Raw genomic sequence first — 144179 nt, 5'->3', positions numbered from 1 at the left:
TCCATTAAGTGACCAGATAGCTAATTTTTTCTTTACAAAGTTAGCTGATTATGCATTTGTATTTACATTTTGATAGCCTACAAATTTGCCTAAGTTTGGCGTGTCCCAAGACTTTTTCTTATCTTTACATTCACCTCTTTGGTAATCTCATCCAGTTTCAAGGCTTTTAGATGCATCTATAAATAGATAGATGACTCAAATTTATATTCCATGTAGATCACCCTCTCTGTCTATCCACTGGGAAGGCTAATAAACATCTTAAGATGAAGACTGTGTGCCCAAATCCTGGTTTCCATCTGCGGCCTTCTCCATCTAAGTAAATGGCAACTTCATTTTCCCAGCTGCTCAGGACAACAAATTTGGGGTCATCTTTTACTCTTCCTTTATTCTAACACCCTGAAAAGTTTGGTCCACCTTCAAATAAATCCAGAATCTTTTCTCACCATTTCCTCTGCTACCACTCTGGTCTAAGCCACCATCATGTCTTGCTTTGGCTATTCCAGCAGCCTTCTATCCTTTCTTCCTTTGGTCTACTCTTAGCAGACAGAGTGATCTTGTTAAAAAAGCAAAATCAGATCAGCTGGCTCCTTGGATTACACCCTCCAGTAGCTTCCTCCTCACCCTGAGGAGTCAAGCTGGAAACTGCTCTCTTCAAGGCTGCTTTCTGGAAAAAAAAAAAAACAAAAACAACAAACAAGCCCTGCCTGCTCTAGGCAACTGCCCTTTTGTTCTCCCTCCCTCTTCTGTGAGAGAGCCAGGGCTGCTGCCGTTTCCAGGGCCACACCCTGGTTCCGGTTATCCTCATATGCTAATCAGTGGTCATTTTAAAGTCAGTCAAGGTTAGATTTGCTAAGAAATGTCTACCCCAGATCCGGGAACTCTCCCTCCTAGCCCTGGAAGATAAGACCTTCTGGTGGCTTTATCTAAGAAGAGATTGTCCCCTTTGTCCCCACCCAGATAGGAATCACCACTCTGTCACCATAAGGCAGCTCAGAGCCCACACCTATAGGAAACGCCTGTTTGTTTTAAGCACCATTTAACCCAGCAGCTTTCTTCTATTTGGGCCTTCAACTACTTTTTCTCTTTTTTCCTTCCCTTTAAGAAAACTAAATCTGTTTTAATTTTATGGGCTTGACAGAACTAGGACAATAGGACAATGTTTGCTTGGATCAAATTTTTTTGTGCGAATTTTTTTGGCAGAATCGGTGTTTGCAAGAAGCAGATAAAACTTGACTGTTGGAGAACCTTGCTGTAGCAAGCTGCTGCCTGCCAGCAAATCTGCAGTTAACAACAAAGCTGAAGTCATTGTTAGCCAGGTAGGAGAGATGAGGGGGAAGAAAAAGCCCCAGAGCTTCCTTGTTAGGCTCTAAATGAATTGGTTGTTTAGCAATTACTGTAAAACAGCAGATCTGGGTACATGAGCTCTCTAAAGATAACATCTCAACTAGGTTTGCCCTCCTTACACAACACGGGTACCCATGCATTAAGGAAGCCCCACAGCCCCGAGATATTTTATTCACCTCACACTCAGAGGAGTTCACTGACTGGAATTCAATAGAAACTGTTCTCTGTGTGAAAGTAATTTCAGAAAGTAATCTAGTTTATGGAAATGAAAGGCATCAAAACACAAAAAAACACTGTTTCTCTACAAGTACTTTGCCTCAAATATTTGACATGGAAATTTGTATAATCCCTCTGGGGGCATGTGGGTTTCACCAGTGTTAACATCTTTTGAAATGAATTTCACAAATGTTTATTTGCTGTGCCAGGCTGACAAATAATTTAGAATATCGAGGCATCTTACCGGAATCAAACTTAATGATATGGATCTCAGATCATTGTGGAGGTTAAAGGGTGTGAATTTTAATTGGGTATTGGGGGTGACGTCACTTTCAAATTCTACTCCCAGGGAGCAAAAGTGTCACTTAGCTGCTCTGGGTCCCCAAATCTCCTTGCTGTGTGATGCACCTCAGAAATGAAAACGGATGGTCCATTGCCACATGCTGCTTTATTTCTCACACAGGAAGCAGGTCTGGTTGTACCTGCCTGGAGGCAGAGGGCAGGGAAGGTACTGAGGCAATGGGCAGGCTCAGGTCTGATGTGGGCACCTAGTGGAACTGTTTCCGTGTAGAGCTAAATCGGACTCCATGTTAGATCTGTTTCTTTGACTTTAACCTTTGCTTTTTGTTGCTTTTGTTATTGTAATCATACATGATGGCCTGCCCCAGGGAACCCTGCCCCTCTGCCTGAATGTTGAACTAAAGTGCCTCTGTTCAGCCCACTGGCGAATAATCTGCCCTGCCCACCTATGTGAATGGCTGAAATTAACGTATCCCCTCTCCGAGGCTGGTCATTCCCGGAGATCTTTTGTAAGGCTGATGGCCCTTTCACCTCACTTCCTCACAGCCCCGCCCTCTCTGGTTCTATAAAACAAACTGGCATCCAGAGCCCAATAAGATGGGTTTTTAGGAGACATTAGTATGCCATCTTCTCAGTTTGCTGGCTTTCTGAATAAAGTCATATTCCTTGCCTCCATACCTCATCTTCAATTCATTGGCCTGTCGTGCGGCCAGCAGAGCGAACTTGGACTCGGTAACCGAACAGGGAGAGCTGCGTCTCGCCAGTCCTGAAGAAAAGAGCAGGCTCAAGACAAGCAGAATCAAGGAAGAGAGAGAGGGGGAAGCTTATGTTGTCCATCATCTGAACCTGAGTGTCCATGGAAACCCCCACTTCTTCCTTTGGGGGAGCACTGGCTTGTTTTAGAGAACCCCCTGCAGTTCTGTGAGAACCATTCCCCCTCATGCAGGAGGACCCTCATGATGAGGGTCCTCCCCTGGAGCCGTGGTCCCCAGTCCAGTGTAGAGTTGGCACAATCCTCATGGCACATCCAGTGGTTCAACACTGCTGTTTTACAGGAGGCCAGCTGCTTGGCTGGGTCTGCACGGTGGGTAAAGAGCAGAGCATGTTGCAGACCAAGGCTGCTGCTCTTTGGCCCCACATCCTCCCTGCCCCAAATCACCTTTCTCAGCCTAGATGATCTCTAAATGCTGATGCTGTCCCCAGGCCAGAGGGGGCTCTGCTAGCGCAGGGAGCCATGAGCCTTATATAAGACCTAAAGCAGGGGGTACACAGACCTTGAAGAGTGGTGGAAACCATAAATGAGACCGTGGGCTTCTGGCTTTACAACACCTCCACCCCATGGCCTTTTTTCTGAGTGTGTCCTGACTTTCATCCTGCTGCTGGTGAGACTCCTCCATTTGGAGGCCTCATGAGCACCTGAAACTCTATAGCTTCCACCCAAGCCTATTCTTCCACCTCTGTTTATGATACCAGTCATCAAATCTAGAAACCTCAGCATGGTCATTGACTCCTATCTCCCCCTTTACTCCACCTTCATTCTATCACTGGCTGAGTTCCATTGACTCTACCCTGTGTAGAGTCTTCTATCTACTAGTATTATTCAGCAGGGTATGGTAGGTAGAAGAATTCTTCATCTTGTGGGATTGTCCTATGCATTGCAGATCATTTAACATTCTTGATCTGACCACCAAATGCCAGTGATGCCCTCCAGTCACTGTGACAATCAGAAACAGCTTTAGACATTCCCAAATATTCCCCAGGCTCAATGTCATCCCAGTTGAGAAACACAGGAACTTTTCTCCTGCCACTACCCTGGATTCTGGCAATTTACTTTCATCAGAGATGTTGGATTTTGGATGATCTAATTGGCCTTCTCACTCCTAATCTCTCCTTTCTCCAATCCATTTTTCACAAAGCTGTTAAGTAATATTTTTAAATCACACATCTGATTAAATTACTCCCTGTTCAAAACATTGAGTAGCTCTCTACTGCTTCTGTAATAAAATCTAACTCAGCCTTGAATACAAGACTGTATAAATTGGCCTTAATATTCCTTACTCTCTACTGCTTCCTCTTCAAGACCCGTGTGTTCCCAAAGGAATGGTGAGTGACTAAATGAATATTTGGCCAGAGTACTGGTGTCTTCCTGCAAACATAAACCAACAGTGGGTGATTTGTATTGACTAATGGGTTTTTCATTTGACTAATGTTGCATCATAACGACTCAAACATTAATAGCTTCAACCAATTTTATTGTTATTTTAAATCCTTGGGTCAGAAATTTGGGCAGGGTTCTGCTGGGCGATTCTTTTGTTTCATGTGGCGGCAACAGGGGTGCTTGGTGGTATCAGCTGGTGGCTGGTCTGGTCAGGAGGATCCAGGATGGCTTCCCTTGCGTGTCCTGGCACCTCAGTGCAGACAGTGGGCAGGCTGGGCTCAGCTGCTTTCCTCTCCTCCCTGCAGTCTCCACTCCCCAGGGAGGAAGTGGAACTTTTTCCATAATGGCTCAGGGCTCTAGAGGAAGGCAGCAGACTTCCAGTCCTCCTAAAGGCTGGACCCAGAGCTGGTGGAGCAGTCATAGAGCCTGCTCAGACTCAGGGTGTGTGCGTGTGCGTGTGCGTGTGCGTGTGTGTGTGTGTGTGTGTGTGTGTGTGACAGACCCAGCTCCTGATGGGAGGAGTCTTGAGTATTTACTGCTGACGAATTCTCCACAACAGAGTAGGTTAACTGTATGGGTGATATTATAGCACGGATGTCAATCTGCAGCTTCCACCTTTACAATTCTACAAATTTCTTGCAGACCCTGTTGTCAGCACAGCCCTGAAGTGGAAAACAAATCTTTACTTCTGCTCTTATTTTATCTTTGCCTTCTATCTAGTCTCCCTTAATCTGACCTACTCTCATCTTCTGCTTTGGAAAGCTTTAATCAATGAAATATCATGGCCAGACCCAGGACACCACTGGACAATGGAGTCTAGAGCAGCCCTGTCCAATGGAAATATAATGCAAACCACATAAGTTACTTTAAACTTTCTGGCAGCTACATAAAAAAGTAAAAAAGAAACACATGAAACTAATATATTTATTAATATATTTATTATTTATTTAATTAACTTATCAATTATAAATAACTACTATTTCAACATATACAGGCACGCCTTACTTTATTGTGCTTTGCAGATATTGTATTTTTTTTTTTTTTTTTTACAAATTGAAGGTTTGTGGCAATCCAGTGTTTGAGAAAGTCTATGGGTGCCATTTTTCCAACATCACTGGCTCACTTCGTGTCTCTGTGTCAAATTTTGGTAATTCTCGCCATATTTCAAACTTTTTCATTATTATTATATTTGCTATGGTAATTTGTGATCAGTGACCTTTGATGTTACTACTAAGACTCACTGAAGGCTCAAAGATGGTGAGCATTTTTTAGCAGTAAACTATTTTAAATTATGTACATTGTTTTTAAAGATATAATGCAGTTGCACACTTCATAGACAACACTACAGTGTAAACATAATTTTTATATACACTAGGAAACCGAAAAACTTCATGTGACTTGCTTTATAGCAGTATTTGCTTTATTGCATGATCTGGAACCAATCCTGCAGTATCTCCAAGGTAGGCTTGTAGTCAATAAAGTTACTGAGATATTTTACATTCTTTTTTTTTCCATATGGAATCTTCAAAACCCAGTGTGTACTTTGCACACACAGCCTGTTTTAATTCAGTCCAGTTCACTGCAGCCACCTCTCAGGTGCTAGTGGCGAGTGGCTACTGTATTGGACAGTGCAGGTCCAAAGCCCTGTCGCTGGTATTTGCCCCCACCCCGCCCCTCAAGAGAAAAAATGCCGTTCAAGTGGACTTAGGCTAGAATAAACACTCAGGGGTACAGATCAACCGGTGTGCAAGGCAGAAATAGAGACCCAGATGTAGAGAACAAACATATGGACACCAAGTGGGGAAGGCGGCGGGGAGGGTTCGGGGGTAGTGAATTGGGAGATTGGGGTTGCCATATATACATTTACTGATAAGAAAAAAATATCAAATTGTACACTTTAAATATATGCAGTGTATTGAATGTCAATTATATCTCAATAAAAGTTCTTAAAAAACAAACAAAAAACCACTCAGGCCTCCTTGAAGGAGGCAAGCCACCCAAGGATGTAGAGATGAAGGAAACTCTTCCCTCGTTGCTTAGGTGGGAGTGGGATAGACTGAAGCCTATTGGTACATTTTTCTACAAGCTGCACACCCATCGCCTTCTTCCTCAGTGGTTGTCTCTCCAAGTCGGGCCCTCAGTCTCTCTATCTTAAGCATAGTATTCCATATAAAAATTCGGATTTGCTGAGGAGTTAAGTGGCTATTCAATTTAAAGGAATCTGCTTTACCAAAGGATTCGCTTCAGAATTGCTTAAGCCTGAACGTTTCTCTTGTGTGTTTCAAATACATCCGTTTATTTTTAAAAGATGTAATCACACTTCACCAACATCTATGGAATGAAATAAATTATCCCTACACGTGAAGCCTTCCTAAAAGCTGAATTTGGGGATAAGCATGAGCACCGAGAGGAAGCACTCCTAGAATGTCAGCGCTGTGAGAGACGTGGAACTTACAGACTCCTGTCCAGGGGAGGCAAATGCAGGCACCTGGACCGTCACTTTTCTCGACAGGCACGATGGCCTGCCTGCAGGACAGCCCAGTGTGGCCCCCGGCATCACCTCCCTGTAGGCAGCTGCTACCAACAGACCCCCAACAGCGTTGAGATAAAATCCGTGATCTCTGTTCTGACAACTTGTAGCCGAGCTGTGGGATGATCTGCTGCGCCCCCGCCGGTATTCTGAAATTCACCTGGGCTATCCGTCCAGGGCTGCTTGATCCAGAGTGGGCATCTGACCTAAGGTGAGCTAGAGCGGCCCTGACCGGGGCTCCACATTTGGACAGGAGCACATCCTGGTGGCTGGAGCTGTAAGAAGGAAAACTCAGGAGCTGGCTGGGCTCCGCTTTGGCATCACGGTAGGACGGAGCTGTTACTCCGAGGAGAGCGGAGATGAGAGAACAGAGCCCTTGGGCTTCTCATCTGTTCAGCTGTCCCTTGGTTCCATGGTACCACAGTAACCATCCACTAAATTACCTCTACCTTTGGAATGAGTATGACTTGGCTTCTCTCGTTTGTAAATCTAGACGCATCACTAGTATACAGGGCTGGCTTCATGAACGTGCGACCTGGGCGTTTGCACAGGTCTCCGTGCTTAGGAAGGCACTGATCTTGGTTTTATGTTCTGCTGTCGTCATCTTGAAATTCTTAATTTTTGAATAAGGGGCCCTGCATTTTCATCTTGTATTGGGCCCCCTAAATTATGTAGCTGATCCTGCAAATATACCTTAATTTCACAAGAGGTAGTAATTGAGACTGAGATGAAGTCAGTAATTCATTTAAAGTCGCAGAGCTGGGTACAGAATCCATTTTCAGTCCAAAGCTGGGGAGGGGTATAATTTTGTTTCTATTGCTTCTTCCATGACACAGACACCCCCAATCCCAAACCTTAATGGTTATTGTTTTGCTGCTCTATTTTCCTGTAAATAAGCAGGAGAAAGGGTAGGTAGAAAAGGCTAGCTGGTGTAACAGAGCAATTGTTCTGAGGGAAGGAAACAGTTGCCATGTTGCCAAAGCCGACCTCATTTCCCAAAGACCCAATTTCCCCACTGTTTTGTTGACATAGCAACAGTGAATTCTGAAAGGGCTGTTATAATATTAATATGTATTTCATGGTGGGCTTGCCCTGTGTTCTTCCCTAACCCTGTGAACCAGGTCTGAAAAGAGGTGCTTTTGGCACGTGGCCACTGAAAACAAGAAACCCAAAGCCCAATTCTTCAGTGGGATGAGAAGTGAGGAACAGGAGCCTCCATCAGCACATTTAAACAATTGGTGGAAAGGTGGGGCACCCCAGCCCCCCAGGCTTCTCAGCCTTCTGCAGAGTGAAGGGGCTGACTATGTAGATATTTTAAGTAAAAGCTGCACCTTGGGATACATTTCCATCCTCCTACTTCTTAGGGTGTTAAATGTAGCACCTGTGAGCCATTGTGTAGAAAATCAATTATACCTTGGGCCCAGTGATAAGAATTCATCCCCCCTGAGCTCAGTTTTCAAAAGGCTTCAAAAGGCCTCCCACCTCTTTCCCTTTTTCCAATGCAAATGAGCAACACTCTGGAAATTTGCATGCCAAATTCCAGCAAGGGTTTCAAGCTAGTAAATGGTCATATTTATTAGTAATAGCAGTAGTAGATGAGTAAGAGGTATTTAATAAATGTATGTTGAATGTGTAGCATTTCTATAGCACTGAACAGTTTTCAAAGCTTTTTTTTTTTTTACCCCCTGTACATCATCTATCGGATTCTTAAACAAGCAAACAAACCCAAAAGCCCCTTGATGAGGACAGAGGGGAATTATTATCATCATTTTACCGATGAAGAAAATGAGGCTCAAGAAAGATTTTATCTTACCCAGTGTCACACAGCTGAGTCGTAAGTGTCAGCTTTAGGATTAGAACTTGAGTTTGACTCCCAGATAGCGCTGCCTTACGGCTGTGCTGCATTGCCTCATAGTATTTCAGAAGGGACAGGGGGACAAAACAGTAGTTGTGTTAAGTCAGCGGCCCCCAACCTTTTTGGCACCAGGGACCGGTTTCGTGGAAGGCAGTTTTTCCGCGGAAGGGGGTGGTGGGGAGATGGTTCAGGCGGGGTACTGTGAGTGACCGGGAGCAGCAGAGGAAGCTTCACTTGCTCGCCCACTGCTCCCCTCCTGCTGTGCAGCCTGGTTCCTAACAGGTCGCAGGCCCCTCTATGAAGTGATTGTGAGAAAGTGCAGTCAAAAATAGCTCAAATGTATTACTAGGCTTAACAGGTGTCCTGGATATTAACACATTTAATTATTTTAAACTTTTTAGTTTGGGATAGCTGTAGAGGCACATGCAATTGTAGGAAATAAGAAGACAGTCTCATCCAGTGGTGACGTCTTGCAGAACTACAGAACAATGTCAGAACCAGGATATTGACATGGACACAGTCGAGATACACAATATTTTCATCACCCCAGGATCCTTCTTGCTGTCCTTTTATTCACACCCACTTCACTCTCACCCCCATCCCTCCTCAACCCTTCACAACCACTAATCTTTCTTCATTTCTATACATTTATTTCAAGGTTATTACATACATGAAATTATACAGCATGTAATCTGTTATATTTTTTATCCCCACTCAGCATAATTGTCTAGAGACTCACCCAGGTTGTCTCACATATCAGAAGTGGATTCCTCTTAATGCTGAGTTGTATTCCATGGTACAATGCACCAAGTTTGTTTAACCATTCGCCTTTTAAAGGACAATCTGGGTTGTTTCCAGTTTGGGGCTATTATGAAGAAAGCTATTATGAACATTTGTGTATAGGTTTGTATATGAACGTAAGTCTTCATTTCTCTGGGGAAAATACCCAGGGTTTTGGTATACCCGATACCCAAAATATTGGGTTGTATGATAGTTACATGTTTAGTTTGATAAGCAATTGCCAAGCTATTTTACAGTCCCACCAGCAATGATTGAGCAATCCAGTTTTTCAACATCCTCACCAGCATTTGGTATTGTCACTATTTTTTATTTTAGCCTTTCTGATAGGTGTGTACTGATATTTCATTGTAGTTTTATTTTGGATTTCCCCAATGAGGTTGAACATCTTTTCATGTACTCATTTATCATTTGTGTATTGTTTTTGTTAAAGTATCTCTTCATGTCTTTTACCCATTTTCAATTGGATTGTTGTTCGTTTTCTGTTTTATTTTAGTCTTTTTTACTGTTGAGATTTGAGTTTTTGAGTTTTATGTATTCTAGATACTAGTCCTTTATTGGATATGTGAATTGCAATATTTTCTTCTACTCTAGCTTGTTTTTTTTTTTTTCCATTATCTTAACAGGGTCTTTTGCAGAGCAAATTTTAATTTTGATGAAGTCCAATTTATTAATTTTTCCTTTTATGGATCATGTTTTGTCAAGTATAAGAACACCTTGCCTATCCCTAGATCCTAAAGATTTTCTCCTATGTTTGTTTCTAAAAGTTTTATAGTTTGCGTTTTACATTTAAGACCATAATCCATTTTGAGTTCATTTTTTTAAGTTTAATTTTATTTTTTGGCTGCACTGAGTCTTTGTTGCTGCACGCGGGCTTTCTCTAGTTGTGGTGAGCAGGGGCTGTTCTTTGTTGTGGTGCACAAGCTTCTCATTGCATTGGCTTCTCTGGTTGCAGAGCACGGGCTCTAGGCATGTGGGCTTCAGTAGTTGCAGCACACAGGTTCAGTAGTTGTGGTGCACGGGCTGAGTTCCTCTCTGGCATGTAGGATCTTCCCAGACCAGGGATTGAACCTATGTCCCCTGAATTGGCAGGCAGATTCTTAACCACTGTGCCACCAGGAAAGTCCCTTGAGTTCATTTTGTATAAGGTGTGAGACTGAGGTCTTTCCTCCTCCTCAGTCCCTATGGATGTCCAATTGCTCTAGCACCAGCAACCTTGAAAAGGCTATTTTCCTCTATTGAATTTCTTTTGAACCTTTATCAAAATTCAGTTGGATATATTTGTGTGAGTCTGTTTCTGGATTCTCTGTTCTGTTTTGTTTAATTTCTAGCAACCCTTTGCAATTGATGCTATTGCTATCTCCACTTTACAGATGAATAAACTGAGGTACAGAGTGGAAGCAAGGTTTCTATCATCCACTATTTGCTATTATAAAGGACAAGCGACAAACACTTTCAAACACTTCTGCTTATAATGAGAGAAAGCAGTATTAAAGGTGGGCTCAATTACATTAAAATTTACTCTATAAAGAGTCAAATCAGAAAGAAACCTATGTGCTTCCTTTAGAGACATCCTCAACCAGCTCATCAGAAAAGCATCAAGAAACAAAAGAACTAAATTTGGACATGATAAAGTGACTGCCAACTGAATTTATCATTCAATTAAGCTCAATAAACATTACTTTGTTGCCCTAACAAGGTAAAGAGAACCATGATTTGTTAAATAAACTAACCATCAAGTGAAGAAAAAAACTGTCAATAGGGAGCTCTTTACCTGTTAACAGACAGCTGTGATGTGAAACCTGGCTGAAACCCGACTACTTGAGAGCCCTTTTAAAAATGCAGATTGGGACTTCCCTGGTTGTGCAGTGGTTAAGAATCCGCCTGCCAGTGCAGGGAACATGGGTGCGATCCCTGGTCTGGGAAGATCCCACATGCCATGGAGCAACTAAGCCTGTGCACCACAACTACTGAGCCCGTGCACTGCAACTGCTGAAGACTGCATGCCAAGCCCTCCTCCTCACCACAGCTAGAGAAAAAACCCGTGTGTAGAGCAATGAAGACACAACTCAGCCAAAAAAAACCAAAAAAAAGCAGATTCCCAGGCCACACACTACAGCTCCTCTAGCTGTATGTCCAGAATTGAGCTGCTTCTATTTGTATTTATTTATTTACTTTTACCTATTTGTGCATGGTTTTAAAATTCTCTGGGTTAAAATGGATAACCAACAAGGATCTACTGTAGAGCCCAGGGAACTCTGGTCAATATTATGTAACAACCTAAATGGGAAAAGAATTTGAAAAAGAGTAGATACATGTATACCCATCACTGAATCACTTTGCTGTACACCTGAAACTATCACAACATTGTTAATCGACTATACTCCAACATAAAATTTAAAAAATTACATCCAACGGAATAAGTAGTACCTCCTAAAAAAAAAAGTTCTCTGGAGAATTTTGGTGCAGCTGGTCACTGGATGGGTGAGAGGACTGAAAGAAGTTTTTTAAAACGTGACAGATGCTGTCCGTTAGAGAAGAGTCCAAGTCCCATTCTGAGAAATTCAGAGGACATGAAGAATTCTTTTATAGTGTTTTCTGCTGGTTTTTTTAAAAAATTTATTTATTTAATTTATTTATTGGCTGCATTGCGTCTTCATTGCTGCACACGGGCTTTCTCTAGTTGCTGCGAGTGGGGGCTACTCTTCATTGTTGTGCGCAGGCTCCTCATTGCAGTGGCTTCTCTTGTTGTGGAGCACAGGCCCTAGGCGCGTGGGCTTCAATAGTTGCGGCACATGGGCTCAGTAGTTGTGGCTCACGGGCTCTAGAGCACAGGCTCAATAGTTGTGGCTCACGGGCTTAGTTGCTCCATGGCATGTGGAATCTTCCCAGGGCAAGGCTCAAACCCGTGTCCCCTGCATTGGCAGGTGGATTCTTTACCACTGCGCCACCTAGGAAGTCCTCTGCTTGGTATTATAGTAAAAAAGAACCTCCAAAAGTTGCCCACCAGTTTCTTACTCATATCCAGGATTGAGTGTGATTGCTAGAGATTTAATTGAGTTTTAATTTAAAGAGATAGCTCTGCAGGGTCAAAAAGCATGCTATGGGCCCTCAAATATTCTTGTGTGGTGTGCAAATGAATCCTGATGTGAAAAACATCCGTATCTCCAAATTCAAGTTGTTTAGGCAGAAGGGACTTTCCAGGTAGAGAGTGGCAGTGTGTTGGGTAAGATTCTAACACATGTAACTGGAATTGTCATTCTCCTCCTTTTCTTAAATGATCAAATCAGTGATTGGGTAATCAATACACGAGCAATCCAGAATGAACCGCTCTCTGATCTCTGTGTCATCTTCCAAGAATCTAAAAGGCTTATGTTTGTTGTCTTCTGAATCTTCAAGCTGCCTGGAGTAGATTTATCATTCACTCCCCGACATCCATCCCACCTTAGATTAGCCTAATATAACCCCCACTGCTCTCCTCCCGCCACTCTTGCAGGCAGTTGGTCAGGACTGGACACGGTGGTGGAGACTTTCCAGCGCCCTCCGTATCCGATTCTGCTCTCCTTCCCTGGGACATAAGATCACACTTCCTATCCACTTGCTTCTGGATGGGGCCATACGACGAAAGGGGCATGAATGAAAGTGACAAGTGGCACTCCAGGATTCAGCATTCGGTTGTTGCACGAGACCCTCCACCACTCTCCTCCTCTGCCACTATGAGTGTGGAAGAATATTTGGAGATGCAGGTGCTACAACATTTCTGAGCCAACTCATGGAGATCTCAACTCTGAAAAGTCTCTGGACTCACAGTAGAGTTTTCATGAAGCAAGAAATAAACCACTGTGTGAGACCAAGGAGGTTTGGGGATTATTTCTTACTAGAGCATAATTGTGCTTAAGCCATGACCCTATTCTAGATATGAGATGTGAGATAAAGTCTGAAGGGGTGCTTTAAGGAAATGTTTCCTCTCTTCTAAATACACACACACACACACACACACACACACACACACACCCACCCCACACATACATATGAAGAGATAATTTCTCTTTTTCGTCTGGATTTTGGGTCTGGGTGTGAAGCCTGGGACCAATTGCTACAGTTATCTCACTCCCAGCCCAAAGGTGGGGCTAACACTTAAGATGGCAGAGTAGAGAGAACTTGGGTCCTAGATGACATCTTTAAGCTGTTGAATCAACCAATATATATATATTTTTTTCTGGACGCACCATGCAGCTTGCGAAATCTTAGTTCCTTAACCAGGGATTGAACCTGGGCCCACAGCAGTGAAAGCACTGAGTCTTAACTACTGGACTACCAGGGAATTCCCAGAATCAACCAGTCTTGGAACTCACTGTATCACTTTTTTTCTCCCTGTTATATGAGATAATAAATCTCCTTATTGTTCAAATTGGTTTGAATTGCAGTTTCTGTTACTTGCAACCAAAAGCATCCTAACTAATAAATCATTTCCTCGGTAGCCCTGGAGGCTCCGGGGAAGAGCACTACCCCAACATATATCTTACAGCACAGAAATTCCACCACGGAGATGTAGCATCTTAGCTTACGGGAGCCTTCGTAAGAAGTCCTCTATTAGAAGGGATGTCTTACCTTGTGTTCTCCCAAAAGGGAGAGTCTGAGATAAGAGCTTACGTGCAGGCTGTTTATTTTGAGATGTGAACTTAGGAATCTGGAGCGGGGGAACCAGGAAGAATGAAAGAAGGAGGAAGGGAAAGCCAAAGGGGTGTATTAGGGAGCTGGTTATCACCGCTGGCAAGTGGGCTCCGTCCCCCCGGGAGAGTTTCTGAGGCACCATGTGAAGGACATGGGAGAGGGGAGTTTTACCCACTGGCTCTTATGTCCATTGGTCAAAGTTTGCTCTGGGGAGTGCTGACTCCCTCACACCTGCAGGCCTGTGCATGGATGGACTAGCACGGCCAAGCTGGCTCCCATAGGCAGGGAGGGAGAGAAGCAGCCCTGGGCAGAAAGCAGGAGAAAGGAAGCGCAGCTGAGGAAAGGGACTGCCAGGCTACAGCTGGGCGCAGGAGTGCCACAGCAACAGCTGGAGCTAAAAGGTGGCCTGAGTCCACATGAGAAAGGGCACAGAAACTGGCTAAAAGGAAATGTTATCAGCAGGGAAATGAGTCACTACTACAGTAGGTTCGTGCCAATCACTGAACGCGTATATTCAGCTCTGATCAAGCATCTATTGAGGGCGCCAAGTTGCTCATTCAGGGTCCTCCGCAGGAAACAGCGTAGAGGGCAGTACGTGTGGATAAGTCAGTGGGAGGAGAAGCGTTTGATGGTGGAGAGGGAAGACCCAGGAGGCCAACGCAGGGCACCAACTGCCTGAGGACAGCGTGGAGAGAAGCCCGGGGTCTCCTGCGGAAAAGAAGAAAAAAGCACCCAAAGCAACTTTCTGCCACTTTACTCAGGACTCAGGGACTTCAAGAAGAGGTAGGCTGACAAGGCGTTGAGAGGTCTGAGACGCTCGCGTCCTTAGCGTATTTTTTGAACTAACGCCGCATTGCAAACCCAGGCCATTGCACATGCTTGAAACATGAGACGTGTTTCCTCAGAAGGCGAGGCCAGTTTCTACAAAGATTGGTTGTAATGAAAAGCCTTCTCATTGATTTACCAAACTTGGGTTTCACTGGAATTCAGCCGTTGCTGCTTTGAACATACAATACGCCTCAGCTGGGAACTAACACACCAGCGCTGTGGCCAGAACTCTGTGCTATAACAAAATAACTGTCAGAACCACTAGGCGTCAGTTCTGACTCTTCTTTCCTTACTGTTGTTGGAAAATGCCATAGTTGTGTTTAAAAATAAATGCCCAAGTGTTTTTATCCCAGAAGGCCAAATATAGCCTGGAATTCTTCAAGCAACCTGGGCCCGCACAATACCCCACTTGGTTTATTTTTCGCGTGTGCAAACCTACAGAGGTCTGTATGCATAGGCTGTAATTCCTAAGCCAGGAGAGGATAAAAGAGAGAAAATCACCCACGAGAAACAGAGTTTCACATCTCCAAAGACATAGATTTATTAATTAGAGCCGCTGTTTCTTGCCTGCTTACTCTGTGCCAGCTCCCGTGCAACATACATTTTCTTGTTTAATCCTCACAACAACCGCATGAAGTAGGTGTCCATTTCCCCGTTTTTTAAAAATTGAAGTATAGTTAATTTACAGTGTTGTGTTCATTTCTGGTATACAACAAAGTGATTCAGTTATACCTATATATATTCTTTTTCATATTCTTTTCCATTACAAATAGTTTATTACCAGATGGTGAATATAGTCCCCTGTGCTATACAGTGGGTCCTTGTTGTTTATCTCTTTTATATACGGTAGTTTGTATTTGCTAATCCCAAACTCCTAATTTATCCTTCCCCATTTCCCCATTTTATCATCAAGAAAACTTGATACAGTAACTTGCCCAAGATCACACAGCTTGAAGGGGAAGATCCAGAACTCACAATTAGGTCTGATTCTGAAGCCCAGGCTTTGGGCATTGAATTGCGGAAAAAGTGATTTTTATAAACAAGAATAAAAATATCCCACATGAAAGCATCTTCTCTACAAAAGGCTAAGAAGTGTTGAGATGTTTCTAATAATTTGTCATAAATGCTTTGGATTCTCAGCCTCATGAGCAGAGATGTTGCCTTTTCTCTTTCTTGATTGTTCCCCTGCAAAACCAGGCCACCCAGCCGCCCCCCACCCCTCCCCCAAACCGCCACCAATTAGTCTTACACACTCCTGCTAATTATGCTGAGTTATTTAGGTCCTTTTAAAGGCAGAGGGAGTGGTGGGGCCAGTTGGCCATAAAATATCTTTCTTCCACGAATATTCCTTTCTGGGGCTGAAGACTGTTCTTGGCTCCCTGGTGCTGGGATCCCTGAGCTGGATAGAGACTTTTTCTCCCTTCTCAACTCTAGAGGATATTTGATTGCATCCCGTGGTGCCGAAAAGAGAAGGGACCGGGTAGATTAGTTGTCAGTTTTGGCTGTCATCTATGGTTAGGCCATGGCATGATTGATTTGCCTCTCTTTATTATGGGGAATTCCTCTTTCACACACGTGGATGCCTACCGAACCCTTCAGAGGCCACTTGTCAAGTAAAATGAGGCACTTGAAAACAACTGAATGAACAACCCCTCTTTTAAAAATTTTAATCGATTCTTTCATTTTGCCCTTGCTCTTGGTGAGTGACTTAGCATTTTAAATGCATACCTTTTCTGCATTATGCCCTTACCTGCTCATGGTGCCTTTCACCTCCTTCTTGTGGAGCAGAATCAATATTCCGTTATTCTCTGTCATTTGGATGTTACTGTGTGCAAACAGTAGTTAAAAAAAAAAAAAAGAAGAACGTCAGGAGCTCTGCTGTCTACACAAATCAACAACAATGAGAAACAAGAAGTGGATTACTACCAAAATCCTTTTTGTTCTAAATTGTAATCAACTATATTGGATGCGAGGTTTGTCCATTTTAAAAATTTAATAATGGGTTTTGGTCCTCTTGGTTCTATAAAAAGGGCATTTATAAATATTAATATGGAATACCAGGGAAAGAACAATACATAACAATAATGAGAATCACAAAATCCCATCACATTTGACACTGTCATATCACCAGCTTAAGGATTAGCAGGTTAACCTCAGAGTTAAAAATATTTCTTCATGATTAAAAAAAAAAAATCTCGGAATAAAAAAAGCTCCTTGTTGCATTATATATTCCTTTTGACTTCCTTATTTTTCTTCAGGTTATGGGATCACTGCTTCGATTAACATTTTGGGAGAGAGTAGGCTGAGGGGAAGGTGGTGGGTTGACTTATCTGCATTCTTTCCTGCCCAAGTCGTGCTGAGCTTGGCTTTTGTCTAATTCTAACCTCTGACACTGCTTGAGTCAAAGGCCTGGCGACTAATACTCCCATTTTAGCTGGGTTTTTTTTTTTATCCATCCGAAGCTCCATTTTAAATGATAAAGTTACCCAAGGTGTCAGTTTTCACCAGTATTTCTAAATACATCTGGTAAAAATGCAGCAATTTCATAGAAAATCCAAGCTATTGAGATCTAATCACTGCTTAAGCTGTGGCTTTATTCAAATCTGGATCACCAATATGACTTAAGATGTAAATGAAGTGCAGAGAGAAATAAAGCAAGAAAATCTCCGATGGCCTTTCTCTCTGCTATTTGATGCCCGGGCCCTTATCAGTCAATTAATGCCGCTAAACTTCAGTGGCGGCATCAGTGTAACAGCCCCAGTAGCTGCTGAACTCCTCCAGCCTTAGCCAAACAAAACACACTTTCAGTAGCCTTAATATGAAATGGAAAAAAGGTCAAAATAGACGGGCTTTGCCAAATAAATCCTGAAGATCCATTCTAATTTCTACCCATGGATCTTTTAAGTCGTCCTGGATGCTCTTTATGATATGTTGATCCACATTTAGTTTCATTAAAACTTTGTGACTTGGTATTTTTCAACCTGATAGCGTCACTAAACTAGTTCTCAGAGTGTTCGCTAAGCCGCTATGCATAAAACTACTTTGCTGTCATGGTGGCTTCTAATATCACCTAAGCGCAGGCAGCGGCCGTCCTGGAAATGAACCTGATCTACATGCATTCCATCTGAGCTTGGGAATTACTTTGCTTTTGCTTTTACTGGATGTCTTATGAGGAAGAGGTGCTGTCCTCCGCAGCCCCCACCCTAAGCCCTCCTGAAACCGAATGCTAAATTATCTACCACCCTGTATTTGTTCTGGAAGCAATCTACACAGAACACGACTTTTATCTGCTAAGGTTTCCAACTGGGATTAGCAGATGCTAAAACATTTGGGGAGGAGGAAGAGAGGGAGGGGCCCACAGAAGAGAAGAGAATTAAAACTGAGGTCTCTTCCAACAACGGCATGGCCAATAAAAGGGAGATTCAGACTCAGCTGAAAAAGCAAGAGGTTTCTCAGAGGGGCGCACCAAGAACCTGGCTCTGCTGACATGGATTTTAAAATGGTAACAGGAAAAAAAAAAAAAAAGCCCCACCACTCTGGGCTCTTGGCTAGCCTGAAAATTACTTCCGAGCCGGCCAGGTCTCCCTCGCTAAGTACCCCCTCGGCCTCCCTCCACCCTGAGATCTGACAGAAGCCTTCATTTCTTTATCAATTGCTGTGGTCAGTATACATCACTGCAGTCAACAGAACTATTGGCAAAGGGCTTCAAAAGAGGTGGAGATCATTTTTCTAGGGGAAAGGGGGATTAAACATAAAATAAATAAATCAGCAAGGCAGAATGACCAAGTCCCAGCCTCAGCTGAGTCGACAGTTGTCATGTTTTCCGGTAACATGGTGTTCCCCAAAGGTCCTCCCAACACGACAGGTGGACGTGGCTCCGCCTCCACTTGGGGTGCAGGGTGGGAAACCAGTCCTCGCTTTAGCTGACCTTGCCTTCCTCCATGAGATTCGTCTCAGAGTGAGGGAGGTATAGGCTGAGATCTGACCCACGCCTGCACTTATACTCAAACTACTTGGCTTTGCAATCAAATCAACCTGGACTAGAAACTTGACTCTTGTCAACTGTCTGTGTGACCTTGGCTACCTTCTCGGAATCTCAATTTCTTCATCTGTAAATAAAGATGAAAATAACTCCCTCTGCTTGAGTTGATTAAATGAGGTAATTTACGTGAAGCAGCTAGCCTAGTGCGTGGCACATGCTTGATGCTCAATCCATGACAGTTAATGTAATGAAACTGATTATCGTTGTGTTATGAGTCTGCAAGTACCAAGAGCCGGGCTGAGCGTGATTGCTCACTGGGTCTGTTAAACAAAACAAAGCACATCCTGAAGCATAAACCTCTCTACTTTTCTAGTGTTGCTTTAAGCTTCTTACTGTAACCAAACTGCCTGGATGGCCCCCATGACTTGGGAATCAAGAATATTTAATTCTCCACTCACCACCCCTTTACCAGATTGTATGTTGTATAAAGATATGATAACCCCGGGGCAGGCTTGAGTCCCCAGGAATGTTGGGAGAACGTGAAAAATCCCTTAGGAGAACCCTTAGAAAAGCGAGGTTGGCTCTGCTGGGGGACCTCAACTCCATCTGTCTTACATCCTCTTTGCTTTCCCCACGGCATCTTTCGACACGGCTGCAGGTGCTCTGCTTATGGGCCCCAGCTGGCCAACAGGGGTGGAGTATCCTCAGTTCTGCTTTCCTAGCTGAGAATCTAACCTCTGAGAACCTGATTCAGAAAAGTGAAGTTCTGTGATGAGACAGCGACGGGCGTAAAGGCCAGAGGCGTGGAAGAGAAATCAGCCGCAGGATGTGTTTCCTATAATCCTGAAGAATCAGTTTTGAGGTGTAGCTTCAGGCTTCCAGAGAAGTATGTTGATCACCTTTACTGATTCATGAGAAATGAGTACGTCTTCTCCTTGTTAATAGCACTGAAAAGTTTCTGACAGCTTGTGGGGCTGGAAGAGGCCTCCTTCAAAGAGAAGTAGGTAGAAAGAGCACTGGACGGAGAGGTCAGGGGCCGCGTCCTCGCTCTGCCGCAGAATCACTGACTTCATCTCTCTGAACCCTCGTGTCCACATCTGGAAGATAAAGTGTTTGACACCTTTAACAGGGATTCTTTCTGAAGTGTGAGATTGCAGGGAGAGCTTTCCCTCCCCACTTTGAACATCTCTACTTGTTTTTTTTTTTTTTTAGTCAAATTCCTTTACTACACTTTTTTTTTAATTTTTTTTAATTTTTTATTTTGAACATCTCTACTTGTTGAAGAAAATTCTTCTTAACAAGACACTTGTATTATTTCTACAATGTAAGCTTTTCATTAAAAATGAAACTAAAGTTAAGAGATGGGATCAGATATTCTATAAGATCCAGAGGAGATGGTGGGTATGGATTGCAGAGGTGGCCAGGTAAAGACAATTTAGGCAGCCTAGGAAGTCTTTAAACTCCTGTAATGACCAAGACAAGATAGGGTCTGGAATATGATGGTAAGATAATCAGATGAGATTGGGCCTGTAACACCCAGATTCTACTCAGACCTGCTTCACACTCGTTGGGTAACCGTACGGCTGACTCGGCTCCCTCCCCTAGGCTGCTGTCCTTTAGAACATTTCCTGGCACCGTGAAATAGGATTCTTGGGGGAAGGGGAGTGGTGGGGCTGAAGATGCCCACAGCCTCTCTTGGTCTGGAGAACGACCCCTATTGTTCAGGCTACATTTATAGGACAGTCCTTCATGGTAAGGGTTTACTTGCACTTTGCAAAGAGTGACCTGTCTCCCAGCAGCCTCTCCCAGCCAGTTTATACTCAGAAGCCATGGTCATAATGCCCTGTGACCAGCCTTCTCTCGCCCAAGGTCATCTCCCTGCTCTTCTCCCCACCTCATACCCATGTCCTTTCACCTAAAGGTCACTAAATGGATTCGCTCAGTGGTTCTGCATTTCAGACCTGGCTGCATATCAGAAGCACCTGGGCAGTGCATTAACACAGATGCCTGACTCCTGTCCCAGGAGGTTCTGCAGTAGTTCTGAGAGGGACCCAGACGTCAGTATTGATTATGAAGCACTCCAGGTGTTTCTGTTGCCAGCAGGCCGGTACAGTGATACCACTGTGACACATTACCAGATTGTTTCTCTAGGGCTTCCCAGGTGCAGCGGTCCAGGCCTGAAAACACAGCCACCCATGGACAAACCATCCAGACAGGTGAACCTAAACACTAATTCCAACCTCCCAACACACCACCCACAGGTGGGAACTAGTGGTGGGCATCCACACGGGCCGCGGGTGTTTTGGTGACACGGAGAATTCCTCTCCCCTGCCCCATACAGGGCACCACTTCCCTTCGGGCCTCTCCCCTCCCCCCAGTGGCAGGTTAACACACAGATGGAACAAACTTCCAAAAACAAGAACAGCTCTGCAGGAAGCATTCTTGGCTTCAGTAGAATTCAGTCCAATTTACCACCAATATCAAGGCTGGCTTTTGATTATGTTGTTGATAAAGACTGTAAACAAAACAGCCTTTCTCTCCTAATTAATTCCCTTCGAAGAACTCTAAAGATCTTTAATTACACAGTTTGAAAAGCAGCAGTTACCCAATCGGGCTGATCAGCCAGTGCACTCCTCTCTCTGCCCACCCGAACGAAATATTTTCTTGTTTTCCCTGCTTCACGCACCCAGGATGGGCTTGCAGTAAATCCTGTCAACTAAACGCCTGACAAAAGTGCTCTGATGTCAGGTATAAAGAATGCCACCTACAGCTTAATGTCTGAAAAAAAATTCTGAGGGCTGCAAACAATGAAGGTTTTTGTCTTCTTAATGCCCAGTATGCAATCGAGTGGAAATGCTACTTCCATCCATAATCTACAAATGAAATTAAAGTTGTTGAAAGACACAGGGTAAACCAGAAGCCTTTGTTTCTCTGCAGAACAGGAAAATTTTAAACCACTAAATGTTTTAGCAGATTTACTAAATTTCCAATTAAATCATGAAATCTATTATTGCAGAGCTTGGAGAGGGTTGTCTCCCTCTCTCTCTCAACACACACATATGAGATCACAAACCAGACTACGTTTCCCCCCCCCACCCCCCCCACCCCCCCATTTAGCTTCATTCTGTTCCACCTGTGGGGAAACTGGGGCACACAGAGGGGCACATAAGCTTGAAGGTGAATGAGGCCAGCTCAGCGGTATTTGGAGGCATGGCCTAGGCCAGTCTTTGGAAACAAACCAGCAATTTGCCCCACGTGAGGGTTTCAGGGCCTCCAGCTGGTGGAGGCAGCCTGGCTGGAGCAGGAAGGCATGGGGAGCTCACTGGTGGGGAGGGAGTCAGATCTGCTGTACAAGAGCACCCTCTGCCAGTTGGCACCGAGGCCTGGCTGGAGAGGCCTGAGGTCCAGAGTCAGGGGAAGGGCACGGACTCTGCATACAAAGCCGGCGGGGCTGGGGGCCAGGCAGGAAAGAGATTCTATCTTCAAAACTAGACAGAACACTCACCTCTGGAACAATAGCTGGTGCAGGCAGGGGCGATGCTGATTTTTCCAAGGGCTCTCCACATTAATCCGCCCCACCAAATCCAGCCACTAGGAGCCTGAATGGTCCTCCAGACACCCATTCAGTAGAAAATGACGGGTGATTTTTGCCCTTGTCTTGGGAGATCTCTGGTGAGCACCGCTGCTCTGGCTGACATGTGTTTGTAAAGATAAAGCACCAGGCTACTTCGGGGGCCCTCCCAGGCTATTACAAAGAGCAAGTGGTGCCAACTCGGGCTCTGCATGGCTTTTTAGAATTGAGTTGTTAATTTTTTTTTTTTTTTAATATGCACCTCTTTCTGAAAAGGATTTGAAGCAACTTACAATAAAGGCAAACACAATAAGGTCATTCAACTAAAATTAGAAAAGCAAAGCCGTGGAAAGGAAGAAGAAGCAAGCGTTGACTGTGAAGTGTAATAAAGTTACTGTGATTCAGCCTCAAATTAGGCTTTGAGCTTCCTGGCAGCAAGGGCAAAAAAAGACATTCAATTAGATAGTCCATACAACCTAATGGAAGGAAGTAGAACAATTCTCCAAGAAAGGTATGTATTTTTTCCAGCATTAAGTTTCTCATAGAAGACTTTGTATAGGAGCTCTGAAAACATCAGTGTGTTTGATGATCTTTTCATATAGCAAATTCAGAGGCTATTCTAATATAGCTATTTCTTGCTATAATCCTTGTCACTTGTCAAAGGCATACATTGTTCACAACTCAATAATGGTAAATCTTAATGGGAGGAAACAGAGTCAGGGTGGGGAGTAGCCAAACAAGCAAGATTCAATTTGAGCTCTTCAGTGTTTCATTCACTCACTGATATATTAAATGTTTATTAAGTTCCTACTAAATGTCAGGTTCTAGATGTTGGGGCTAGAGCAGTAAACAAGCAGGCAAGGTCCTACTCTAGGGGTATGATCTAACCTGACTCTAGAAAAGAACTTAGCATCCTCAGAGGGGTGGACGGACCTTTAGCTTAGTGAGCTTTCTTTAGCTTAGTTGCTGAATAAAGTCAGATGTAACAGGATGCTTTCAGATGTAAGTCTCAGAAATACCACCTCATACTGGCTTAACCAATAAAGAAGTATGGTTTACTTGATTCAGCAGCTCAACAATGCTTTCCCTCTGCTACACCTGTTGGCTCCATCCTCAGGCTGATAGCAATAATGGATGTAGTAGTTCTGGGAGTCACAAATTCAGCACAACCTTCAGAGCAAGGCAGGAGACCATTCCTTCTTTTGGCTTTCGCTTAGGATAGAAGAAAATTTTTTTACTACTGCTGTCCCCACCCCATTCAACAGACATCCCTTTTGTTCCACTGGCCAGAATTGGCCCACAAGCACATTCCTGATCCAGTCTTGGCAAAGGGGATAGGGCCACCCCTAGATCAAGCAGGCCACCCCGGTAGTTCTTGGCCAGGTGGGGAAGGAGGATTCTTTTTTTTTTTTGAAGGAGGATTCTTGAGCAAAATTGGGGTTGCATTAGGCAGGAAGAAGGGAAGGGGATCAATGGATGCTGGAGTAGAAGGCCAACGTTGCCATTTCAGTCTTTAAATGACACTTCCCTGGGATGTCGTCAAGGCTGTGGGAACATCTGTCTGCTTGGCTTTCTCAAAAAAAGAGTGCCCTATTTGCCTATTTCTTGAGTCAGATTTAACATTTCCCATACCTTCTGCCTTTGTTTACTTCTCTCAGGTCTTTGCTTCCACCTGTACACATTGAAAAAAAAAAATTCTCCTGACTGGTCTTCTTACCTCCAGTTTTACTCAAATATAATCCGTCTTCCACACTGTTAGTAGGACAATCTTCTTAAAAATAAATGTACAATATTATTCCTCTGTTTAGCAACTTCTTTGACTTCCTATTGCCTACAATATAACACTAAGAATCTTTGCATTAGCACATAAAAATGAAATATTTAGGTATATATTTAACAAATGTGTACAATATCTTATATGAGGAAAACAAAAAAACTGATGGGAGAAATCACAGAAAATCTAGGTATATTGAGAGATAGTCAGTGATCTTGGCTAGGAAGACCTGATATTATGAACATGTCAGTTCCTCCCAGCTTGATCTGCAGAGATTTAATGTGATTCCTATCAAAATCCCAGCAAGTGAATATTAACAAGCTGATTAGAAACTGTATATAGAAAGGCTAAAACCCGGAAGAGTCAACACAATATTCAAGAAGAATGAATGACATCTGATGACTGATAGTACCTCTGTGCCAGACCTGTCAACATCCCTATCATAGAGAGACCCACAGTCTGTTGGAGAGACAACAATTCAAAAAACTGTTATAAATATTTTACTAAAGACTTTCATTCAGTCCTGCTGATTGTAATCCACAGTGTCGGAACTCTCTTTATGGTTATAGGATGGCTTCTGGACACTTCCCTGTTTCTTCAGATGGTAATGTCACCACTACCTAATGGCAGAGAGATGAAATGAATATTGCAGTATGAACTCCCATGTGTATTTCCAGCGTATATTTCCATGTAAGTAGTGTGCCCATTCTATAGGGTAACAAAAGAGGCTCAGGGAAGTTCAGGAATTTGGATAAGCTTATTCAATCAGAAGATGGCAGTTGGTATTCAAACTCAGGGCTTTGGAAGAACAGAATTCCTACCACCTGCTGGTGGCTTCAACCCAGACAGAGACCTGGTAGCTGGTAAGTGAGAAGGGAGGATGACATCACAAGTCCCCTGGGCTCAGAGCTCATGTTTGTGACCACATGCCACATGCCAGCTCCTCCCCTAGGCCTAGCGCTCCTGGAAGATGGTGCCTAGAGACGCAAACCGAAGGCTGGAGTGGGCAGGCCTGGACCCATCCTCATAACCGGGGAGATGTGCGGTCATCTCAAGAAAGCAAAGGGGCTTCCTAGGTGGCGCAGTGGTTAAGAATCCCCCTGCCAATGCAGGGGACATGGGTTCGACCCCTGCTCCAGGGAGATCCCACATGCCGTGGAGCAACTAAGCTTGTGCGCCACAACTATTGAGCCTGCGCTTTAGAGCCTGTGAGCCACAACTATTGAGCCCATGTGCTGCAACTACTGAAGCCCATGCTCCAAGAGCCTGTGCTCTGCAGCAAGAGAAGCCGCGGCAATGAGGAGCCTGCGCACCACAACAAAGAGTAGCCCCCACTCACTACAACTAGAGAAAGCCCGTGTGCAGCAACGAAGACCTAACACAGCCAATAAATAAATACATTTATTAAAAAAAAAAAAAAGAAAGAAAGTAAACAGGCTGCAGTGGTAAGATATACAGGTGTGCTGGGCAACAGACTTAGGAAAGTTTGAAGGCTCAGTGTGGTTCACTGACCTCCTCTGGAAACATCTCACGTTACCATAAAATTACACATGTCTTTCTGCCTGTGTAGATAGAGAGCTATGTGGGAAGCAGTCTCTGAAGACAAAGAAAAGGGCTGCAGCCAGAAAGCCATGCTGAGTGGGGTGTCCCTGAGTGGGGACCATGGAATTGCGGACGCTGGGGACATCCTGCTTCTGTCTCCGGCAGATGAGAGGGAGGAAGGCAGTGTCCCCCTTGTCAGGTACAGGGCCAGGGCGTGAAGGGCCTGGGGGCAGTGGGACAACATTGTGAACGAACCATGCACCCCTGCGTGGAACTATGAGAGGAAGGGCAACAGTATGCGAATGATTTAACAAAGGAAACAATGTTGTGATGCCGAGGGCTTTTTCTCTGTCCTGGTATTTATCAAATTCCAGAACACACAGAGCAATGTTGAGAGGTGACCCTGTGGTGGAGACTTCCAGTTACCACCAGCCTCTGAGGGCCCCACGGTTTCCAAAGGGATCTCGCTGCCAAGCAGCTGAGGCTCCTACAGATGGTGTCTGAAAACACTTTGAAAAGATGGAGGAAGATGAAATACGTTTTCCCGCCTCTAAATTAGGGATAAATTGAAGGTCAAGTTGAAGATCAAGCCTGTGTTAACGGGTCCTGAAAGGACAGTCCACTCCTTGGCCGCCACGGGCAGGAGTGAAAAGGGCCGTGCAGGCATTGATGCAGCCCTGCCCCAGCATGGGGACCCACTGCTCACCATCCTGGGTGGTGGTTAGGACAGAGGATCCGGGGACTGTTCGGCAATGGGAAACTGCTAGGTCTTCTCAGAGATCCCCCTTTCAGGTTGGGGCTGAGACATGCTAACAGAGGAAGCAGGCTCTAGGATGGCACGGGGCTCTCGCTGTATGTTCAGGTCTTGGCTGCTGTTTGGAGGGCAAATACTACCATGCATAACCCTGAGAAGAGACATAAAGGCAAAGCCCGTCTACCCCATATGTTTCTCTGGCCTCCTCTCATCCCCACTCCCCGATAAAGTTCAAATTCCTGCAGGTGGCACACAAAATCCTTCAGCAGATGCCTCAGCCAACCATTCCACGCCGTCTCCCTGTTACTTCAGTCCCCACTCCTACTTAGGAAACACACAGACCTTATTCCCTAAACACACCGTCTTCCTTCAAGCTTCTGTGCCTTTCCCGGTGCTGTCCTCTCAGCCAGGACCACCTCACCCTCTCTTAGACTTAGCCCCTGATCGTCCAGATCTATCTCACCTTCCTCTGGAAAGCTCTCCATTTCCTCTAAATTGGGATGATGCCCTCCTACGGACCCTCCACGCTCACCCCAGGGAAGCATTTATTGCATTGCAATTACCTGTTGCCCTGTCTGTTTTTGTACTTCACTGGAGACTCCTCAGGGGGCGACTCTGCCAGGTTTCCAGTAAGTACTCAACTCCTGGTAGGAGGCCAATCACAATATTAGTTAGTTGACAAATGGAGGCTGAAAAGACCAAATATGCATTTAGTAAATATGTAAACAAAACATATTCATAATTTAGGTCATTGTATTTAAGGTCCTATATAATTGTTTTAAAAGGGTAGTTGATGTTTAATTATAGGAGTTCAGAAGAGGGGCTGGAGGAGTTTGGGATGAATTCGTAGAAGCTTGACCTTGGATAAGGAAACTTTAGATAAGTGGTGAAGTGTTTAAGGAAGGAAGGGTTTGGGGGAGGGTGAGTAGGATTTCGGGGAGGGAGCGAACATCTTGGAGAGGGAAGGGAACACACTGCACAGGTTGGGTCTGGGGGCCTTGGATACCTGGCCAAGGACTTTGGACTTTATCTTATAGGCAGGGTTTGGAAAGCGGAGTGATACCATGATAATGGCATGTGAGAAGGATGAGTTTGCTGCCTTGAAGGATTAATCAGAAGTGGGGAGGCTGCTTGGGAGCTACAGCAATTGTACCGCATACAGCCTAGATGAGGTGATAGTAACAAAAATGTTAATATCAGGAATTCTCTGGCAGTCCAGTGGTTAGGACTCTGCGTTTTCCGTGCTGAGGACGTGGGTTCAATCCCTGGTCGGGGAACTAAGATCCTACAAGCCATGAGGCCAAAAATTAAAAAATAAAAATAAATAAACATGATAACATAACCCTCAATTCTTCACCTGCCCTCACCCCCATAATAGAATTAACATTCCCAGCCTAACCATGGCCTCAAGTTGGCAAAGTGTACTTTCCCTAACTCTTGACTTTGAGCTTGGCCAAGTGACTTTCCTTCACTGATGGGATGTCAGCATGTGGAATGTCAGCAGAGGCTAGAGATGTGCTTGTATGGTTGGGTTTTCTCCGTTGGCCTCTGCCAGTGCAATAAGAACACGCTCTGCTGGTCCCAGAAAATGAGAGAGACTTTGAACAGTCTGGAGCCAAGGGCCAGCTGCGCCCCACTTAGACGGGCCAACCTCCAGTCTACTTACAGATTGTGTAAGCGAGAGGCAAATTCTCTCCGTTGTAAGCTGCCGCATCTATCTTTGACCCCTCCTTCGGGGAAGGACTTGTCCCTTTTCTTTCCCTGTTCTCCAGCCCATTCTCACTGCTGTAAGAACAGGCATTGCAGGCTCTCAGCTGTGACCACAGCTCTTCTTTCTGCTTGTGCCTTCTCATCAGCATTGAGGCTGGCTCTGTTCTCTCCAATCATTAAATGGAAACCTCCACGTTGACTCCAGTAATCATCCTGTCTCTACTCAGTCTGATTTCTTGCAGACCTGTGCATACCAGCCGCTCAGCTACCTGTCGGCACATCCTCCCCGACTCATTCCTCCACACTGAAGGTGGACTCTCACCTCCACCATCTCATGAAGTTGCCATTCTCCGTCTGCTTCCTCTCAGCCATATTTGCCTGTGGATCACCCCCTCTGTGGAATGCTCTCTACCTGTGGTTGTTTGATACCACATCGGCTGTTGCCTCCTAGTCTCCTTTGAGGATATCGCTTTCTCTGCCTGTCTCTTAAAGATTCCTGTTTCTTGGGGCGTGGTCCTAACCCCCTTTCTCTCCCACTTTATGTCCTGCCCATGGGAGATTACATCTACTCCAGGAGCTTTATCTATATCTCTCTATCATCTATCTCTCTATCTATCATCTATCTATCCTCTATCTATATCTATATCTATCTATCGATCTATTGATCTATCGATCTGTCGATGGCTTCCAATCCTCATCTTCAGCCCAGAGCTCACGCCTGAGTCCCAGACCCATAGCCCGGAATCCTAATGCAATCTTATTCTTTTATCCAACAAACATTTTATTGAGCACCTCCTATCTGCCAGACATGGTGGTAGGTGCTGGGTATACGTAGTGAACAAGACAGACAGAAAGCCCTGCCCAGCTATCTTCCTAGAGTCAGAGAAGTCAGAGAATACATAAACCAGTAAAGTAAATAGTATGTGAGAGCCACTGGAAGGTGTAAGCAGAGCAGGGACGTCATCTGCTCATGTTTTTAAAGGCTCACCCTGGCTGCTGTGTTACAGACAGGGGCAGGTAGGGAGCCAGAAAGAGGGATGCCAGTGAGTTGACCTCTACTTTTGAATGACCCACAGGCACCTCAGACTCAAAACTCCAACACTAAACTCAATACCTCTCCCTAAACTTGTTCTTCCTCCCAGGCTCTGCGGTTCAGTGAAGGGCAGCCGGATCCACCAAGGGCTCAAGTGGGAACCTGGAAGCCCTGACCACTCCTGCCCCTTCCTCTCATACCTAACCAGTCACAGATACTGTCCATTCTAGCTTCCAAGTGCCTCATTCATTCATTCATTCATTCATTATTTCATTCATTTACACCAAATATTTACTGAAGAGTTATCAGGTTTTTGGCCAGTACTAGAGAGGTAAACAATCAGATGTGATCCCTGCCCTCTTGGAGTTTAGAGTTTAGTGTGGGAAATAGATAATACAGACAAAAATAAGCCAATACACATATGATTTCCTCTCATGATAAGGACTATAAAGAAAATGAACTTGTTTCAACAAAGAGGAAAAATAGGAGAGAAAATCTTATATAAGGTGGCCAGGGAAGAACCCCCTAGGGAAGGCACAGGCCTGAGAAGGGATGGGTCAACAGGAATGGCGTCGTAGCAAAGGGCCACAAACTGGGAGGCTGAAAACAACAGAATTTTATCCTCTCACAGTTCTGGAGGCTAGAGATCAGAAACCAAGGTACCAGCAGGGCCATGCTCCCTCCAAAGGCTCTAGGGAAGGATTTTTCATTCCCTCTTCCTATCTGCTGTGGTTGCCTACAGTCCTTGGCTTGTAGACCCACCACTCCAACTTCTGCCTCCATCTTCACAAGGTCTCCTTCCCTCTGTGTCTGTACCTTTACATGTCCTCTCCTCTTCTTATAAGAACACCAGTCATTGGATTTAGGGCCCACTTTCACCCATTATGATTTAATCTTAATTAATTATATCTACGAAGACCCTATTTCCAGATAAGGTCACATCCTGAAATTCTGGGTGGACATGAATTTTGGGGGAGACAAAATTCAACCCAGTACAAATGGCAAGATCTTTTCCAGGCAGGTGGAGCAGCTTTTACACAGGCCTTCCAGGTAGGAAAGAGCTTGGAGTGTTTGGGGCCAGCATGGCTGAAGTGTAGGCATAAGGAGTAGAACAGACCCAGGGAAGCTTGGAGAGAGAGGCAAAGGCAGATCACGGAGGAAAGAGGAAGAAGGAGAGGGAGGGAATGAGGCACGAGTGATGTGGAAGATAACAAGTCTGAAGGATCAGAGTCCTTGAGAAGGTGGCCAGCGTAGGATGTCAGGGTGGGGACAGAGTTGGCTTGTGATAGGAGGAGGGTTCAAAAGTGGAGAAGGGGAAGATGGGCACAGGAGCAGCAGGGCATGATGGCGAGGAAAAGAGAAATCCTTCTAATGGCTTCTTTTTTCTCAGCTAAATAGGAGATAGCTAAGAGGTAGGGGAAAGGGAGGCTTGGAGTTTAGAGAAGAGAAGAAACTTGCGGTAGTTGTCTTGGAGAGAGAGAGAGATCAAGCTTACCAGGATTGCTAGGCAGAGTTAAGAGCTCTTTCCAGGTCTGCGGTTCTCTAGGGTATGCCTGTGTTACTGCGCTTCCACTGTCACTTACCCAGCTCAGGCCACACTGTCGCCTCTGTGTGACGACAGCCACGTCTGATGGCTCCTGCAGTTTCCTGTTGCCCCTGCTGCAGTCTATCGTCTACACGGCCGTCACACTGATCATCCCAGATTCACAGGGCATCACGCCCTAGCTTTCATGTGAGTCTTCAGGTCCGTTATGGGCTGGTCCATACTTGCTTCACAACCTCATTTCTTGCCACTACCACTTCAAATTCCACACTTCAAACATCTGGAAGTGCTGTCAATTCCTCGAATGCGCTGCACTCTCTGTCTGCTCTGAGGCTCTGCACTCACTATTGCTTCTTCCTGAAATACTTTCCCCTCCTGCTCCAGCCCCTCCCCTGTCTGCCTGGCGAACTCTCCTCCTCCTCCCCTCTCAGTGCTCTCCTCCGCGGAGGAGCTTTCTCTGCCATTCGCCCACGCTGAGTTTGGGCAGGTTTCCTGCATAACCCTCTAAGCTTTGGTTCTTTTAAAGCGAATGTTATCACATTACAATGTAATTGCTTGTTTATTTCTATTTGGCCCTCACAAAACAATAACCCCCCCTAAGGTACCATGTCTATGGTTTTCATATTACCTTACACATAGTAGATACTTTTTTACAAGTCTATTAAAAAAGTAAATAAATGAAAAGATTAAGACAGGTGAATGTCTAAGCTAAAGGTCCTGAGTAACTCAAAACTTTAGAGCCGTTGACTCTGCTTCCCCTCAAGGCACGAGGCGATTAACCCTTACGGTGGTGACGTCAGGGAACCGTACTCTGCATGGCCATTGCATCGCGGCTACCTGTTTCACGCGCTGGTTCTCAGCTGGACTCCTGACTTTGCATCATAAATTGCACGAGGCTTTGTAAGGGTTCCCCACAGGATCATCTCTGCTGTGTCTTTCTGCTCTATTCACCTCTTTCTGCAATCTCTGGTCTCTGTTATTTGGTTATAGGTTATGCTTTTCTTTCTAAGTGGTCTTCCAGCTTCTGAAAGCCTTGGGACGGTGTGTGTATTGTAGTCTCTTGGGTCGTTGGATTTTGAGTTCTCAGAAATTCTTTTTTTAAGCTGCTTTTTTTCTGTAGCAAGAACAACTTTGTCTTAGTTCTGGCTCTTGAGTGGTACTTCCTGCTCTGCCTTCCAGCAGTGGCCCAAGGATATACATACTCCCACTCATGCCCAAGTTGTCCTCAGATGGCTTCTCAAGTGATAAAGGAAAAGAAATACAACATGTATTTCTGTCCTGTTGACAGGCCCTCTGATCCTGTTGGAGGCATGCTGATTCCACTACTTGTATGCAGACCCAATTCCTGCAGACCAACCCTGACCCCTGTACCTCTTTAACTCATTCCACTGATAACGTGATCGCTTCCTTTCTCAGTTCTAGCCGTCACAGCAGGGAACTCCACACCAGTTCCTGTGCCATTACCAGGTGAAATCAGCTGCTATTCGCCCTTTTGCTCCAACTTCTAATAATGTACTGTTCACCATGTAAACATAAACACATAAACAGATACAGTATATCGATCTTTGCTGATTCCTCTATTGCTAGGATAGAGGAAATAAAAGAATTCCCATCCCCTCCTTCTTCTTTTTTTTGGGGGGGGATTATTATTATTATTTTTAGAGTGTACAATTTGGTATATTTTTTTTTCTTATTAGTAATGTATATATGGCAATCCCAATCTCCCAATTCATTCCCCCCTAACCCTCCCCACTTTCCCCACTTGGTGTCCATATGTTTGTTCTCTACCCCTCCTTCTTTATGTGTTGACCTCAATACCTACAAATTCTTGTTGGGACAATCCTGCTTTATGAACTTGTCCATTTCAGAATGCACATTTATTTTTGGTTCAAAAGAAACTGCTTTCTCTCATGTACAGTTTGTAAATAAGCTTTTTCCAAAAAAGCATGTTTTCAGCACTGTAACTGAAGTGTAGCAGGCACAGTGTATTGATGTTTGACACTTATTCCAACCGCTTTCTAGAATGCTTTCCATGCTGCAGAGGCTGGGAAATGAAACCTGTATTTCCCAGACACCAACCTTGCAGCCTTGCAGCTGGGGTTCTGGAAGTGAGCTCCGTTCAGCCATTCAGATGCATGGGGTTTGGAAGGCGGGAGTGAGACAGCCCTTGCTTCTGTTCTTTTCGCGGGCAAGCACATGGTCACATACATTTAGTTTCGCTGTGTCTGATCACTGGCTCTGTGTGGTGAAAGCTGTGGTGGGTCAGCTGTTTCCTGATGTGGGTTCTAGGGGACACGTGGGTGGTTCTGGTTGTAGCAGATGCAGGGGCTTCCTGACCACAGGGGCTTCCCGAGGGCAGAAGTGGTGTCGTGGTTTTGGAGTCGGGGCAGGAGCGGAGCTTCCCACTTTGGCAGAGAGCTTCCTGGTGGCAGAGGCCACAGTTCTGTTGGTGACTGGGCTCTGCAGAGCGGTGCTGAGGTCATCATGGAAAGGATCAACCTAGAGCCCTTCTCTACTAATTCGTGAGCCATTTAACGCCAGGTACTAAGTCCCTCTCTGCTGAAACTAGCTGGAATGGATTCTGGACTTTGCAAGGGGATCCTGACTGATATACTATGGGAGTAATTATTTGCAATATTAAATATAGCTTCTGCTTAGGAAGATTTTAAAGCAAGAGAAGCATCTATCTAAGAAGAGAGGCAAGATTCAGACTTTCTCTTGGCAGCTGCAGCTATGCAGGAACCAAATCGAGGCTCTTGCCATTTTGGGTGCATACATAACTTTCTGTGCCAATAGCGTTGTGAGTGATGGGTGGGAGGCAGAGCTCTGGAGACCCTAACTTTCACATTCACTTGAATTTATCCTAAAACTCCACCCTAAATTTATAAGCTTTCAGGTCGAATTCTCCTGTCACAACCTTTCTAATGATGAGTGGCCCTTCCCCCATTCTCTCCCTCTCTTTCTGTCCTCTCCTCCTGCAGGAGTCCTTCTCCACCTCCACCTAGTCACCATCACACACACATACACACACACACACACACACACACACACACACACACACGGGACAAGTCCATTTGTAAAGAAACAGAGTGATATGAACAACAAATTAAAGTTTCCAAAGAGAAACAACAAGATCTGCCGTCGGGTCTGTCCCTGGGAGAAAGGATCATTATTCCTGTATGAAAAGCACAAGGTGGGAAAGCAAATGACGTGGCAGGAAGAGAGTTAACAGAATGGGTCTAGGAACAGGCAAGTCACTCTTCACTATCTTAGGTTCAGGTTCTGTTTCTCTGCAATTTTAGGATGAGGCAATCCTTGCTCATGGTGCAAAATTCAAAGCAAGAAAAGGGCACATACAAGTCTCCTGCCACCCTGGAGCCCACGCTCCTGGTTCCCCACCCAGAGGCCAGCTCCGTGGTGAGTTTCTTCCAGCTTATTTTCCCCGCGGGAGCCTTCTGATCTGGGGATTGCATGGAAGCCTCCAACTTGGTGGGGAAGAGCTCCGGGGGTAGGCGATGGGGGGAGGGGAGTCCGTGTTGGGGGCAGGGGCGGTGACAACCAGGACGCCAGACCCAGCCGGCTGGTGCCTGGCAGAGATCTGATCCCACAGTGTGGACACGACACCTGTGGTTGCCTCTCCCAGCCGCTTGGTCCTCAGGAAATAGCCGATTCCCTGGCGGGAGGCGGGCCTGTGCCTTTTTCTTTTTAGCGTTATTGTCTGTTAGGTTTTAATATGTTGTGGTTTATACCCACAGCTTTCCCTCAGCTGTAGATGAGAGTGCTTCTGGACGAATGTTTGTTTATATATGTCATGTTGCTGTCCTTTCAGGTCCAAATACGTGCATCTGAGGCAGGAGACTGTGTTTGTTTTTCAAACTAAGTGGAACTGCCAAACACCCTCTGCCTAGATCATGGAAAGTTGCCCTATTTGGAGTTTACAGAAGAAAAATCCGTGCCAGTTATAGCAGGTATTGAGAAAGAAGGAGGGAGGGAGAGAGAGAGACAGAAACTGAGACACAGACAGAGACACAGACACAGAAAACCTGAATAATCCTTTGGCAATTCTAAGTGTGACACAAGATTCTCTTCTTAGCAATTCTGTGCCTCGTTCCTGATAATTTTAGGGGCTGCTATGTCTCTTGCTATCAGAATTAGTATCAGCAGCTTTCAGAATGACTTAGCAGTTAACCCCTCCAGAAATCTTAAGACATTATTCTTTTCTTCTCCAAATTTCCCCTCTCTAAGCCTTCTAATTCTCCTTCAAATTTCCATCTGTGAAGTTAATACGATCCAATAAGAAAATAATGTGCTCTTGAGACACTGACATGCTCAGAGTCACCTTATCCTTCCCTAAAGCCTGGAAAGTTTGAATTTTCCTTAGGATAAAAAAGTAAGAAATAATAGAATAATTCACTGTACTGTAACAATTAAATCCAGCAATTTAACATTACGCATTGGTAAATATAATGTTCGCCACGACCCAAAGTCTCCCATGTATTGACAGACAAAAACAAAGTTATAAATCTAAACCTCCTATTCCGAACCACATTCCTCAATGTAAACAAGCACCCAAGCATGCTGCTACATATCTTTACAGACGCAATTACAAACAAGCCTTATCAGTCACTAAGTCACCAATGCACACAACACTTATCTGCTATGCCCTCTGCTGGATAGAGTACACAAGGCAAGTCACATTATTTCCAATTAATTTTTGGCATCATCCCTCTGCATCTGCTTTAGGAATGCAAGGCGTGAAATTTATAGTAGCAGGTTTAATATTCCATCCAGCCAAAATTATTTTGCTACAAGGACTTACATTTGGTGAAATATTCTGGGTTGGCATTTTTTTTTTTAAATACATAGATTGCTTCTCCCCTTCTTGCAACCCACTGTCCCAACACTCAAGCTGTCACCAAACTCAGTACGTGGCAGGAATAATTTCATGCTGAGTAAAATATGTTTAATTTCACATCCTGTAAGAATAATTACTTAGCACAATGCCACTTAAAATGTATTTCTATCTGCAAATGCTAATGAAGCTCCAAAAACCTGAATCATCTTTGGAAAGAATTAGGGAATTAAGGATGCTTCGCCTTCACTCCCTCTTCTCCTGGAGAAGGACTGCCTGAAGAGAGAAACCCGGACCACAGGAATAATCCGAGGCGAGATCCTGCTGTCTTCAAACTGGGTGTGAGTCTAGTGGCTTTTGGGGAAGTTGATCCGCAGACCTCTCCTGAGCCTCCCCCAGGACGATGAAACAGAGCCTCAGACTCCCTGGAGGTGCCCAGTCCTCACCCAGGTCGCACTGGACAGCCACGGGGTGGGCTCAGGCCAGGGCCAGTGCAGACCACCTACCCGAACGGCAGGGCTGTGGCCTCTGGCCTTAAGGATCTCGTCTCTTTGATCATCGGTGCGCCCAAGTAGTAAAGACCACTGTGCTAGCTACTGCTCATCTTGAGGCTTAAAGCTTTCAATAAAGAACGACAAGGACAAGAGACAAAAGGAGTGTTTTGTCTTAAAAAAAAATCTTTAAACCATTTTATTTTGAAATCATCTTCGAATTATAGAAAAGTTGCAAAAATAACTCAGAGAGTTCCTGTATACTCTTCCCCCAGTTTCACCGAATTTAATATCTTACGAGACTACAGTACAATGATCAAAACCAAGAAACTGACATTAGTGCAATATTATCAACTATTAACGACACGGCAGACTTGGATTCGGATTCACTAGTGTTTCCACTGGTATTTCTTCTGTTCAAGAATCCAACCCAGGATCCCATATCGCATTTAGTTGTCACAGCTCCATGGCCCCCTTCAATCTGGGTCACAATCTGTCTTTCCTTGTCTTTCACAACTTTGACACCTTTGAAGCGTACTGGTCAGGTATTTTGCAGTGTCCCTCAGTTGGGTTTGGGTGCTGTTTTCTCGTGACTACCTTGAGGCTATACATTTTTGGCAAGAATGTTATGGAAGTGCTGACTCCTTCTCATTGCTTTGTGGAAGAGGGGCCTGTCGTCTTCAAGCAATGGAGAGAAGCAACAGCACGTGCTGAGAGCCTGAGGGAGCCATTGTACCTCTTAGAACCTGGGTGGTGGGTCCTGGAGAGTCAGGAGCCGAACCTAAGCACACTCAGCATCCTTCTCGTACCTGTGTCCTCCCTCCTCTGTTACCATGGTGACAATGGAGAAGTGAGAAGTTTTCTTTTCTGTAGGCAGACAGCACTAGTGTTCTTTTCAATCCGGTGCTGTTGAGACCCGCAGAAGGACAAGGTGTAGCCAAGGAAGGCAGACTATTATGGATGCTGAGGGGAGAAGAGGCGTGGGGTGAGGTGTGGAAGTGTGGGGAAAGGGACTGCTTTGCTATCCAGCGCAGCCATTTGTGGATTCAGCAGGGCTCTCTGTGAGTGAGATGTGGACGTCTCCATGGGTGGGAACCTTGTTAATCTGTGTTGAGGCGGTGGAGGCAAACATTTCTCAATCAGCATTTGTAACAATGAGAAAACAGGTTTGATTTCCTCAGTGGGGTTAAATGTAGTGGTGATGCAAAAAGATCCTCGGAGAGGTTTTAAATGCTTGCGTTTTGGTTTTCTCCCTCTCTAGACTGGAAGCTCCCTAGGGGACAGGCCCTAGTCTGTCTGGTTCCTCTCCCCCACTGAAAATCTAGGACCGGGGCCTAGAACACTGTAGGATCTCAAAAAGTATTTATTGATTAAATGAATTTTTAAAAATGAGTTTTAAAAAAGTGAGTGGATGAGGGACTCATTTACACACACTGACCGGCCCTCCACTCATCCCTTTTTGGAAGTCTGTGGCCCCACCCCCAGCATGGTTTTGGAAGCCCAGCAGCGGCTGTGAGTTCAAGGCTCTAAGCTTTCTGACCCGTGTCTGTCCTCCAAGGGCCTGGAGAAGCTGTATTGGGAGGAGGCTGTTCTGTGAGAAGTCCCAGGAATCTACAATGGAATCTACACTGTGTGGGGGAAAGTGGAGTCAGACAAATGTGTCGATGGCAAGATCTCAGTTTGGGGAGAGGCCAATAGTAGCGATACTGCCTGGTGGACCACGGTTTGGGGAAGCCAGTAAGGGAGGGACGACGGTGATGGTAAGGGGGTTGTGTGGAATGGTTTTTCCTTGTGTGTGTGTGTGCGCATGCGCGCACGTACGCACACGTGCACAAGTTGAGACGTGTTTCCCTTATGGATGGGACTGACTTCATTTCTTCATGTGTTCAGTGCTTCTTGGTTATGCTCTTACAATTGCCAGTTTTCCATATAATTTAAATAACACATTATTTGTAATCATTGTTGTAATTTAAATTGAATTGTTTTTCAGATGCATATTTAGTGAAAACTTTTTAAACATTCAAAAGAGAAGCAAAGCAGCAGGAGGCTTTGGAGACTTATTGGACTCAGGTGTGTAGAGGGGCTGAGCACCGGTGCTCCGGCGCATTAATGAGAGCAGCCAGTGCCGTGAGCAGTGGCTGTGCGCCGGGCACCCCTCAGTGCATGCTGTCTCTATCAGCCCATTTCATCCTACAGACACAGCGTGAGGTAAGTCTGCTATCGCCCCCTTCTACAGATGAGGAGGTTAGGGCACACAGACACTTACACCAAGTCATCCAGCCAGTGAGTGGCAGAGCTGGGAGTCCAGCCCTAACCACTGTACAAACAGGGTCCTAGTGCAGTCTAGAAAAGGCCTGTTTTTTTCTGGAATAGCCTGTCACCTGGAAATGTGAATGGAAGAGCTGGGGAGGACTAGGTTTCTGCTCTTTCAGGGACATAGTAAACCCACCAGGTACACATCCGTGTGTGCTTCATTCAGGCAACAAGATCTCGAGTTGTCCCTCTCTCCATGGGAGGTCACAGTGAGTTCCTGCAGGAGACTGCAGGCTGCTGGGGGAGCTTTCAGATGAAATACCTTTGTTAAGGTGTTTCTTTAAACCAGCAGCACTATAATAAAAAGGAACATAAAATATCTATCTTAAAAAATTTCAAGCAGGTCACATGTTTCACATGACAATTATAAGCACAATTATTAAGAAATCTTACGGAATTGCTTTAAAATAAAGTTCTAGTTTTGTCTGAGTCTTGTATAGACTCCCGCATTTATCTTGTATAAATTAGCTCACAGTATTCAACAGGTTAGGCTCTGTAGATCAACTATGTAATTGTTCATAAGGGGACATGTAAAAGGAGAAAAGTATTGTCATATAGATGCATGCAGCAGAGTTTGTGTGGTCACATCAGGAGTCTTTGTCTCATGAATAGCACTAAATTTATTTGCCTCCCAAAGATGAAAAGCCAGACTACTTCCAACTCTGACAGTAAATGCAGGAATGAAGCCATTCAATGGATATTAAATGGAATTAGTTGTTATAACAATAAGCATTGTTATTACTATTGTTATACAGTTTTACAAATCAGACATATGACTTCAGGGCCAAATTTGGAAGAAATCATTATCATCTAAACACTGAATTGGTAAGGAATTAGGAAACCAGATATTTAGTTCTTCAAAGAGGCCTCTGACCTTCTGGACACTGTTAAAAAGTTTTAATAGAATGGCTGAACCAAACAGAGCAATCATGAACACTGGCTCTGGGTGGTTTTGGTTTATGGGAGGAAAAGTCTAATTCCCAACTCAATGAACATTCCAGTGGAGCTGGGACATATTTCCTTCTGCAAAACATAGAAATACTATTATGTTTTGAACCCTGCATAGGAACAGGAAAGAGTATATAAACTAGTGCAACATTTTTCAAATGGAGCTTACAGTAGCTGATTCAGCTGGAATGTAATTTATGCTAATAAGTTCCTGGATTTCAAAGTGACTTATCACGCTAAAACCTTTAATTTGGATATATATTCCTAAGTCCAGAATGGGTAGGAAAATTCTTTATCAAAAGCCAGGGATACAACTGGCCCTGTATAAAAAGGAAGGAAAAAAAAAAAAAAAAGAAATTATTTTCCAGAGGTTTGGAGGAGGGTAAGAAAGAAGTTCAGTGTATAGCTTGTAAACAATTTCCTACAACATAGTTTTTGATCTCACACACCATTTACTGCTAGAAAAGTTTATCATAATTTTAATATGACTGCATCATTTGGGTCAGTGTGACACAGAGTTGATAGTAGAACATAACTGATTTCAGTTAACTGTGATGGAAGAGGGGAAAGTATACCAGGTTGAGCCAAGAAGCCTGTGTTCTAGTCCCTAACTAGATTAGTTGTCCTAGTTATACTAGATGATCCCTTACCCAACTTTTTGGCATCAATATGCAATAAGTTTGGATAAATTCTCCTAGGCCAGCGGCTTTCAGATTTATTCTTACTGTGATCCACAATAAGAAGTAAATTTTATATTATGACCTAGTTCACATACATTTATAGATTTTTATGTAAATGTCTCTATATCTATATATATCAATCATAGTATGATCTATATGCTATACATAAATCATACACACACACACACAAAATGAAACAAAGTTTCGTGAAATAATTGTTACGCTTGTTACCTCTGATACATTGTATTTTTTATTCTATTTCATTAAGAGAAAGCTGGTCAATTTCCACTAAACTGACTTGATGACCCAGTTTGACCATCACCAAAACTAGGCACAGTCCTGCCCTTGGAGGAACTGCATCCAGATGAATGCAGGTGACTGTGTAGGTTAATGGTTAAAGCTCTGATTACTGAAAGGAAAATATAAAATCTGTAGATACCAGTCCACAAATTGAAGGAATATACACTAATTTTAGTGAAAAATTATGACACACTAAATAACACAGCCACTAAGTACAAGTACTCTCTATCAGTGAGCTTACCCATTTTAAGCTCTGCATAACTGAACTTTGGTTTTTTATTCTTCTATAAGTGAAACTATTTTTGAAACTCCCTCTCATCTGTTAGATTGGCTTTTAACTCTTCAAGCAAAGGAATCTAGTGTTTTGATAAATGAATCATCTTCTGTTTATAAACAACCACTTTTAAAGTTTCTGTGGCTTTTGATAGAGTATTTTAAAAGAGCCCTTGATTTTTTTTTTTTAATATTAACTTTTAAAAGCACTGTTAATAATAAAACAATTACAGGGAATTCCTTGGTGGTCCAGTGGTTAGGACTCCATGCTTCCACTGCAGGGGGCCCGGGTTTGATCCCTGGTCAGGGAGCTATAATCCCACAAGCCTCACAGTGTGGCCAAAAAAAAATAAAAAAAATAAAACAATTATATAATGTTTTCCTTCCACTTTCAAAACGCATTCTGGGGGAAGATACTGTAACAAGATTCTAGTCCTTGCATCTTTTACCCTGTCCTCAAATCCTCTGTGGCAGTTTTTGAGTTCAAGTCTTGGCATGCCAGTTATTACAGGGATTTCTTGTGTCTCAGATGGTACTCAAGGGTGTGTGGTAATAAGTGACTCATTTAGGTTCCATCACACTATAATCCAAGGAAGGGAAAACTGGGTCTGACTTCCCAAGCATTGTTTCCTTTGTGGCTTTAATCACACTTGTATTTGCATACAAGCGACCAGCACAGGTATTAAGGGTATGTCCAATGGTTCAACCATTAGGGAATATTTTATTTACATGAGAGAAATTGCAAAAGATTTTCTGTAAAAGGTTACATTATAAAATAACTCCTTTTCAGATAACATTTCTAAAATAGGAGATGGTTATGGTTTGTTTGCATATTTTAAAAAACAGGACATAATCTCCATTTCTTAGTTTATAATATATAGTATATAATGAACTTACCGATATAAAATTGTAATTCATCTACTGTTCCCCACCCATACTACTTGTACAGATCTGTAACAAATTCTAAACAATGAACATTCTGAATGGGTTAGAACTTAGATTTGGCTTATTTCTATTTATCTTTTATTAGATGTTTAACATTAACCTCATCTCAAGGCCACTATATACAGAAAGACTTGCGACTACTTGGATGCTCTGTGAAGTTGGGTCATGTGGATGGGAACATGGTCCAATTATTTGCCTTTGTGTTCGATCTACATCGTGAGACTTTCTCAACCTTATCAACTTTTTAAAATCATCACAATATCTGTGCTATTGAAAATTAACCCTTGCCAATAACTCTTGAGATCAGTGGAAAAGATGCAGATAACTCTACTTACAGGGCAATAATTTTAGGCTCTATGTTTACAGGTTTAGAACCTCTACCTGTCTCTCCCATCTCTTTCTTTTTGCAATATGACATAAGCTAATCTTTCCAGTATATACAAATACATGTTACATTGTGGAAGAGCAATCAGATTTTTTTCCCCAGAAAAATCCCTTTCTCAAGATATATTCCTTTTAGTTTACTTTCTGATATCCAGGTAAGCACATAGTGCTATTCCTGAGGCTTTTTTTATACCGTCCACACTGATCCAAATCAAACAGACCTTTAGAGGGTACTGACAATGACGTCTTTATTGAATATGATCTGTGCTGAAGCTTTGGCTCCCTGTTTGCTCTGTAATACTGTGCCAAGATCTTGGCCTTTAGATGTTCCCAGAATCCCTGGAAACATTACTTATTTGTTTGTGAGTATAAGCCTTAGAATGGGTTTGCATCCACAACAAAATATGAGGATGAACAAAGCGGTGTAAATCTCTTACTGGGTTGAATTTTTTTTCTTTACCGAACCATAGGACTTGGAGCCAGTTAGAACAGAATTTTAAGTAATACTCTACATTGGTGCTTTTACAAAATACACCAGAATTAAAACAGAGTAAAAGGATATGCTGTAATAGGATCCATTTTTTTTTTCAATCTTTGGTATTAACTTTTTGTCCTGAATATTAAAAGTATTAACATTTCTAAATTCTGAGGGATATTGGCAGGAACTATGAACAAGGACTCACATCGTTTAACTTTCAAAATATAAATTAAAAAACTACTCTTCATATCCTAGTCTGATGACTTAAAGAAATCAGCAGGGTATCACACAATAATCCTAACACTCAAAATGGCTTTATTTAAGTATCATAAAGGCTAAAGATCATGGTTCTATCATTAGAAAGTACTAACAATACAGGCAGAAATAACATTTCACAATTTCTATTAGAAGACTTCGAAACAGGACGCTAGTCATTGATTCTCTTCTATTTTGGCAGCAATTTGAGTAATAGAACACAAGCATTAAAAAAAAAAAGGATCCTTTGAAAAAACAAAGAAGAAAGTCAACAGCAAGAAGCAAGCATATCTGCATCAGTGGGAACAGGGCGGGGGAGGTTTGTTAGGGGAACATGGAAGCCACAAGCCCCTTCTCCACTCGCCCTCGGGGTGTGTGGCAGCCTTGGTGCCGGGCAGGAGGGCACCACAGCATGTGGAGAGGCAGGCAGTTTTGCTGGCCCCACTTGCTCCTCAGGCCCAAGTGCAGGCAGAAGTTAGCCTTGCAGGGTTCCTGTCGTCCTGCCAACCCACGGCACTCCAGGGACACTGCTAGGAGAAGGCGAGCCAAATCCTGCATGAGAAGTCACCTCCTTCACATTCTCTTCCATGTTGGGGGTTAGACGAAAGGATACCCCTTCTGTCAGATTTTATGTTGTTTGTGTACTAGCCAAGGAGAAGTAAGAGAAAGAAAAAGCAACTTGTTTAACCTCACACAATAGAAAGGAAAGAATTCTTCAAAGTAGTTGACCTGGGAATGAAGCCCAGCATCCCAAAATCTCAGCTCAGTCTGCTCTTTTTTCATTCACTGCTGGTTTTTAGAAATTTAAATAATTATGATCCTATCTACTGTGGGCCATCGTATCATTGCTTTCTCAGACAGTGGTCCAAAGCCACTGCTGCACTAATACAGAATAATCTATGTACCATCTGACAACAGTCAATATGAAAAGCATATTCAGGCATATATGTAGCACCACAGTACAGACACACATTTAAGGGGCAGATATTTTCAAAAAAAGGCCCTCATTTGCCATTCTTTGGGCCATAACTAGGAAATGTTACTCCAATACCAGATGTGTATGTAGATGCCGAAAAGAACATTTACATATTATTCCATATACAGTACATAGATGTTCAGTAACCAACATGCTCATCTCACACATGCATGCAATCTCTTTTCTGAAACAATAAAGGGAATGCATTTCCAGGGAAGGAGTATATGAGTTTTATTGTACTTTTTTAAAAGAAAAGTAGAAATCATAATCTTATATAATTCTTTCAAATGGATCAACTTAGACAATTTATCAATGCTTCCTTCAATTTTTACACCACACTGAACTGCAACAGGTTTTTGTTTTAAGGTAAACCAGGTTTTTGGTTCTTCCCTGTGGAGAAGTTACTTTCAAGTCAGTGAAAGTTCTTGGCCCATGATTAAAAGTCTTTGCCAATTAGTACTCAACAACTTCAATTCATTTTTTTCTGGTTCAAGATGAGTAGGAGCCTAATAAGGCTGTGATAAAAGGGCAAAAGGCACTGAGAGCCAAAAGCGGATTAATGAGCTCCTCCATTTATTTGTCTTCCTAACAGCTGAACTGTTACAACTATTGACACTCTTCAAAAGGTTCCGCTCTGAACCCCGTCCAGGCACTGCAGGCTCCAATGGACATCTTCAAATCCAGAGAATGGAGGGGCAAGAGCTTCCCCTGTGTGATGCCAAAACCAACAAAGCCCCATGGATCAGGTAATGAAACTTCAGCTTTTCCCTCTTTGAGATTTATTTACTGGCAGCTGACAAGGGGCAAATTCAGCTCGAATTGTGCAGTCAAGGCCCTGTCAAGCTTTCGGAGGCACCCTTGTCTTGAAGCACCTTCATGACTGGCATTTCACTCAAAAGCCCTCCGCACTGGTCCTTAACAGCTTATGACATCACAAAGGACACTCCAGACAGATGCCTACATGGCATCCTGCAGCATTTTAAAAGAGAATTAGTGGTTTTAATTATGGTCGTAGTATGAAAGGGAACCATGCAAGCTCCACAGGAGACCTTTGATCAGACCCTTTCGCTAGTACAATGCCACGGAACTGTGACTATTCCTGGTAAGGGGCCTTTTCTTGCTGAATGACTCACCAGTGATCTTTGAATGCAGACAAGCTTCTAGCCCTCCCTCTTCATTAGTGAGCATTTCTATACAGGGGCCTATATAGCGCTTGGAGTCTAGGAGCTATACAACTGGGGGGAAAAGAATCCCTACAGATTCAGGCCTCTACTTAGGAAGTGCTGAAGGACTCTGAGTGACTTTATTCATTAAAACAGGTTGCTATTAATTAACTGTCATAATAAAATAAAGAACTATTATTTGCATTTCTTACTATGTTCTCTTTAGTAATATGTATAAAAGATGCTTGTAACAGAAATGAATTTATTGAACCACTTCCCCACACCCCCAAACCCCCACCCCCTCCCCCCTCTTTTTTGGCATTTTGGCAGCAGGAAGCCTCCTAATTATTGGGCCCAGATTTATGAGCCCAAATAGAAGTAAAACATGAATATAAAATTAACTAAGGAAAGACAAAATCCCTTCTACTTGCCAATCAGTTTAAGCAACTGATAAAAAAAGCAAGCAACAATTATCTTAATATTTTAGTGATTTCAGAGAATGATCTAAGACAATAAAATCCCAACTTTTTTTCACAATATCGTTCGGTTGGTATTTAGCTTGAAGTGTGAGATTATGTAACAACCACAGCTACTCAAAAAAAAAAAAAATCACAAAAAAACAGTATTCTAACTTGAAGCATAACAAGATTCATTCTTAAAAAAGATGATTTCACTTCTGGGAAACAGAGAATGTCTTTGGTCTGGTATTAATGTTTTAAGAATTTAATTTCAATACCCACCCCAATAAAAAGGGCCCTTGAGATTCATAATCAATACTTTAAGTGTACGAAAACAGTTCATTCTCTTCTATAATCTAATCAAGCAAGTCATTTGGCAAACAATTGTGGAAGTAGGAATATTTTTCAAAATATTCTCACAAAATGGTAATTCAGTAACATGGGCTAAATAGAATTTGCATAAATACCACATCTCAGTCCTTAACACCCCCTCCCCCAACTTCCTCCATCCCCCATGAAACAGTATGGCTGCACCATGTTACTTATATCTGGGAGATGACTTAAGCTCCATTTTTTTATGCCGTTTCTTTTCTTGGAGGAAAAACTTTTGGACTTCAGAATTTTAGAAGCCGAACGCCAAGCAGGTTTTTCACAGTTTGCTGTCTCAGCCATTTTTCATATTTCTCAGACTTTGCAGTTCTTTTCTTAGGTGCTTTAGAGCAACTGAAATATCGGCCAGCTGTGGATCATTCTGGGCCTTCTCAGTGTAGAGACGGAAGTGTCTGATGGTTTCAGATAACAAGACTTCAGGGTCTGCACCTCTTTCCCGAAGGCGCAGCATCCGTTCACAGGCGATGGCATAGTTCTTGTGCCAATTCACTGGGTGTTCCTTTCGTAAATAGACAATCTCCTTATAAAGCTGGAAGACAGCAAAAATGTTGGTATTCCATTGTTATCCCCTGACTTTAAAAAAAAAAAATCCAGAAAACACAGAGAAATTAATAACACAAGAAAAAAAAAATCCAAGCAGCCTACAGTAAAAATCTAATCATTGCTAGGCCATGCAGAAAATGCAAGGATGTTACTGTAATTATTACAGTAGCAGGAGGCAAATATGCTTCATCTAAAACTGCTTCTGGGGGTTTTGGGATGTTGCAGAGGGAACCTAAGACACACTGTGTCAGGACAAAATGCTGTTCCTCCAGAAATGTTCTGGGAAAGGGATTTAGTTCTAATTCATGGAAAGCTATTTACTCAACAGGCAGAAAGGTTGAAACTCTAAATTTAGCTATTGGAGAAAAAAATAGCTTTCTTTAGAAAACTGCATGGAAAAAGAACCTGAAGAAATTTAAATTTTGTCCCTCATTTTTACATAAATTTCTCTCTACATTATAAACAATAGTAATAACAATAGCAACAATTAAAACACCTCAAACAAACCCAGCATCAAACAGACTGGGCATAATAGAATTGAAGAGACATCCTTAAAGTGAGATACTGAAAATCTTCACAGTGTCCTAAAATTACAATTTTCATTAGTTAAAACTTTGCCCACAGGAATTCAGAATTTTGTTTTCCAATATCAGAGATAGTATTAATTGGATAGAGTTGGGATCTTTAATATTGAGTTTTCCAGAGAAAAATCATCAAAATTTAACAAATAAACAAAAAGTAGGTGCAAATCTACAAAACAGAATATTATACTTGCTTATTTGGGAATTTCACAGCCTTCTAGGGGATTATCACATTGGAGTCAGGTCCGCAGGCACTTGAGTTAACTAGTAGGCTCCATGAGAGCACAGGACAAGCAATGATGCTTTCTCCAGGGACAAGGGCTTTTTGAATTAGATAGAACTATACTCATTATATCATCCAGTTGAAAGGGACCCAATTATATTATCTATTTCCCCAACTCCTACTCCCATAGCAGACAAATGCATACCTAATCTATTTTGAAACAACATCCCCATGAAAAATTCCCCAATCCATAATATGTCATTTTGATATTTAATAACCCTCAGTCTTCAAGCTGCCTTTTAAAGCTATTTTCCTCTTAGTTCCCTCCACTCTATAAAATAGCAAAGAGTCACCTTGCACTTTCATAGACTATTTTTTTTTCTTTTTTTTTTTAAGCTCTTTATTGGAATATAATTGCTTTACACTCTTGTACCAGCTTATGAGGTACACTAAAGTGAATCAACTGTATTTATACACATATCCCCATATCCCCTCCCTCCTGCGACTCCCCCTAACCCTCCCCATCCCGGCCCTCTAAGGTATCACCCATCATCAAGTTGATCTCTCTGTTATACAGCAACTTACCACTAGCTATCTATTTTACAGTTGGTAGTATATATATGTCTATGCTACTCTCTCACTTTGTCCCAGCTTTCCCTTCGCCCCCCGCCCCCCCAACCCCGTGTCCTCCAGTCCATTCTCTGCATCTTCATAGACTATTAAGTCATCAAAGCTATTACGTCAGCCTCCTACCCTTTTATTTTCTTGGTAGAATATTCAAAGGTTCTCTACCTTTCTTCATAGTCTTTTTTTTTTCCTATCCGTCACTCCTCTTCCTGAGCCACTTTCTGATGAGGGACACGTGTAAAATGCATGGCAGGCTGCCCGGCACAAAGTAGGCACTCAGGAACCGCTCAGTTTCTTTTCTTTCCTAAGTTTTCAAAATCCTGATAAGGTTTTGGAGTGCCAGATGGATGCTAGCACTTCAGTGAGCATTTCCCAATGGCTCAAGAGAATAAGAAGCTCATTCATGATCTCCCTGCTACAGTCTTCAGACATCAGAACAACCATACTACCCTTTTCTAGAACAAGTTGTTACTGATGTCTCATCAACTCATTCTGGATGGCCCAGTAAACCACATGTGCTGTATCTTAAGAAGCCATATGACCCAGCAATTCCACTACCGGGCATATATCCTGAGAAAACTATGATTCAAAAAGACACATGCACCCTAATGTTCATTGCAGCACTATTTTCAACAGCCAGGACATGAAAATAATCTAATGTCCATTGACAGACGAATGGATAAAGAAGATATGGTACATCTATGCAATGGAATATTACTCAGCCATAAAAAAGGAACGAAACTGGGTCATTTGTAAAGATGTGGATGGACCTAGTGTCTGTCACATACCATGAAGTAAGTCAGAAAGAAAAAAAATATCGTATATTAACGCATGTATGTGGAATCTAGAAAAATGGTACAGATGAACCTAGTTCCAGGGCAGGAATAGAGCTGCAGATGTAGAGAATGGACATGTGGACACAGTAGGGGAAGGGGACAGTGGGATGAATTGGGAGGTTAGGTTTGATATAAATGCACTGCCATGTGTAAAACAGAGAGCTAGTGGGAACCTGCTGTATAGCACAGGGAGCTCAGCTCGGTGCTCTGTGATGACCTAGATGGGTGGGATGGGGGGTAGGGGGGATGGGAGGGAGGTCCAGATGGGAGGGAGGTCCACAAGGGAGGGGATATGTGTATACATGTTGCTGATTCACTTTGTTGTACAGCAGAAACTAACACAACATTGTAAAACAATTATATTCCAATAGAAAAAAAAAAGAAGCTAATAATCATTTCTCATCAGGTGGAATTATATTTCCTTCTCTAGGTGTGTATCACTGTGACATTAGCCTTAGTGGAACATATTCTATTTGGGGGGTACATCTTCAATGTATCAAATGTATTCCTAAAGATAACAGAGATCATTCTTGCTCTCCCACTATACCTGAACTTAATGTCCTGTATAAGCTATTGAGCTGGATAATATAAAGAGTAACAAAAATATCTTTTATACCTAACAAAAATGTTCTTGAAAAACCTGTACTAGGGGGTGATTTGTGTTGACTCATCAAATATTGGCCCCATTTTTCTTGCAAACAATGTCACACATCTGGAGACATATGTGGAGATATCTATAGACTCCGCTATAGACCTGTGTTCACTGAACAGAGTAACGCTTACAGGCCCAAAAGGACAACAAATCCATGAATGGGCTTTAGTAGTGGCCTAACAACTGACCATGGAACAGATCACTGAAGAGAATATAAAACAGTAGTAAGTCTTGGATTTCTCCCAACTAAATACTACTTTTCACAAAATCACAGGGTATTAGAGATGAACTCGATTATGACATGACCAACATATGAGAGATAATCTATAAAGTTTATAGTCCACTTTTTCTTTCTTTCTTTTTTTTTTTTTAAGGAAAAATAGAGGTCTGGAAAGGTTAACTGGCTCACAGCTGACAATGAATGGTGGAGCAGGCCTTGAACCTGGACCTCCTGACTGCCAGACAGAGCTCCAGCATGCCATTGCCTGTAACGAGTCCCTGGCTGTCCTCGAGTGGGCCCTTGGAGGTTTCCACCTTTGTCCCTGTGGCTCCCTCCTTATGGAATGTCTGCCTTCCCCTACTTTCTCACTACCCTGCCCCACATCTGTCTCGCCATTTCCTTCTGATCTTTCAAGATGACACTGTGGTGACATCTCCTCTGGAAGCCTTCCCTCCCTTCCTCGCTGCCCTCTCCCCTGGAGGCTGTACTCACAGGCTGCCCTCTGCTCCCATGGCACCTCTGCAGACCTCTTGTATCTCACAAGACTGAACTAACCAAGGACCTTATCCTCATCTCCCTCTCCAGCCTGTGCCTCTTTGACAGCAAGGACAACTCCTGATGGTCTCCATCACAGTATTTAGTACACACTGGGTGCTCCATAAATGCTCTGTGAGTGAATGAATAAATAATAAACAATGGACCAATAAACACAGAACTGAGGAGTAAAGTCTGTCATACTAATTGGCTACTGTGCTATTTTGACTCAGCACCAAACAAATGCCCTGGCTGAGCAGATCCACGGCAGCCCAGAGGCAGCAGAAATACCTCCTCACTTGCTCAGACATACAGCTCCTGGACTCTGTTCTCATCGGCCTTTGCCAGATGTCTGTTCCTACACAGCAGGCTCCAAGACTATCTCTGAAGGTGATGAAGAGCCCAGTGCTATAAATCACAGAAAAGCAGGGAAAGTTAACATAGTGCTACAGCAAAGCAAGCCTCTACTCTGTACTTCGGTTCCCATCACAGAGGACCAGCTAAGCAAGAGCCTTAGCATGGCTGGATGTGAAGGCTGTTTGGCTTCCTGGGGCCACATTAGAAGACAGAGCCACTCTCCACAACCCTTTATCTCTCCGATGAAATCTCAACCAGCCACAGCCTGATCATTTCAAGTGTAGCCCAGGTCATGACTTTTGCATAGAGGGCAACCCATCAGAACTTGCTTTTTTTTTTTTTTTTAAATAAAGCCATCATATTAGTTTCCTATTGCTGTTGTAACTAATCACTACAAATGTAGTGGCTTAAAACAATATGAATGTATTACTGTATACTTCTAGAGGTCAAAAATCATAAAACTCAAGGTTTTTGTAAAATCATCAGGGCTGTGTTCCTTTTGGAGGGTCTAGAATCTGTTTCTTTGCCCTCTCCAGCTTCCAGAGGTTGCCTGCACTCCCTAACTTGTGGCCCCTTCCTCCATCTTCCAGGCCAGCCACATGATAATCTTCAAGTCTTTCTCTCTGACCTCCGCTTGCAATGCCACATCTCCTTCTCTGATTCCGACCTTCCTGCCTCCTTCTTCTAAGGACCCTTGTGATTATACTGGGCCCACCTGGATAATTCAGGATAGTCTCCCCACCTCAAGGTCCTTAATCACATCTGCAAAGTGCCCTTTGGCACGTAAGGTCATATACTCACAGGTTCTGGATATTAGGACATGGACTTCTTTCATCATTTGCTGACCACAGCCATTTACTTTAGGTATTATATGTGATCCACATGACTATTTTTCTATTTGTACTGCTTTATAATACCAAATAAAGCTGGAAACAAGTAAAAACTCTACTGTGATACCCCCACTCTCCATCCCAAAAGTCACCACCACCCTCCCACCAGATGTATTTATATATCTAAAAGTGCAACCTACATTATACGCGTAAGTGTAGAGTTGAGCTTTCACATTTGAAGGCAAACTTGTAGTTTCTGCCAGGTTAAAGATGAAGAAAGGTGTTTTCATCCTGGGAGTAGGAGGGTATTCATGTCAATTTCACATTCAAAGCCAAACCTGTCAGACTCTTCCATTGATAAGGAACATATGAAACCCTTTATTGTGCTGTTTTCACTTCTCCCATATTCATAGAAGTTTCTCTGAACCAACAGGAACCCTCCCCACAACCCCAAGACACTGCATTCACACCGACCGCCAGATCTTTTAGAAAAAAGCTTCTGTTCATCATCGCTGTGGTCCATCGCCTTCCCTCCAGACGCTCATCTTCATCACGCAAGAGCGGCTGGGAGGGGGAGACTTGCTGAGTCTGCCAGCATATCCCTGAAGGTACCCATCGCGACAGCTCATGCCATGTGTGACCAGTTCTTCAAAAGTGGCCGGACTGTCTGACCACATGAACTCATCCAAATTGTATTCAGCACACCAATTAAATCAATATCTGCCTAAATAATGACCTGCTTGCTTCTTTTATGTGGTTTCTCCCCCAGCTTTCCAGCATTCAATCACCGTGATGAACTGTGCAAACATTCGCTATATCTTTGATTAGTTCTTCAGAGCAAGTATTTGTTCCTATAACTGGGCTGATAACTTGAAATATGCAATTCTCTGACTTTTCCAAAAAACACTACTGCAAAAACTGTATCGTTTTTGTAATTGTTATTTTGTCAAGAACCGTATTTCTTGACAATTTTTAAAAAAACCTCTTTAAATGTATGTAAGCCCTTTATACCCTACCCCCATTCTTGGCACAAAGCATAGTTCCCTGGCGCAAAGTGGGCATCAACACAATTTCACTGCAGGAAGTACTTCATACTTGGTACCGCTGTCTGCATCACTTAGGACTTTTACATTAATATTTAGGCCAAAGTCTGTTAGTGTTAAGATATTCTGAATATATTTTAAAATAATGACAGGAACCTGGGAGAGTCAAGAGCATCACCACAAAGTGTCTGTTCCACACAGGAACAGCAGGAAGCAGCATCTAGCACGTGAAGAGTCACACCTCTCTGAACATGTCTGTCTGCTCCATGAGACTGAGCTCCTGGAGAGGAGGAACTGTGTCACATTCATATGTGTAGCTTCCATGCCTAGCCCAGTGCCTGGTCTCTAGGAAGTTTCCAATAAGTGCTTAAACAATTAACTAGCACATTACACATGGAGACAGGGTTGTAACGGTCAACTTCTCCTCAATCAATTACACTCACTTTGGTTTAGCTGAGGCAGGAGAGCATAAGAGTTATGAATGTTCCAGAGTCAGACAGATGTGAGCTTTGGACTCTGTTGGTAGAGCTATGTGGCCTTGGACAAGTCACCACTCTACATGCAGTTTGTTCTTTTGTAAAATGGGGATAATGATAACTCATTCACGGGTTATTGTAAGGACAAAATGAGATTATGCATGTGTAATGATGAGTGCAATGCCTCGAACAAAACAACTGCTCATAAATATTATTTGCACTATCCCCACACACCCCTACTCCCCAGATGAAAAGTGCCACAGGCTGCTTCTGCTGTATTACACACAGACTGCAAACGCACACATGTCCACGAGTCACCTTGCTTGCCACATTTCTTCATTGGCCACAGAGTCCCAAGAAGATGGATCAAACCTGTAGTTACAAGAAAATGGTAATATTTTTTTGCCAGCTACCTTTATTGCTATGGACATGTAATTCTTGTTGTATAATCTTACAAGGCAAATAAAAATAGGCTGCATCTTGAAGTAATGATAGAGACCAAAATAACAAACTTATTTTCCTAGAAAAAATTTGATCATCAGGAATTTGAGGTTTTGGTAAATGTATTCTTAATCTGTGTAATGAGTCCCAGCGCCTCACAGGAGCAAACTAAAGACTAGTGGGAAGAGGCTGGAGGCATCTGGGGAGCCAGCTGTTCCTAAGAGCTGTCAGGTGGGCAGTGGGGCAGAGGTGAGGCCTGGGTCACTCCAAGGACAGAGCTAAAAGCCATAGAGCTGTGAAGAGAGGGGACTCCTGGCTTTCATAAGTCATTGCTGGAGCTAGGATGCCGCTCAAAAACACTAGCTAAACCATTTGCTGATTTTTTTTCACTTAATTAAAATTTCTCTCATTATGTATCTATTTTGACAGGATGGAGATAATGAGTGGTACCCTGCACCTTTACTGTCGTCAGCTGTTTGGAGAACAGGTGATTTTCTAACTTTTCTTCACAATGGTCACTGTGTGTGTGTGTGTGTGTGTGTGTGTGTGTATTTGGCTGTGCCATGCAGCTTGTGGGATCTTAGTTCTCCAACCAGAGATTCAACCTGGGCCACAGCAGTGAAAGCTCCGAGTCCTAACCACCGGCCTGCCAGGGAATTCCTGTCACGGAGCACTTCGATATAGAACTACTTACCCAGCCCTGGCCGGTGCACAGCAGTGTGGTCTGTTTGTTCACACCGACTCAAAAAACTTTGGTAGCATTTGTTCATATGATCTTGACTGTTGTTTCTGAATTATCAGCAATAATTATCTAGTCTTTGAATAATTCATAATTTAAAAAATAGGCAATGGAGACACCTATCTTCAGATGGTGACTCATTTTCTAGATGGGAGACAGTCAACTTTAGGTAGAAACACTTCCAGGAAAACTAATCATACCCCAGAAAGAACAAGGCTGATGACAAACGACTGAGAAGAAAAAGCTGCTCAAATCCTAGTCTTCCCTACAGAGAAGGGATCTGCCACTCTTGAAGAAAAAAAAATCTGACGAGTTTACGCAGGTGGAAACTAGTATGGGCTGTAGAGCTCTAATGAATCTTTTCCACTTCCAGGCTCTGAGATGCAGGATGGCGGGCCGTGCAGCCTCACAAGAGCTAGACGTGGATGGTGGCATGTGTCTAACCACTGCCGCCCTTCCTCCATCTCCCCATGGTCCTTCAAGCCTGAGGACAAGAAATCTATGTTCTCTTTTTCTACTGCAATACTCTGTGGGCAGCAAATAACAATATTAACTACAACTAAAAAAACCCCCAAAATATCAAAAAAATTAAAAGGCATCTCAACATTTAGTAAGTTATTTAGGCACACAAAATGGCTATATACTAATGAAAAACATAACCGCTTGCCACACCTTCCATAGTCTTCAGTCCAGTTATAGATATTTCTCGTACGTGTGATCCACTCCTCAGGGTTGAATACAATCTCCGAAGAAACTAATTTGTCACAAGAACCCCAAGGCCAAAGTGAATAGTTCTTTCTCCACGTTGGGTCGCCTTCATGAATTCCTATGCAAACAAATGTTTCTTTTCTATTGAAAACAGAAAAATATGTATTTTTAACTTAAAGTTCTACCTGTTAAATAAATGTAACTCATGAAGGAACATTTTTTGACTCTAAACCACCGTTACCCATAAACCATTTGTGAACACTTTGGTTTATTTAAATCTCTTCCAAATAGATTGTTTTAAATTTATATTAGTGTAAAAGAAGCTGTTTTGGGGGTTGAGGGGAAGCCCACAGACAAATGATAAAACCTACCTGTTGGGGACATTGTAAGAAATCACTTGGGGACAGACACTCTGCAAGGAAAGCTTCTGTGGTTCTGTCTCATGTAAATACACATATTATTTGATACCTTTTGAATTTTACAGGTGGAAATATGTCTTCATATTACTACTACTACTACTACTAGTAGTCTCTCCTTCAAATTTCCATTGCATTTTATTTTTAATCTCTTTTAACATTATTTTATTGAACTTGCTATTTTCATTTATAAATCTTTCTGAGGAGCCCAGAAGCATCCTGAGGATAGGCTCTCTATCTCTGAATTAATTCTGAATCCTACATAGCATGATGCGTAGCTCATACGTGACATCTGCTGAATAAAATTAATTAGATTTGAATAACTATTAGGATCTTCAAATCCTGCAAAAATTAGTAATAGAAATGGTTTAAATAAGCTTGGCTCAAAACATTATAATTGACTGGTCTATTTCAATTTGCGGTGTATCCCTTAATAGCCATTACCAAGTAGAAAAAAAAAAGGAGCATATTAGGAGCAATTACTTGAAAGTAAAAAACTTCATGAACTTTGAAACAAGATACTTCTGGCTTAGATTTTAGATTTTTTTCCACCATGTATTACCTCTGTGATTTTGGGGAATGACTTAACTACCTGTGTCTGGTCTCCTCATCAACAAAATTGGTATTAACTATCTTTCAGAGCTATTGAAGATTAAATGAGATATCTGACATAAAGCAAAACATAATAGAGTTCTGGTTCTAGGGAAGATGGAGTAAGCATATTCTATTCTGTCTCACTGTACACAACTATAATTTCTGAACAGAAGACATGGAACAACTATCTGAAGACTCTGAGAAGTAAATGGGAGAAAGAAGATTGAGGGAAGAAAGCAGAATTCTAAGTTCCACCAAATCCATGATGAGTTTACCCCTTTTCTGCTTCCAGGATTACCCAGCCTGTACTCAAAGGAAGCCTGAAATCTAAAAGTACATACCAAGTGAAGACAAAAAGAGCTCCAAGAAAAGCCCCCCTCCGCCTTTCCCTAGCCCAAGGAGCAGGAAAAGGAACTTCTAAGAGTTGGAGACAGCAGAGGAAATCCCCAGGATTTTTCCCCTCTTCTCCTTTCCTGGGCACCAGGCAATACTGTGCCAGCAGCAGAGGCAGCTGCACAGCTATGGCAGTGGCAGCTGGGCACGTTCCTAGAACCCTGGGGAAGGGGAACACTTCTCGCTAATCAGAGGAGCTGTGGTTCCAGGAGTTGGGAGCAGATTCCCATTACTCCTCCACTGGGTGGGCTTTATATAATTTTAGAAAGACAGAATGTATGTGTTAGCGAACTTGAAGACAGATCAACAGAAATTATATAATTTAAACAAAGAGAAAATACGTATTGAAAAAAATGTACAGTCTTAGGCACCTGTGCGACAATATCAAAAGGTCTAACACTGGCATCATCAGAATCCCAGAAGGAGAAGAGAAAGAAGGTGCAGCAGAAAATGTCCTTAAAGAAATAATGTCAGAAAGCGTCCAAATTTTGGGAAAGACATAATCTTTCAGCTTCGAGAAACTCAGTAAATCCCAAGTAGGTTAAACTCAAAGAAATTCATGCCCAGATACATCATAATCAAACTGCTCAAAACAAATAAAAAATCTTGAAACCAATCAGAGAAAAACAGCACATTTCACACAAGGGAAACGATTTGAATAACTGCAAATTTCTCATCAGAACCCATGCATGTCAAAAGGATGTAAAATAACACTGTTAAAGTGGTGGATGAAAAAAAGAATGATCAACCCAGAATTCCATATCCAGAAATATCCTTCAAAAATGAAGGTGAAATAAAGACATTTTCAGATAAAGGAAAACTAAGAGAATTTACTGCTAATAGTCTTGCTCTAAAAGAAACGCTGAAGGACTAACTTCAGATGGAAGAGAAATTATACGAGAGGGAGACTTGGAATATCAGGATCGAAGGAAGAGCAACAAATCTGGTAAATATACGGACAAATATTTTAGACTATTTTTTCTCTTGAATTTTAAAATATATGTATGATGGCTGAAGACAAAAATTATCACGTCTAATATAACACTTGAAAACACAATCAAAAGTGGGAGGTTAAAGGAACTTATATGCCACTAAGATTCCTATAGTCCATTTGAAGCAGTAAGTAGATTGTGAAAAGCTAAGTATGTCTGCATACTGTAATTCTAAGAGCAAGCACTGAAAAAATTTACCAAGAGACATAGTAAAAATAATTTAACATGGAATACTAAAAAAAGTCAAATTATCCCAAAGAAAGCAGGAAGGGTAACAGTGGAATGAAAAACAGAGAAACAAACAGAAAACAATAAAATGACAGATGTACATCTAAAACATATCAAGATTTACATTAAATGCAAATGGTCTGAATACACAATGAAAAGACAGACATTGTCAAAATGGATAACAAAACAAGAGCCAAACATGTGCTGTCAACAAGAAACCCACTTTAAACGTGACATAGATTGTTAAAAACAAAAGGATAAAAGAAGATATACCATGAAAACACTAATCAAATTAAAACCAATCAAAAACCCCACAAGGATTCTTTTTTCTAAATATAGAAAAAGGTGCAAATGCAATTCAATGAAGAAAGAGTAATGTTTTCAACAAATGATATTAGAAACTATGACATTCATATGCAAAAAAAGACCTCTGTTCTAAGCAACCCCCTTGCAAAAATTAACTCAAAAGGGATCACTGATTTGAAAGGTAAAACATAAAACTATAAAACTCTTAGAAGAAAACATGAGAGAATCTTTGTGACCTGGCATTAGGCAAAGAGTTCTTAGATATGAGATCAAAAAGTATGATCCACAAAAGAAAAAAATTGTAATTGGATTTCATCAAAATTAAAAAAACGTTTACCTGCAAAAGATACTTTGAAGAGAACAAAAAGACTGGGAAAAATTTTTATGAATCATGTATTCCAGGGGTCCCCAACCCCTGGGCCTGTCAGGAACCAGGACACAGAGCAGGAGGTGAGTGGCGGGCAGGAGAGCGAGTGAGAGCCAGCGAGCGAAGGTTTTTCTGCTGCTGCCCATCAGTCCCGTTACTGCTATAACCATCCTCCCATCACTCACATTACTGCCTGAAGCCTGAACCATCCCCCACCACCTGCCCTGGTCCATAGAAGAACTGTTTTCCATGAAACGGGTCCCTGGTGCCAAAAAGGCTGGGGACTGCTGATGTATCTGACAAAGGATTTGAATCTAGAATACACACAGAACTCTCAAAACTCAATAGTAAGAAAACAAACAATCCAGTAATCCCACTCCTAGGTATGAAAACATATGCACACACAAACCTGTGCATGAATATTTACAGCAGCTCTGTTCACAAATGCCCCAAACTGGAAACAACCCAAATGTCCTTCAACGGGTGGATGGATAAACTGTAGTACGTCCATACAATGGAATATTACTCAGCAACGAAAAGGAATAAACTATTGATACACAACAATAATGTGGATGGATCTCAAAGGCATTATGCTAAGTGAAATATGCTGGGATCAAAAAGTCACATATTTTATGACATTCTGGAAAAGGTAAAATTATAGCAATGGAGAGTAGATTAGTGGTTATGAGGGTTAGGGCTTTGGGGACAGTATGATGACACAGGACAGCCAAAGGGAGTTTCTGGGGTCATGGATCTGTTCTGTATCCTAATTGTTCTTACCCACTTGGCAAATTCTTACTTAGCCTTTAAGTCTCCAGCATTTCATCCATACTAGTATTATCATGCTTGCCAGCTGATACTGTAACTTATCTGTTTCATATTTAAGGTACCACTTGATACCTCTCTGAAAGACTGCAACAGCAGGAATCACACCCATGCATCTGCAGTTAGTAAAGGTGTTGGGATATTTTGAATACCCAATATTTATTACATAAATCCTGAATGAATGCCTCTGGGCAGAATTAATTGCTTCCTCATCGATGCTCCCAGAATACTTGGCTTACACTGTCAATTAAATCATCCACTTAGTAAACACACATTGAACATTTACTATGTCTCACACTTTACAAGGCTTTGTTAGTATAGAGCTTATGCCATCATATTATGGCCAACTGTATTCATGTCTATGTATATATACAACTAGATATTTTAGTCTTACTTAAATTTGGAACTGTCTCACTTTATTGCCTAATACAAACTGGTACATAGTAGGTTTAATTAATGTTTATGAGGTTGAATTAAATAAAATTCACCAAAAAATACCTATTTGGAGATATTAACTGTTGTTAATATTTTATTCCAAAATAGAGCAATTCAATATTACTCTCACAGCACATTTATACCTATTACCTTCATATTACTTCATGAGCCACAGTAAACTTCAGACTCTGAACATCTCATTATGTTCTCAGTAAGGGATAGTTTAACTTTGGAATTTACAAAGAATTTCTAAAGCCCCCTTTGTAAGAGAATAGAAATTTTGAAATAAGTTTTCTTCTTCACACTCTGGACAATCCCAAGCATTTCACAGGCAGGAAAAATATTCAACACTATACCACTGAAGGAGTTATTTATTCTTGACCTTAACTATGAATAATTTTGTGTTCTCAAGTACAGAATTCACAATTCTCATATGTTATCTCAGCCAGCATAACTGTGTTTTTCTTATTTATAAAAATGCCTTATCCTTTAGAAAAAAATCCTTAAGCTATTTTTATATAGTGATTATTCCTGGAAAACATTTGCATTAAACTTGAAAGGGGGCCATGGTGTTGATCAGGGGGAAACTATAATTGCTTGCGATCTACCTGCAACGATTTCAAGTAGGCAGGCACATCTCCAATTTCTCTGAATTGTACTAAGATCTTATTTGCTATTCTTGCTAATCTGTCTTTATTTTTCCTTTGCCCAGAACAATAACATTTATTTCCGCCTGGCCTCATTTATGCACAGATATTCAATTTAATTACAAAGATAATCTCACTGGTGACAGGGAAATAGGTGTAGAAAATTGGTCTTTTGGATGAAGCACAGCTGCTACATAAACAATTTTAGAAAAGCTTAAGATTTTAGAAAAGCTATTATATGAAAAGAATGCTTACTGTTTATTTACTTCAAGAAAATGATAAAGATTAAATGTGACCATTCCACTAGGTAATATTCCTTCCACAGGATTCCACCGGTTCCCAGGAAACTTGACGCCTGGTAAATGCTTTGCCATCTTGGGTAAATACCACTCATAAGTCATCATCTGCCAGAAAGATAACATATGATACCATGCTTTTAATATGCGTCTTTAAAAAGAATCAAGTTTATCATGGACAATAAAAAAGTTCTAAAATGTGGAGGTACGCATTAAATATAAACATAATTGAAAACTACATACAGATGCAACTGAGGTCTGTGGCACTGACTATTCTTCTAATGACTTGGACTTTAGATTTCATGTCTTAAATTATAGCTACCAGCCATCAATAAAATCAGCACCTAGTTTCATTTACCTGAATACACTTGCCAGACGACCCAGAACGACCTCCCATTGTGATACCTAGAGAGTGTGTACTGACCTTTCAGAACCAGCTTAAATACCACTTCCTCTAGGATGCCCTCCCCAGTTTTCACAGCAGAACAAGGTGTTCCTAGAGCACTCTGTAGCTACCTCAACTATAGCTCTTAGCCTGTTCCTTACTAGACTGCGAGCTCCTACAGGAAAGGGGCTGTATCTTTTCATGTCATTGCCTCTGCACCTAGCCCACTGCCTGACGTAGAACAGTTCCCAAACGATGTTTGCTGGAGCTGAAATGTCTTTTTGATGGCCAGACTAGACAACCTAGGCAAAATAAAGAGATGTGACATTACTCTGTTCTTTCAGTCATTCATTCATTCAAAAAACAAGTATTGCTCACCTATAATGAAGATATAATCCCTGCCCTTGAGAAGCTCAATTACATGATAACCTAGGCCTCAAAGTTAAAAACCCTTTAGCCAAATTTATTAGTAGCTCCTAATTAATTACATATCCTTACATACTCTTTTGATTAAAATAAATCATTAGTATCAAATTTTTTCTTAATTCTATACTTAATATATACTTCATTCTATACTTTTATATGTACAGATTTCATTTTTTTTTTTAAAGAAAAGACTCCTATTTACACCTTCAAAGCTTCATTAAAGTTTGGATATCATCATTTGAGCAATTATGTTTATGTTTCACTTGTCTATACGAGTCATTTAACTAGAAGTGACAAATTAATTTTAATCTAAGTGTTCATGGTAAATACTTAAAAAATACTTACTGAATTAGAGTTTATCACTCAACAGTTTCAGTTCCTGGGTATCATAACATGAATTAAATACCCACTATGTGCTATGACCTTACTGTTTCTAATTTAATTCTCATGATAACCTTATTATGTGAGAATAATTATGTCAGATACTGTTGATTGCCCACTCAGCAGCCACTCCTTCCCAACCAACACAATCCTGGTTTTAATCAGGCAGTTCTAGTCATTCTCCTTTGCTAGTTTAGGAGTGGTCATGTGACCCATACTGGTTAGTGGGGCCCAAGTAGAGGTCTGCTGGGGGCATCTGGGGCAAATGTTACTCCCAATGCAGAGAGAGAGAGAGACCCAAGAAGAAAGCACTTTACATGTGATGTTTGGAACCAGGCATCCATCAGTTCGAGAGACCTGCAGAAAAGCTGCCCCAGAACACTGCCATCATGTAACTGCTTGTGTTATCAAACCTTAAACCTCCTCTCTCCAGACTACTTATTTTGTAAGATTAAAAACTCCATAGTTTAAGCTACTCTTAATCAGGGATTTTGTTTCTTACATTCAAAAGCATCCTAACTTACTTATCTAATGATCACTTCCATTTCACCGATAAGGAAACAGAAGCTCTGAGAGGAAAAATCATTAGCCCCAAGTCACACATGCAGGAAGTGAGAGGATGAGGACTTGAATTTAGGTCTAATTAACTGTGAAATTCAAGTTTTCAATCATAGTAGCTGTCATCCCGAATAGTATTTTTAGTCATAGTATGATACCATATTTTCAACAAATGATCTAGCTTTTGTCAGATGCTAGACTGAAAATCAAATTATTTTGTACATGATATAAATGCAAACTACTTCTAAAATATGTGTAACTTCCAAATTTCCCTATATTTGCAAATCTGTTTATAGTGTTCTCAAAAATTTTAATTCTTCATTCATTGAATGAAATTTATTAAGTATTGTGCCTAATAGTTTGCTCAATCAAACTAATAGTATTTTTTCAAGGTTAAGAATTTCTCTTTTCCTGACAACTTTTCTAAAAACACCAGAGATAGATCTGTTCCCGTTAACTATTTATGGCTTAAACAATAAATCCCATAGTTTACATATATTTTTTTCAGTTCCTGAAGATTGTTTTAACAGACATTGAAATTTTCACAAGTCCTCTCCAAACATACTTTTGTCATAAGAGCAACAAAATTTTCAAACAAATTCTATAGCAGAATTGTGGTTAATAATTTCTATTTTGAGTGAAATGTTTACCTACCTGCAGTATGACTTATTTTATAGTCAACTTAATTTATTTCAATACCTAGATCACTGGGTAGTGTTAATTTGAATGGTTGAGTTGGCTGGATGTAAAAGAACAATTGAAAAATAAATTTACAACACAATATTGTCATGGTCTGTCATGTGAACAAGAGACCTAGGACATTGTTCGAATGTAATATGAAACACATTAATTCTTAACACATTCAATTTAAAAAAGAAAGAAACAATCACGACTTTTGCTATTAGTTCAGATAAAGAAAAGAACATGATATATATTTTACCTAAGCATGATCATGAAAACTGCACCCACCCACTGTTTAAAAAAATAGTTCTTTTAAAAACGTATGTTTTAAAATGATTGCTACTAACTATACTCTAAGTATATTTTTCTTATACTTACTTCCTGATCCACTAATGAAATATCTGGCCTCAGCCCCTCGCAATAATGCATGTAACGGAGAGAATTCCCTGGCAGATCGCCTCTGAGTAAGATAATGGCATCATGAGGCATAGAGGCTAGAAGGTTCTTCGCAAATGTATCGATCACATAGTTGGTCCTTTGGTCACAAATGCTAAATAAAAGGATTACAAAATATTAAAATAGCAACACGTTTTAGTTTTAGTAAGACTGGGCTTATTTCCTGCTCCTTTCCTTTCCCATCACACAATCTACATTTAGTGCTTTAAAATATTCTAACTTATATCTTCTAAGAGGATGCATATATTTGAAAAGAGAACACTATTAACTGGGGAAAAAAGAAGGAACTAATTGTGCAACTGAAAAAAATCAGCATACTGCTTTTTCTGGAATTTATAATCATTTCCATAAAAAGGGAATCAGTTAGTGTTCAATAATAACTACTTTTTTTCCTAAAAGCGTCTCCAATGTCACTAAAAAGAAATAAGGTTTCTGATTCCGCTTGGAATTTAAGGTAATTTCATGTTAATTCCATTTAGTTCAAAGGAATTTTCAGAAATGCAAAAGGAAATCTGCCAGTTCCTGGCATAAACTTGCACATTTGTCTAATTCCCTTGCAAATGGAGGTTGATCCTTCCCACCACTTCCCTGGACCACAGGCTACCTGTGTTCCCCTCTCCTCTCTAGACTGAGAAATCACTAGGGAATGAGACCAATGAGAAAGAAGGGAAGGAATAATTTGTTGAGATGTGTACTTCTCTCCAGGCATTATTTGCCGTGGCCAACAATAGCAGTACAACTCTTTTCAATGATGAAGTGGACTTTCTAACTTCAAAGAGAAAACTGGCATGAATTCTGAGAGCTTTCCATGAGAAAAGAAAAAGAATACAAGAAAGGAAAAGCATCAAAAAACGGAACAAGCAATGTCCTTCCGTTATTATCAGGTCCATTACATGTAATGGGGCTGAGAAACACAGTCTAAAGTTGAATCACTGGGTTAGCATCACAAACAAATGAATACTTCCAGGAACAAGATATTATCCTTGCCTTTGAAAGTGATGCAACAATTTCCAACTGTGATTCCCTACTTTGCAGGCTGATGCCTCACAACTTTGCAACCCAGCAAAGTTGCTATCTATTCTAGTATACCTGGGGCAAAAAAAGAATCAAAACAAACCAAACCACCCAGTTTGTGCAGCCCTCCCTGGTGTGGAACCTGAGTTGCCTTACAGACCTGAGCCAGGAGAAGACTGGGATTAAAAAAGGTGGGAAACACACTGTAATCTTGGCAAACCCTTCCGAGCTAGCTATGGAGTTGTATGTGGGACCTGTATCCCCTTCCCACAAGGCCTCCTGGTGACACGGCCTCCCTAACACTGGCTATTTCTCGGTATTATAAAGAACATCGCTTTTTAAAGTTAAGTTGAAAGGAGGAATGTGACCTTTTAAAGTACCAATCAAATCTCACTGTAACAAAACTCCAGGGGACTCTTCCACTTCTGTAGTATTTACTCAATACTGCTGCAAATAAATGAACTATCATCTAGGACTTCCTAAGTGGCACAGTGGTTAAGAATCCACCTCCCAATGCAGGGGACATGGGTTTGATCCCTGCTCCAGAAAGGTCCCACGTGCCTCGGAGCAACCAAGCCCATGTGCCACAACTACTGAAGCCCACGTGCCTAGAGCCCATGCTCCACAACAAGAGAAGCCACCGCAATGAGGAGCCCGTGCACCACAATGAAGAGTAGCCCCTGCTTGCCCGCAACTAGAGAAAGCCCGTGTGCAGCAATGAAGACCCAACACAGCCAATAAATAAATAAATAAACAAATAAATAAATAAAAAAGAACTATCATCTAAACTTGTACATCTTTTACGTGAGACAAGTTTTCTTATAATGGTTATCAAGCAGATTTTGAAAAACACATATAATACAAATAATGCATAAGGGTTAAGAAACTTTTAGAACTCTGATTATTACTTAATATATGCTACTACAGAGTGTGCCAGATAAGGGCCAAGTAGTACTCAAAAGATGACATCTTTGAAGCATAAAGTGAATTACTTTAGGGCATACAAAAAAAGCCGAAATGTCTTTACTCTCCATCTAAGTGGTATTTTAGATCATGGAATTTTACATATACTCCAGATTCTACAAAGTATCTTTAGGATTCCCTAGCGGAAAATACACAGATAGTTTACATGCACCACCCAAACCCTTGTTTGCAATGCCCTGAAACTACACATCACTCATGCTGAGATTCTTGTTCAAAAGTTTAAGAACAACTTCATTCAGACCAAGCTGTCTCACTGTGAAAACTAGTGGAAGGTAAAAACAAGACAAAGCTCTAGAATTTAAATATCCAAATATTTAGATATTTGGCTTGAATGCTACTTTTCATAAAAATAACCATGTGTTACCTATAATTAGAATATATCTGGTAAATTACAAAAAGAGTTGCTGAAAGCCATTCCAGACACTGAAGCCCGCTGGTGTTCAGCACTCGCTTACTCTCAGATACAAGTGCAGCCAAACCGATGCCAGCGAGGACGGCCACCACTGCATTGCTTTGCATCCAGAATCGCTCCACCTGTGAAAGAGGCATGCAAAAGAGTGCGTCCAGTGGACCAGTTCATGCAAGCAATCAGGTATTCATGTATTTTAAAAACATGTTGCATGCATCTAGTTGCTTATGCCTGTATCATTTAGGTCTTCCTAACTGACTTCCCCAGCCTAACTCCACGTCACCTTATGTATCAGTTTTCAAGCATCCCTCCTTCCCTGTTTGACCTGTGGATCTCCCTTTTTGGATCCATACATTCTTTTCTATACTACAGACTTCATCTTGAACTCTTTATTCTAATACTGCAAAGTAGAAGAGGTAGAGAAATGCTTTTGCTTAACTCCTGATGTTTCCTTCCATGTGGAGGAGCTCCACTAGGATAACATGACTGGCCTCTCTCTCCTCTCACTTATTTCTTCCCGAAAGATTGCCTAGCGGACTGGGGAGTCTTGGACCTGGGCCTGGGCCTCACAGCCCTCCTCTTTCCTCTCTCTTCCTCTCGGAAGCGAGCTGTCCACAGGAAGTACTTGTCCAGGGGCAGACTCTGGGCTGAGGTGAGCTGGGAAGAGGGGAGGCCTGCCCTGTGCAGCACTGCCTGTGACTAGCCCATTCAGGGATACAGGATGAGGAGACTCCCCTGCCCACAGATATGAACCACATTCTCCAATCTCAGCATTACAGGTAACAAAGGTGACTCTCCCACCAAATGTACTGGTTTATCTTGTTCTCAACTGATTCAGAATTCAGGTGCTCAAGTAAGGTACTATTCATCAGGCCTCTTGAAAACACACACACACACACACACACACACACACACACATAGAGCTGGTTTCAGCTGTTAAAAAAGAGCTATTTACATGTACATAGTTTCTATTATAAGGAGAAGAAATACTCTAATCTCAGATATGGTAGTCAAGGAAAAACAGAAATATACCTGCTCTTTTGCATAGGCTTGGACAGGTGAGGTAAGAAATAAGAGAATGTATTGGTAGAGTCCCTAATTACAACCCATATTTCTTTGCTATTTTTATAAAAGTTCCAGGAGAAATACAGCAGTACCTATATCTGCAAGCACACATAGAAAACGACTAACTTAAACCTACCTCACATTTATTTTTCTATTTAACTATCATGTTAACTAAACAATGCTTCCCCCTGCCCCCCCCCAAAAGGCTTTAGCTTTACTGGTTCAATAATTTAATTTGATTTATAATAATGTATATGCAATTTTAACTGTTTCTGAGATAACTTGCTCTTCTACAAGATTCATGAAAGACAAATTTGTACATTCTTCGTGAACTTTCTAGTCAAAGGATATGTCTAGGTAAAACTTACCACACCCATGAAAAGTGGTTTTGAAATATCTAAATTTGCTCTCCAAGCAAAGAACAATGAATAAATGCAAAACATTCCAGTAAAAAGCCACACTAATGATGGGTGCTGTCTGTTCCTATAAAAAAATTAAAATATGTCCAGAATTATTTATGTGACATGAATATCAATAATAATATTACATAGTTTTAAACTATAGGAAAAATATTTGGAACTAAAAAATTTTCCATTTCTAAGTAGGAAAAAAGATCTTAGGTTTAAAAATGTAAATTGGAATAGATAACCAAAATATAGTAATAACCACACACTGCACTAAATACTATGGGCAGCCTATGAAGTTAAAATCTGCAGAAGAAATATAAATTACTAATCTTGTTAAATTTAAGATGTAATTAAACATATGTAAAACAAAAGAATAATTTCATGTATCAAAATAATAAAGTTTTTAATATGACAAATCTCAATGCTGGTGAGAATGCAATTGTATGAGAATGTACAAGTACAGTGTTCAAGAAAAGTTAATTTGATAATATACATCAAGAGCCTTAAAAAAATATTCACATTCATTGACCCAATAACTTGACACGTGGGCATAAATCTTTAAGCAAGAACCAGACATGTGGATAAGAATTTATCCATAACAATGCCTTGGTATTACTTATAGCAGTGGAAAAAGTGAAAGCAATCTAAGATCCTCAAATAGGAGAACATTTAAATTAACTGTCCCAGGTTTTAGGATGGAATACTATACAGAAATTTAAATGATTCTAAGTCTTTCTTATGGTATGGGAAAATGCTCACAATATAATGTTAAGGGTTAAGGAAATAAAACTATAACTGTATATACAAATATACATTTGCATAAAAATACACTCAACAGAATAGAAAGTAAATGAACAAGAAATTAATGGAGGTTAATAATGCTATATTTTTTAGGTTTCCTTTTATCATCAGAGGTTACTTTTATCTTCAGGGGAGTTCAAATAATTGTTTGCTTCTTTTGCAAAGCAACAATAATAATTGGCTGTGGAGAGAGTACGAGATCAAACCAGAAGTTTAAGACATCAGATGGCTCACCTAGTTAGATTATCATATACTGTTCAATCTTTCAAAATCATTAATTTATAATTGGAAAAAAAAACTTACCAAAAAAGCAATACGTATTTGCCTTAATAGAACCGGTTAGTCATTTATTTGGAATATAAAATACTACTGGCAATGTTCTATAATGACATATTGAATATTAATTCAATTCATGAATATGGGAAAAAGAAAAGAAAAAGGAATTACTTTACTCACTTTCTCGCTAAACATATATTTGCCCAAACTGCAAGGGCTTGAATGTTGAATGAGAGTTGGCTCTTCATATTTATCACTTGAGAACTGTAAAAGACAATCTAATTTATTGTTGGCAGAAAACAAATTTGTTAGTTCCAAATAAAGCGTTCTTTATAGACTACATCTGATTATGCACTGAATAATTTTGAGGCCTGGAGTCAGATTTTGAAATTATTTTGTGTTCTTTTAAATTTGGGAGAAAAAGTACTGCAAGAAAGAGCCAAACAGTTCTAAGATGTTTTCCAGTTTTAACATTTGGTTACCAACTTATGCAGTTTGAGCTAAGATAAAAACAAATAATTATTCAGTATTTTTGATAGTGGTATACTATACTGATATTATAAACAAATTCATATCCCAGATTAGTTTGATAAGAAGTCATGTGAAACTGTAAACAAAACTAATTCAAATAATTTTCTGGAGATCCAACCATAAAGGAAAAAGGAAAGAGAAGTGACCTCCAACCGTCCTTTTCTAGGTTATCTTCTTTCTTAAACATCTTCCTTGTTTTCTATATTATTTGGTTCAAAAAATGTTTAAGCAATCTCCAAGAAATGCTTTTTTTCCCCTACAATTAATCTAAATTCTTTCATTAACTAATAAGCATTTTCCAAGTGTTATCTGTGTTCTCAAATAGCTCTAGCAGTCTCCAATTTTTAAAAAAGAAATGACTCTATACACTATCTCAAAGAACTTTCTTCTCCCTACTGGCAATTTTACTGGAGGAAATATGATGCCACAATTATGGAAACCACACAATGTGTATTTCACTAATGGAGACTCATCTACTATGAGAAGATATCCTTACTCATTTTCAAATACACTTGAAAAATTGATTCCAGCATGAGGCCCATTTCAAACCATTCTTCAAAAGGAATGAAGTCAGTCTCAAAATTAATTCTTGGAGATCTGTTGCTTCAGTGTAAGCTCTAAAACATGGTCACTGCCTAGGGTTAGATTCAATAATTTCCAGTATGCAATCCAAGAGGATTGCAAGTTAAAGATATGCATGGAGAAAAAATGTAATTTGCTTGACTGGAAAAGGGTAGATGATTAGGTTCCATCATGTTGAAGGATTTTCTAGTAAGTTAATTATGAGTTGTCTTTCTCAACACTCCTATCCACCTGAAACAAAGACTAGAAATTCTCTCACTCATCAGAAATTCTCTCACCCATTCCACATTATGATTTCATTTGAATAAACAGTGTGGGTGTGAGCGGTCCTCACTTTTGTCAAGTCTTTTTTCTGAGTAATATGACCTAACTGGCTATTTTTTCAACGTAAAGGAGGCCTTTAAGTTCCCCAATAGATGACTTTTATGTGCAAATAATGAAAGTTAGATGTGTGGTCTCAGATTACTCTTAAGGCTTCTCTGGAGTTCAGGTGGGATTTGTTAAGACAAAATATACCAGTGACCCTGACTGTGATAACAACTTTGGAAGGTGGGTGGAAAAGAGCAAGAAGGGGGTCTAGGCGTGGAGCAAAGCAGAACAAAAGAGAAGCCCATGAGCTTCTTGCTATCTTTTCCTCGACAGAAAAGCAAAAGGAACCACAAAAGACTCTGTCAGACATAAAAAGAAATATTTAAAGTCAATTGTAAGAACCTCAAAAGGTTATATAAGAATAATTGATGGCAGGAAAATATTTTCAACATACAGTATTAAATGAAAAACAGCAGGCTAACAAAATGGAAGGTATATTATGATTCCATTTTTAAAAACAAGCAAAAATATTAAAAATATTAGAAGGATATAGACAAAAATGTTAATGGATTAAGGACAGTGGTTATCTCTGCATGATGGAATTATAGGTAATTTTAATTTACTTGGTTTGCTTACCTGTATTTGCTAAATTTTCTATAATAATTATGTACTGTTTTTTGGAGTAAAAAGAAAGTAGTTTAAAGAGAAAAGAAGGACATATGGAAGGAAACAAGCAAGCTAGCAAATGAATAAGACAGAAATTGTGAGAACCTGTGAACCACCTCACATATAGACTTGAAATATTTTCCCCACATTTTAAAAATAGTTTTCAAGTAGTCCTGTGAATTCCACATTAGTAGTTAGGAGATCACTTTAGTGTTAGAGAAACCTATTCATCCCTAATTTTATATTGAAAATATTATAAGAATATTACAGAACCAGTGTGTGTATTTTTCAAGTTGCCTTAATCTGTATAGGTTGTAAAGCAAACATTAACCCACTTTTCAAAGAACTCTAATAGATAATATAGATGAAAATATATTTGCTTAAGCTGGCTCTAATAAGGCTGAATGTTTAAAAATATGTAAGTCAAAAATAGCGCTTAAGGACAGCTTAAATAAAGTCTTAAAAAACATTAAGGGACTTCCCTGGTGGCGCAGTGGTTAAGAATCTGCCTGCCAACGCAGGGGACGTGGGTTCGATCCCTGCTCCAGGAAGATCCCACATGCCACTGAGCAACTAAGCTTGTGCACCACGACTACTGAGCCTGCGCTCTAGAGCCCATGAGCCACAACTATTAAGCCTGGGTGCCACAACTACTGAAGCCTAGAGCTAGTGCTCCACAACAAGAGAAGCCACCAAAATGAGGAGCCCATGGACCATGATGAAGAGTAGCCCCCACTCGCCGCAACTAGAGAAAGCCCGCGCACAGCAATGAAGACCCAATGCAGCCAATAAATAAATAAATTTATTTTAAAAAATTAAATTAATGTTTGAAGAGTTAATTGAACATAGCTCAAACCAAAATAACAAGAAAATAATTGTTCAAATTGTGCTAAATACAATGTTCTAAAATGTCTCCAAAAGAAAGAAGATATAAACAAAGAAAAAACTATTTCTAAAGCAATAATTTAAATTATTACAAAAGTAATTTTGTATCCAACTGAAAGTTGAAACATTTTCATTTTATAGATTCTATTTAGTCTCCTATTACTCTTTTTCACTGTTGTATCTATTGCTCATTTTAAGCTTTATCTTACTGAAGGAAATGCTAGAATATTTGACATTACACACAAAAACTGTTAACCACAAAGGAGAAAACTACTTCTCAGATGTACTGCTTCACAAAGAGATAAACTCAGAAATCCATAAAATCATTTAAAGGAACTAATAAAGAATTCATTTAAAAATAGTTTAAGATATTTCATACTCACAGCAGTATTTCAGTCATACTGGATCCTATTTCAGATTTGGCCTAAACATAAAAGAGAAAAGTTTATTTGCACAAGCATTAAACTGAAGCTTTGGTAGATTACTGTATTTTAACTACCCTGATTTAAAAGATACATGTTTTAAATATACAGTGCAACTTGTCTCTTCATTCAAAGTGTTTACTTCAGAGCCTTACTGGATTTTTTAAGAGAAGTCAGTGAAAACTAAACACAGATATCCCTTGGGAATAATTTCAGAAATAAGAATTGGCTAAAAATCAGTTAAACTCTTCCAGCGGGAATGATTAACACAGTTATGAATTAACAGACTTTACACTTTCATTGCAAAGTCTCTTTAAGCTCTTTTTTGGGCACTTTGATTAAAGCTCATTATCACCTACCTATAATTTCACAATTATGTGTGAATTATACACACTTCAAATCTGGAATGGCCCTCAAGCAATATTTCAATGGAATAACCAATGTAAGTAAACCAGAGTACAAATTTAAAGTACCCAACTTTTTAAGTCAAAAAATAATAATTGTCTTCTTATTAAACATTTTATTATGAAATAGCTCCTACATACAAAAAAACGTATATTTAGGGGATAAAGAGTTTTAAAAAGAATCTATAGACTCACCACTTATTAAAGAAACAGAACTGCACAAATACCATAAGGTATCTCACAAAGCCCTCAAAGGGGGCTTTCTTATCCCCCAGTGGTAACTATTACCTTGAATTTTGTGTTAGTTATCCCCTTACTTCCTAAAAATATACAGTTTTGCTACTTTTTATGTATCCTTGAGCAATAGATTGTTTTTGCATGGTTTAGAATTTTGTATAAATGGTATCATATAATATTGTAGACTTCTGAGATTTGCCTTCTTAAGTAAGACACAAAAAGCGCCAACCATGAAAGAAAAACTAGATACAACTACCTTAAAATAAAAACCCATCTGTTTATCCTTTCACTTTTCAGATAACTATTACTTACAAGCACATTTAGTGTTTTCCCCTAATTTACGTCTTAGGGAAAGCAAGGCCTTTCGAAATTCTTTACAACATACAGTTTCCATGGAGTGAGATCATATTTTAAGCGGCATTTACATATTTAGGTCCCCCACTAAATACTAACATGAACACTGTTCATCAAATATGTTAAAAAAAAAAAGAATGAAATATTTTTGTCAAGCTATACTAAAATTTTTGAGGTTTTTTTTTTCCTTGAATCATTTCCAAATACTTTTAATCACAGACCAAGAGCCCAAAGTGATACCCAATGCTAACGAGACTGAAATGCTTCAACTGTTGGCCGCAGTCTTTTTACTGCTTGTTATCCTGAAAAATATACGCAGGATACACAAACAGGACGATGTCAGATTAAGTGATTCATTTTTTTCTAACATACGTGAAAAGCTACATGCCAAGGGGCAAGTATGCCATATAAATAACAAATGAAAATTCCACATGCTATCATTGATAAGCACTGATTTTTTTTTTCCACTCAAGGTCCAGCCAGAACACTGAAGTTCTGCCACTATTTCCTTAAAAGGGCTTGAAATATAAATTTACCAGACTGAATGTTCCATATTCTTCCCTGAGAAAGTGTGTCAAAAATCCTAGCAATGTTGTCTGGTCTCCCCAGGTCCAACGGGCTTGACTGAGATAGGATGAGACAGGAAGGTAGATATAGGGCAGCAAACCAGCAGAGAAGTACAGACTCAACTTCAACAAAGAGCCCAGGGAGAGTTCCTGCATCAGAGCACATGGTGTCACGTGTATAACAATGTTTATTTTAGTCAGATTCATCCTGGAACTTCAAGAACACATCAAGGAAAACATCAAATATGTTTACTCAGAGCTGATCTCTCAATTTATATTAAGTCACCACAGAATACAATGTTAAACCTTCTGATTACTGTGGATTACCAGAAAATTGCATCTGCCCGAACTCCTTTGCATGGCAGGTGAAATCTGAGTGAAGCAAATAATATTAGCAAAGACTCATGAGTATCATGTTTATTGCATCTTTTACATTTAAAACCATGTCATGACATGCAGCATTGCACAGCTGAGATAACCCACTTGGAAGTGATTACGGTGTTTGGCTGGTTTTTTGTTTTTTTTTTTTTAACTCTTTACTGGAATATAATTGCTTTACACTTTTGTACCAGCTTTTGAGGTACACCAAAGTGAATCAGCTGTGTTTATACATATATCCCCATATCCCCTCCCTCCTGCAACTCCCTGGCTGTTTTTGAAAATGCCCCAAATATTGTTCTAATACTGATTCACTTCATTACCATCATTAGGAGACTTCAACTATATACTTTATTATGACTGTACATTGACAACATGTTCTTTCTACAAGACTTTTGGACATTTCATGGAAATACTTGGCACAAATGAAGCTAGCTTTTAAGTAACAACCCAGTTCATCCAAATGTTCTTTTTTCTCAATTTACATAGGAAGGAAGGAAATTTGTGATTGCCTCAAAGAAAATACATTTCTCATCTGCACATTTCTAAAACAAAGGATAGCATTGCCAAATTTTTAAAAAGATTGAGTCCAAAAGAATTCTGGTATACTAGAAAGATTCAAATAGTGGTTGCTTTAGTAATTGGGAAAGGGGTATCTTACAAATATTATGATTGGAAATTGCCAATTTTTCCTTTACAAAAAAGGGAAATTCATAGGTGACAGTGAATATGAGAACCAACGTTCACATTCACCCAGAAGTAGAAAAGCAGTTGACTTACATTAGCATTTTCAAGTAAACATTCTTAATTGAAAATGGAGTGTTTTTATTATAGTACTAATTTTGTTTGACATTTCTAAAGTGGTAATGAGATTCATAAAAATGATGGGATGAAGAAAGTGTAAGAAGTAACTAACTGAAGAATATGCCTTTGATATTCTTAAAAGTAGCTTTAAAGGAAGTAAATGTTTAGATTTTGGTAGTTTCTGCATATTATAAAGTTCAGTTTACCATCTGCATTCAGCAAGATGCAGTTGCTACAGAATTTTCCTTTTGTACAGGAAATAAACAGACAAACAATCACATGAGAACTATTTCAGAGAGTGCAAGAGAGGGGTTCTGAGTCCTAGCTGCATGGACACTGGAATCACCTGGGGAGCTTTTTAAAAGTACCAATATCTGCGCCTCACCCCAAATCAATTAAATAAGAATCATTTTAGGGTGGTGGGATCACACACATACACACAAACTATTTCTTTCTTTTTTTTTTTTTTACAGTAAACTGCATATATTTAAAGTGTACAATTTGGTATTTTTTTTCTTATTAGTAATGTACATATGGCAATCCCAATCTCCCAATTCATCCAACCCCAACACCCCACCCCCCCCCCCCCCCACTTTCCCCACTTGGTTGTCCATATGTTCTCTACATCTGGGTCTCTATTTCGGCCTTGCAAACCGGCTGATTTGTACCATTTTTCTATATTCCGCATATATGTGTTAATATACGATATTTGTTTTTCTCTTTCTGACTCACTTCACTCTGTATGACAGTCTTTAGGTCCATCCATGTCTCTACCAATGTTCCAATTTCATTCCTTGTTATGGCTGAGTAATATTCCATTGTATGTACGTACCACATCTTCTTTATCCATTCATCTGTTGATGGACATTACTTACTTTCTTAAAGCTTCCCAGATAATTTAAGTGAGCAGTCAGGGTTGCAACCAACTGACTCAGGACTTCCTGCTCTGCCTTAGATCACCTGAGCAGTGAGATCTAACTCCCTGTCACTTCATTGGTAGATCTTATTTTCTAGCCTCTGCTCTCTAACTAATGAAAATAAAAGGTCCTTTGAAGAGTCATACTTCCCCAAATTTCATCATTCATCAGTAGCAGATCTAAATACAGAGTAAACAGGCTCTCAGACCAGGCTCCTAACTCGTCAACTATGAGTCTTGCATGTTTTATACAAGAACATGGCTCTCCCTTCAAAGAACTAACACAAAAGACTTGCTTTTTAAGTTCTTGCCAGAGAATGTACCTCTCTGATATCTAAATGCACCTTCTATGATATCAGAAGCCTGGCTAAGAGTGATGCCATCAAGATGGCAACGGCAATGATTCCCCATGTCAGTCCTTCTCACAAAACACCACCAGCAACTATCCATAGACAAGACACCATTATGAAAATCCCAGAAACTGGGGTTGAGGCTGAAGCACGCTCCTGGACTACAGACACTGAAAAGGACTGCATTCGGTGTCAAGGGGCACTCTGACCGTGTCACCCCTCCCCTAGGCCAGCACAGTGCTGCACCAAGAGTCCCCTAGGACTACAGTTTTCCCAGTGGTAAAAGAGAGCCCCAGGTGGACATCCAGTTCCCCGCAACACTGCAGGATGCTCCCAGGAGGCTCACTCAGTTCTCACCTCGCAGGGACCACAGAGGGATCTTCAGGGCTCAACCACTGGGGATCAGAGAGAGACAGAGAAGGGGAGCAGGGCTTATAGCAACCAGTCTCCAGTCTTGGCAGACCACGTTCCTGCTTGCAGTGGTGCCAGAGCAGAGATCTCAGCCAGCAGCTCTGCCCATCTGCAGAGCCGAGCCAGGGCTGATCCCATTCTAAAATAATTCTGACTTAATTGATGTGGGTCATACATTAACATAATAAAAGCCATACATGACAAGCCTACAGCTAACACCATACTCAGTGGTGACAGACTGAAAGCTTCTCCTCTAAGATCAGGAACAAGACAAGGGTGCCCACTCTCACCACTCATGTTTAACACAGTACTGGAAGTCCTACTTAGAGTAATTAGGCGAGAAAAAGAAATAAAAGGAACCCAAATTAGAAAGAAAGAAGTTGGAATTCCCTGGCGGTCCAGTGGCTAGGGCTCCACGCTTCCAATGCAGGGGGCAGGGATTTGCTCTCTGGTTGGGGAACTAAGATCCCTGCTTGGCAGGGACAAAAAAAAAGGAAAAAATAAAATTGTCTCTGTTTGCAGATGACATGATCTTATATAGAAGATCCTAAAGATTCCATCAAAAAGCTGTTAGAACTAATAAAGAAATTCAGGGAAGTTACAGGATACAAAATTAACACAAAAATCAGTTGTGTTTCTATATAGTAACAATAAGCTGTCTGAAAAAAAATAAAAAAATAAACTATCTCATTTACAATAACATCAAAAACAATAAAGTGCTTAGGAATAAATTTAACCAAGGAGGTGAAATATCTGTATACTGAAAACTATAAGACATTGATTAAAGAAACTGAAGAAGGCGGGGGGTGAAGGGGAAGCTGAGACGAAGCGAGAGAGTAGCACAGACATATATATATACACTACCAACTGTAAAATAGATAGTCAGTGGGAAGTTGTTGTATAACAAAGGGAGTCCAACTCAAGGATGGAAGATGCCTTAGAGGACTGGGGCGGGGAGGGTGGGGGGGACTCGAGGGGGGGGGAGTCAAGGAAGGGAGGGAATATGGGGATATGTGTATAAAAACAGATGATTGAACTTGGTGTACCCCCCAAAAAAAATAAAAAAATAAAAATGAAAAAAAAAAAAAAAAAAAAAAAAGAAACTGAAGAAGACACCAGTAAATGAAAAGATATATCATGTTCCTGGATTAAAATAATTAACATTGTTAAAATGTTCATAATACCTAATGCCATCTATAAATTTAATGATATCCCTATCAAGCTTTATATGAAATCAATCAATCAATCAATAAGTCAATCAAGCCCCATGTTTTCTGATGCCATAAATGTCATAGTGGGCATAAATAAAATATCATGAATTTTCATTTTTACTCAAAAACTTACCTTCTCTTTTAAAAGTCGAAAGAGAATCCATGGTATTATGCACAAAACATAGAGTACTATTGTGTGCTGATTACATAAGCTAAGGCCACAGCAGAAAGCACCAATTTTAGCTATCTGAAAATAAATAAAAGAATCCAAGTTAAAAATTCACCAAAAACAGCACAATAGTAAAAAGCTTTTTTTTATATTAAAACTAAGCATTTATACGATAAGTCAGGTTAAAATCAACCTTTTAGATGCAAAGTCATGCTTTAACACTCACTAATATTTATCACATTTTTTTTTTTTTTTTTTATTATTATTTTATTTTATTTTTTTGGGGGGTACACCAGGTTCAATCAACTGTTTTTATACACATATCCCCATATTCCCTCCCTTCCTTGACGCCCCCCCTCGATTCCCCCCCATCACCATTATTTTTTATTAACATTTTTCATTCTCATCAAATCATCGTAGTGACCTTAAATTACTGTCGTCAAACTAAGTTTCAGAAAGTCCTATATAAGTCCTAACAGTAATAGGACATTGTGTAATTCTCATTCAAGTGAAATCTAGAACTGAAGTTCAGCAATTCTTTTACTTTTCTCTCCTATTAAATTAAATAAGTTGAATATAACACTTTTTATTTAGAAACCTGGTTCCCTATGGGTGGTCTTTTTGCTATTTTTGAACACGCGTTTTTTTCATAATCAGAAAAAAAAGTTTATTTTAAACAAAAAATAAACTCTAATAGCACCACAGGTTTGCTTATGGAAGGCACAGATAGCTTTTATATTCTTTTGTTTCTATATTCTTTAACGACACAGGCTGCCCATATACTACGATGATCTGGCAATCTTCAACGTATAGACAGTAAGCCTTTAGAAGACAGGGTTCCTCCACATTTCAAATTATTTTTATGATAGTGTTGGCCTTAGAAGTCATTGTAATCTCTTTGGAACTACTTCATTTTATATTTGTACTCTCTTTTTGGTTAAAAAAAAGTACAAATTAGATCTTTTTTGCAATTAAAGAATAAATCAATGTACCATAATGGTAAATAATTTAAGGTAGTTAACCTAGAACTTGGCATCTTAAGATCACCCCCACACCCCCACAGCTCACTGCCCCCCCCACACACACATGATGGTGGATTAACCAACAAGCCTATCTTTCCCATAGGACTCAAAGGAGATTTCAGAATACCCTCATTCTCCAAAAAACTTTTGAACTCTGGAAGAAAAAAAAAAAATTTCATGTTTTATAAAGGTTCTCATTGTTCACAGTAAAAGAACTGAGAATATTTTCTCTCTCAACATGCCTAGATTACCTTGACAGTAATCAGAATAGATAAACAGTATCTAAATCAAAGTTAAAAAGAAATAGAGCATGTCTAAAAATTAAAACAAAAAGTGATTTCACTTTGACCAAAATAGGTTACCTTTGATCTTTCTTGTGCAGTTGCTGCCTCCTCAAAGTGTACAGTAAGAGCCATGAGCAGCCCCACAAACAGATTGTTTAAGCTGAAAACCTCTGCTGCGATGGACCACTGCCATGTGAGACGTGAAAATGAAAACACCCCCGCAGCAAGGATTCCTCCAGCACATGAGCCAGAAAGCCTGCAAATACAGATAACATGAAATCTTCTTTCCCAACAAAAAGAACTGACTTTATTTTCCTTTTTATAAACCGCAGCAGCAGAAATTATGACAGTTGCCCAGCACTATCCCAACACATTAGATGGTTAATACATTACTTCATGTAATAATTCCTTTCCACAAATTTTAATTACGAAGTCCACATATTAACCTATTAACAAGCAAATGAACAAACCTGCGTGATATCCTATGGATTGAATGAGGTTTAGTTCTCAGATGTAACCTTTAGGATTCAAGCCAGTTCAGAAAGCCTGAAGAGACAGGAGCTAGAGGGATAACAAACCTGTGTCCGTTTTCTTGCTATATCTAAAGAGGAAGAATGATAATGGCTGGTTAAGACTGAAATGGGTTTAATTGTAAAAATTAATGAAGCAGCAGAATATTGGTTCGGGAACACTTACTCTCACTTCCTGTAAAATGTTTGGATGTAGGTACTTCCTACATTTATCTCCCAACATATGGCAAAGTATGTCTTGGTCACAATATTTGGTGATTTTAAGATCTTGTAAGCTAGATTCTTAGTTTCTGATGATTTCTTCTTTACACAAAGTTGAAGTTAAAAATGGCATTTTTTTAAAAAGAAGGATGGGAATGTGACTTTTAGTAACACAGAAGAATCAAATTTGGAAACAAATTCTTTGCCCCCAAATGCCAACGAGAGCCCCACATTTCAAATCAATTGAGGAATCTGGATCCCAGTTCAGAGATATGATTTGAGACTGGTGATGTGGCATATCAAACCAAAACAACTTCCTATTTCACTATAAAACTATGAAATTTAAAGCTATTACTGAAAATCTATTTCTAGCAAGCATTATTCAGCAAGCACCTAAGTGTCTAATAATTATGATATTATATGGCCACAGGTCATTACTTTTTAGCTGTACTGTTTTGTATAAAAATTATGAAGTAACCTTAATAGAAAAAAAAAAGCTAAAAAATTTCAGTATCACCAAACCTGTTTTTTTGAGCTTCTCTTTACAATTTTTCTCTTTTCTTTCCCTTATAAAAATCATCAGTTTCTTATTTCTTCCAGAGTACCCCATTCTCCCAGCTACCCTGATTCAATACCCTAAAGTTAATTCTTCTTTCCAAATTCCTTTCCAGATTCCTTTCAATTTGTATTCCTAGTGCCTTAGGCTCAATTATTTTAACAGTTTTCTAACTTGTCATATTTCTAAAACATACCCTTTGTGAATACTCTTCATTCCTATAGGATAAATTAGAAATGAGTCAGTCTGGAATCGAGGCTCCCAATAAACTGCACCCCCCTCGCCGCTATTACCAACATGATCTCCCACCAACTAGTCAAGCTCCTCAAAATCCCCTAATAAGACATGACTATTGCTAGCTCCATACCATGGCTCATGCTGTGGCCCTGAACTGAATGGCCTCCCTACTCCTTTATTAAAACTCTACTTTTTTCTCAATTTTTTCTTCAGTTCCCAGGTTTCTGGCCCATCTCTGCATATTGATAGCATTTAATTGTCTGTAACAATTATTTTGACATTGTTTTTGAAATGTAAACTGGAGTTAAACTTTCACTTAGATTGGAATCATCTAGCCCCAAGCACAGAAAAGAAACTTAGCAAATGAGAGAATAAATTAATCTTAAAGTATTAGTAACACTTTAAAGGAACGTCTAAGTTTCAGCTGTCAACGTGACTTTGGACAGTCAGCATAACATACAAGATTCCTTTCTCTACTTAAAACATAAATTAGCATCCTTGGAGAAATGGCTGATTCCGGGGCTGGGATAGCTCAAGTACAAAACGAATCGGAAACATCTTGTGTCAGAAAGTAAAGGAGTGCTAAAATGGAAACATGACAAAAGGACATAGGAGCCAGCTTACAGGGCTCTCATTGGCAAAACTGGGGATAACTTGAGCATCAAAATAATTACAGTAATAGATTGTAACCCACAGAATAAATAAGAATCTATGAACCTACAGTGATATAAAAAATTGAGTGAGAAGGGAAAGTCCACAGAAAGTCAACTAATAACTGTAAAAGCAGTGATGGAATTAGAAATCAGCATTTGGCAACCATCACAACAATAATCACTGGATACCAAACTAGTGGGTAAAAGGTTTGTGGTCATGGAAATATGTACATAGTCTAAAGGTATTGCCTGTAAAAAGATTAATTACGAGGGAGAAATGGTAACTTTACAGTGGCAAACTGGACAGACACAGTCTTAACCACATGATCAAAGTTAACAGCCCAGCAATGGCACAAACAAACATCACATGCTTCCTTATCTACTGCAACAAAAAGAACACAGCATCATTTCTGCAGGATTCCTGCCAAAAATGCATCACCCGAATTTAAGCAAGAGGAAAGACAAACTCATATTGAAGGACACTGTACAAAATAACCGGCCTGTATGTATCAAAAAATGTCAAGGTCTTGACAAAAAGCAAAAAAAAACCATCATGAGGAACTATTCCAGACTAAAGAGACTAAAGGGATATGGCAATAGAATAAAAGACATGATCTAGGGTTTTCTTCTACTATAAGCACACCATGTGAGAAATTTGGAAAAACTGAATCAAGTCTGAAGATTAGGTAACAGTGTTGTATCATTGATAATTTATTTTGAGATGTACACTGTGGATATATAAGAAAATGTTCTTTTTCTTAAGAAACATATCTTAAAGCATTTAAGGGTAAAAGGATACCATGCCTGCAGCTTATTCTTTTTTTAAAAAATTAATTATTAATTAATTTACTTATTTATTTTATTTATTGAGTCTTCATTGCTGCACATGGGCTTTCTCTAGTTGCTGCAAGCGGGGGCTACTCTTCATTGTGGTGCACGGGCTCCTCATTGTAGTGGCTTCTCTTGTTATGGAGCATGGGCCGTAGGAGCATGGGCTTCAATAGTTGCGGCACATGGGCTCGATAGTTGTGGCTCATGGGCTCTTAGAGCACAGGCTCAGTAGTTGTAGTGCACAGGCTTAGTTGCTCCGTGGCATATGGAATCTTCCCAGGGCAGGGCTCGAACCCGTGTCCCCTGCATTGGCGGTGGATTCTTAACCACTGTGCCACCTAGGAAGTCCTGCAGCTTATTCTTAAATGGTTAAAAAACAAAACAAAACAAAACAATACATACATACCCACTGAGTCAAGGATAAAGCAAACGTGGTAAAATATTAACATCTGGGGAACCTGGGTAAAGGGTAGACAAAGAGTGGGCTATTCTTGCCACTCTTCTATAAATCTGAAATTACGTCACAGATAAAAAGTTAGGGCTTCCTAGGTGGCGCAGTGATTGAGAATCCGCCTGCCAATGCAGGGGATACAGGTTCAATCTCTGCTCTAGGAAGATCCCACATGCCACGGAGCAACTAAGCCCGAGCGCCACAGCTATTGAGCCTGCGCTTTAGAGCCCGTGAGCCACAACTACTGAGCCCATGTGCTGCAACTACTGAAGCCCACGCACCTAGAGCCCGTGCTCCCCAAAAGAGAAAGCACGGCAATGAGGAGCCCGCACACCACAACGAAGAGTAGCCCCCATTCACCGCAACTAAAAGAAAGCCCACGCACAGCAACAAAGACCCAACCCAGCCAATAAAATAAATAAATAAAAATAAAAAAAACCACAAAAAAAAACGCACCCCTGTCTTCAGATCAAGGCTTTAAAAAAAAAAAAAAAAAAAGAAAACAACTAAGGGAGAGCCCCTGCTGGAGACAGATTTGGTTTTTGGTTTCTTTAGTTTGTAGCTGGCAGGTGAAATCAACATGGTGAATAAAGTCACCCAGGCAAAGTAGAGTGAGGAGAACAATGTCCTGAGAATGAAATCTTGGGAAACACTGGCTTTAAAGGAGTTAGAAAGAGAAGAGAAAACACAGAAGGAAGAGCCAGAGCCATAGAAGGAAAACCAGAGGAAGTGAGGTCCAGGTGTCAACCCAGTAGAGTGTGCCTGGAAGAGTGACCAGCGCAGCAGAGGGGTCCCCAGAGCCTGTCATATTTGGCAGTTAGATGGTCACTGGGGACCCCAGTGACAACAATTTCAGTAGAGAACTAGGGTGAGAACAGAGAGTGGAGGCTGCAGATGTGCACAGTGTGAGGCCAATCCCAGAGCCTCACCATGGCCCTGAAACGTACCTTCAGGAAAGCATCCTGGACATCAGCTTGCTCTTTAGTCATTTCTCTCTATCAGGTAAAAAGAAGCACGCGCAGATAATGTCATATGCTGTGAGCAATAGAGTGGGACTGCCTACCTACAGTCAGTGGATCCATTGGAGACCTTCTCGAAAGTCTTCAGAAGCTCCTCATCCTCACCATTGCTGACATTATCCTTTGACTTCTCAGCCAGTCACAGACTCAGCGTGCTGTGTACTGACGCAGGGCGTCATATCTCCCCATCAGGCTGTATGGGATGTGGTGGCACTGGGCCACACACCGGTCTTCCTACATTGCACTCACCCTGCAGACTTATTAATGTATGAGGCAATGCTTGTCTTTTGAGACAAATGCTTAATTTTAATGAATATCTTATGATTTTGAGAACAGCTGTATTAAGCTCTTCCATCACAGGCTCCTTTCAACAGCAGAGTCCAGTCTTGCTTTCCAGGCCTGTTCCATCCTTCAGCAATTTGCCATCCCCTTTCCCAGCCCACTCCCTGCTCCCCGCCTGCCTTGAGCCTTCAGTGCATGCATTTCCTGGCGCCTGCACACTTGTCTTCCCTTTAATCCACCCTTTGCTCATCCTTTTGATCGCCTCCATCCGCCCCCTGCTGGCTCTGCTTCCTTCCCCATCCAGTGTCCACCGTGGTTCATACTTTAACACACTCCTTGTTGTCCTTCTGTCCTATCTACCTAGTAAAGCCCCTAACCCTGGCTCCATCCAGCCTGCCCAGGCCCAGCTCAGGCTGCTGCAGACCTTTCCACAGCCCCAGGGACTGAGCCTGCAGCCCCAGGTCCACAGCTCCTGCGGTCTCCAGCCTCAGCTGAACGTTTATTATTATATGTCATTTGCTACCTACAAGTCCTTGTCATGTGGCCCTCAGCTTGCGGAGCTCTCTCACAACAGACGTTTCAAATGATCTCTACTTTTCTTAATCCATTAGTTTGTACATATTACATGGTCAGTAAATGTTGATTGATTTTGAATCTTAGCATGAAGCAGACTTTTAAAGGCAGTGTATTCAAACGTGTGTTTGAAGGGACATATGTATTGGATTTATAAAAGGCTGTTGGAATCAAACATAAACCGTGAAATGACACGGGCACCAGAATGTTTTCGTATATTCTCTGTGTGAATGCACACGTAACTTTCTGCTCTTAGGCATCCTGCCATCTCTTCCTTGTTCCACAAAGCTCTGACAACTTCAGCATTTATTTTCAGAGTTTCCTCACAGTTTTTCTTGAAGACGTAATAGAAATAATAAAGAGGGAAGGAACGTTGTTTTAGTCAGGATTCTGGGTTGCAAGCAATTGACTCTCTGGCTGTGTTCAGCAGAAAAGAAACACTGAGAGGAAGTTGGGAAGAATGCTACAACTCAGTAATAAAAAGACAGCACAATTTGAAAAATGGGCGAAAGATGTGAATAGACATTTCTCCAAGGAAGATGTACAAATGACCAATAAGCACTTGAAAGGTTGCTCAACATTGTTAGCCATTAGGGAAACACAAATAAAAATTTCAGTGAGATACCACTTCACACCCACTAGGAGGGCTAGAATCGAAAAGTCAGATAACAAGTGTTCACTAGCTTGTGGAAAAATAAGAACCCTCATCCACTGCTGGTGGGAATGTAGAATTATGTGGCCACTTTAGGAAACAGTCTAGCAGTTCCTCAGATGATTAAACAGGTTGCCCTAGGATCCAGCAATTACACGCCTAGGTATATACCCTAGAGAAATAAAAACATATGTCTACACAAAAACCTGTACACAGATGTTTACAGAAGCACTATTCTTTGGAGGCAAAAGGTGGAAACAATTCAGAGGTCTATCAGCAGGAGAATGAATAACAAGATGTGGTATATCTACCCAGTGGAATATTAATTCAACCATAAAAAGAAGTGAAATACTCATACGTACTACAAGCTGGATGAACCTTGCACACACTGTGCTAAGTGAAAGAAGCCCGTCACAGAAGTTCACATATTCTCTGATTCCATTTCTGTGAAAGCTCAGAAGAGGGAAATTCACAGACTGAAAGTAGATTAGTGGTTGCTTAAGCCTGGCGGTGAGATTGGGGTTGGGGATGGAGGGAGGTAGTTAAAGGAGATAGAGTTTCTTTTTGATGTGATGAAAATGTTATAAAATTGACTGTAGTGATGGTTGCACATATCTGTAAATATACTAAAAATCCTTAATTGTATACTTTAAATGGGTTAATTGTACAGTATATGAATTATATCTCAGTAAGCTTTTTACAAAAGGAAACATTCAGATCTAGAATTGGGAAAAAAAAAGAGAAAGAGAAGGAAGTTGGAGAACCTGCAGAATTTCTAGCAGGGCTGGATTGCCAGGCTCTGAGCCCGAAACATTGAGTCCTAAGCAGGTATGTGCTAGTGAAACCACCACTGCTGTCATCTCTGGGCCCCAGACACCCCAGCTTACACCACCACCAATGACCTGGATTCTGAGCACTGACCTTCGAAGTGCTGCTATTGTTGTCTATGGAAATGATGCACAAATCCCACCAGCCATGTCTGATTCTGTCTCCATCCCTGCTTCTTGGCCTCACGATTTTCCAATTCAAAGAATGGAGTAGGTGATTCTGACAGGCAGAGCCCAGGTTGTACACCCATGCTCTAGCTGCAGTGGAGACTGGAAAAGTATCTTGTGTTTTCAGTGTGTATAACACGAGGGGCTGTGTCTCATCAGCTCGTATCCCTCAAGCATAGGAAAGGATTTTAGATGTTGAGCAGCAAAACCAAAAACGAAAAGAAAAGGTCCACTACCCTTTCGTCTTCAGTTTATATTAGGATTACAACCAAAATTCCTATAGACTGAGATGATTTCTAGGTAAGCTCATTTGAGATGCTAAAAAGATCAAGATTATAGGTTTGATTTCCATTACTGGTTTTATAATCAGTTACCTTCCCTTCAATAACCTTACTCAGCAGTCTTACAAATTATTCAGGTGAAAGAGTATATGGATTATCCATTGTAAAACCATCCTGACCTTGGTAGGGGTGTGGTGTGGGACAGAAATGAGGTGGGGAAAATTCAAATTATAGACCTTGCTGATGTAGGGTTAGCCTTCGATAAAATGCTAATATACATAACTGTCTGTAATAGTCTAAGGTGACTGGATAAATTTTATCACTAAAGTTGATAATTTTACCTTTACTCTCTTCAGTTTCTAAAACCTTATGAAATACTTGAAAAGGCAGTTAACATAATTCATAATTCCAGTAATTAATGCCAACAATTCAAACACTGGGATGTTTTCCGAGCATAATAATGTGTTAAAAATCACTGTAAATTAGTGAGTCTTGAGTTTTCTTCCTAAGGATTTGTACATATCAGTTCTCTTTAATTGTTTGGTGGTCTTAAACATTAACTAACTGCCCTCTCAAAAAGAAAAAAAAAGGTTAAACTCAATCTTGAGAGGTGTTGTGTACAATTCAGGTTGGTAGTATGTTGTTTCTATAAAATATAGACATATACACAATTCTGATAATTGACAGAACTTTTGTTTCGTTCTAGTCTTCATTCAAGGAGGTGCATGTTTAACCAAGTAAAAGTACAATATATCATTAATCTGGAATGAATCATTTGATGTTAAAACTAAAATAAGCCATCTTTTATCCCATAATGTAATGGTACTAAATAGCTAGACTAACAATTTCAGTCCTGGTTCTGCCACTTAATTACCTACCATAGGACTTGGAAAAATTACTTGAATTCCCTGAGCCTCAGTTTCTTCATTTGAAAAAAAGGAGACAAATCACATCTACACATAGGGTTATTGTGAAAATTAAATGAATTAATATAAAGAAGGCACTTAGAACAATACCTGAGACACAGCTAGCAAGAAATTCAATAAATGTTAGCAAATTATCTTGGAAATTTGCTGATTTGTTTTTTTAACTTTTTATTTTTTTATTTTTTAAAATTTATTTATTTATTTATTTTATTGGCTGTGTTGGATCTTTTTTGCTGTACACGGGCTTTCTTTTAGTTGCGGTGAGTGGGGGCTACTCTTTGTTGTGGAGCATGGGCTCTAGGCGCGTGGGCTTCAGCAGTTGCAGCACATGGGCTCAACAGTTGTGGCTCACAGGCTCTAAAGTGCAGGCTCAATAGTTGTGGCGCACGGGCTTAGCTGCTCTGCGGCATGTGGGATCTTCCCGGGGCAGGGATAGAACCCGTGTCCCTTGCATTGGCAGGCAGATTCTTAACCACTGCACCACCTAGGAAGCCCCTCCCTTAGTTCTGAACTTACCTCATCCCCACCTTACTGTTGTACCTTCACCACAAAGCCACCCCAACTGGACATCCCATTGGACCTCAGCATCAGTACGTGCAAAATTAGTCTCTCATCCTCTTCCCTGAAATAAATCCTGTTCCCATGCTCTCTATCTTAGTGAATTTCATTATCTTTCTTGTATAGTTACCTAAATTAAGAAACCTAGAAGTCATCATCAGAGCTCCTCTCCCTTTCTCCCTGTCAAACATATCACATCCTGCCAATTGTACTTCAATATTTTTAAAACTCAGGCTCGGGGCTTCCTAGGTGGCGCAGTGGTTGAGAATCCGCCTGCCAATGCAGGGGACACGGGTTCGAGCCCTGCTCCAGGAAGATCCCGCATGCCGCAGAGCGACTGGGCCCGTGCACCACAACTGTTGAGCCCATGTGCTGCAACTGCTGAAGCCCACGCGCCCTAGAGCCCGTGCTCCGCAACAAGAGAAGCTACAGCAATGAGGAGCCCATGCACCACAGCTAAGAGTGGCCCCCACTCACCACAACTAAAAAAAAGAAAGACTGCGCATAGCAAAAAAGACCCAACACAGCCAATAAAATAAATAAATAAATAAATTTAAAAAACAAAAACAAACAAAAAACAAAAACCTCAGGCTCTTCTCTCCGTCCACACCACCACTGCCCTAGTGCAGCTCATCTGAATCATCACCTCAGACTCACATCAATACAGCAGCTTTACTAGCTGCCTGTTTCCAGTCCTAGGCCCACCAGAGTGAGGGATCTAAAGCATATCTGATTTTGTACCTTTCTGCCTCCAACCCTTTAAGGATTCCTCTTAGATTATAAAACATATGACAAGCTCCCCATCACAACAGACAAGGATATTCATGGTCTGGTCTCAGCCCATCTGTAGTTTCATTTTTGACATAACCCACTTCGAACTGTGTTCAAACAACACTGAATGACTTGTAAGTCTCTGTGCGTACAGGCTGCTTCTCCTCCACTTCTGGGTTTCTCTGCACAGGAGAGTCTCTGTATCTGGAACACAGTTTTGCCTTCACTTGGCCACTGCCACTGATTGTCTACAACTCAACAAAGGCATTAGCTTTTCAAGACGTTTTCCTGAAAATACTTCCATTAAGACGAGGGTAGTTGCTCCTTCTCGAGATCCTCATTAAATTAAATGTATTAAATAGGTAAAGAATAGGTAGATTTTTCTGTATTTCTAAGTAAATATGATCCTAAGGAATAGAATATTTAAATGTAACCTAATCAAAACATAGTAAGGAAGCTAGATGTGAGAAACTTTAAACTCTCTAAGTAGAGTATTACAAAGCCAATAGAATTGTTTTTGGACAACTGATACCACTAGATAGCCATACCAGCATATTAGCACATTTTAAAAGGTAAAAGTATATTTCACTTTACATATATGTATATTTGTGTATCCCTAGTAAAGCTATTCAATTTTTTGAAACCTAAATGTTTATATATATGTAATATATGTATATTTAATTTCATACTTTAGTTTTTAATGCTCTTCAAATATCCAAATAGCAATGGTTTCTAATTACTTCAACCTAAGTCCAACCATTCCCAATAACGCTTTATAAAATAACTTACGCCATTATTTAGAAATTATACTTTTTTAATTGCAGAAAATTGAAAAGAAAGATGTTTTGGTATCGGGGTAAATTTTCTTTTAAGAACCATGTCCTTTATCATTGCTGTTCTTTACTGTTATAAAAGTGATGTTTTAGTAACAAATGAGATTAAGGGAAAAAATTAAAGGATTCATTTTGATTTTGTTACACTGATTTTTTAAAATAAAGTAAGGTCCATATGGATATATCATACAGAAACTAAGGAATAATCATTTCTTTATTCTGTACTTTAAGTGTTTAAATATTCTTTTGGCATCAGTATAGAAATGATAATTTTAAGTTTTTTTATATTACTTGATTTATTCCTAATCTATAACATAAATATTTCAAAGGGAAAAATAAAATATAGAAGGTTCACTGTCACTCATATTGCCTTTCACACTGATGTGTAAAGAAAACCCCTTACAGTTTCTCAAACTCTTGTGAAATTTCAAATGAAATACCTCAAAGTTTCCATTTTATGTCTTTTTGAGCCAGATATCAATGAATCTTTCATATCAATAAGCCACTGCAAATTTGAAATAGAAAAAGACATTAAATGTGTGGAAGACTTATCTAAGTGGTACTGCAAAAATAACATTGACAAATATGTCTGAAGGTGAATCTGGTCTTAAACTTGTTAAGCAAATAAGATGACTTAGCAAGCACTTTTATTATCTGTTTATTACTTTTTAAAAAAAGGCATGAATTCTATGAATCCTATGAATCTACTGAATTCTTAAAGCCTCTAATTAATCCATCATCTGTTTTGATTGCTGGGGCCTTTGTTATCTTATGAGTTTGACCAATTATGAGCCCTCTCAATGAAGGTTCTCCAAAGTGGGTGACTAAACAAGTTAGTTGCAATCTAACTCTTTGGGGCAATAATTTTAACCAGACCACACACTCTACAATTTTTTTCCCCTGAAAAGGCTACAACATACATTTGTAATTTTTTGGCAGAGTCAGATTATATAAGCAGAGTGAAACACAGTGCATAAATACTGGTCAATGAATTGGTAGTCCAAATATCTGACTAAGCAATATTCCTTTTAAAAATATATGGAAGGAATATCTAAGCTGACGTTGTTATTTAAACACTAATTTTAAATGAAATTGTTGTTCTGAGTCCACAAAACGAACTGTTTGGTACCATCCATAAAGTCAAATGTACAAATGGAGTATAAATATAAGTACCTCCCAAACATGACAAAACAATTGTCCTCTACCTGTAGACTAAGTGTGATTGTTTTTCAAAGAAAAATGATACAATAAAAAAAACCACTGTGTTTTCACTTAGCAATCAAAGAGGCCTACTTTCAATTTTCATTTCATTCTTTTAAATACTCTGAAGTAATTATTAACTTTTAAAAAAAGCAACTAAGGAATTAATGAATTTATTCACACAATATGCTAAAGCGACATCTTAAAATTAGCTCATCAAAATTAAAAGACATACATTTTTCTACTGAAATTGATGAATCTACTTCAACCACACTAATAGGAAGCTGGAGAAAAAATAAAGGGAAATTCAATGAGGTTGTGAATAAAATGAGAACTGTTTTCAGCAAAGCTCAACAAATTGCAAAATAACCTAAACTGTTTTCCACTTTAACTAAAGAACACCTTATGATTAATTATATATAATATGAGAAAAAAGCTGTTTTCTATTCTCAGTCTAGAGGCTCATAAAGCCTCATAGAAGGATATCAAGGGAGACATTTCTTCAAGTGAAATACTTATTTTTAGAATCTAACTTGACTTACAGAGAGATAACATCTTACGAGGCTATATGAAGAATATACACTTCAAACATTACTGTGAAATTTTAATAAAACAACCATTGTATTTTAAAAGATAGTCATATGTAAACAATCAAAATCAAGCTTTTACACTATTAGAGGGGCATGCTTAATTTTCAAGGTCTCACACTAACAGAGTAAGGTAGTGACACAGATGATTCAAAAAAACAATCTAATACTGTTTATGTAAATAAATATATGTATAAAATTATTTGTTTTATGTAAACAAATATATCTTACAAATATGTTATATATAAAATATATTTGCAGTAAATAAATTTTCCTAATTGCTTTTAACTTGGGCTAACACTAAAACCACATAGTTCATACTCCAGGAGAACACAGTGGTCAGTCACTGAGGAAAGATATACCAAGAATATGACAGACGGTACGGGAAGGGTGGTTAAGTATTTAAAATTTCACCCAGAAAATGCAAATGACAGAAATTCTCCACTAGGGAGAGGAACATGCAATGCTTTTAAGAGCCTCCTAACAGACATGAGGCTCAGAACTGTACAAGGTCCACACGAGACTCCTCAGAAAGGTACTGACTGTGCAGTAGTTTTGTCACCTATGGAATATTGTTCATCTGTCGACACAGTGGATAAATCAGGAGGTTACAATTTACACCACTGACATAGGTTTGCTATTGATGATAAGGTATATTTTTCTTTCCACTACGTGGTATTTGATTTTCATGTGTAGTCACATGTTTGCTAACCCTCCATCAAAAGGCAAATAACAGAAACCTGAAATTCTTTCAGAACACACATTTGATGTGCCTCATAAAATTCATGAATGTGTTTGTCTTCAGTGTCACTTGTGTGCAAAGAACCCAACATGGAGGGTACACTACCCTCCTTCAACACTGAAAACTCCTACTTGAAGTAAGTAGAATCCAGTAGGAAGGCCACAATGCAGCATCTGAGCATTATAGTTAAATAAATTATTATTAGTGTCAACTCATGTTAATGACTTGAAAAAATGCAGTGGATTACAGGGAAGAGATCTGGTGAAGCAGGATACAGTTAGTGGCAAATCTACTGCCGCTGTCCTCCCAAGTTCTTATCTTTATGGGTCTTGTTCATCAAGATTATACAAATGTTACCTCTGGCTCCCAGTCACAAAATCAACACCTATATATTTCTCTCTTCAAAATACCTGGAGATGGTCAAACTGGGAATCTAAGCTCCTGACAACACAGGTTTTCAGTTTCAGCTGAACCTCTCTCATTCAGTGGCAGTTCACTCAAGGCCCTTTCAACAGATACGTATTGGGCATCTAATATGTGCCAGGTGGGCAAATTATAGTCAGTGGGCATTCGGAGAGCAGCAAAATCTAAAATTTTTATCATTTTCAAGTTTAGACCTAATAAACATAAATCAACAATTTAGGACAGGGTATATTAAAGTTCTATCTCTGAAGCTGCCATTACTGCACCTAAAAAAAAAATGTGGAACATTTCCATTTTTAATAAATTTGCAAGTAATCCCATTTTCCCATATTTTACAAAAATTTACTTTCACTCTAGGTAAAATCCTACCAAGGTTTATTCTATCGCATGAGATTCTATCAAAAGGAAGAAAACTGTTCTACCCTGAATTTTCAGCTACATAAACATCAACCACAAGTACAAAGTATTATTCCTGATTTAAAAACCACTAAATAAAATTAGGAAAAAAATGGAAAAGCCATTGAAAAGGAAAAAGGCACAAGTGAAATGGAAGGAACAAGGTTATGAATAGCTTCCATAAATAAAATGTAATTATACAATTTCCATTAGAATTAACCAAGAAATGCACTAACCAATAAGTGATGAAGCTACTCAAAGCTTAGAACATTTCATTTTATTACAGCGCATCAACTTATACCCAAATATCTAAAAGGAAAACACGGAGCTGAGCTTTATAGGACTCACCATCATTTACTTTACATTTTTACCCAGTTTCCATAGTATGCCAAAGAACTTGCACTATGGGAGACAATATCTCCGTAAGGCACAGCCTGGCTTAACTCCCAATTACAGATTTTTGTCAATTTTGTTTGAAATGTTTAAAAACACACAAGGCCTCAAGATTAGCGTATTACTCAATCTTGACAGTGTACTTTGTATTCGGTAGCAAAACTGAAATTGGTTAAAAGTATGGTACAGCGTACTATTCTCAAAGTCCTTTTTAACTGAAAACTTAGAATATGCTGCATAATTTTTAAAATGCTATATACTAAAGGTATATGAAGTAAACTTAAAAAATCCCAATAACTAAGAACCACAGAATGAGGGTATTAAACAACTTTCATCGGCAATGCTATCCAACTTACTAAGCAATAGAGATTTAATGCAGAGTAGTCATTATGCAAAGTTACAAAGTATATCATAATATTGCAATTCGTTAGGTCTGTTTTCTACTTTTTATGGCTTTGAAAAGCAGCAAATCTATATGAGCTATGATTTATAATTTTATTTGTAACTTTAAGAAATATATGCATTTATTATTATAGCCATAATGACTGATGACTAGTTCCAGTGGCAAAATCTCGGCAGGAAACAGATTTAGCAATTTAAATGTTTTATAAGTTTTTGTAATTGAGGAAACTTTTCATAATCTGACATTTGTTAAAACCACTTATTAGAAATTATGCAGCACAGTAGCTGTGGAAATATGAGCTAGCTTCACAATTATAAAGTCAGCCTATGTAGCCCTTTCCTATTGTATATAGTGGCATAAACCCCACGGCGGCCTATCAGCTAACTGGCAGGCAGGGGGCTGCTCTATTCAAAGTGAGAGATACAAGCTGCAGGGCAAAAACCTGGCAGCTCCCATCTGACCCCACAATCCCCTACTAGTGACAGCTCCAAGCTCCATGGCAAATTAGGCCTTCTCATATTACAATTGGAGAAGACAGATTCCATTAGCAGTATCTGAAATTGAGTGGAGAGCTGCACTGTTATCAGACTTGACTCATAAGCACTGCTATTAATCAGAGCTATGATAGCATTTATATATTTCAAGCTATCTGCTGCCGCTGTGATATTCTGCTACAAAGGGTTGATGGGACTTAGGAAAGTGAACAATAGAGCTTTCTGGGAAAAGCAGAGTAAATCAAGAAAGTCTATGACTTCCGCACATTCTGAAGGGATTGTGGTTTACATAAATTTTCTCCCAATTGGAGACTGAGCTCTTCCTCATCTTACACATGGGATTTAGTTGTCACTCAATGGTAACAGCTGTGAAAAGGTGAAGCGGCCCACCGCTCAGAATATTGCCTTCGCTTTTAAAGCAATTAACCCATGAACAGGCGGATACCTGGTGATATCAAAGGGATTAGGCCAGGCAGTGCATTATTAACATTTCCTTGAACTAATTCTAACTCTGACTAGCTGTCAGAAAGGACTCTACAGTCTTAAAAAAGAGTTTTTGCCCTGCTTTTTTCCCTTCAAAATGAAGTGCTGCTATTTGAGCCTAATATGTCCCTCTACTTATAAGAAAATGCAAATGAACCAAGCTCTTAATATGCTTAGCCAGTCTGAGTCAATGCAATTTTAATACAAGTATGAGAGAAATATATGATCAATTAACCAGGGATCAAGACAGATATTCTTCTGAATGGAAATTAATGCTCCAGTACTTTCCATTCTTCTTCAACTACAAAAACTTGGTGACTATTTGTTACTTATGCATAGATACCTCTGAAATTAAGAAGAGCTTCACATTATTCTCTATGGCAATAATCTAAAATACTCTTTGAGCTGGAAAATCCAAATGTCTCTTAAGCAGGAGATTCTACATTCTCTAAGGTATGGCATTTTAATTTTTGATTCTTTATTGAATGGACTCTTAGCTGAAGCTGTAAGAATAGCAGACAGTGCTCAGAATCAAGTGTTCCTGTGCCAAGAGTTTAATGAAATTAAGTTTTAGCAGCAGCAGCAGCAGAATAATGCTTAGGAATACATAACTTATAAAAAATAAAATACCGCATAAATAAAATACTGGCCCAAAACAATCTTCCAGGAGATATTTAAATATTACTGAAATTGGTTGTAAGTCCTTTGTAGTAAGCAGGCATAGTTTCAAGATACCTTTACTTACAATAAATATTCATATATTCTAGGGAACCTGCTTGACATCAAGAGATCTGATTTCTTCTCGTACAATGTTAATGGTGTTGAAAAGTTTTTTAATGCAAGTTTCCTGAAATAGTGCCTTTGAGAAAAAAGCAGTTTATTTAATAGTAACTTTGTCTTTCTTTAAAATAAGCACTCAGTTTTGATTCTAAAAACTAAAAGAACTTTACTTCTGATTCATATGAGTTCAGAACAACTATTATTGAATGAATTCTTCTGTAGTTCCATTTGGCCCGTACTAGTTTGAAAAGGATGTGCTGACTCTCAGGACTGTTGAGAATATACTCCCTGCCCTGTAACTATCAAAATACACAAGATGTGCCCTCACCTGAGACCATAAGCAATTTAAACCTTCCCTCAAGTAAAGACTTTTTATAGGATACTATCAACAGACTCAGTTCCCTTTCAGTGATACCAGAACATATGAAATGTAAGCATGTTGATATTAATGACGGTGATTTTAGTACCACTTCCTTACTAAGTATATAGGATCTAGTTTGAGGTTTCTCAGAAAACAATTTTAAGATTCAAGTACTAAGCAAAACTAAAGAATGCTCCTATTAGTGATTTACAGTACCTATAACTTTTAAAATTGTGTATTAATAGGATTTGTGAATTTCAGCTATGACACTTTAAATATCATACTATCAAACTAAAAAATCATTTACTTCATTGGCCTTAAAAGAGAAAATCCCATTTTCTCTAAATCACTAACTGTAGTACAGTCTTAAATGCACAGATGTACATATTAATAAAATACTATTTCCTATAAATGAAATGTATTAGATTAAACTCCCTCAACATAATGCATGCTTTAAAATACCCCCTAAGGGGACAAGACATAAATAAACACATGCAGAAACAACTGCCACAATCTTACTATTTTTAATTCAATAAACTACAGTGACACATACAGCTTTCAACGTGCTATTTTACTCATATGCTTTCTACAACAGGGCAAAGCAAATATAAAAGAGTTCTTGCCAATCATTAGGAAAGACTGACAAAAAATGCAGTGTTAATGACATTTTAAAGGCTTTTAAAAGCAAGAGAAAGATGCAGGAAAAGCAAAAAGCAAAAAAAGTGAATTGGAAACAACGACTAAATTGTTCTTTCAATCTAAGGCATGTTTACTGAAAAAATGGAGCTTTTTACATCAACATATTTAAACAGAAATTTGCTTTTGAAATACAATCTTTGTTTAAAAGGTACAGAAGGTCTTTATACCCACCCCAAGAGCTAAATATAGTGAATACTATGTGAACAATTACCTGAAAAAAACCTAAACCTGTTAAAAGAATTAATTTCCTGCACACCAGTTGGCACTAATCCTACATGTACAGTAATGTTCTCTTAAGTGATGGGGGAAAGAAAGAATACAACTGTCTCCTGGATCAAAACCCTTCAATATTCAACAACAAAATGGAATGATGACTTGGTTGGCAAATGAATAAAGTAGTGAAATGTCTCCTGAATGAGTTCTGGTGAAGGAGTCAACCTGTGAAGGAATACATTTACTGTACGCTGGGACTGGAAAAAAGCCGTCACTGTAATGGCTGCACAAAAACTGTGTCCTGCTGTTGGGTTTATATTCACAGAAGGAAGGTTTTAAAGGTTAAGTTCAGGTCATACGACAAATGAAATTGTAACAAGCCAGCTGACATTGTATAATGTCTTCTTCCACTGGATCAATAGGCTACTGTTAGTCCTATTACCATAGAGATGGCTTGCTCTTTCCTGAAGGGTGGCTATTGTTTGACAAAACAGATTTGCCACTTGAACTAGGTTGTTCCCAAAGGACGTGTACCTTGTCAGTTATTTGTATTCAAAATAATGAAGTATTTTCATATTAAAGTTATGTAAGAGATAATATTGTCAGATCCTTTTTCAGAAAGAAAGCAACTTTTCCAAAGTACTAGATTACTAAAACCATGCAAATATCCAGTTTAGTCTATGAAGAGTTTTTGATTTAAAACATATGTCAGCAAGTATACGAATTTATCAGTAAGACTGTATATTAAAAGGAAAGGGTCACAGGCTTGCGTGCTAATCTAAAACCCATTTTAATCAAGCATAATAATTAATCAAAGCAATTTTAAAATGTGGACTACTCAAAGGGAAATTATTGTCCCAAACTATTCAGATTATGAAAAGATAAAGATTTTTATATATGATTTTTACAGTGGTTTTTATGTGGAAAGGCATCAACAATTAGAATAGTGAAAAACATGGAAAAGTTTTAGAAAACAAATCACTTTACTTGCTTAAAAGCTAACTACAGCATTTAAATGTATGTATATGTTGTAGAAATAATCTAAAATACAGATCAACTAGCAAAACAAATACAAGTAAGAGTTTTCTTTAAAATGTCTTTGTCAAATTTCTTGTGTAAATTAGTAACATACATTTAATACAAAATAGGCAGGTTCTAAATTTCAACTTAGATAATTAAAAATAAAAAGAGTTCTCTCAACAAAAATAATGACAGAGCCTTAATTATAAAAGATCAGAAGGAACAATTCTAATAATGATTATTTTAATCATTTAGAAAAAGAAAGTATTCATAACACCAATTAATCCAAGCAGAAATGTTATTTTAAACCTTTCATACTTAAAGATACTGCTATCATTGAAAATCTGTAAGACTGAAATAGAAACAAATTAAATAATTTATATTAAAGTTTAGTAAATGATCAACAATTACAACTTTGAATCTGAAAGCTTTCCACAAATAGATTTAATAGTAAGCTTTAGGCATAACTTTTACCTTTCTACAAATAATCAAAAGGGAATTTAGAAAGTATTTAGTCAAAGGGCAGTAATATGACAAATGTAAATAATAACAGTCTCTAAAAATAACATTTGAAATTGTCTATTCAAATTATACTATATTTACATACAAAAATTATTTGTTTTTATAATAAAATCTGAAATACTTTTTGAAAGAAATGTTTCAACTTGGTTTTCCTTTTGCAAGAAGTATAATTTGTATTTTTGACTATAATCCTTTTAGGCATAGGTTAGACTGAGATAATACTGAGGGAGAAAGAAACAGCAAAGACAAATGAGTTTACCAATATCCTAAACTAATGACCTGTTTTTTTAAAAGCAGGGTAGCCTTCCAAACGAAGAAAGCCTTCCATCATGAAATAAGTGGCGTCTAATTTGCCTGCCTTCCCTACAGTTATGATGGAACAACATGAAACCTCACTAAAACCACATCCCAAACTGATTTCCTTAGTTAATAGCCTCATTTCAAAAAGTATACATGTGCATATCTAAAATACAATATAATTAGGTATTAGTTCTGGACCTGATGGGCAGCTGCCCATCAGCAACATGGTGAGTAATTAAGTGATATTTACCATTTACCAAAAGATGAACTTTATCTTGTTGAAATAAACTGGACCATCTGCATCTTCCTAAAATGACAAACCTTATTAGTTCTGCCTAACCAGAGAATTGTGATAATGAACTGGTGACACCTTCTCTCCATTGCATGAAGCAGAACCAACTGTGTAATCACTTGAGGGGTCAAACGCACATGATGTTACTGTAAATTGAGAAAGTGAAATCATGTGAGTGATTAGGAAAACCAAGCAACAAAAAGATTTTTTTTTTTTTTGGTAATGTATGTACACGGGCCATAAGAAAGCTTCAACTCCAGTTAGTCAAAATTAATTTTAACTAATCAACTACTTTACCTGAAAACGGTGAAAAAAAGTAACGCTGCAGCTACTGCTCCAAAGAAGCCACACAGAAGATTGACTCGGTAGGCAACTGAGCCAAAAGGAAATAGTACAATTGCCAGTTTAGCTACCAGGGTGAACAAAGGGTAGCCAGGAGGATGGGCGACCTAAGGGAAAATGAGCAACAGTCAGGAGGTTTTCATCCAGGAAAGGCTTTAATTGAAAAGTAGCCCTTTTCTCAGGCAAGTATAAAGCTTAAGAGACAATGACTAAATGTTGGAACAGCGGTTTTCTATTGTAATCCTCTTGTGCCAATACAAATAAATATTTTCTTTAGTGGATTTGGCAGCGTCTATCACATGGCGTGTCACCTAGAGGAAGGGTGACATATTTCATTGTCAGTTCTTAAGCAGTTTGTTCTCTGGGTTCACAGTACATTAGGGTCATTTAAAAGGCTACTGAAGAAAAGCGGGTTCTGAAATATCGTATTGGTTAGAAAGTTGAAAGACCACCCTGCTATCGGATTACCACCATGCTGACAGTCCTAAGGTCTTGCCTAAAGGGATCATGCACCATAATAAAGTTTATTAAATAATAAACTTATTAAAACTGTTAACCCGATTTATTTTATTCTCCATAGCTTATACAAAATTTGGGTTGATAATAAGCCAGCTACTGTATATATAGTAAAGGCTTTGCTTTATAATTTAGTTTAATTGGATTTAAAACTTAAAGTAAATTGTCACGTACTGTACTTATAAGTTACTAAAAACTGGGGTCTGAAAATAAATTAATCTACTTTACTCCATGCTTAATTAAACTTTCTTAATTCCTAAAACTGTTAATGAGAGCATTGATTAAACAATAAAACTAATACTTACTCCAAGCTCATGTGCGGCTGTGATCAGTTCCCCTGTGAAAAAATAATGTAAAACCAATAATTACTATTAGAAAATGACACTCCTCCAAAGTTTTCAAAATCCAAATGCTTGCATTGGGGTTTTGCATTAATTTGACTGGATAAAACTTTAAATCTGTAGAGATTTAACAGCATGAAATAGTCTCAGAATATTTTCTCCCTTAGGTCTTACTGAACAAATTATCTTTGATACTTTTTAATAACTGGTCAGTGGAAATATATGTGAATTCTAGTTTTTAAAAATGCTTAAACAACAGGGTCCTACTGTATAGCACAGGGAACTATATTCAATATCTTGTAATAACCTATAATGAAGAATATGTAATATGTATAAATGAATCACTTTGCTGTACACCAGAAACTAACACAACATTGTAAATCAACTGTACTTTGATTTTTAAAAAATGCCTACTTTCCCTCCTGAAAGTTGTCTACACTTGCAAATATATAAAAACTCTTACCGAGCATCCGTATAAAATGCTGTATTATCCCTCAAGAATTTAGCACAAAACTGTAAAGATGCAATCTTATGATATGTAAAATGTGCAGACCCTGGAGATGTGAACAGTCCACAGAGTGTGCCATTCTGCCCTAAACTGGCATTTGGATGCCTTCTCTACATGAATTAGGTTGGATATCTTTAAACAACTGCCAAATGCTTATTAACTCCAGGTTACTTTGGTAAGCTTTGACGACCACAGTACATTTTTTTCAAACCATTAAATCATGTTATTTACACAGTTCTTTATAATTCCTCACCATTAGCGATTACTTCTAAAATTATGTAATTCAATGCCTATTTGTTTATACTTTCAGTGTTCAGAGCATAGGGACTATTTCTGATCATCCCAATACACTTAATACAGTACAATGTAAGAAATCAAATCAATATTAATTGATGATTTATGAAAGTATTATCTATTGGGAAATGTATTAATGTCCATCTTCTATCCTTCAGTGGATACCAAATTCGGCAGTAGCTTTGGCCAACGTTCTATTCCAATTCATCTTCCTACTGAAATCCCTAATTACTACCACCTCCACCCCTCAGAGGTCAGATTTACTTAGTCTAAAATTCCTCAATGGATACCCTCTGTGCACTGAATGAAGTTTATTCCTCAGTGTGACATGCAAGCCCTCTATGGCTTCCAGATCCCTTTCCAAGGCTTATGTCCATGAAACCTATGCTCACCTTTGTCAGATCTGACCACCCACTGTTCCTCTGGAATGGTCCCTTTTGCATCTCTTATCACTCATTTTCTCACCCAGCATTCTTTCCTAAATCCTTCAAGTTCAATTGCTACCTTCTCAGTGAAATCTTCCCTTACACATACCCTTCCCCAGCTTCACCCATCAGAATGAATCACTTCCTCCTCCTCCACAGAACCTGCTTCAACCTCTCTAGCGCTTAGATTGCCTTCTATCCTGGTTAGCTGTTTTCATTTGTCTTTTCCACTAAGTTGAAAATATCCTATCCAGTTCAGAGTTCTGTCAAGAAGACATCAGCACCTCTCCTTCCTCGTGCCACACAGAAAAGCCCCACATATAGAGACTGATGAAAAAACCTATCATGTTATCCTCGTTGTTCAGACAGCCCCATCTTAGGTTGAATGACTGCTCCCTTCACAGAAGTCCCACAAGCGCACCAAAGACAGGTACTGCTCACTTAAGTCACTTACTTAAGGGCATCTTTTAAGTTTTCTAGAGATATTCAAGAGCATCTTACAAGCCAAAGGCCCTTTTTGTATCTTATATGAAGAAATTGTTTGTTTTTAAAATTTTTAAAATGACTGTTCCCTTTGTAGCTGTTACCAAAACTGTATTTTATAGTTTTACTCTAGAATGGGTTTGCTTTTGTCTTCAGTCCCAAGTGGTTTTAATCAATTTTTGGTTCTTACATTTCTGTAGGTGCACTGAAGTTCAGTTCAGTTCAGATTTTCAAGGTCGCTAATCATTCTCCTCCAGTTAAAATGTATTTAGAATTACATTTAACATTAAGAAAAATAGGCTATTTTCTCTAATTTCTTTTTACCACTGAAAAGTCAATATGCTGTTATTCTTTGCTGGAGTTCTCTTGGTAGAAAGATGAACCTGGAACGTGACAAACCTCCATCACCAACTCTTATCAAATGTGAAACCAAAATCTAAGTAGAAAAGATGCTACTGTTCAAAGTCTATGAATGCACCCTTGATAAAAAGCTAAACGCTACTCTTAAAATTGAATATGATAAAAAGAGAAAGGGTCCTTGCTTTCCCTCAACCCTTGACACCAGAGTTTCCTCAAAAGTAAGTCCTACTGCAACCTGCATCAGAATTAGCTGGATGCCTTTTAAAAATGAAGATACCTTGAGTATAACCCAAATCTACCTAAACTAAACCCTCTGGCACTGGGGCCCAAGTTTCCCAGGCAATTCTCAAGTACATTCAAGTTTGAGAACCACAGCTTTTTTGTTTGGGACACAAATGGGTGGCAAGCTCGGAGTTGTTAGCAGATGCTTCACCTTTACAAAAGCCAGCTCCCTCTATATTATACTTTTTATGTGAATTATAAAATTATATTGTCATATATCAAATGTATTAAAGACAGTATCTTAAAAAATATATACACACCTATATAAGCTAATTTATTTTCCCCAAGAATAACAAACAGAAGCGACGGCTAGATTCCCACCCTTTCCTCTAAAGGACTAGGAGCCCTCCTGCCCATAAATCAGCTATGCGTATCAAGCAGTGCAAAAAAAAATTTTGGCAAGGCCACACTATGTGATGGAGTCATGGAGTAAAATTTAAGACTTATCAGGAAGAAGAATACATGCTTCATGTTGGTTTTGAGATGTGTTCTGTTTATTGGTAAAAAGAAAAAAAATTTCATAAACACAAAATTGAAAGAGAACAGTACATTCAACATACAAACAAAATTATCAAAGATGTGATTATACAAATTTTACTGGCAACACTTGGAAAACAGTTTATTAATTATTCCCAAAAATGAACAGAGAAATATTAGAAGCAACCACTATTCAGTGTCAAACTAAAGAAGTCAGAATGCCTAAAAAAGTTTGATAACTCAAAGTGAATAGATAACTTTATTCTTCTGGGGAAAAAAGACAGTATTAATAAAAACAAGGCAAAAATAGGGGCAGGGCAGGCATGAGCTATAGCAGCCCTGCTCAGCCATTGGTTGGCACAGCAGTGGGCCCCTCCCCTCTTTCTCCAGAAAAGGAGCCCAAATTCAGATTGAGGCAAGATTTTTTTTTTGAGACACTAGTCTGCCATTTTCTTGGTCTGCTAGCTTTCCAATTTAAGTGGTTATTCCTTGCCCCAACAACACATTTCCCGATTTACTGGCTTGCTGGCCTGTCGTGTGTGAGCAGAATGAGCTTGGGCTCAGTAACGGAATCATAAATTTTAAACAGAACATCACTTAATATGTGATGACAGATTCAACAAAGAATTTAGAGCATAGGCTGGTTAAGAGAGCATGTTCTAAAGTCAATCTACTTGGGTTCTTTCCTTGACTGCCTCTACTTTCTAGCTGTGTGATTCTGGACACAGCTTAACCTTACTTTTGTCATCTATAAAATAAATTGATACCACCTACCTCATAGGGTAGTAGCTGGGAGGATTAAAATGACAATTCACATAAAGCACTTGGAACAGTGCCTGGCACATAGTAAGTGCTCAATAAGTGTATTATTATTCATCCTAATCCTGTCCTTCAGGCTCAAACAACCATCATAAAGAACTATCACTGTCTTGTTTTGAAAGGTACAGAACTACTCAACTTCTGAATACTGCTCTCCAATATCAAAACTCTCACAACTATAAAGTTATTTCTATTATTTAGTATAAACCTTGGAAACAGGGTAACTCCACTCCTCACTATACTAATGAAACATTGCTCCTGTTTGTTCAATAGGACCTGAAGTAAAGAATAAAGATAATGAGGTGTAACAGGAACATTAAGGATCCTCAACGTGGTAGGCGGCCTTGAAGATGGCCTCCAATGGCTTCCCAACTCCAGTATTCACACTGTGTAATCCTCTCGCCCTTGAGTGTGGGCTGAGCATACTGACTCACTTCCAAGAATAAAACAGGGCAGTGGTCTATCTCTTCCAGGATTAGGTTACAAAATGACAAAGTTGTCAGGCACAAGTGCCATCTCTTTCTCTAGACAGAAGTCAGCTGACAGAGCTGGATGGGGTTTAGAAGTTAATCCTCGCTACGTTTAACCCCGAGAGGACTGCAGCTCCAGCCCACACCACGACAGCAACCTTGGCCTAAGAGCACCCAGTCAAACTGCACCCAGATTCCTGATCAACAGAAAATGTGAGATAATATACACTTGTTGTTTTAAGCCACTCAATTTGGGGGTATTTTGTTATGCAGCAACTAGGGCACTCAGTTTTTTTTCAGTCTATAAATGCACTACCCAAACTTACAGCACCACTCTCACAAAATTACTGATCGTTATCAGGCGTTATGCGATGGTCAATTTAGTAGCAATACAAAACCTGCATTTTGCCTCTCATCCCAAATACATAACGATTATTCATGTGATTTAAACTGCGCACGGGTCACGCTTTTCAATAGAAGCAGCTTTAAGCCGCAACTGTTTTCCACTCTTTTACGCGTTCTCCCGCAAACAGTACGCAAGGCTGGTTCCTCTTCAACATTCAGGTTTCAACTAAAACATCACCTCCTCAGAAGCCTTTCCCGACTCGCCGTTCTGACGGAGCCACTGACTACCCCACTGTCAACCCCACTGTCAGTCACATCTCCCTCCTACTGTTTCCATTAAATTCTCCCCACCTAACATGCAGCTGTTTATTCAGTGGTCTGTGTATTGTCTCTGCTCTCTCCACACTTGTCCACCACTCCTGTTACTCCTTTGGTCTGGAACACGATAAGGACTCAGTAATATCTGTGGACTAAAAAGGAACGGAAAGCAAAAACTCAAGTCCACGAAAATAACCTGGATAAGGGGAGAGAGAGGTCGGTAAGTCCCATCAGGCGACACCAACCAGCCCCGTCTCGAAAGCCGGACAACTAAAGAGACCACAGTTACAGGACAATTAGAGGAACGCAAACCCCTGCGCGGGCCCCGGAGGGCGGATGGAGGGGGCGAGCTGACCGGACCTCGTGGGGACGGTGCGAACCAGGGAGGGGAGCAGGAGGGACGACCCTGAAAGTACGTTACCCGAGTCGCCCCCCGGCACCGAGGGGGGCAGCGTGAGGGTGAACACGGCGGCCACAGCGGCGAACACGGCGACGCCGCCGCACAGGCCCTGGGAGCGCCGCGGCCCCGCTCGGGCTGCCCGCCCCCCGGCCGGGCCCCCGCCGTCGCCATGGAGACCCATGGGCCAGAGGGGACCGAGAAAGGAGGACGCGGCGGGCCCCAGGACTCGCGGCGGGCCCCAGGACTCGAGGCGGCCCGGAGGCCCCAGGGAGACAGGCGAAAGCGGCGCGCGGCGGCCGCGGCAGCTTCCGGGTCGGGCCGGGCGGACGGGACCGCACCTTTCTGCGCCAGCGCGTGGGGAGAAAATGCGGGGTCTCGCCCGAGCCAGGCCCGGGCAGCCTCCTGGCAGCGCACCGCGGGCCGGGGTTTACATACTTATAACGTGCTTTCCACCAGCGCATCACAAGGGACAGCCTTCTTTTAAGAAAGGAAGCCTGAGCTCTGGGCCGCCGTCCCTATTGTTTCCCCCACTTCCTCGCGACTTGGTCGGGTCTGATAGAGACAGGAGCCGGGTCGCCAAGGGGGCGTGAGGGAGGGCCGCGACTGCCCCCTGCGGTGTGGGGTGGAACTACACGAGGGGCCCCAGACCGACGGCCCGAGGGCACGTGTGCGCGCACGATGCGCCGAGTAAGCCAATACATATATTAACCGCATGTTTACTACGAGTAATGATAAGCTCGTATGCAATTGTTAAATCGCTGCGTTATTTTCAGAGAGATTAAAATAAGCTAGTTGGTGTATTTTTTTTTTTTCTTATAGCATGAGGAAAACTTGGGAGATGAGTTGAGAAACTTGTTTCTGTAGTAATACAAATAACTTATATCGTGATAAAGTTATCTCCTACTTTAATGAAGAGAAGTATTTCGATGAAGCTTTGATCACACAATGGAAAATGAAATGAAGACACTGCACTTTCCAATTAGCTGCAATGCAGAAAAGAATGGGGACTCTTGGATCACCACATAGCATGGTTCTTGGTAAGGTCTTTAAGCTTACATTTTACATTATTACAGCAGTTATTTTGGAGGAGAGGAGGGCAGCCTCCCTGAAATGCATCTCAAAATACACGGAGGATCAGTGACAATCTAAAACGCAATCGTTACCGCAATCTGACAGGAACATAGAGTCTCAAGTGTAGAGTGACTAACGCACCTGCATAGATGGGCACCATTGTGCCAGCATCTCAGGTCCACACAGTGCTTTCTCTGCTACATTGTGAGTCCCTGGAGAGCAGGTAGGCAGCTTCTAAAATGGCCCCCCAGTAATCCCTGACTCCTGGTATTCACTCCCTTGTGTAATCCTCTCCCCCGTGTGTGGGCAGGATCTAGTGACTCACTTCTATCAATAGAATAAAGCAAAAGTGATGGATGTCACTTTGGATATTAGGTTATAAAAGACCAACTTTTCATCTTGCTTGCCCTCCCCCCGGTGGGCGCTACTTCTCTTGCCCTCCCACTTGTTCACTCTGATGAAGCCACCTACCATGTTGTGAGCTGCTTTATGGGGAGGTCCACATGGCAAGAAACTGAGTGTCACCTCCAGCCAAACAGCCAATGAGGAGCTGAGACCCTCAGTCCAGCAACCTGCAAGGAACTAAATCCCACCGGTAGCTTATGAGGGAGCTGGGGAGTCGAGTCTTCCCCACGTGAGTCTTGAGATGATGACTAACTTCCGCCAAGACCTTGACTGCAGCCTGTGAGAGACCCTAACGCAGAGCACCCAGCTGTCTCACCCAGATTGCTGTCCTGCAAAAACTGTGAGATAATAAATGTCATTGTTTTAGCCCACTAAATTGCTCTAATCAGCAATAGATTACTAAGACAGCCTGTCTTCAATTTCTTTTTTGAAAGAGCATGTCAGTGATTAATACTGACTGAGCCAAGCATATGCTCCTTTCTCTTTTTATCCATTTCATCTTTTGCTCATGAGCTTTATAAAAAGATAGCTTTTTATCACGGCAATTACTTTCAAAAGAGCATAATTTTTTGCCCATGTTTGAGAAGTAGAGTTCGGTGCTGGAATTTTGAATTTGGGAGTTGTCACGTAGGATGAGATGAATGAATAAGTTCACAGAGGCATAATGGAGGGAGAACAAGGTTAAGGTCAAATGCTAGCCCACATCTTCATATAGGGAATGGCAAGAGAAGAGGAGAGTGGAAGAGAGGGATGCACCACAGGGAGCTAAGGAAGAAATGATGTCAGTGATGTATATGTGGTCAGGCTGTCATAGAGAGGAGAAGGATGGTGAGGAGAACCACATCTAGGTTTATGGGGCTTAAGTTTACACAATTTGGAGAATCGTGTAGGCAGAAGAACACAAAACTGCAGATATAGGGTTTGGTACAGGCATTGGAAGGAGCCCGTGCTACTAACAGGCTGTGAAAAAAAATTTTTTTTAATTGAAGTATAGTTGGTTTACTGTGTTGTTTTAGCTTCAGTTTTATAGCAAAGTGATTCAGTTATATATATACACGCACACACACATATTCTTTACCAGATTTTTTCCATTATAGATTATTACAAGATGTTGAATATAGTTCCCTGTCCTATAAGTAGGTCCTTGTTGTTTGTGTATTTTATATACAGTAGTGTGTATCTGTTAATCCCAAACTCCTAATTCATCCCTCGCCTTCCCTTCCCCTTTGGTAACCATAAGATTTGGGCTGTGAAATTTAAGCTTCATTAGCTTCTCCTCCTTTGAGGATGGAGAACAGCCAGTTCTCTGTCTGTGTATATATGTCTGACTGCCTCTCAGTAAGCAAGCTGACTCCTCTCCTCCAGGCTTCAATGATAGTACACTCCTTTGGCTTTCCTGGTCTCTCTGCCCTGGTTCACTTCTGTCAGACCTCCACATATTAGAGTGTGCCAGGCCTTAGTTGTAGACTTTTCTCTCTCTTACTGCCTTCTTTCTCAAGATGGTTTTATTGAAACTTTAAATAGTAACTGTCTAAGCTAATACATCTGAAAACTACACACCACCAACCTGTCCTTTAAGCTACAGCCTTTTTTTTTTTCTTCACATAACACAACTGTCCTGTGATTTCTCCATTTCTATATCTAAACAGCCTTTCAAATCTGGCCGACTTTGTCTGTCTTATTTACTCTGTGTACCCATGCTTAAAATGGTGCCTGGCACGAAATAGAATTTAACCAATATTGATGTAATGAATGAATCCATGAACAATGGTAGACCACTGGTGTATCCATTAGGGATTGCATTTATCTACTAGTAACGAGACCCTACTACTATGGCTTAAATATGCAAGTGTTTATTCTCTTATGTAATAGAAGTCTGGAGAGAGTCAGTCCAACACTGATTTGGCAACTTTCTGATGTCATTAAGGACAAAACTGAGGTCCTTATATCTTCCTGCACTATCCTACCCCTTACAACTTACATCCTCAAAGTCATCTTCTGATTCAAAATGGCTCCAAATGCTCCATCTGTATTCGAAGAAAAAAAAAAGGATAAGAAGAAAAGGGCGTGTCCTGTCCTTATAAAGAGTGTTCTAGAAATGCCTTTCCACAATTCTGCTACATCTTATTGGCCACACTTAAGTAACAGGCTACTCCTAGGGGCAAAGACAGCTGAGAAATGTACCTTTTCAGCTAGATAGATTTCCGAGGTTCTATTGCAAAGGAGGAAGGGTAGGATGGATATTTGGAGGTAGCCAGCAGGCCCTACTGTAGTTAGATTTGGCAGCCTGGAGGTACTTGAACCTTGAAAGCTCAAGAGGTCAGTTTCAGTAGAGTAGTAGATGTGGAAACAAGGTATTAGTGGGTAAGAAGTGAGGAAATGGAAGAAGGGAAAATAGAATACATTTGCAAGAAGTTTGGCACTGAAGGGAAAGAGAGATGTAGTATGGGAAATCACAGCGATTGAAGTGTCAGATGGGTTTTTTGTAACCCAAGGGAGTATTTGGAGAGGAATAGTGAGGAAATAAAGATGTACAGGAGGATGGAGGGGATGGAACCAAGGAGGGAAGAAGAAAAAGGATGAAAACAGGGAATGTTAGAGTTGTAGAAGAAAGGGGGAAACTGAGGTAACACGTGACAGTTGGACCTTACCCTTGGGCAGACTAGCAAAATATGCAGAGAGTATTTACCTGTTATATATGCTGTACTTCATTCCACAGTGGGTGAGAGACAGCTGCTATAATACATACTGTACAACAGAAAGAGATGTGGATCATGTAGGATCCCACCAGAGAAACAGAACTAGTGGGAGATATATATTATGAGGTTTATTGCAAGGAATTGTCTTACGAGACTGTGGGGGCTGGCTAGGCCAGTCTGAAATCCACAGGGAAAGCCAGCTCTTTCCCTGCACTCGCAGCCACAGAGAATCTAGGGCTGCGCGTTACAGCTGGGCAGAGGTGGGGGTTCCAGCTCCCCTCCAGGCCTCCACGTGATACCTCCCTCGATGGGAGAGGGGGTAAGAGTGCGTAGTGACTGCTCCCCTGTAGCCTCCCCTGACACCGCGGTGAGGAGGAGGCAGGGCCTGGAAGTGCCCTTCCTTTTTTGGGCACTGGCAGAAGTCCTGAGTCTCCTTTAGGGCCCGTCTGACACCACTGCAGCAGGGAGAAGAGGGGCACTCGTTACTGCTGGATGGAGAGGGAGTCTGGGCTCCCTGTGTAGACTCCACTGATGCCACGGATGAAAGTTCTGGCTCCTTCCTGAGCCTTCTTTGACATCAGCCTGGTGGATGTGTTGTGGCATCTGGAGAGGGTGGAGGTCTAGGTTCCCCACGCAGCTTTTGCTGCAGTGGGTGGGGGCGGGGTCACAGTTTTTCCTTTGGTTTCTGGCTACAGTAGACAGTTATCTTCTAAAAGTATCTCTCTTGCCTTTTTCTTGTCCTTTGACCAGAGAGAGCAAGCTTTTGTGGGGACTGTTTTTGTCTGTGCTGTTGAGGTCTCTGGGTTACCAGCTTCTTTAGCACCCAGTCTGGGTACACGAAGCAAAAAGAAATCCAGGAAATCTCACCACCATGTTGTTCTTCAGGTTTCGAGGCGCCTGTCTGTTCCGCTGTATTCTCTCTACCTTTCAGTCTTGGTATGTTTGTCTTATGTATATAATATCCAGGGTGTTCAGTTGTACTTAGCAAGAGGAATAGGGGGAACTATGTCTACTCCATCTCCCTGGGTGCAGAAGTTACTCCGCTTTGTTTTATTCTTTCTGAGCATTCAGAGCAGCTTCACAGACACTAATGCACTGAAATTCACCTGAAAAATTTATCATTATCCCCCAAGACCCCACTTGAAATAAAGTCAAATGCATCTTAATCTTACAAATAACCTGTGAAATTTTAGATTAGAAACTTCATTACAAATTAGATACCTGGAATACTATCCAATAAGCCATCTACAATAGGACAATACAAGAAGACGCAAACATCCTTGTTAGGTGCCTTAGAAAAATAATTTTAAACTTTTAAAGGTACTAGTAACCAAAGGAATTTAAAATAAAAGAAATAAAGGCTATTTTCACCTTTCTAATTATAAAAAATTTCTAAATATTGAAGTATAGCTGATTTACAGTGTTGTGTTAGTTTCAGGTATACAGCAAAGTGATTCAGTTATATATATGTATATATGTACTCTTTTTAAGATTCTTTTCTTTTATAGGTTGTTACAAGATATTGACTATAGTTCCCTGTGCTATATAGTAGGTCCTTGTTGTTTATCTATTTTATATATATATGTAGTAATGTGTATCTGTTAATCCCAAACTCCTAATTTATACTTCCTTCCCCTTTGGTAACCATAAGATTGTTTGCTGTGTCTGTGAGTCTGTTTCTGTTTGGTAAATAGTTTATTTGTATCTTTTTTTAGATTCCACATGTAAATGATATCATATGGTATTTGTCTTTGTCTGACTTACTTCACTTAGTATGATAATCTCTAGGTCCATCTATCTGGCTGCAAATGGCATTGGTTCATCCTTTTTTATGGCTGAGTAATATTCCATTGGATATATATACATCAACCACATCTTTCTGTTTTTAAAAAAATTTATTTATTTATTTATTTATTTATTTATTTATTTATTTATTTATTTTATTTTTGGCTGTGTTGGGTCTTAGTTGCGGCACATGGGATCTTCATTGCAGCATTCAGGATCTTTTGTGGCAGTGCACGAGCTCTTCATTGCAGCATGTGGGCGTCTCTCTCTAGTTGTGGTGCACAGGCTCCAGAGCATGTGGGCTCTGTTGTTGTGGTGTGCAGGCTCTCTAGTTGTGGCTCAAGGGTTCAGTAGTTATGGCACACAGGCTTAGTCACCCGCCGCATGTGGGAACTTAGTCCACCAACCAGGGATCAAACCCACGTCCCCTGCATTGGAAGGCAGATTCTTAACCACTGGACCACCAGGGAAATCCTGGCACCATGTCTTCTTTATTCATTCATCTGTCAATGGAAACTTAGGCTGATTCCATGTATTGGCTGTTGTAAATAGTGCTGCTATGAACATTGAGGTGCATGTGTCATTTTTAATTAGAGTTTTTGTCTTTTCCAGATATATACCCAGGAGTGGGATTGCTGGATCATATGGTAACTCTATTTTCAGTTTTTCAAGGAACCTCTAGACTGTTTTCCATCATGGCTAACCAATTTATATTCCCATCAACAATGTAGGAGGGTTCCCTTTTCTCCCCACCCTTTCCAGCATTTATTATCTGTAAACATTTTGATGATGGACATTCCAAAGATATTTAATATCTCTAGAGTAGGAGTGATAAGGGAATTTGGTATAACATTTTAGAGGGCAATAGCTACGTGTATCAACAATCTGTAAGATACTCATATAATTTGACCTAGAATTGTGAGTAAATATATGAAAATATGTTCAACATTATTACTAATCAGAAAAATGAAAATTAAAATCACAATGGGATATTACACACTTACCAGATTAGCAAAATGAAAGTCTAACTGTATATAATGTCAGCAAATATGTAGAACAATGAAAATGTTAGCAGGAGTGCAAAATGCTAAAACAAACATTTTTCTAGTAAAGCCAAAGATATGCAGAGCCTACAACCCAGCAATTCTGCTCTAGGTTTGCACCTAGAGAAGCCAGGAGACAGATACAAAATGTTTATGGCAATATTGTTCTTAAGAGTTCCCAGATAGGAATGACCCCCAGACACTGATCAGCACTGGAAGAGAGTAATAAATCCTGGTATATTTATACAATGAAGTACTGTATAACAAAGAGAATGAACAAACTACAGCTAGCTACCAGGAATAATGTGGATGACTCCCACAAAAAACATTGAGCAAAAGAAGCAAGTGATAAAACGATATACACAGAATGATTCTAGTTATTTAAAGTTTTTTTTTTTTTAGTAATTTATTTATTTATTTATTGGCTGCATTGGGTCTTCCTTGCTGCACACGGGCTTTCTCTAGTTGCAGTGAGTGGGGGCTACTCTTTCTTGTGGTGTGCAGGCCCCTCATTGTGGTGTCTTCTTTTGTTGCAGAGCACAGGCTCTAGGCAGATGGATTTCAGTAGTTGTGGCACACAGGCTCAATAGTTGTGGTTCATGGGCTCTAGAGCGCAGGCTCAATAGTTGTTGGCACACAGGCTTAGTTGCTCTGGGGTATGTGGGATCTTCCTGGAGCAGGAATTGAACCCGTGTCCTCTGCATTGGCAGGCGGATTCTTAACGACTGTGCCACCTAGGAAGCCCCTAGTTATTTATAGTTGAAAGATAAATTGTTTAGAGATATATCCATGGAGTTTTAAACTATAAAGAAAGTAAAAAATCATCATCTCAGATGTTGGGACAATGGTAGTTACTTCTAGAGGTGAGTGGGGGCTTTGATGGGAAGGGGTACATGTGGACTTCCTGTGCTATTCTGTTCTCCAGTGTTTCTGTTCTTGACTTGGTGGCTATGTGAGTATTTCTTTTATAATTATTCTTTAAACTACTATAAATATACATTATCTATATGATATATTTCATGATTAAAAAAAGTAAACAGGAAGGAAGGAAGACTGTGGAGCAGTTACCTAATGGATAGTTTTGTAATGAATGCTAACAAGAATATTACCCTGAGTTGGCATGCAGTAATTCATGAATATTTCTGCATCTTTTTAGTTCCCTGTAATATAAGTGGTTACATGGAGGTGTTTTATACTCAAAGAAAATAAATTTTAGCATGAAAGTAAATTTTCTTTCAAAATCGCTCTGGTGATCTAATATAATAGAGTACTAAACTCTCTCCTGAAACCAATTTACTTTTTAAACATAAATTTTGTGAATTGTGCTTCAGATCTTTGGCAAAAATAAATACTTGGTTTCATAGTCTGGTGTCTGTCACTATTCTTCAAAGTTTTAATAAACCAATCTTTTTTCAAACAAAACTCTAAGATATCACACAAAAAAGAAACATCGTTTCAAGGCACAAAAGTAAACAATTAAAAAAGCTAAACCTACAACTATCAACATTAGAAGTGGAGGCAAGGATTTTAGCGATGAGCCAAATCCTCATTGTGTCTGGGAACTAATAGATATGTCTTCAAGAGATACATCAATGCTCCAACCAAAAGACACAGACTGGCTGATTGGACACAAAAACAAGACCCATATATATGCTATCTACAAGAGACACACTTCAGAACTAGGGACACATACAGACTGAAAGTGGGAATGGAAAAAGATATTCCATGCAAGTGGAAATCAAAAGAAAGCTGGAGTAGCAATACTCCTATTAGACAAAATAGACTTTAAAATAAAGACTATTACAAGAGATAAGGAAGGATGCTACTTGATAAAGGGTTCAATCCAAGAAGAAGACATAACAATTGTAAATATTTATGCACCCAACATAGGAGCACCTCAATACATAGGCAAATGCTAACAGCCATAAAAGGGGAAATCAACAGTAACACAATAATAGTAGGAGACTTTAACACCTCACTTACACTGATAGACAGATCATCCAAACAGAAATTAAATAAAGAAACACAAGCTCTAAATGACACATTAGACGAGATGGACTTAATCGATATTTATAGGACATTCCATCCAAAAACAACAGAATACACTTTCTTCTCAAGCGCAAATGGAACATTCTCCAGGATAGACCACATCTTGGGTCACAAATAAGCCTCAATACATTTAAGAAAATTGAAATCATATCAAGCATCTTTTCTGACAAGATATCAATTACAGGAAAAAAGCTGTAAAAAATACAAACACGTGGAGGCTAAACAACATGCTACTAAATAACCAAGAGGTCACTGAAGAAATCAAAGAAGAAATAAAAAAATACCAACAGACAAATGACAATGAAAACATGACAACCCAAAACCTATGGGATGTAGCAAAAGCAGTTCTTAGAGGGAAGTTCATAGAGATAAAATCCTACCTCGAGAAACAAGAAAAATCTCAACCTTACACCTAAAGCAATTAGAGAAACAAGAACAAAAAAACCCCCAAAGCTAGCAGAAGGAAAGAAATCATAAAGATCAGATCAGAAATAAATGAAAAAGAAATGAAGGAAACAATAACAAAGGTCACTAAAACTAAAAGCTGGTTCTTTGAGAAGATAAACAAAATTGATAACCCATCAGCCAGACTCATCAGGAGAAAAAGGGAGAAGACCCAAATCAACAGAGTCAGAAATGAAAAAGGAGAAGTAATAACTGACACCGCAGAAATACGAAGGATCATGAGAGACTACTACAGGCAACTATATGCCAAGAAAATGGACAACCTGGAAGAAGCAAATTCTTAGAAAAGTACAACCTTCTAAGAGTGAACCAGGAAGAAATAGAAAATATGAACAGACCAATCACAAGCATTGAAATTGAAGCTGTAATTAAAAATCTTCCAACAAACAAAAGCTCAGGGCCAGATGGCTTCACGGGTGAATTCTATCAAACATTTAGAGAAGCGCTAGCACCTATTCTTCTCAAACTCTTCCAAAATATAGCAGAGGGAGGAACACTCCCAAACTCATTCTAGGAGGCCACAATCACCCTGATACCAAAACCAGACAAAGATGTCACAAAAAAGAAAATTACAGGCTAATATCACTGATGAACATAGATGCAAAAGTCCTTAACAAAATACTAGCAAACAGAATCCAACATCACATTAAAAGGATCATACACTGTGATCAAGTGGGGTTTATCCCTGGAATGCAAGAATTCTTCAATATATGCAAATCAATGTGATACATCATATTAACAAATTGAAGGATAAAAACCATATGATCTCAATAGATGCAGAAAAAGCTTTTGACAAAATTCAACACCCATTTATGATAAAAACTCTTCAGAAAGTAGGCATAGAGGGAAACTACCTCAACATAATAAAGGCCATATATGCCAAACTCACAGACAACATCATTCTCAATGGTGAAAACCTGGAAACATTTCCTCTAAGATCAGGAACAAGACAAGGGTGACCACTCTCACCACTATTATTCAACATAGTTTTGGAAGTTTTAGCTATGGCAATCAGAGAAGAAAAAGAAATAAAAATAATCCAAATTGAAAAAGAAGTAAAACTGTCACTGTTTGTGGATGATATGACACTATACATAGAAAATCCTAAAAATGCCACTAGAAAACTACTAGAGCTAAGCAATGAACTTGGTAATGTAGCAGGATACAAAATTAATGCACAGAAATCTCTTGTATTCCTATACAACAATGAAAAATCAGAAAGAGAAATTAAGAAAACACTCCCATTTACCATCACAACAAAAAGAATCAAATGCCTAGGAATAAACCTACCTAAGGATGCAAAAGACCTGTATGCAGAAACTATAAGACACTGATGAAAGAAATCAAAGATGATACAAACAGATGGAGACACATACCATGTTCTTGGATTGGAAGTATCCACATTGTGAAAATGACTATACTACCAAAAGCAATATACAGATTCAACGCAATCCCTATCAAATTACCAATGGCATTTTTCACAGAACTAGAACAAAAAATTTTACAATTTGTATGGAGACACAAAAAACTCCAAATAGTCAAAGCAATCTTGAGAAAGAAAAACGGAGCTGGATGAATCAGGCTCCCTGAATTCAGACTATACTACAAAGCTACAGTAATCAAGACAGTATGGTACTGGTACAAAAACAGAAATATAGATCAATGGAACAGGATAGAAAGCCCAGAGATAAACCCAGGCACATATGGTCACCTTATCTTTGACAAAGGAGGCACGAATATACAATGGAGAAAAGATAGCTGCTTCGATAAGTGGTGCTGGGAAAACTGGACAGCTACATGTAAAAGAATGAAATTAGAACACTTTCTAACACCATACACAAAAATAAACTCAAAATGGATTAAAGACCTAAACATAAAGCCAGACACTATAAAACTCTTAGAGGAAAACATAGGAAGAACACTCTTTGACATAAATCACAGCAAGATCTCTTTTGACCCACCTCCTAGAATAATGGAAATAAAAACAAAAATAAACAAATGGGACCTAATGAAACTTAAAAGCTTTTGCACAGCAAAGGAAACCATAAAGAAGATGAAAAGACAACCCTCAGAATGGGAGAAAATATTTGCAAACAAAGTAACTGACAAAGGATTAATCTCCAAAATATACAAGCAGCTCATGCAGATCAATATCAAAAAAACAAACACCCCAATCAAAAAATGGGCAGATCTAAACAGACCTTTCTCCAAAGAAGACACACAGATGACCAAGTGGCACATGAAAAAAAAGCTCAGTATCACTAATTATTAGGGAAATGCAAATCAAAATTACAATGAGGTATCACCTCACACTGGTCAGAATGGCCATCGTTAAAAAATCTAGAAACAATAAATGCTGGAGAGGGTGTGGAGAAAAGGGAACCCTCCTGCACTGTTGGTGGGAATGTAAATTGATACAGCCACTATGGAGAACAGTATGAAGGTTTCTTTAAAAACTAACAATAGAACTACCATATGACCTAGCAATTCCACTACTGGGCATATACCCTGAGAAAACCATAATTGAGAAAGAAAAATGTGGGGCTTACTTAGCGGCACAGTGGTTAAGAATCTGCCTGTCAATGTAGGGAACACAGGTTTGATCCCTGGTCTGGGAAGATCCCACATGCCAAGGAGCAACTAAGCCTGTGTACCACAACTACTGAGCCTGTGCTCTAGAGCCCATGAGCCAGAACTACTGAGCCGATGTGCCACAACTACTGAAGTCCGCGTGCCTAGAGCTCATGCTCTGCAACAAGAGAAGCCACCACAATGAGAAGCCCTCGCACCACAATGAAGAGTAGCCTCCTCTCACTGCAACTAGAGAAAGCCTGTGCACAGCAATGAAGACCCAACATAACCAATAAATAAATAAATTTATATAAAAAAAGATACATATACTACAATGTTCATTGCAGCACTATTTACAATAGCCAGGACAGGGAAGCAACCTAAATATCCATTGACAGATGAATGGATAAAGAAGATGTGGCACATATATACAATGGAATATTACTTGGCCTTAAATAGGAATGAAATTGAGTTATTTGTAGTGAGGTGGATGGACCTAGAGTTTGTCATACCGAGTGAAGTAAGTGAGAAAGAGAAAAACAAATACCATATGCTAACGCATATATTTGGAATCTAGAAAAATGGTACTGATGAATCTAGCGACAGGGCAGGAATAAAGATGCAGACATACAGAACGGACTTGAGGACACAGCGGGGGAAGGGGAGGATGGGATGTAGTGAGAGAGTAGCACTGACATATATACACTACCAAATGTAACAATAGATGGCTAGTGGGAAGCTGCTGCATCGCACAGGGAGATCAGCTTCGTGCTTTGTGATGAATTAGAGGGGTGGGATGGGGAGGGTGGGAGGGAGAATCAAAGGGGTAGGGATATGGGGATATATGTATAAATACAGGTGATTCACTATGTTTTACAACAGAAAATAACACAAGATTGTAAAGCAATTATATTCCAATAAAGATGTATAAAATAATGTATCATTAAAAGAAACAAAAATAAATAAATAAAGTGATACATCAACAGATCGTTCTAAAGACTTGTTATTTAGGGAGGTAATCTTGGAAAGAACCAAAATCAGCAAAGGTTAAAAGTGGTTGCTTCTGAGAAGGGAGACTGGAAGGGGAGAACTCATAGGATGGGATATACAGCTTTCATTACAGTTGTTCTGCACTAGTATATATTTTGCCATGTGCATTGCATTATTTTGATTAAAAAATAGGAAAATGTTTATAAAGCAACAAATGAGAATGAAAAAAAAAAGCCAAAACCATAGCGTTTTTGAATTAGAGATTATAATATACATGAAGAGCCTGAAACATAGTAGGAGCTATGTATTCACCCTAAAGCAATTGTTTCCTGTTTGAAGTACACATTATTTATTTTTCTTCCAGTTTTATTGAGCTATAATTGACATACAGTACTGAATAAGTTTAAGGTGTATAGCATAATGATATACATACCTCATGAAGTGATTATTGCAAGTCTACTGAACATCCATTGTTGCAGAAATCAGTCCGTTGAGAAACCAAGCACCATACTCGAAGGGTTGGAGAACTCAGGTTTGTTAAGCCGGTGGCCCCAGACGAGCTAACGCTCCAAAGTTCTGGGCCCTGAGCTCAGGGTGAGCTTTACTTTTATAGGGGTCAGTGCACATGGTTACAGTTAGCATTGGTAGATTGGTTACTTGGTTTACAGAGCACGGAAGTTTCCAAACAGAAACTTGCAAGAGCAGGTGCAGAACATTCCATATTTAGCAAAACATCTTATGGTTACATTTGATTGCTAGGTCATCCTGTTTTTGTTTTTCTTTTTCCGTGCAGCAAGCACATTTTACAAAAGCAGAAGGAGCATGGAGTTATTTTTAGCTGAGTGCAAGTTTCTAATTTTCCTCTTCACCATCATCACATATAAATACAAAATTAAAGAAATAGAAAAAAAAATGTTTTCTCATGATGAGAACTCTCAGGGTTTACTCTAACAGCTTTCATACTTACAATACACCAGTGTTAATTGTATTTATCATGCTGTACACTACATTCCTAGTACTTATTTACCTTATAATTGGAAGTTTGTAGTACCTTTTCACTACTTTTATCAAATTCCTCCTCTCCTGATCCCACATCTGGTAACCACAAATCTGATCTTTTTTTCTTTAAGTTTGTTTATTTGTTTGGTTGTTTTTGAAGTATAATTGACCTACAACATTATGTTATTTCTTGTTATATGGCATAGGGATTCAATATTTCTATACATTTTCAAACTGATCACCACCGTAAGTCTACTTGCAGTATATCACCATATGAAGATATTACATAGTTACTGACTATATTCCCCACACTGTACATTTCATACCCTCAACTCATTTATTTTAAAACTGGAAGTTTGTACCTCTTAATGAATTACATTTGAAAAATTCTCTGATTTAGCCATTCTATATCAATTTGCAAATAGAGTTTTATCCATATTAGACAAATTCGTAAAGTGTTTTGAAAATCTTGATTCTAATTATCTGTTTTCATGTTAAAAACTACCCCCAAACTTAGTGGCATGTGACAACAGTCATTCATTATATCTCACAATTTTGTGAGTCAGAAATGTGGACAGGGCTCAGCTAGAAGATTCTTCTGCCTCGTTTGGCATTGACTGAGGTCACTTTGTGGTATGCAGCTGGCAGATGGTCTGTAGGGTCCCAGATGCCTTCATCACATGTCTGATGCTTTGGTGGGTATGGCAGGAATGCTGGGCTTGGCTGAGGCTTTTGATCCAAGTGGTCACATGTTGCAGTCTCAGGGTACTGGAACTTACTACCTGCTCAAGTTTGTTTACCAGAGATTTATAAGAGGCAAGGGTGGCAGCTGCAAGGTTTTTTTTGTTTGTTTGTTTTGTTGTTGTTGTTGTTTTGATGACTTGACCTCAGAAAGCCCAGAATTTTCCTTCTGCTGTATTCCATTGGTCAGACAAGTTACTAAAACCAGCCCAGATTCAAGGAGAGGGGAATTGGACTCTACCTATCAAAGGGAGTAAGAAAGAATTTACAGCCATCTTTATCATATCCCCCAATAAGACCCCTTACCAAAAAAAAAAAAAAAAAGAAAGAAAATATATGGGACAAATATTTTTTCTCTGCTTCAGCAAAAGAAAACACATTTGAGGCAGATATGTGAAAATTCAAACCATTAACCCAAGATGCATTTAGGAAAAGGAATGTCTGGTCCCAACACAGAGGAGTCATCACAAATATTATAGTACCACTGTTTCAAAATCTGGTGAGCTCATACCTTAATTCAACTAGAGTTTTTGATGATTTGAGCTATTTTCAAAATCTTTTTGTTCTAATTCAGTTCAAATAATGACTCACATTCAGTAAATGACTTACATTCAATAAAGATGATATTTAAAAGTATATACACACTACCAAATGTAAAATAGATGGCTAGTGGGAAGCTACTACAGAGCACAGAGAGACCAGCTTGATGCTTTGTGAAGACTTAAAGGGGTGGGATAGGGAGGTTGGGAGGGAGGCTCAAGCGGGAGGGGATATGGGGATATATGTATATATGTGGCTCTTACACTTTGTTGTACAGCAGAAACTGACACAATAGTGTAAAGCAATTATACTCCAATAAAGATTTAAAGAAAAGTATCTGTCAGATTGAAAATGTATATGAATACTAGGACTGTGGATTTATCCCAGCACCTATCAGAGTACTTAAACATAATAAGTACTCAAAAGTATTTGATGACTGACAGTAGAAAGGTTCTAGAGGGGACAGCTAACTTTGCCAACTGTTTTCAGAAAAGATTATATCTAAGCCACCCGCCCTAAGGAAGGCCTCTCCTAAATCAGACCTGAGATAAATGACAAAGGAAATTTAAGAGGCATATAACTATACAGGGTAATTTAGAAAGTAATTATGGAACGTACATTAAGCATTTTCATAATAGTTCAGGGAGCGGCTGTGCTAAATCTTGGCTCTACAAATTATCTTTGTGATCTTGAATAAGTTTCTTAACTTCTCTGGCCCTCAGACGGCTCATCTGAAAAATGAGAATAACAATAGTGCCACCCTCACGAGTCTGGTCTGAAGAGGAGGTGAAATAATGAAAAGAACAAAGCCTGGCTCAAGGTGAGTCACAGTAAATGTCCCTATCATTATTATCATCTCACATTCAGGAGAAACACTCTAGGAGATCATGGTAGAATAGGACAAGTAACACTCAGACTTCTCTCCTTCATTTAAAACAATTCACTAGAAATGAATACACACGAGAGGAAACAAACCATCCATTTGCAGCCTAGGTGTGATCTGAGAAGCTCATTGTTCCCTAGAGATTTAGTCTAACTTGGATAAAACCCCCAACTCAAAGCCCTTTCCAATAAGTCCCTGGTGGGATATCTTGCTGTAATCTTCCACTCTGCCTCTAGCTCTTTCATCATGCTGCATCCGCCCTTTCTCCAGTTTCCACAGAAACCCACTCATGCCAAACAAGCTTGAGTGCTAGTGGGCTGGGAAGAGGTGTGCAGACAGCTGCCCCAGCTTCCTGCTCATGCCCCCCCCATCCCCTCGTGTCCCCAGATGGCCTCTGCAAACTCAGTTCTTCCCCAACTCGTGCACAGCACGTGTGCTTGCCCAGATGCGCATACCCACACTCATCAAAGGCATTTAGTTAATAAAATAACGGACCTTCCGTGTGACAGGATTTACAAGCTCTGAATCAGAGGCAGAGTTAATGATCTATGAGCTGACTCCCTGTCTAGGACACTTTCTTCTCTCTCAGGTTTCCTGCACTGATGCTTTCAACATTGGAAGGAAAACTACCAAAGGATAGATGTGCGACATCTTGGTGAGTTTAACATAGTTGATAAGATGAACTAAATATTTTCATATTTATGCATACAAGTAGTGATCCTACATATAATGAAAGTCTGCCTACCACAGACGATGCAGTGGTCTCTCTGGATATGGGCAATGGAGTCCCTGGATGGTGCTCTTTGAGGATCAATAACCCAAGACCCCAGCGGCCATTCAGACCGTAATCCTGTTCTTTAACTTCTCCCAGACCTGAAATTCTGTGACTTGTCATTCAGCCACGCTAAACACCGAAGTTGAGAACGTTGTCTCCAGAATTGTCAGTTTGCTTGTGAGGATCTAATCCTGGAAGTTGGGAAGAAGGAAAGTAGAACAGGTGTCAGTCTGTATTTTACTGATTTTCTGATACTGACTCTTTTCTTCCCCTTTAGAAAATAGCCACACACTAATAATTGGGGTTTAGAAGAAGGCTAATATTGTCTCAAAATGTGGAGAGTCAAAGAACAACTTAGTGTTTCACAACCTAAAAGAGTGTGAAATTTGTCTTGCTGAGTAAGAGAAGATGGATCTTCTTTCTTCTGCCTGGGCCTTAGGGGTGAGGGAGAAGCCCTTACCTCCCAGGTAACAGAGCCCAGTGGGAAACTGGCTTTTCTCTGAAGGATGGGAGCACCCAAAAGGATGGGAGCTGAATAGAGGAGGGAGTGGGGGCCCTCCTGGGGGTCTTAACCCCACATACCCAAGGCTTCTGGGGCTGGCATGACCTCCTGTAAGATGGTGCCTCACATCCAGCCCTCCTGCTCATCTCTCCAAATGGAAAAGGTGAGGATGCTGACAGCTGAGTCCTCGTCTTGGAAGGATGTCAACAAGTCCATGTGAAGCCAAAGATAAGCCGCGATGAAGAGTGCCTGAACGCACTAGACTTCTGTCGGGGGGTCAGGAGAAGGAGTACGGCAGACTGGGCGATTCGTGCCCTTCCTAGTGGGATATCCCCCCGCCACGAACCCAATAAAAGGGCTTTGCTCCCCTGTGGGAATGCACCATGTTAAGTGCATCATTTAGTTCAAGCATGAGTGTGGGCTCAGGACGTTGGGAACAAGCTGCCAGTTAACTGAGGGGCCATTCACCGAGTGTTATTGAGATTCACATATGCTGCCTGAGGGGCAAATGAGACCTTTCTTTCCTGTGCACATGAAAGAAGATGGGTTTCGTAGGTTCTAGAGTCTTCACCTTGGAAGGCAAATGTCCTGGGCACGAGGGTAGCACATAAATCATATATATTCATCGAAACAAAGGAAGGTTGCAGGAGCAGCAGGTGGGGAGAATGGAGTGAACAGACAGCATGTATGGAGGGCAGGAAGTGGGCGTGAACTACGAGGTGGGCCTCTCAGCAGAGTGGCAGTCTTGTGCGAGCCCAGGACGATGGTGGTACCTGGCCTACCAGGAGCTGTGCTCCTTTCAGGGCTGTGTTTAAGTCCATGGGCTGCGGAATTAGACTACCTGAGTTCAAATCCCACCTCCATCACTTACTAACTGAGCAAGTTTAACTTCTCTTAGCTTATTTTTCCCACGTATAAAATGGGGATCTTGTGAAAATTAAATAAAATAATCTAGGTTAAGGGCTTAACAGCCAGCCTGGCACAGAGTAAGCACTGCACAAATGTTTGTTGTTCTATTATAATTCACTTCAAAAATATCAATCGTGTGTCTACTGTGTGCTAGGCTTTGTGCACTGGTATCCAGTTACAAGTATGGCAGGCATTATTTCTCCATCCCATTTGGTTGTCAGGAAATTCACCCAGTCATTATTGGGGCTCCTTTCCACCCCACCCATGTCACATGAGAGTCTTGGGGCTTACACAGCCACCACATTCTGGGCTTAATCTACATGGTGGCCTCTGGTGATGTGCTCGTTGTTCAAGTCCACCTGGTGGCAAGTGTCATCCACGCCAGTGCCAAGTTCGGGCCAGCAGAGATTTTCCCACCTGGATACCAAAGGGATGTCTTTTTGGGTATGTACCCCACCCTGGTTCTTCTTACTCTGCTCTATCAGTCCTTAGTCTCAGGTGTTGTTAACAAGTGAAACTGAATCTCCACCTGCTTGAAAACCTTTGAGAATCTGGTCTCGCTGGAAATCTCACTCACATCTCTAGTTTGGTTACTTCTGTGTATTAAATTCTCAGCTCTTATGCCTTTCCTCCTCCTCTATGGGACAAGCCAACATCCATGAGTCCAAATGTCAGAAGCAAGACCAGTCCTGGAGTTGTCTGGACAGATTTTCTTTAAATTAATATTATTGAACTCCTACTGTGTGCTAGGCACTTCACCAGGTGTGCCATGTGAGCTATGGAGTAGTGGCTGAGACCATGGATCTGAGCCTTCCCGCCTGGCTTGGAGACCTGCCTCCACCAGTGACATGTGTCAAAACTGGTACAATTCATAATGTTTATTGCAGCACTATTTACAATAGCCAGGACATGGAAGCAACCTAAATGCCCATCAACAAATGAATGGATACAGAAGATGTGGCATATATATACAATGGAATATTACTCAGCTATAAAAAGGGATGAGATGGAGCTATATGTAATGAGGTGGATAGAACTACAGTCTGTCATACAGAGTGAAGTAAGTCAGAAAGAGAAGGACAAATATTGTATGCTAACTCACATATACGGAATCTAAAAATGGTACTGTTGGACTCAGTGACCAGAACAAGGATGCAGATACAGAGAATGGACTGGAGAACTCGAGGTATGGGAGGGGGCGGGGGGTGAAGGGGAAACTGAGACGAAGCGAGAGAGTAACACAGACATATATATACTACCAACTGTAAAATAGTCAGTGGGAAGTTGTTGTATAACAAAGGGAGTCCAACTCGAGGATGGAAGATGCCTTTGAGGACTGGGGCGGGGAGGGTGGGGGGGGCTTGGGGGGGGGCGTCAAGGAAGGGAGGGAAGATGGGGATATGTGTATAAAAACGGATGATTGAACCTGGTGTACCCCCCCAAAAAATAAATAAATAATAATAAAAAAAAAACAAAAAAAAAACTGGTACAATGCTTAGGACATTGCCTGCTGCACCATAAGCTCTCAACAAGAGCCAGATGTGTCACCTGACCTCATTGGACATTCCAGCAACCCTGTGAGCTAGAAACCAGCTTTATTCCCATTTTACAGATGAGGGGAGGGAGCTATGGAAATTAGGGAACTTGCCAGTTAGTAGTGGAGCCACATATTTTATCTCAGGGCCCACGCATGAACCACGATGGGCAACAGTCTTGTCTGTATCCCTTGCTTTGACACCATGTCCTTGAACGAGCTTTTGAAGTGCCCTTGTCTTGGGCCAGCCTTAGCCCCGGAGCCTGAGTATGTGGATGTGTGGGTGGTGGGGGTGTGCTGGAGGGACTGACTTCATCCTATCAGTGGCCTCAGCTGTGGGGGGTAGTGAGCTGCAGGGGCAGGAATCCAAGCAGTGGGAACAGTGAGGGGCTCCCACTGGAGGAGGGACCTGAGGACACAGGAGGAGCAGAGATGTGTGTCTGTGGCCACAGATGCAAAGAAGCACATGATGAACCCCTCAGCAAGGAGTGGGAAGGTGATGGAAGAGACTGGGCTGAACTTGAGAGAGATTTCTTTAAGCAGGGTGAGAAAACAGGTGTGTTAAAGAAAGAGCAGGAGTGGCCAGTTTTCTAAGGCGGTGTTTCTTAAACCTGGCTGATCATCAGAAACACTTGGCAACGCTTTTAAAAAATGTAAATTCCTGGGCCCACCCCTGGAGATTTTAATTAGTAGGTCCGGGTAGATCTTGGGTATCTTCACATATTCAGAGCTTCCCAGGTGAACCTGTTGATTGGCTTGGTCTGGGGCCCACTGATCTAAAGGTACAACCCTTCGTTTTCCAGATAAGGAAGCAGATGCCAGGGAGGTTAAGCGTCTCACCTGAGCCACGCTGCTGGCTGATGGTAGAAGTGGAACCGGGCTTTAGTCCAATGTTCTTTCCGCAATCTTCTGCCTTGCTGTCACTATATAGAATGGGTCAAATGCTTTAGGGGGAAAAAAGACCCAAATATAAGTGCATTTGTGTTTGGGTGTGTGAGTACCAAATAGTGTTCATCATTATAAATTGAGAGTAACCATAATTACACACAACAGTCTATATAACAGTCTCTCTTCACAAGGTGTGCGGTTCTATCCCCAAGTGGAATGTGAGCAGCTCAGAAGCTGGAACCACAATATTTTTTTCATTTTTATACTGCCAATTTCTCCCATGTTAAATATTTGCAATGGCTTTAAAAAAGCCAACATATGTTCAGTGGCAAAAACTCTATATTGTGGTAGGAAAACACTTATTTGGGGGCAGATCTCAAAATTGTTTTCTTTTTAAGGCTGTCAAAACTTTGTTGCTTTTGAAATTACAGCTTGTTTCGTAAATAATATAAACCCAAGAAGGAGTAATACTCTTCCTCCTTTTTCAAGGGCAGTTTCAACGAATGGGATTACATAAAGCATTCTGTAGACTGAAGAATTCTCTGAGTTAACAGTGCTGGTTTTCACTTTTGGTAGCACATCACACTAAGCCTGGTTCTCATATCACCTCTCTTTTACAAAGAAGGAAACCAAGGCTCAGAAAGTTTGAGTAAACCTTGATCACACAACCGACACGCTGAGAAATTCGGGGCCTGTGCGCTTTTCATACATAGCATCACGCTGCTGGGTTTGTGTTCGTTTTTTCTGCCCAAAAGAGTGCAAATCACAGGAGCACCAGGCTGAAGGGACTTTGAGAGTGAGAGGAAAGGCAGGACCAGCATGGGGGCTTTGCTGTCGCACAAATCATCCTCATGGGTGTTCTCAGAAGCCAATGAGGTGCCAATACCCTGGTATTAGAGGGGCTCCTGGTCCTGATAGAATCTGGGGGTCAGGAGTGGGACAGATGGTGCTGATTTGCTCCTGGACACCTGGAGACCACAGGGGCTGGTTCCCCTGGTGTCTGGAAGGGGAGTCTGAAGGCCTGGTTGTTCAGGAGCTGCATCGGAAGAAAGATGTCCACGTGGATGGGACTCTGCTCGGAAGCCCGAGAGGCTGCTCGTCACGTGACTTGATTAAAACAGTACTGAGGTAGCAAGTGTGCTGCCTTTGCTTACCTTCTGCTTTTATTTGGGGTGGTTCTGAAAGGGCCTAGGTGGAGGTTATGAAACAGCATGTAAGACACTGACCAGTTTAGAGTGGTTTTGCCTCCTTCAGTAGGTAGCTAATTGATCAAACCTTGCGTTGTTTCACAGCACCTGTGCCGACTGGGAACCCATGCCTCCAGAATGACCGCAGAACCAAGCATCTTCAGTCTCCGGAGCTCAAAGAATAGAAATGATGCCACCAGCGCCCTTTATGAGGCAAGAAGTCCTTCAATAAGGAAAATCTGGCTTCGAGCAGCCCCAGTAGCTTATGTGGACTGATTCAAGACTAGCCAATCAGCTTCTGAGTTTGAAATTCCCCTAACTCCTTACATTTCACCGGGAACCCTGGATGGAGGAGATGGGTTTGAAAGTCTTGCTGCCTGTCTCTTTGTCAGTCGACCTCTCAACATACTCTTTCTTTTCTCAAAAAATGCTATCTTATTGATTTCTCTGCGTTTCGTGTAGCGAGCCCTTGCTGGGTAACAATTCCTGCAGGGGGGAGGGGGAGGCCTGAAACCTTCTAAGCCACCTCTCTGTGGCTCCGCTGTGCAAGAGAAACTTTGAATTAAAGAGCATTCACCACCACCTCCCAGCTGAAAGGGGGGCTGGAATGCTGTCTACTCCAAATCCGAGATTTATAAGAAGAGGGAGCACCGAGTCACATGGGGTGGTTAGACACCTATGCGGGTCTCTCCAGGGGCAAAGGAAGCCTAGCACACTGGAGCGTCCCAGCTTTCTGGACTGTGGTCCCTTTAGGGCCAGTCTGCTTCAGGGTGGCCTCCAGAGTGGGCCCTGGCCTGGGTCTCCATCCAACCAGCCAGACCCAGCTACATATGCTGTGAACGTGGTTCTGGGCTATCCTCTGGTCAGAAGGAGGATGTGAGCCACAGGGGTTATGGTCCCTGAACCCTGGGCAGAGAGCCTTAGACATCCAGGGAGACAAGGGTCCCAGCTACAAGGATCTTCTTATTGCAGACTTTGCTGGAGCCTAAAGAAGGAAGTTACATTGGATCTCAAGCTGTTTAAAGGTCCAAGAGCAAAAGAGTGGGTTAGTGGAGATATGAGGGGAACTGAGGGGCCACTTTCTCTTGGGGAGGAGTAAAGATGAAAGGCAGCACTCTGTTCCAGTTGGGGGTGGGGGGGCTGAAGGAGGAGGAGATGATGCTCAAACGTGCTAGCATCACACTGAGAGCATGGTGCTGTCCTCCAGCATCACCAGCCCACAATGCAGAAACTGAGACTGTGCTCTCATCACCATCAGGGTGTCCAGACTGGGGGAGGGGTGTTCTGCCAGGGACTCGAGCCAAGGGCAAGGGACACACGGAGTGAATTCTTCCCAAGTCATGTCACTATACATCTATGCACTGGGGCCGTGGTGATGGTTATTTTACAAATCAAGACTTATTGCCTGAAAACATAGCTTGTAGATGGAGGAGAAGTATTTCTTACCATTGGAGCTAAACGGGGCTAATTCAAATACAAAACAATGAACTCACCCAAGACAGTATGCGTTAATATTGAAGGCAAAGTCTCCAGTTCCACTTTCATCATAACCACAAACATAATGCAGCCTTACCAAGACACTTAAAGGGACACTGTGAACGTAGATGCAAAAGATTTTTTCCTGGGTATTTCATCCATCTACCTTGCCAACTTCTTGAAGAAAACATTCTGCATCTTGTGGCACACTCTAGCGGTGGTGGAACAAAGCACACTTCCAGACTGCTCAATTTATCTGCTGCCAGGGAGCACTAGATAAATATTCCTTGTTTGAGCAAAAGGTTAGGTAGGCTTGCCTCAAAACAGCTAAGGGAATTAGTAGAACATTCATGATGACTCCAAGCCTTTTCATTCTCCTCTAAGAATAAGGCAGGTTCTGTTTTATCCAATGTTCAATGCCAAAGGCAAACAAACAAGAATTATTCAAAATTGTAAAACAATCTAAAATAACACCCTACCCAGTGAGGTTTTAGGAAAGCTTTTGTTTTTTCTTTTCTTCTTAAATCCAAGCTACGTGCAGACTTTCTCCTTGGAGATTCTGTTTAAAGAAAGGCGAGAAAGCAGATAATAGATATAATACCTAAAACAAACTCCCTTCAGCCATGACCGTGTTATTACAAACTTGAGTGAGTACCATTATTGCAGATAAATAAAAACAATGGACCAGAACCAATTTTACATAAGGAAATATCATTCAATTTGTTGCAAGCCTTGGTTTAGACTTTTCTCTGGTCTATCAAGTTATGGTTAATATAAATAAGAATGTCTGTCTTTGCTTACAGATAGCACTCTTAGCAAAGCACCGGGCTGCATTTAACCAAGTAACAATGTTACCATCTTTTGTGTGTGTCTCTCAACCAAAGGAAATAGATTCCCTAGGTTTGAAAGGTGAATTATGCTCCTAAAATCAAACACAAACTGGAAGAAAAAAATGCAACAACACACATATAAAAAAATAAAAACTTTTTTTAAAAGCCAGAAGCTTTGTGTTCTATTGTGTTTAGACTTAAAATATGGAACTATTTAGAAAGAATTAAAGAGATTATGTTTATTTGATTTCAAGTTATCTCAGCAAGGAACACATTTTTCCTACCTCTTTGGAAGAACAGCAGGTCAAATGACACATTTGTGAGTGCCTGCTTGAAATATTGCAGCCACGCTGCAGGGTCCACCTGACCTGAGCACCGTAGATTGAGGGAACAAAGGCTCGTGTTTTAAATGTTCCTTTAAGAGCCTTTCTGGGGAGTGGAGGGAAAGTGGGAAGCTGTCACAGGCCTTGCTTTTTATTTTTATCCTATGACACTAATCAGTTTAATTATATTTCTAACCCATGACTTAGGATTATAATTAATTTTCCCATATGCAAACATTATATAGCATAATTCTGCAACTTTGCAAGAATAATACAGTTAGTTTCAAAATCACCCACATCCTTAAACTCCAAAGAGTTTCCCAATATGTGCAAATTCATTCCTCGCTTTGAGTAGGTTTTGCTTGTGAATCTGTTCAAGAGCGGAGGTAGGTGTTTATTCTCCCTGCTAACAAGGAGCAGAACGGGTTTATGAAAGAGGAGATCTGGGATCTGAGAAAGCTGCTCACCTTATTACTTGACTAAATGAAAGTCATAGCTTCACGTAAAGTTCAGTGGGACTACGGTTCCCTTACTAAATGAAACGATTAATATTACAGGTGTCTGAAGATCATGCTTGGGAGGGCTTCACTGAACATTTCCAAGAGTAATCATTCCGAACGCAGAGCGGCACACAATCCCTGTTTAGGGTATAACTCAATATAAGAACTAGTGAGTCAAAAGTTGAGCCCTTTAGAACTGCAAACCTTTGTCTGTGGCCTTACTAAAGAAATTCTTCCGTCTCCCTTTAAAGGGATAGATACCAACGCCTAAGTAAAATGCCAGAACCTAAAAGGAAAATGGTTTGAGCTCACTGCTACACCTGATACTTCCACTGCTGATTTCCTCCAAGCTCCCCTTTCTTCACCTCCTTTGTCCCAGGCTTTCATAAGCCAGAGAGAGAAAAATGAATTTCACTTCCCAAATGCTAGAATTGCCGGTGCAGAACGTAACTAAATGTCAGCGGCTGTGCCAGGGCACCTGGGGCCATATAAGGAAACCTGACAAAAGACTTAGTTATGAACAAGATCCCCGTTCTCTGTTCATCGCGGTTTCCTGTACTTTAAGAATTGGGAGAATTGCAGCTATGCTCTTTAAAAAAAAAAAAAAAAGTGTGTATGAGAGAAATTCTTAGGAAAAAGGATAAAACAGATGTTCCTAAAACAACATCACGGGACAGAAGTAACGCCAATGTTGTTCCTGACCACCGTTTCCAACTTTAATGTGTAAGTACATCACCTGGGTAATTGTGTAAGATGCAGGCTGTGAACCAGTAGGTCTGGGGTATGGCCTGAGACTCTGCATTTCTGACAGGTTCCCAGAGGATGTTGGTGCAGCTGGTCTAGGGACCACATTTTTAAAAATTAGGGGCTAGAGCAACTTACTGACCTTTCAAATACCCCCCTCCCCATCCAAAATAGTTTCATTTAAGAACTGCTACTCAATTCAGCAAGAGATCTCCCGAGGACAAGCACTGCGTCCTCTAGCCCACTGGTGTATCCCTTAGCACCTAGCCTGGCGCCGTCATCAGAACAAGAAAGATGAAGTACTAACAACTTCAGAGGCAAACCCTTACAGAGGCAATGGCAGCACACCTGTGAGGAAGGACACCTAGGTTCGAGGACAGTTTGGGATATCGGCATGAAAGGTGTCCGAGAGCCTCTCTCTGTGTCTTTATAGATTCTCATGAAAAATGTTTGAGAAGAGCATCTCTGATGTCCTTCCACTTCTTTTTTCAGTGTTTTGAAATGATGATACTGTCCTTCCGGGGGAGGGGCAGTTAGAGCAGGAAAGGATTAGGTTTGGGGGCAGGCAGATGGGATAGACTCTCTGTGACCCTGATTTAGCCTTAAGGCTTGGTGTACTCACTTCTCAAAACGGGATGAGCATACCCATCTGCAAGCTGATTTTAAGAATTGTAAAGGCGCCACGTAACGTGCATAGCACAGTGCCTGGGGATAGTAGCTGCTCAATAAATACCAGCTGCAAGTGACTCCATCGGGACTTGCTCTAATCCATGGGTTTTCCAACTTGGCACCTTGGCAGCTACACTTAAGAATCACCTGGAGGAGTTTAGAAAAATCCCAATTCTACCCCCACTTACCCCTCTGACACACTGCAGCCCAATTAAAAGATAATCCCTGAGGGGGTGAGTGGGGGGCGGGGGCTATTTTAAAGCCCCAGGTGGTTCAAATGTTCAGCCTAGATTGAGAACCACTGGTCTACCTGTAGCTAACTAAGCAGCCTAGTAATAGGCTCCAGCTAATTAGCCTCCCCTAGGAGTGGTGGGGAGAGAAGGAGCAGGGGGAAAGGCTGCCCACGCTCCCCCCCCACCCCACGCACACCCACAAGGCTTGTCTTTCTTCTTTTCTATCTTGCCGGAACAGCAGTCTGCCAGCCATCAGTACTCATCAGTTTCTTCCTAGTTACATCTCTGGCATGGGGACATCAGCCCTGCGCAGCTCCATCCCTCTGGATGTTTGAGCTAGGGCTACTTTGTTTATTTGTAATTCGTGGTTATCTACCTTCTCCCTAACCCAGTATGATTATTTTATTGTCACCCACATTTTCTGAGATTTCTCCAACCCATGAAATCAAATAGGGTTTGATTATTATAGCAGAAAAATACACCCCCATACTTAGCCCCTGGAGAGCTCATCGCATGTGTGTTTCCTGGGTGTGGGGCGGGGTGGGGGGCTCACGTGTGTTCTTGAACAAATCCAGTCTGTTACCTTTCTTGTTCTGTTGCATCGTACCTGAGACCTCAAACTACCTACCTCAAAGGATTGTGAATAGTAAATAATGTACATGAAGTACGTTAGCCTAGTGTTTGGAACAAGGCATGTTTTCAGTAAACGTTAGGGTTTCTTACCATTAATAGGTGACACCTGCCGGGCTCAGCCACCCCGCCAGGCACCACTCCGCTTGCCAGGCCCTGCTGTCCCTTCCCGACTCTGCTGTGTTTTCCACATCAGGTTGCTCCCTCATGATACTCCTTCCATCGTCTGGAGACCACACAGGGGCTTGTGGCAAAGATGAGCCGAGTCCCAGCCTTTTGGGAGACACATTTTATTACACAGGTTCCCAGGGCAGCACTGCTTGGGCCCCAAAGTCTCGCTAAGATTTTAGTTTCTTCCTTTTCTCCCTCTGACCCAGGCATACATCCCTGCCATGTATTCAGAAGCGTATTCTGCGCTTTATTCCTTAAATGTTGCTGCCAGGTCAGGCCTAACAGCCTGACTCCCTTTTTGCCCCGCCTGCACTGGGTCATTAGATATTGCAGAGCACACAGAGCTGAATCTCTGCAGAGGGCACAGCTTGGGCCAGGCGGGGACACTGACGCGCCTTCTCTCCATGGGAAGAGGAAGGCCTTTGGTGGATACTGGCCTGCACATTGCCATCCCTACCCTCTTCCACCGCCAACTGATGAACAACTACTGTGCACCTGATAGGTCACTCAGTAGGTGATGGAGGCTGGACCCAGTCTCGTTATGTGCTTTTTGAGGAGGTACAGGACGTACAGGAAGGAGGAGTTAACATTTAAATTTGTGTTTAGATAAGGGCTAACGAAGATGGACAGAGTGTAATAGCTGTAGAAGATCTTAGAAGAAACAGATACTAGGAGTCAGCTTGACATGGGCTGGTCAGAAAGATGTTATAGATGAGATGAACCTAAGAAAACGTTTGAAGGAAGAGCAGGGGTGTACCCCGGGGGAGGGGGGGGTGGCGAGAGTCCTGAGAGCGGTTACCCCTGGGTGCAGGAAAAAGGAAGGTGTGTTCCCTGGAGAGAATCTAAAAACAATAAAACCTACTAAAAGTCAGTCCACTTATTATCACAGGGAAGCAGCCATCCTAGACAATAAGATTTTCTTGGTAGTAGCCCTTTATTGCTCTAGTAATTCTTACAAAACACTGTGAGCTGAGTGCTGTATATTTACTCTCCGAGAAATCGGTGGTCTTTCTGTCTTAAGTATTTGACCTCCCCGTTGCTTCTGTCAAAGAAGTTAAGCTTTCTATTTTCAATCTCTCACCTTGCCTTTCTGGAAAGTCCAGTGTTTGGTAAAAGTCAGATCATTATTCCAATTGAGAATGAAAATGGGACATCGGTGAGGGGATGATGTATATAAGCAATATTCAGGGAAAGGGCAACGGATCTAAAATGCTAGACTTTTGCCTTCAGCCTTTACTTTTGCCTCCCCTGGGTAAAACTGTCATCCCATCCAAAATCAGTCTGCCCATGGTGCTGTGGAGAGCTGGAAGGTAGGCCCCATGCGGGCAGGGGTCCTTTCCTTGGACCTTCCTGTTCACTTGTGTACCCAAAGCACCAGGATTAGCGCTTGGCCAGAGGAGATGCTCAATAAGTATTTGTTGTGTCGGAGGGAACAAGAAATAGCCCAAGCGATTCAAATAGAGGTTAAAGGCTTTATTCAGCTGATGTGAATCTGGCTCTAAAGACCCAGAAACTCTCCAAGAGGAAGCAGTATTGGCATCTTATAAACTGAGAAGCGAGGAGTATGTGATCTTGTGGTCTGGCCCAGGTTGTGATCCTCTTGATCTCTAACTGCTGCAAAATTTGCCTTGCGGCAAATGGTTGGAGATTGCTCTGGGTGTTCATGATTCTTGCTGGAGATCATTGGCACAATCTCACCCTGGCAATAGTTCTTTTAAGAATAGCTCTTTCAGGAGCTGTTTTTGTAAGCTCGGGGGTTGCCTGTTAATCAAGGTCATGGATGGGCCAAGTAGCCAAAAAAGGGATGAGGTGGAGAAAAAGGGAACAAGAAAAAGAAAGGAGGCAATGTTTGAAGCAAGGAAAACGAGGTCTGCTCTAATCCTTTTAGAACCAAATTAATGAATTGCCTCTCTACCCCTTCAGCCAGGCATTTGCACTTGGAAAGTTGCTAGAAACATTTTTTTACTTTTTTGGATCCACATAAATATCCAAAGCAGCTGCTACAGAATATTCCCCCACCAGCTCTGATCTCACATAGGAGATTTGCTGCTCCTTTAGTTTCCAAAGCCTCTGTTTTGGCAGTCATGGTGAATTAAAGTTAGTTTCACTAGAGGCATTTTAACATTTCTCGAGTGATGAGATCAGGATTTGGGGTCCCCACTGAACACTTCAAACATACAGCTAAGAGAGAGCAAGTCAGCCAGGTTCTACCAAGTTTTAAATCCAGTCTAACTCTGTGCTTGTATGTAACTTTGATCTGTTTTAGGAACACAGCCTGAATTTCTAATCTGAGCCCATGGTCCTGCTCATAAGAGATGGGAAATGTGTGTCCTTCCCTTAAGAGATGCTGAGAAAGAAGAGATAAATAGATCAGGGCAAGACTACTACCACCAGCCCTGGGAAAAGCACCTCAAAGGTATTGCTGGTGCTAAGTCAGTATTGCAACCTTTAATAGGAAATATCCTTCTGGAGTTTTTAATAGTATTCCACTTATAATTAGGACCATGCTTGGATTTGGAATTGATGAGGGAAAAGAGATAAGGCAAAATGCTATGTTACTTCTTAGGAGGACCTCAAATCACACCATCCTTTTCTTTTTTTCAAAATACTTATTGAACTGAATGAATCTTTATCACCTATGGATATATTCAGCGGTGTTGAAATCAGCTTGCACTGGCTCACAAGAGCCAGTTATGAGCGTCTCTCTCCCACTTCACGTTCAGTGAGATCAGGTTGGTAGCTTTCAATCAGCGATGGTGGGAGTGTTTATGGAAATCGAAGATGCTGCAAATCAGGTTCCCCGAGCCCACCAGCACACCCCTGCTTCCCGTCCATCTTTCACGAACCATCTTAATACTCATTTCCTCAAAAAGCTTCAACTCCAACTCAGTGATCCCCTGCCTTCCACAGCTTGAGGGCACGTGTACGAGCTATTCCACTTATTTGACACTTAAGCGATATATTGTGGCTTAGAATGTTTTCAGAGTTATTTTCTTAACATGCCCCCATTTAACCTTTAATGATTTTTCGTGTGGATTGTAAATTCCATGAGAGCAGGAACAGTGTGCTGTGCGTCTATATACCCGATGGGGTTTGTGAAAATGAATGGCAGGTGCTCAACATAAAATATGTTAAAGAAATGAGTTAGTAATAATTAGGCGCTGGAAAAATGTAGGCAGTTGAATGCAAAATGAGATACATTTTGAAATATGTAAAATCGTATTTTCAGAAGATGATTTAAATTAACCATACAAATAGCTGTTGTAATGCCACTTCCAATTTGTTGATAATAGAGCTGGTTTATGCTTTTTGGAGACTTGGAGGTGCCTTTTGTGCTTGTTACAACATTGGTCGTGAAATCTGAACATTGACGCGCTGGTTGATCATGGCAGATGAATCAAACACATTCAAAGGCAGGGAAGCAAAATATGTCACAGGTACCCACTTTTCAATCCTCTGTCTCACTAATCGGTTCTTAAATGGCCATCAAATCTTTGCTCTGCTACTAACTGAAAAAGTGCTGTAAGTCATAATCTGTATTCCCTACCTAAGTTCACATACAGTCATGATTTCTACTCAACGTTTTTGGGGTCAGGATATGTCTTAATACCAAGAAATAAAGCTCCATACATAATGTACCAGTAATGGCTACACATGTTTTTAAATGTTTTAATACTAATGTCAGATTACTTAGGGTCTAATCCATTCTGTTGATTGGGCCTAGTATCAGTGGAAGGATAAAGATTTCTATCCCTACATTAACACATTTTATGGGTTGCAAAGCCACTTTTTCTCCACTAAAACATAAGCTCATGAACTAATAGAATCCTCACTTCCTGAGGGTTTCATTTGGCTTTAAAAAACAGTTTTAGAAAAGATTAATCTGCAGAATAGGCCTGCAGAAGAACTGGGTAAACAAGACATCTGAGTTTTAGGAAATTTTGCTCTCAAAGTACTGTCTGCTTCTCAAAATATTTATGTTAAATGGAGTAGAAGTAAATGTTAAGAAGCACTCTGCTCAAAGCTATTTATATAAATGTGCTGTCACAGATTAAAATTAAGTGACTTGAGGCAATCTCCCCAAAACAAAACAAGACGAAGAGCAAAGACGATTTTTCCATTGGTTTTTCCTTCTAAATGGCTAAAATTTCTATCTTATGGCCATTAATTGTTGTAATACTAAATGATTTATTTTACTTGTTTCATTGTTCTTTTTACTTTCCCCTCTTCCACGTGAGTCTTCTCCATGTAGCTGTTTTTACATCAGTAAGTGACAACTTTATGGATTAAAAAAAGTGGGACAATAATATAATTAGAACTCTGTTTCTAAAAAGAAGATGGTCTCCTTTCCTTTATGCTCAATTACTGCCAATCTCCTGCCTGACATTAAAGAAAATTTTCTTTCTTTTCTCCCCCTTTTTTTCCTTCCTAATTTCCAGGGTTCTACTGTATTCTGCTAATTTCTCATTTCTCCAGAATGGTCCATTTGCTCTTTTCCTTGAGGACTAGGAGCTGGGTGACCTGACTCTTCTATCACCGGTCCTTTCTATCTGCTGCTTAGGCTTCTGGCAGCTGATTCAGGACTCAGTCTTGGACCAAAAGAGTCCATCTCCCAAGAAAACCTGGAATTGGCTGTCTCTGTGCTTGGTCTATTTGCTCTGAATTGTATCAGGATGAATAAATCACAAATTTTTTCATCCCAAGTAAGAAAAGCCTACTGTAGGGCCATTACCAGAGCTGAAACACGTTTCAGGTGCCTGAGAAATTGTATTTGCCCTGCAGGGACTTAATAAGCACTGGGTTGTAGTTTTCAAGAAAAAGGAAATCCTTTATAATTTTCCGCCAAAAGTAGTTTTCCCAGTGAAACAATGGAGATAAAGAGACTTCCTGTGATTTGTCCCAGTAAGTTCCTATTGTTCTTTCTCTCTGAATTGTTATGTACCACAGGTTTTCTCTTTTCTGCTCCTAAAGCATCTGTTAGCAGGGCTTTCCTTTCCATCCCCATTCCTGGGGCATTTTCTTTCCTCTGCTCCTGTTGGACCATCTGTATCTGGTCTTGCCACATGTAAAACCATCCTCCACAGAGCCACCTGAGGGGTCCTCCCCAAACAGAAACTTTATTATGTTATTCCACTTTTAAAAACTCTCCAACATGTGAGTTCTAGCACCTTAAAATGGCAATCACGGACGTGGTTGCTTGAGAAAATCAAAAGCATCTGGAGCAGCTAGCCGTGATGTTCCCAACTGAACATAAGCTGTGCTCACAGAACAGGGATCAGACAGCTTCTCTCCATGACCATGTCTGAAACCAACAAGGATGCCCCGCAACCACAAAAATGACTAAATATCCCCTTTTCCCAGCTAACATAGAAGACTCTACCGTGACAATGCTAACCCCGTTTTAATCCTTCCATCTCCTAGCTTAAATTATTAAACACCCAGTTACTGAATAGACCCTGTTCTGGATGGCACTCAAGCCAGAACAGACCTGCACTTTCTTATACCCTCCTTAGAACCACTCAGCAAAAGCCCAAATAAGCCCCCCTCAACTGCCTATTACCTTCGCTGATCATTCTCTCTTGCTACAACAAGCTAAATAAATTTACCCTTTTTGCCCAGGTGTAGGTCCTTGGTGGTTTTGGTCCACGGGCTTTAACACAACTCTTCCCGCCACAGCGGATCCTCTAGTTACAGCAAGCCCACACGCAGTTTCCCATACAAGCATCCTCTAGCACAGGCAGCTCCCTTAGCTTCCAGGACATTTTCCCTCCCTTTCTCCTCATAGAAAACTCTATCTTATTTTTCAAAATCCAACTCCCATGTCAACTCATGTGTGAACACTTCCAAGTACCTATGCACTTTTTTGGGTCAGCTTCCCATTGTCTTAACTCTCAACCAGAGCCTCTGAGGTAGAGGTTCAACCTCTGTTGAATATTGAACTCAGAAGACCAGATTTAGGTTCTGGCTTTGGCAGTGCATGACCTTGAGAAGCTTCCTACTTAAATCAGGGCTGAACTAGCAAATGCTATTCCCCCAGTGAATTCTATTTGATCATTACCACCCTCATTCAGACTTAAGAAACAACCCTGAAACCAACTGCACACACACATATAAACAGTCCTGAGGCTGAGAACAATACATCTTTTTCTTATTTGGAGCTTAATAAGACATAGCCCAAGATGGCTAAATAAATAATGTTCATTTTCTTTTCTTCTTTGCTTTTCTAGTTTGTAAACTGAAAATTATCAATTTGATTTATTCTAGAGCATGGTTGTGAAACATGTATTAAGAAATGGCTCTTGAGAGACAGCAGTAGAGGGTCTGAGAATTGCGCCCAGGTCTCAATCCTCAGATACTGTCCTGATCACTTAACCAACCCAAAGGGTCTCCACCTGAAAATCTGTGATAATACCATCTTCCTCTGAGGGTTAATGGGTGGGCTCTATGAACTTTCTAAATCAGTGGTTCTCAACCTGTGATAAACATTAGAATCACCTCAGGAGCTTTAAAAACATAGCCATGACTGGATATACCCCTCTAAATTCTGGAGGGCTGCCTGGGAATGAGTAATCTTTTAAAGTTTTGTAGGTCTAATTCATAGTCAGGGCTGAGCATGACTGATCTATCAATAGATCTAGGCAGGAAATTTCCTCTAAAAGCATAAAGCATTTCCTAGGACTGGGGAATGGATAATAAAACAAGCATGGAAATGTATATCAAATAAGTGATTGATAAATGATCAAATTTTATGAAGACCCCAGGCACACCTTCATAAGGGCAATACTCCTCCAAACGAAAAGGAAGTAAGTGATGGATAGATTCACAATGAAATTCAAGCAGTAGATATTTAAAACATTAACAAATTTAGAAATGTACACTGTTGCATAGATTAGGGAATGCTGAAATGAAATGGGGCCAGAAGCTAATTATATGGAAATATTTCTATTTGCACATTTCTCCAGAAGGCAAAGTAGAGATTGCAACCAATATATCTACACAAGTGACAAGAATATTAAGTTTTCTATCATTCCCCTAGTACACTACCTTTCTCAGCATGTATTCTGTCCTAGTTCTTGTGAAGGTGAGAATAATATCAAATTCATTAATTGTCTACATTTTAGATACGATAAGACTTTAGTGGATGGTGTTAATTAAACTACAAAACAACTCCTCTTGCTGTGGTGTGCATTCCAAGTTAGAGCAATTAATTCACTCACTTAAACTGATCAAGATTTAATTGCCATCACTCTGTGCAATTACTCCATAATTAAAGTAATTTGGTTCATTCCACTTGCTGGCAGTGTCATTGAACAGCCACTCACAGAACCAAAAGAAGTGATAATTAACTTAAAGAATAGCTTAGGGCAGTTTTACTCAAACAAGTTCACTGTTAGTTTTTCCTAAAATACCTAGAATGAGATAAAGTGTGGAGAGAAAATCCTGGAAGAATTTTAAAACAACAATAATAATAAAAATAAACAACACTTTAGGGTTTTTTTTCTCCCTCAAATAAGGTCCCCAGCAATTTAAATAGTCATCGTTATAACCTAACCATAAATTAGTGTCATGGCAAAACAAATAGAACTTGAAAAAAAATTAAGCACTTAAATATTGGTTAGGGTGAAGTCACTGTGGAGGATTAGTGCCTGCTTGGGGATTGGTAGGTGTGGTACAAAATACATTGGTACAAAAAGAACACCCAGAATCTTTAGAGAAGCACCGAAAAGGTGTTTAAGAACGGCAAAACTCAAGTTTGAAAGCAGCTTTGGGACACACACACACAGGTTATAAAGATGAACCGTTGTCTCTACTTACCTATAGAATCACTGTTTTATATAGTTAATAGACTAGTTCTCCAACCAGGAAAAAATGGAGAGACTAGTTTCGGAGTTCTGATGGAGCGTTACTGGGAAAGGCTAGAACAGATTATAGGGTGTGTGATTTGCCCAACATCACGGGACTAGAGAATGGGAGAGCTAGGCCTGGGACCCTGTTCCTCAGGGTATACTCAAGAGGCAAATTACATTGAAATGAACGGAATTAAATTGAATTTCTGGGAAAGGGCCAGATGGAACTTAAAGTAACCTCCCTCATAAAGGGCCAAATGAATTAAAATATTGAGGTAATATTGGTTCTGCTGGGATTTAGGGAAAATTGGGAAGGGTTTCTGAAAGCCCTGCTTCTAAGGGAAATAGAAGCAATAACCTTCCATTACACTTCAAGGAAAACATTAACTTCTTTTTTAAAATAAATTTATTTATTTATTTATTGGCTGTGTTGGGTCTTCGTTGCTGCACACAGGCTTTCTGTAGTTGCAGCAAGCAGGGGCTACTCTTCATTGTGGTGCATGGGCTTCTCATTGCAGTGGCTTCTCTTGTTGTGGAGCACAGGCTCTAGGCGAGCGGGCTTCAATAGTTGTGGCACATGGGCTCAATAGTTGTGGCTCACGGGCACTAGATAGCAGGATCAATAGTTGTGGTGCATGGGCTTAGTTGCTCTGCAGCATGTGGGATCTTCCTGGAGCAGGGATCGAACCCACGTCCCCTGCATTGGCAGGCAGATTCTTCACCACTGTGCCACCAGGGGAGTCCAAAACATTAGCTTCTGTGTCCCCTGGATCACGTGCTTGGAGTTGGGGAGACCACGTCTTTCTACCTTTTTCTCAGTATTATTTCAATGCAAGTTTGAAATTTCCACTTTTAACAATATATCCCCTGGAGCCTGTAAACAATGCCAAGAGTGCAATTACCTTGCATGGTCCACACTGGGGGAGTGGCCCCAAAGCCAGCCCCTTCAGGAGGCCCTGCCCATGTCTTCATCATTATACTGGTAAGGAAATTGGTTGTACTAAACAGCTCTCTTCAAACACTGAAAACTAGGAGGTAAAGGGACTTGCCCGAGATCCCAAGTCTACCTAGTGCCAGAGCTGAGGCTAGAATTCCTGTCTCATGTCTCTCTAGACCATGCTCTTCTCACTGACAGTGATTAATACACACTATGGCACAAATAACTCTATTAGTCAAAGCATTGTGTATTTCCCCATTCAAGACAGTTCCATGTATACTTAGAAAACTTAGCAGAATGCATTGCTCAGCCTTGTCTCTTAGAAAAATTCCCTCTGAAATCCTTTTTCCTTTCTGATCCCATTTGAAAATATTAGAAGGGCATGATGTTAAACTATCAATCAAAGGATAAAATATATGCCCTCAGAGTTTTACTCACAAATTAGTTGTTACCTATATATTAAGGGTATTTCCTGAATATAATGAAAAAGATTGTAATAAGAATCTATGTAATGATAAAACAGTTTTAAACAGGATAATCTCAGAGTGAGTGATCAGGATCATAGAACTTCACAGCTAGATGTGATTTTTGGAATTAAACTAACAACATAATTTGCATATAAGGAAATGGTTGCCTAGAGTGGCCGTGTGACCTGCCGAAGGGCAGGTGGCTAATTAATGCCAGAGCTAAGACTACTCAAGTCTCCTCACTCTGCCCTAGGAAGCAGTGGACAAAGTCAGATATTTGAGTTAAACATAAAACTTCAAATTTTCTGAGGAACTATGCCCAGGCTTCCGTGTACTAAGGGCACAGGCTTTTCAGCCAGACCACCTGAGCTAGACTCCAGACCCAGCATTTCCTGACCTCTGTGTACTTCAGTCCCACCACATGTAAAAAGGGGGGTAATGACAGCACCTCCTCATAGGTCACGGGATTACTGTTGGTGAATGAGTTATCTCCAGGGCCTTCCCTGGCAGTCCAGTGGTTAAGACTCCGCGCTTCCACTGCATGGGGCACAGGCTCGATCCCTGATCGGGGAATTAGGATCCCACACAGATCCCACATGCCTCGTGGCACAACCAAAAAAGAGGAAAGAAAGAAAGAAAGAGAGAGAGAGAGAGAGAAAGGAAGGAAGGAAGGAAGGAAGAAAGAAAACATGAGTTAACTCTAGGAGAAGGCTTAGAAGAGTGCCTGGCCCATGGCACTCAGTAAATGTTGGCCACAGTTCTCACTCCATCTTGGCAAAGAGAGGCTGTCTAAACAGCTGTGCTCCTCGTCTGTGCTGGGACCGCCCGCTCCCCCCAGCACTGCTATTTTCTAATATAGATCCCTGAGCTTCTCGAGGTTCTGATACTTCTGGGTTAGAATGCAGTATAATAGGAGAACGTGCCAAACAGAAACCTCAGATCTCAGATCAGCTTACTCATGAAGCTGTTAACCCAGATCCACAAATACAGCCACAAGTCGAGGCAAGGCAGGTTTTTCCATTGTTATTGAAAAACCACGGCCACTTGGACTTCTCACCACCCGCCTTAATTGCGCCTGCTAGCTAATGAATTCTCTTCATGTAACTGACGGACTTTCTATCATGTTTTGAGTTCCAAATATATTTCCTGCCGGGTACAGTAGCAAAATTCTCATGTAAGTAGGTTGCTTTCATTTTTTAACAGTGTGTGGTGTGAGTGTGCCAATGTGGTAGTGTACACATGTGGTACAGTGTGCAAGAGCGCTGAAGTAGGAACTTGAGGACTTGGTTTCTGGTCCTGATCCATCCCCGACTGGCTGTGTGACCTTGAGCACGTCACTAATCTCTCTGGTCCTTAGTTGACTCAACTCTAAAATGAGGAGGTTGGATGAAGAGCTTTCTGTATTAGGATTTGCCAGAGAAATATAACCAATAGGATATTTATTTATTTATTTCAAGGAATTGGCTCATGTGACTAAGGAGGCTGGCGAGTCCCAAGATCTGCAGGGTGAGTCAGCAGGTTGGAGACCTAGGGGAGTCCACGGTATAGTTCCAGTCTGGAGGCCAGCAGACTTGAAACCCAGGAAGAGCTGATGTTTCAGTTTGAGTTTGAAGGCAGAAAAAAGCTGATGTCTCAGTTCAAAGGCCTTCAGACGGAAAAAATTCTCTCACTTGCGGAAGGTCAGTCTGTAGTTCTATTCAGACGTTCGGCCGATTGGAGGCGGCCCACCCACATTATGGAGGGCAATTCAATTTACTCAGTCTACCGATTTAAATGTTCATCGTATCCCAGAATTCCCTCACAGACACATCAAATCACGTTTGACCAAATGTCTGAGTACCCCAGGGCCCAGTCCAATTGACATAAAATTAGCCATCCCACCTTCTGAAGCCTCCTGCAGTTTAAACCTCTGTGATACAGTCACATTTATCACTAGTACACAGCAAGAGTCCCTCCTGTGAGCAGAATGGGTGCTGCCTCCCTAGCCGTCCTCTGCATGCAGAAGGCCTAACAATTTCTGTAAGGCAGGTGCATGTAAGGCATGCTGGGGAGGGAAAAGAAGGCGTCCTGAGTAGGGCTCTCCTCACCAAGCAGGTAGGTGGCTCAAAAGTAGGAAATATGTCTTTCGTTTTTCATAGCAGGCAATAAATAATACATACTTACTAAATTGAAAGATATAAGATCAGTAGAAATTTGATCGCTTGGGGAAGGAAACACTTCAAAATGTTGAACGTGATGTGAAATTATCTGCTCAGTGGGATAAGTTGGATTGGGAAAAAGAAAGTCTGGCCATTCACAGCTCCTGCAGACGGAGATGTGCTGTTGCGTACAAGACATCCTGGAACAAAGACTTCATGTGAAAAAGAGAAAGTAAAATATCTCAATTTTTTATACGGATTATGTGATGAAATAAAATAATATTGAACATATTCGGTTAAACATAACATTAAAATTAACTTCTTTTCTCTTTACTTTTAAAATGTGGCCACCAATAAATTAAAAACTATGTAGGTGGCTTGTATTACATGTTGATTGGATAGCACTTCTATAGAAGGTCAGCAAAAGGCTTTAATGAAGTGGGAAATGGTGAAATTTTTAAATGAAGAGATATAAATATCCAGGAGGGGAATAATAGGATCACTTGAGTACATACACATACATTAAGGAAAAAGTCTGGAGACCTCCCTGGTGGTCCAGTGGTTAAGACTCTGTGCTTCCAATGCAGGGGGTGGGTTCAAACCTTGATCGGGGAACTAAGATCCCACATGCCGTGTGGCATGGCCAAAAATTAAAAAAAATAAAATAAAATATCAAAATAAAGAAAGGAAAAAGTCGGTAGGAGTTACTAGCAGTACAAGTGTGTAGAGTATCTTTATGTTAAATGAGCATTAAGAATGTATAGATTGAGTATATCCCATGAAGGCAATACATGGTTATTGAGTGCCAGGCTCTGTGCTTGACATTGGAGTTAAAGAGTTTTATCCTTCTTCTCACATCTCATTGCCCAAAATCACCACAAAGGACAATGGGATTACCATAGACACGGGCGGAAGAGTCTACCTTTCTTAAAATCAAGGAATCTCTGCCTATTATCTGAAGAAAATCTGG

At 40.6% G+C, this 144179-nt stretch overlaps 1 protein-coding gene across 7 annotated transcripts; it reads right to left on the bottom strand.

The window, feature by feature from the left end:
- Window positions 1-45447: 45447 nt before the first annotated feature.
- Window positions 45448-104735, bottom strand: TMEM260 (transmembrane protein 260). Of its 7 annotated transcripts, none has more exons than XM_057730497.1 (17): window positions 104644-104735; window positions 103842-104004; window positions 98992-99023; window positions 98126-98277; window positions 78250-78427; window positions 76830-76943; window positions 72597-72776; window positions 71027-71067; window positions 67851-67934; window positions 66555-66669; window positions 65077-65246; window positions 62637-62808; window positions 59787-59935; window positions 54293-54469; window positions 52759-52812; window positions 51122-51212; window positions 45448-46047 (listed from the first exon to the last, which is right to left on the bottom strand). In XM_057730497.1, exons 2-17 carry the CDS (start codon window positions 103846-103848, stop codon window positions 45793-45795), a joined length of 1971 nt encoding a protein of 656 aa, XP_057586480.1. In that variant the 5' UTR covers window positions 103849-104004; window positions 104644-104735; the 3' UTR covers window positions 45448-45792. The 7 variants fall into 7 exon arrangements, 6 of the variants coding, with proteins under 6 accessions (XP_057586480.1, XP_057586479.1, XP_057586481.1 ...); XM_057730496.1 differs by lacking the exon at window positions 104644-104735 and adding an exon at window positions 104230-104357; XM_057730498.1 differs by lacking the exon at window positions 104644-104735 and adding an exon at window positions 104230-104348 and having other exon boundaries at window positions 103842-103960.
- Between the last annotated feature and the right edge of the window lie 39444 nt (window positions 104736-144179).

This window comes from Hippopotamus amphibius, chromosome 4, assembly GCF_030028045.1.
Source record: "Hippopotamus amphibius kiboko isolate mHipAmp2 chromosome 4, mHipAmp2.hap2, whole genome shotgun sequence".
NCBI classification, from domain to species: Eukaryota; Metazoa; Chordata; class Mammalia; order Artiodactyla; family Hippopotamidae; genus Hippopotamus; species Hippopotamus amphibius.
The sequence above is the reverse complement of the archived record's forward strand: the minus strand, read 5'-3'. Positions and strand labels throughout refer to the sequence as shown.

What these genes read in the sequence shown, in the direction of transcription:
- TMEM260 (XM_057730495.1), bottom strand. Translation starts at nt 104,389, where the DNA reads ATGGGTCTCCATGGCGACGGCGGGGGCCCGGCCGGGGGGCGGGCAGCC. An exon ending in AATATATGTTTAGCGAGAAA is followed by an intron (nt 66,670 to 67,850) that starts GTGAGTAAAGTA and finishes ATTTTTTTATAG; the next exon opens with GAACAGACAGCACCCATCAT. An exon ending in GAAGAAATGTGGCAAGCAAG is followed by an intron (nt 51,213 to 52,758) that starts GTGACTCGTGGA and finishes TCCTACTCCCAG; the next exon opens with GATGAAAACACCTTTCTTCA.